Source organism: Onthophagus taurus, chromosome 7 (assembly GCF_036711975.1).
Source record: "Onthophagus taurus isolate NC chromosome 7, IU_Otau_3.0, whole genome shotgun sequence".
NCBI classification, from domain to species: Eukaryota; Metazoa; Arthropoda; class Insecta; order Coleoptera; family Scarabaeidae; genus Onthophagus; species Onthophagus taurus.
In genome coordinates, this window is record NC_091972.1 from 9,829,937 (window position 1) to 9,971,549 (window position 141,613).

A 141,613-nucleotide genomic window follows, 5' to 3' on the forward strand; every position below is an offset into this window, starting at 1 on the left:
CATGAATAATTAAGCCACGGCAGTCTGTCCAGTGTATTCCCTTTTTAGTAGAGTACCTATCGTGCATTCGGAAAATGAGAGAGCAAAAATGTTTCTATAAATTCATTTCCTTTGAAGTACCTTATAATAATTGTGCTACATCAGCACTCTCATCAACTTAAATAGAAAAATATTTACTGTTATTGATTTAACTTTATGATCCAACTTTACAGAAATGAACAGCAACTTGTGTTGGAAATTAAGTGATACTAACAACTTTTTTTACATTATTATATTGGTTTTAAACAATTGTATGTTAAATTTGGATTGGATCATAATACTGAGAAACTAATATTGATTCCGAGATGGGAGAATTTCGCATCAACGCCCTATTCGGGGGAGCCTAAGGGAATAGCGGGTGTCGTGTGTCCCCGGGGGCGGGAACGGATAATCGGTGCAGTTGTTTGGAGAGAAAGGCGCTGGCCGTGTAATTGCCTCTCTATTTACCTTGCCCTCGTGCGAATCCGCCCCGATGTACATCAGTTGCACTTTCACACGGGAGGCTGAGTATCTCTTCGAATGGTTTAGATCACGGTGTCATCCCCATCGGCGACAAATACATTTAATTTGATACTAAGAAGGGACAAGATGTAGACAAAAAAAATCGAATAATAAAAAAATACAATGGGTGTATAAGGAATTGAATGTGTGAATGGGTTATTATGCAATTAGGGAGTTTTTAAAATGGTTCCTATGGATATAATCGTAAAGTGAAATTATAGCGTTAACGACAACGTCGGGGGCTGAAATTCTACAAGTTTTCGCCACTCGACCATCTGCGCTTTCGCTGGCACCGCGGCAGCAGGCGTCGAGAGCATTCTTCTGAATACTGAAATAGCCACTTGGAATTCACTTTGATCCTTGTCCTGCAGATTCAGGGCCGAGCCATACTCGAGCTTGGCATTTCGCCTTCGCCCAACCACTTACATTTAATTTTCAATTCTTCACCATGCAAAAATTTAGAAAATTGAAAACGTTTACACACACATGTAAAATTAATTTAATAACAATATAATCATGAAATATAATTAAATATAAGTCAAAAAACATTCGACGTAACGTTTGATGAGTGATATCATTTTTATTTCATCTGTTATTTATTAGTGGAGAATTGAAAATCTCTGTTCACTTCTCTCGAGATTGTGTACTAATGCGATCGGAGTACATGTTTGCAGAAAAGATTCTGCGAATCCCACCGGAGGCCTTAATGTACTGTAGTGTGTACGAGGTTTTAAGAGGGTGCTCTCGCCTTTGAACGGAGCGCCCCATTCGGGGGCGTGAAAGCTTGAAGAGGATGTCGCGTCGGCCACCGCCACGTGAGCCTCGCCGCTCCCGTTATTTACCGAACGCGATAAGCTACTTACTTTCGCGTAATTATATTTGCCGTACGCCCCCTACGGAACCGACGGTCCACGAATTAAACTGCGATTAAACCGCGCTTGAGTTTAAATTACTTCTGGCTAACATAGACCTCTGTATTCGCAAAAGCCACCCTCTAGTGATAAGAATGAACTTCGAGTCAAAGCATCATTAATTTTGGTTTATTAACCACATTTATAAAATATTACATATGTACATAGTCTATACATATTGAAAAGTTAAATCAGTTGATAAGAGATAAAGTAGAAGACTTTACTAAGTTTGAAGTACAGTCTTTGTGGAAAAAATTGGGGTCTTACCCCTGAAAGACTGTACTGGCTCTATGTGACTGTGATTAGACCTATGATCATATACGGAGCAGCAGCCTGGTATAGGAAAGTCCGACAGACTTCAGTTATCAGTAAACTTTCACGAATTCAACGAGTAGCTGGATTGGCAATCTCTGGTGCGATAGGCACAACGCCAACTTTAGCAATGGAGGTTCTGCTTGGCCTATCTCCTCTGCATTTGCATATAGAGAAAGAAACAACCATTTACGGATTTAAGCAATATGCTCAAAACTGTTCCGACATGTCCTACCAATGGGCTGCGGAAGACATTATAAGCACTGATACTGTGCTATCAATGCCGTCAGATTTGGCGGTATCACTATCAGTGATTAATGCTCGATACCAGATTGTACTGCCTGAGCGGCAGTCCTGGATTGAAAATGAAAATTCTCTGGTTCGGGCAGACATTTGCTTGTACACAGATGGATCAAAAACGCCTGAAGGGGTAGGAGCAGGAGTATACTGCCAGACACCTCGAATTAAGCAAGCCTACAGCCTGGGTACGTACTGTACTGTATTCCAGGCGGAAGTATTTGCTATTGACATGGGTGCTAAAATCCTTCTTGAAAGAGGGGTGAAGAACATGACAGTACGAATTTTCTCAGACAGTCAAGTCGCTCTCCAGGCGCTGCAAGCCGTGAAAACGGTGTCGGCTCTGGTTAATGATTGTAAGAGAACATTAAACACACTGAGTTGTGATAACAGCGTCTCTCTGATCTGGGTCCCGGGTCACTCTGGGGTTGCTGGCAATGAAGCGGCAGATAAGCTAGCACGAGATGGCAGCGCTGAAGCGTTTGTGGGGCCGGAACCAGCAGTTGGTGTATCATTTGCGATGGCCAAATATAGGATTGGACTGTGGGCTGAAGAGAGACTTCGCCTACTGTGGACCAGTTCTCCTGAAATGAGACATGCTAAGGTGTTTATTAACATCGCCACTGTCAAACCCGGGAATATTTTAGGACTTGCCCGTAGTAGCATAAAAGTTCTAATGGGTGTTTTTACTGGGCACTGCCGATTAAAAGCACACCTCAACTTATTGGGTTTAGCCGACGATGTTGAATGCCGACTATGTGCGGAGGAAGCAGAGACGGTTGAGCATGTTTTATGCCACTGCCCTGCCGTTAACCGTATCAGATTCTCGATTTTTGGGTCGCAGTTTATCTCCTCAAAAGATCTGAATGACCTTTCGCCGAGCAAGGTATTAATGTTCGTTAAGAGCATTGGACTCCACGGTGAAGTTTGATAACGATATCTATCGGGGTACAATAGATCCTTAGGGTCGCGGTGCAAGGTTGGTTGGTCCGCCTACCCGATATGTATTCTATGTAATGTAATGTAATGTAATGTAAAATTTGAAGTATAATGATGATGTAGATGATAGTATTCAATCTAATACCTCAATGAATCAGTTACCAGGACCGACAAAGGATAACTCGAATACGAAGTATTGTGTTATAGATTAGGATCTACAGAATATTAAATAAAAATGTATAGAATATGAAAGGGAGATCACACTAGGAGATAATCATCAATCAGTAGTGGCAGATCATTGCTATGCAGAGCAGCTATTACTACCATTGTGAACATTAATTACGTATTCTGTCTCAACACACGATTTTACTTTCGGTTTACTAAGACTTATCAGTTTATATAATGAATATATGTACAAAGAGAGTAAGTGTTAGCTCTGACATTTAGGCACCTAAACGTTAACCTCACCTGCACGTGTACCGTTTTGCTGGAAAACCAACGCTGAACTGGCGATCCAACATCACGTTATTACTTCAAGGAATAGAATAGGAAAGATGCAGAAATAATAGAGAAAATGGAGTAATATACAATAAATATACATCTCGATTACTGAACAACTATCGATTGGGATGTGATATTTTTGATCAGGAAACCAAGGAAATTCAAGAAGTATTCCTCGGATTCGTCAAGCTTGATGCTTTGGATGCGAAATGTATTGCAAAAGCAATAGATGAGTTTTTGGCAAAAGAAGATCTTGATCCGGACAAATGTGCTGGTTTAGGATTTGAGGTTGTTCGACGATGTCCGGGAAAGAAGGTGGTGTGCAAGCAATGCTACGCAGAAAATATAAAAAAGCTTTATGTTCTTTCACTGCCCGTCACACAAATTAAATCTAGTCAGTAATGATCTAAATAGCCTGTCTAAAAACCGGATCACCGAAGGTACCATCAAAGATATTATTACATTTTTTCAAGAATCAGTTTTGAGACGCAAATTGATACCAAATTTTTCCAGGCTTTGCGAAACAAAGTGGAGAAACACAAAAGTATTAGAGTTTTTAAAGAGAATTTTCCTATTATAATGGAGGCCTTAGAAACCTTGTCATGGGAAGAAAATAAGAATAAATAATGCGACTAGAAAGAATGCTTATCAGCTCCATGCAGGAGTTTCTAGAGTTTCGTTTACTCTCAGCTTTATTTTGATAGCCAAATACTCGGTTATGGTGGAACCTGTGGTAAACCTGCTCCAATCCGTAGCTTTGGATGTAGTTAAGGCATCCCAGCACATTAGCCGCATTTTGCAATTAATAGAAAAAAAGTCCATAAAACGTCTCAAATAAAATTATTAGGGACGATACTATCGTTGCAGAAAAACTTGAACTGGAAGAAGACATGAAGTCAGTGCCCCGTATTTTTGGGATACAACAACATCGGAACAACCACCCAGGAGCAAACCTCTCAGAATTCTGGCGGAGATCTTTAATAATACCATACTTAGACAAGATTATTAATTCTTTTGAAGTTCGCTTTTCTGAAGAAAACACCCCGTCATTTTGCTTATCTTAATTACACCCGGCTCAAATGTTAGACATGTCCCTTGAAGACCTCGTAGAAGCTAGTGAAGTCTTTTCCCAATTTTACAATTCATCAAATATCAATAACAAAATCGAACTATGGCAAAATATACCTGACTCAAAAGAACTAATTGTAAGTATTGTGGATGTCATAAAAGATGCCGACATTTTTTTCTCTAAAACGAGAAAAGCCTTTATAATTTTGGTCATTTTACCCTGCACGACATATACTATTGAACGATCTTTTAGCAACATGAGGAGAATAAAATCCTGGTTTAGAAGCACTACACGGTAAAAAATGGATGTAAAAATACATTATACTACATTAAACTACAAGATTGACTTATGAAATAATACATGAATTAACAACGTAATTTTCGAAATCCAGTTAATACCAAGTAAAATTACAGGAAATTAGTAAATTTACAAAATATTACATTTTTTTAATATGAATTACACAAAGCAATGTAAACTATAGGAAAAACCTGCAAATAATAATAAATAAAATAATAAATAAATTTATTGCCATAATAAGAAACAAAAAATACAAATTAAAGAAAATGTAAAGGGTCGATTTATCGCGTAAGCGATATCTTCCAAACAACCCAATCAATCAGCAGTATACTAAGTTATATAAGAAAACAATAAACGGCAAGCTGCTATGCTAAACTTATGGTCACTAAAAACGGTGCATAATGATAGTTGCTGGAATAAAAGAAGAAGAGAAGATAAGAAAAGTAGAAGAAGAGAAGAAAAGGGAGAAAGAAAGTTCTCAGGAAGATACTTGGAGAGCCAATAAATGACGTTTTAGGTGGTTTTTAAATGTTACAAGGTGAGGAATATTTCGGATCTCAGCAGGCAGACTGTTCCAAAGGGCTACTGCCTGCACAGCAAACGATTTATGGTAAATCTCGGTACTATGGGTCGGGAACATAAGCACAGAATCTAACTGAGATCTAGTGGGTAAACCATGCGACGTCAAGCGTTGAAATATGCAATACAGATACCTTGGGGTTTGATTGTGAAGAACAGTATATAACATAGTTAATATACGAAACGATCTACGGTTCTGACAGCTTAATATCTGCAAATAATTACGGTATGGGGTTATGTGTTGAGATCTCTCGAGATCAAAGATATACCGTATGCAGTTGTTTTGAAGTCTTTGCAGTTTGTTTCGTAGTGTTACCGAAAGATCAGGATATGCCGTGTCAGCATAATCAATATGGGGGAAAATCAGGGAAAAACAAAGATTACGACGGATTATGGGAGGAAGGAAGCAACGGAGACTTTTCAGTGAGTGGAAACAATGATAGACCTTTCTGCAGACGGATTGAATTTGAGGTTTCCAGGACATTGTAGAATCCATAACCACCCCAAGGTTTCTAACCGTGTTTGACAGCTGAATAATGTCTCCGTCAAGCATTAAGTGAATGGATGAAAAATCATTCAGCTTTGCCAGTAAAGGTCGACTGCCAAACGCAATTGCTTGAGTTTTAGCAGTATTTAATTTAAGGCCATAACGTTTGGATCAATCCAAAGTATTAGAAAGGTCATGATTAAGACGTGCAATTGCTTCCGGAAAATCATCAATAGTTGTCGTAGTGTAAATTTGGAGGTCATCAGCATACACATGATAATTACAAGAAATACAGTGGGTGACGGCATTAATAAAAATCGAAAAGAGCAACGGACCCAACACACTACCCTGGAGTACACCACATTTAATATCACAAGCAGACGAGAAATAAAATAAATGGAAAATCAAGGAAAACAATGTAAATGTATTTAATAAATTGGTAAATCATGTAATATTGTTAAAAATTACTATTACGAATATGTAAAATACGGGATGGCCCCACCACCACTTTCTGCGTTCAGTCGGCCGAATAGCGTTGCAACTATGCACAACGCGTTGGCATCATTGTGCCGAATACAGTCTAATAACGTATGAATCTCTTATAATAATAATAATAATAATAAACCACTTTAATCTGTCCATTTAGTGTTTGGTTGTTTGGTGCCCTTTAATACGTATACAGATTGTACACAAAGTTTTTGTGTTCCAAGTTTGCCGTCTGTTAAAATTGTAAAAGTTTACACTTTTTCCACTATTCTTTTAATGTTTTTGTACTGTAAAACATTATAACAATGGTGGAAAACCTATTGGCTTTCATAATTTGGACATAAAACGAATTTGGATATGTAGAACTTCCATAATGACATTCGTATTTTAACATTTATTGCTATAAGCTTAAGAAATTAAGCTTAAAATTATGTAAATATACAGGGCTGAATAATGAATTATTATATACCAGACGAACTACAATATTCATAGCACAAGTAATTTTACATATAAATATAGTCATTTTTACGTGTTAACACGTGTACATTACCTGGGTTAAGAAGTAAAATTGCATCAATCACAAACGAAAAGTACAAACATAGAAATGGAAAATGCGCTTGTTTAGATATGTATTTATTTTGCTATTACATACGTGTAACTTTTTACATGAATATCCATGGCAATAAATTACCAGTACTGGACCATGTAATTATTTTTTACTGTGTATAGCAGAATATCGTCTCAATGGTCTTCCCATGATGATTGTGTATAGGAAGCATATTTTTTAGAACTTTGAGGGTTTTATTAATAATCTGGTTGACAAATTCGCTAAGAAGCCACGAAAATTATGTTTTAAATAATTTGATCGGGCTTTTTTTCATTTTTTTTGTCCTGATTGATCATGTTTTATGCCACTGCCGTACTGTTAATCGTATTAGATTCTTGATCTTTGGGTCGTAGTTTATCTCCCCAAACAATATGAATGATTTTTCACGGATCAGGGCATTAATGTTAACGTTCGTGAAATTTGATAATGTTATTTATCGGGGTAAAATAGATCTTTAGGGTCGCGGTGCAAGATTGGTTAGCCCACCTACCCGATATGTAATCTAATAATGTAATGCTTATTTGTTTCAATGAAAACAAATTTGCTTTTAATTATTGACATTCTATAACAATAAATTTAATCGAATTAAAGTTATTAAGATTACAAACTTGAAACAATCCAATCCTGAGCAGCAGCAAGTTTTAAATAAACTTCAATAATCCTTATCGAAGTGATTTATTGATCTAGCTTCTTATCGGATCAAGATAGAAATCTTTACAACCCTTCAACGTCGTGCTCTCATACAGTTTTATAAAGACGAATTATCCTGCCGTTTATAAATGTTTATGTAACATTTAATAGCCCCATTCAAAGATTGCGCTATATTTATTTGTGTACTGCGTTTATTGATTTAGATTCTATATTGTGGATTTTCAAGGGATTATGAAAGATAAGTATGTTTTTCATCAATTAATTTCATAAAAAACTACGTCGAAAAGATTAACTAACACTTTTATATGGATCTCAAAAATATTATTGTAGAGAAATGATGACAATTATAGATAATGTTAAAGTTTGATTAACTTATTTATAAAACCAAATATTTAAACATTTTGTGTGTTAATTCCCAATATAAAAGGGGGAGAGACAAAGAGATGATATCGATTTCGAGTCGTTTAAGCGAAAGAGAAGAACATGATGGAGCTTTAGAAAGTGTCCACACAATATTAAGCCGCATACTTGAACGCTGACTCGACACGGTTGAAGATTAATCCGAGCGCCCCCGTTCGTTGTCACGTGTTAAACAGCATATTAACCGGGGATCAAGTGTATGTGTTAGGTATATGACGTCGTCGGAGTTGTCATCGTCGGTGGTGGTGGTTTCGGCGCACGCCACTGAATATTGCCGAGGTAATAAAATTATAATTATCCCCTTCCCCAAAAACAAAAATCGATTTTCTAGAAATTCTCTCTTTGTCTCTACAGCGGTTACAAAATTGGATAACGCAACCGATAAACCACCTAAAATATTTATTGAACGATTATTTTGATAATTTACCGTTCGGCTGTGACTGATTTACGCTCGTGTTCTATCAAACCGTAAATAAATAATGCGAGTAGCTCAATAAAACTGTCTTAATTATCCGTGTTATTTATGCGGATCTCGGTCAAATTGTCATGATACGATCGTTAGGTACTTTGTAAATATCTGTATATAAATAATTACATATATTTTGAGGGACTTCACCGTTGTATTCAATTGTAAATTAATAAATTTTGTATTGGGATTTTGTTGATTAGATTATATCCGATTTTTTTAGGCTATAAAGATTTTTACCAAAAAATTTTTTTTTATTTTGATCCATAAACAGATCAATTTTAAGATGAACTATAATAGGTAGCTAATATTATAAATTCTAACTAACAGTTATGTACATAAATAGGCCAATAACTTATTAAAGATAAATATTATACTTTTACAGTTTGTACTTTGTACTTATAATCTTGATAAATGTAATTTATGTGGTATATTTTCCAGAAGATCTTCTCATCTCATAAAAAAATCAAATTTTCATTTCATCTCGTTTTTTCAATCTATTCAATCCGTTTAAAACTAAGTCTGAAGACGCACGGCTAAACCCAAAACTGTCTAGTTCGAGGTCTAGTGTTAGTTTTAGTTCAATGAAATATGTATATACAATAGTCTAATGTAGAATAACAATTAAAACTAGAACTGACACTAGCAGTAGAACTAATACTAGACCTAGAACTAGAAACATTCGTGTTTAGCCGTACGTTTCTTAAGACGGCTAAATCCGAATGTTTCTACACGAGATAATTCAGCTGTAGCATAAAGAGATTGTAGTCAAAAGAAATATAAAATAATCAAAATTATTTGCGAAGGTGAACAATAGTGGGTTGGGTTGGTATCGACTAGTGGTGGAACGGATATCCGGCAACAGATTGAGATATTAAAAGCCTATTACTTACACTGAGAGAAATGGATTGTACTATGCACTAAAAATATACTATAAGGTATAATACTTTACTACGAAAAGTGACAGCGAGACGAGATTGTATTCAGTACACTAAGTATAATGAATATAATACAATGAATTGCTACATGTATACAAGAAATACTGCATATATAATATTTTTTCTATAATACGATTCGTACAATCTATTTCTTTCAGTGTAGTACTCCACCATTCACAGGAATTAGTATCTCTTTTAGGTGTTGGACACTTCAGATAATAATCAAGTTCAATCCCAATAGGACTTTTTTCATTGAATACAACTTTATTTATATCAGGTTTGTCTTTAGCAACCTCATTGTAACAAACCCAATACGATACATAAAATCTTGTTGCAGTTTCGGCTAGTTTCCTTCTCTTCGCTTCACTAACAGAACTGTCGCTGTTATCACTTTCGATTATTAATTAAAATATCCTCTTCTTAATGCAAAAATCCGTTTTGAAAAATCACTTTCAGTTCTTGAGACATAAATTTTTGAAATAGTCAACAATTTTTTCGAACTTTGCAATTTTCACCGATTAAGTTTTAAAAATTCGTATAAAATCCACTTCTTGGAATATGAGTATGAAAATTTTCCAAAATGTTAATAAGAGTGTCCTCTTTCCATTAATCCAACCCGTTTTGAAAAATCACTTTTAGTTTTTGAGAAAACAATGTTTGAAGTTTTGATAAAGTTTTCCATGTTGCAATTTTCATCGATAATTTTCAAAATTCGCTATAAAATTATTTTCTTTAAGGATCCTTGTGGAAATATCACGAATTATTAATTAAAGTATCCTCTTTTTAATGCAACAAGCCGTTTTGATTAATCGCTTTTAGTTTTTGAGAAATAAATTTTTGAAATGATCGACAATTTTTTCGAATTTTGCAATTTACGCCGATTAAGGTTTAAAAATTTATATAAAATCCATTTCTTTGAATATGAGTATGAAAATTTCCCAAAGTGTTAATGAAAGTGTCCTCTTTCCATCCCGTTTTGAAAAATAACTTTTAGTTTTTGAGAAAACAATATTTGTTGTAATATATTTCGAAGTTGCAATTTTCAAAATTCGCTATAATATTAATTTCTTGAAGGATCCTTGAGGAAATATCACCAATTATTAAATTTATTAATTTAAAGTATCCTCTTTTTAGAGTTGCTTCGTTGGTTAAATCAGCATCAAAAAAGTTTATTTTGTATCTTGGATCCAAATAAGTTGACATATCTTATCAGCTTTCTTATTAATTTCATTTTTAGTCAAATATCGCAATAATGTGGCAATGATAGACTTTTCGCAAAATCACTATCCGTTCCATCACTAGTATCGACCTACTAGTTAGTGATATGTGAAGTTGCAATGGGAATGGCGTAGAAAAGAAGAAGAATTAAACAACCTTTAAAACTCATTAATTTCAAATTAACCCACTTAAATGATTTTTAATGACAAGTTAATGACCTCTCCTTAAGTACAAATATCAGAAATTTTTAAAGAAAATTCAGTCTTAGTTCTACCGTAAGTAACACTTGTTCTTATTTGTGTACTAATCAAAATGTTTTTCCAGATTTTCCCGAAGACGATTTACGCCAACCCAGTGCCGTTCTTTTTGGAGCTACCCCCGGAGTTAATTATGATTGTTTTAGATTTCTTGGACCCAAAATCTCTTCTGACTGCTGCCAGGACTTATCTCACGGTGATGGAAATATGCCAAGGACACACGTCACTGCGAAAACGATTGAGAGCTGCTGCAAAAGCTGAAAAGAAAGCAAGAATCAATTTTTTCTTAAATCCAAGTCGGGGATGTGTAATTACAAGAAATGGACCGCTTGGAAATTGCACAACGAAAATTGAAGTTGCTAAAACAAATTTTGTGGGTTTAGATTTAGTTTGTAAGGTTAATAAAAATATTAAAAGTAAATATAGGACTATGAATCATGTTTGTAACTCTCGAAATTTTAGATTATAAGTTTATTTTATGAATTTGATAATTTTATTTCACAATAAAAATAATTTTTTTACTTATTTATTTTATTATTATTAACATAGCTCAACTAAAACTAGCACTTCTTTAAGTCTCTTCAGACTTATTGAAGAAAACTCGAATACCCCTCCGTGATAGAGATCTTTAATGGGACTGCTCAATATAACCGGCAGTGTTAAGGCAGAATTTTGTACTAAAAAAGGCATACTTTTTTGCGTGTACATTTACTCATTATAAATATCTATCTGAACGGACGAATTTTCGTTTTCGATACAACGCGGGGTGTATAAATACTAATTTATTGAGATTCTAATACGTTGACAGCGCTCTCCGCATCCGGGTCTTCGTGGAAGTGTTCCAAATGCCGATCTTAGGATCATAGAGCGATGGCAATACTACGCCACGAGTTTAATCACCTTAACCATCTACAAATCGAACAAAATGAGTTTGGTAAAGGTCTCGTACGCTCCAAACGATACGCGTTGTTTAATTAGTTTGACGTAGTCTTAATTGGTTAGTGTGGTGCTTCTCTTCAGAGTGAAGGCGAGCTATGAATCTTGAATTTCTTGTACTTTTAAAAGAACGTTTAAATCATGTTTAAAAATATAAGAAAAATTTAAAGTTTTATTTAGACATTTTATGAACTTAAAACAATCTATGAAACAGCAATTTAAAAGTCAGTTCTAAATTTTAAGCTAGTCCTAAATATACTAGAATTATACTATACATGTACTCGAGCCGTGTATCGCTAAAGACGGCTGAACTCGAATGTTTCTACCTCTAGGTCGAGTAGTTTTAGTCGAGGTTTTACCATAATTTTATTTTATATACAATATTAATTCAAATAAAGAGATATTGGATAAAGTTTTTCCCAAAACAAATAACGCTCATTAAACATTTTAGAAAAAGTACTTAAATTTAAGTTTATATCTAAATATTGTTGATTCTTTAAATCAAATTCGGGCCATTTATAGAAGTCGGTATTTGGATTGCCAGTTTTTACGAAATTACCCCAAATCGTCGTAAGATAATCAACAATTTTACTTTCAGGTTCTTCTGTGAACATGGGTGTTCTACGTGAAACGTAAAATAGATACAATAAATCATCGTGATGAGATGCACCTAGAAATTTAAACTATATTAGTTGGGTTCAAAATTGTGTCTAAATTTTTACCATAAAGACCTGTATTGTTGGTATTGGGCACATAGAAGAACGAATATTTTCCTTTATAACTAAATCTGTAATAATACACTTTGCTGGAAAGGTATTGAGTTAAAAGTTTCGCTCCTCGGTTGCTACTAAAACCAGCTAAGCAATCGGCGTATATGTCAGCGATGTTTTGTCGATTAGACACAAGAATTTTTTTATTTGGAATGTAGAATTCGCGTAAACTCTCGCTAACGTTTGAAGAAAATTCGGTGTCTCTTTCGTAACTGAATACAATCGGCCAAATTGTTTTGTAATCTTCATCGAATTCTCGTAAAGCAGTTTTATTATTAACGATAACTAAAATCATTCGTTGTTTTATTTAGATTTAAACTAATACTAAAAAATAATATTTACAATAAGATCTCCCACCAAATTCATCTTTCGTAACTCCAATTAAAACAGGAACATCAGCAACTCTTTTATTAACAATTGATTTTATTGGGTGTTCCACCAAAAATCTTTCCTGCCCAAAATCTGGTTCAATAACCGCCCACCATAAACGAATAGGCTCATTAAGAAACTCTTTATACCCCAATATATTATTAGATAACTCCTCCGAAGTTTTTGTTTTTAAACATTCCACAAGATCATTAATTACATCTTCAGGACAATTCACTAGTTGAGCTTGTTTTCTCGCCAATCTCAATAGATCCGAGGCAAGTGGTTGCGCCCCAAAACCAGAAGAACTCATTGCGATTGCTTTATGAAATAATCCTTTAGACATCGGAGAAACCATGTGAAAGGTTACGCTGGCTCCTCCAGCACTATAACCACTTATGGTTACATCTTTGGGATTTCCTGAAAAAGAAGCTATGTTTTGCTGGACCCAACGAAGAACTTGAACTTGATCTTTAAATCCGTTATTCCCTGGGGCTTCTTTAGTACCAGTGGCTAAAAAGCCGAGGGTTTGAAGGCGATAATTTGAAACGACTAAAACTATGTCTTGATCGAGGAGATAATGAGGACCATAAAATTCACTTGTCGCGCTTCCTTCGTAAAACCCACCGGAATGAAAGAAAACCATAACAGACTTGTTTTTATTATGACTTTGAGTTGGTATCTAAAAAAAATTTCTTTTTATAATATATCGAAATTTAATTAATTCAACTTACATGACGAGTGTAAACATTAAGAAATAAACAATCCTCTTGGGTCACATTTACGAAAGATTGCGGACAACGAGGTGGATTTTTAGTGGCATCGTAAACATTTTTCCACGGTTTCGCAGGAACCGGAGGCTGATTAATAATAATTAATTTAAATAAATTTTTTGGAAATTTTATTACCTGGAATCGTAAATTTCCAATTGGTGCTTCAGCATATCGAATTCCAAGAAATGAAAAAATCTTTGCGCCTTTTCTACTGATTAGGGTCGTTCCTTGAAGTTGTCCCAAAGGAGTAGATACAATTAAATTTGTCTCTGATTTGAGATTACCATATACTGTTATAAATAAATAGAAAAGAAATAGAACAGTTATAAATCGCGACATGGCGAGAATCAACTGAATAAATTTTTGTTATTGTTGGTGTTTATATCTTAGTGGCCTGGAAATTCCTATGACGTAAGTCCAATGAAATCAACCGTTTTTTATATAGTAAATGTAACAAGCACAGGAATTGCTTCTTTAAATATTTCCTTATAAGTTGAGTTGTTTATTGGTGTCGTATTTATTGGAATTTAGGTTTGTGTTACTTTAATTAAACAAAGAATGACAAGCGTGATTGCCGTAATAACACTGCTTAACGTGGCGTATAAGATATTTTCAAGCTTCATCTATAATAAGAATGAGCAAGTATGCGGAGGAAATCTTGGGGGATTACGAATATGACTTTGATGCGAACTGCTTGTTCATTTCAAACAGAGTTTCGACTCGGTGGACAGGCAACAGCTCTTTTAGAACCTAATGCTGCTGAGTATCCCACAGAAATTGGTTAGTCTTGAACAATTAACATTGAAAGAAACCAAGGTGGTGGTAGCAGGAAATATGACAGATATGTTTGAAATCAGATGCGGAGTCAGACAGGGAGATGCCTAGAGGAAGACTTCGTAAAAGATGGCTGGACGACATGAAGGATGATTTGGAGTAGACTGCAATGGCATAAAAATTGTTGCGGAGGCCAAAACCCACCAATGGTTGAAGAGCTAAAGGATGAAGAGTTAAACAACTCCTAAAAACTCATTAATTTTAAATTAACCTATTTAAACGATTTTTAATGACAAGTTAATGACGTCTCTTCAACTACAAATACCAGAAATTTTTAAAGAAAATTCAGTTTGCTTAGTTCTGCCGTAAGTAACACTTGTTCTTATTTGTGTACTAATCAAAATGTTTTTCCAGATTTTCCCAAAGACGATTTACGCCAACCAAGTGCCGTTCTTTTTGGAGCTCCCCCCAGAGTTAATTATGATTGTTTTATCTTTCTTGGATCCTAAATCCCTTTTGACTGCTGCCGGGACTTATCCCAAGGTGATGGAAATATGCCAAGGACACACGACACTGCGAAAACGATTGAGAGCTGCTACAAAAGCTGAAAAGGAAGCAAGAATCAATTTTTTCTTAAATCCAAGTCGTGGATGTGTAATTAGAAGAAATGGACCGCTTGGAAATTGCACTACGAAAATTGAAGTTGCTAAAACTAATTTTGTGGGTTTGGATTTAGTTTGTAAGGTTAATGAAAATGTTAAAAGTAAATATAGGACTATGAATCATGTTTGTACATCTCGAAATTTTAGATTATAAGTTTATTTTACGTTTATGAATTTGATTAACAATAAAAGTAATTTCTTAACTTATTTATTCTATTATTATTAACATAGCTCAACTAAAACTAGAACTAACACTAAGTCTCTTCAGACTCATTGAGGAAAACTCGAATACCCCACCGTCATGGAGATCTTTAATAGGACTACAATATCGCAGGCAGTGTCAAGGCTGAAGTTACTATTGTATTGGTGGTTATAAAAATCTGTATCACATGAGAATAATAATAATGGAAATCGTTATTGGTTATTCGCGTTTCAAGCCTCAATAAAGTTTTTAGTAACTCATTAAACTTGAGATCTTTGGTAATGTTTTAAACCATAAGTTTTCTTTCTGCTGAGTTTTCTTCTATCGTTCAATGGCTCCGTGCATGAAATTAACTTCCACGTACAAGTGGTCCTTTCTCAAAAATTTATGTTCAATTACGTCTAAGTCAGTTTAGTCATAATAGTCAGGTTTCTATTCTGATGTGATTTATTTCATTCCTTCAAACTATTTGCATAAGCAATAATTTTTCTACTACCTCGTTTTCCTTTTAATTAATTCCAGGCTTTGGAGTAACAATATGCGTGGTTACAGAGTTTCATAAATCGTTAAATTAAACTTTTCTGAGAAACACGTCAGAAGAGCGTATTGGCAAAACTGACTGGAAGTCGAATGTTACATAAAAGATCCATTTCCTTAGAATTTTCTGCAAAAAAAAAGAAAGCTTATTGTTTGTACCAAAAACTTAGGCTTGAGTCTAAGTAAAGTCCATTAATCGACTTTTCAATGTAATGGCTTTTCATTGTAAATGTGATCCCTAACGATTGGAAAATCAATCAACTAACTCCAGGTTTTGGCGTGACGATACGCTTTGTATGGTTACAGAGTTTCATAAATTGTTTACTTTTCTGGAAAACACATCAGAAGATTGGCAAAATCTTTTCTGTAACATTCGACTTAACATTCTGACTGAAAAAGATCGATTTCCTAAAAATTTTCTTGTTGTTAACCTAACTCAACTTTTCTTTGTAAAAAAAATGTTAACAATACAAACGACTAAACATCACAACGTGTGGTATCTCTCCCATTTGTAATGACATAGATAATAAACGTAGCGTAAAAAAGGGATACTTCCCATGGATCTCTATATTTCTTCTACCTTTGGACTGGTGGTAGTTTCCTGGGGCGATTTCGAGAAGAGAGATCGGGAGTTAATTTACCAGATAGCGATCAAAGGGAGCTACGGTCCGTGTTGGCGGTCGTAAGTGGTCCACGGGGGGCGCGCTCCGGAGGCTTTGTCGTTGGTGGAGGGAGCCCCCCGCGTTCATGCTACCGGTCTCGACTGAGATTATTAGTTCCTAAACGTCGACAACACACTATGTTCGCTCCATCTACCGTGTGCACACCTCTTTATAACACGTTTTTACCGCTGTGTCGGATCAAATACCGTGTAGAAAAAATAGAGCTTTACGTCAAGTATCTAAGCCCTCCATCAATAAAAACTGGATCCATGTATTTTTAATTGTTGTGTCGAAATCATGTAGACAGTCACTTTATTGTCGTTTTAAATTATTTCTACATCGGTGATAAATCCGTTGGTTATTGCAAAGGTTAGAATTGATAGTTAAAATTTAACAAAAGAAATTTTTTAGTTGGTTAATTGATTATTTATTTTATGAGATTAATGTGTCTAAGACATATCAAACTAAATTCTGTACTAAATAAATTTCATAGTTCCAAGGTAAAAAAAAATACCAAAGATGCCGGAAAACTCTATGCCCCAAACAACTTCTTATTTTCACACTGAACACGGGCATCTGTCGTGTACTTAGTACGATATAACGTGGAAACGAGACATTGCAAAGAGACGAAGATGTCGTTGTGAGGATGTTAAAGCACAGTGGGGATACTGGGGATTTCGAAGGGAGGTTTTGTTGTAGGTGGATTGTCAGGGGGATGCCGCTCGATACCGAACGCCGCGTATAAATCTTATTACTGCGAAGAACGAGGCGGAGTCAACATCGGTTTGTCAGTATCCGACGCGTCCTCCGCTAAATTAAATATTGCGGCGCGCCGACGGAGCTTGCGTCGGCGTCGCGACGCGCTCTCTCCGTATTGATCTATCCATTTCCGCACTCTGCACCCCCATTTTTATTTGTATTTTTTATTTTCAGCGCTTTGGTGTTCTCTTCGTTTTGTTTGAACTCGTTTTACCCGATGTATATTCAAAAGTATTCGTAATAATAGGTTTAAAATAATAAGCTCGGGATGAACTTTCATAACAGTGAAAACATGTTATCATTTTTATTGTTTTCATTATATACTTGAATATATCCTAAAAAAAGTTCTAAAAATTCTCATCCAGAAATGAGAATTGTTCATCCACTCATCAAAATCATGCTCTATGAAAGACATCTTTCGGTTTGATAACATCTTCTCCAGTTCTGCAATTTAGCTTCTAAGTCCCACTCAGCTTCTACTTCATTGTTATTTAATGATGACCACAACTTCATCTTTGATGATTATGCTCTCGAATACATTATGCCAAGATTGCTTCTTTTAAGTTTATGTCTTTTAACGTTTTAGTAACATCATCTTCTCAAAAAACTTTATTCACAAAGATTTTTTCTGTAAGTATTCTTTATCATTTAGATCACATTTTAATCCATAGGTTGAAGCGGCAGTGGACTCTTAAAGCTAAATTGTGGTTTAGACCATAAAATAGGAAGAGCTTTCGAAACCCTTCTACGAATACGTCTTTGGTTATCAATGCTTTGTATGGGATTTTTTAGTATTAGTACAAGGCATAATACCAACTCTATCTTTGGGCGCGTTTCTGCTTCCTTTCGTAGTTCTCTGGAAATATATAATTTGTTTCATGAATCACGCAGTTTTTTCTTGAATTGTTAATTACATAAGCATGCCGAATTAGAGAGCTTGTACTTACCTCCATAAAGCAACACAAATCATCTGCTCTTTTGCAATGCAAATCATCAATGTAAAAAAAAACAAGCTTTATAATATTCCACATATTTGTAAAGGTTTGACATATAAAAGAAGAGTCTATTAATTTTGCTGAGGTTTTTCTAAGAATATAGCCAAAAAATTCTGCCAACACACATTGAATTTTTCCAAACAATAATTGACAAAGAAGGAACGAAAAAGGGGCAATATAAATAAACAAATAAAAAGTGCCTATTTCATTTTTTCTTCTCGTAAAAGCTCTTGATATAATTTCTTCTCCATTTTCGGATTCTAATTGTATTGGTAATGACCAAGACTTTTTTACTGCTCATTGCCATCACCCAAATTCGCTACCTTGGAAATATGGAAGTTTTTGAAAGTAAATTCATCGTAATTATCATAAGTTAAAGGTTTCTAAAAGGAAAAATTAAATTCTGTCTAAACAGTTTCTATAAACACAACGTTTGGCTTTTTAATGGCCTTGTTTAAATATTGCCATTTATGGTTTTAACAGTCTTTCGCAATATGGGAAGGATTAAATGCGTGCTCTAACTCAAAACATGTCGCTCTCTCACATTTGATGAAACAACCCCACCACTAGTCTGCTCTCTCCAATACAGTGTTCTTAGAAAATCTGTTAGTATAAAATTGAAATGGTTTCAGTACATACTTTTTGCAGAGTGATTTGCATTGGGTTTTTCTTGACCTATTTTTCAAAATTCTATTTTCACCAGTGTAACTTGAACTCTTTGATTTTGTTCCTGTCTTCTACGTGCTTTACTTCTTATGGCTCAACATTTCGCAAAATACTAAAACATGTTCTACATTCTAGGTGCAAAAAGAATTGTGCTGATAAAATACCGCTGAAACAAATTTTGTAGTTAGGGTTTAATGGATTTACAATTTTCAGAAGTCTTTATCAACACTATCAAGTAAAGCTGATCGAGGAAGTTAAGATATTATTTCTACCCTAACATGGGCAAAAGCGACACAAAATAAAAATATCTCGATCATCTGCTGTTGGACGATGACAAAATGGCCGCAAATTAAAGAAATAAAATACAAATTTGTATATTTTTTAGCATTAAAAATAAAAAGGTTACGCCCCTCTATATATATATATATACGGAAAATTAGATAAAAAGGCAAAAATGTTACCTGTCCTGCTTTCACTTTTCCTTTTTTTCTGTGTTATTTGACGCCTAGCATTGCTGACAACCATAAATGTTGCTGCTGGTAAGATGAGTTCTTCACCAATCGTTTTTGGTTTACTTTTTTAAGCTATGAGTTGAGACTCCGTTCTTTAAGCTGCCTTATTGCGACTGATTTGTTTGATGTTAATGTAGCAATGTGGGAAACACTTCTTTGAATAATTTAAAATTATTTGTTCTCCCTTCCTAAAAAAATCCAGGTGTTTTTGCAGAAACTGGCTAAGTCATTTCACAAAGGTTGCTTAATTTAGTTGGTTTCATAGAATCATTTTCCACTACTTAGCTACAAATAACACACTGCGGTGAAATTTCGTCAGACTCCAAAGACAAAAACTCTGTAACTCTTAACAGAAGTAGCTGAATAATTTCATTTACGAAAAGAATAATTAGCCTTGCTGCTATTATTGTTACATTTTGATGTTGAAGGTGTCGAAACATTTTCAACAGTGTCTTCACTTTCATGATGACTTTTTGCATCACTTAAAGAGATATTCCTACTTGCATCTTAATTCTCCATTTTTAGTAATTGCAGAATTAACCAAAGATTCCTGGCTCTATAGTACTAAATAGTTTTAATTAGCCGAACTACCCAACAGTTCAGTTTCTTGGGTTGTCAACTGACAATATTACTTAGCGAGGTTGGTTTTTGAGAATATCAGCTACAAAGTTTCATTTTAATCGTTAGGAATAATATGTAATAAATCAAATATTGCTATATAAAAATCAATATTGAATTTGGCCACTTCATTATTCTTTAAATAATTATAAAAACAAAGCAGTCGCTATCAAATAAAAAATAAATAAAAAAAGCGTCAAAGATCACCCAACCCAACCCAACCCAACCCCATTAACTAAAAACGTTATATACTTCTTTCTGTTAAGTAATGTTAAGCATACATAGTTTAACATTTCTCCCTGGCAACCAATTTAATTTCTCCTAAAGAATGTCTTTTCGCATAACGCTGTATTAAAAAATCTGAAACAACGTTATAGGCTTTATTTGCAACATGGAGACATCTTACCGTATTCCTGCTTTGTAACCAGATCTCTACTACTATTTGATACTTTGAATTAGCAAATGCTTAATTTATTCCATTCGTGTTTTGTAATGTTGTTAGTTTAAGACATGATCAAGTTTAACGTTGAATAACAATTAAAACTAAAACTAAAATTAGCATTAGTATTAATACAAGACCTAGAAGTACAAAAATTCGGGTTTAGCCGTCTTAAGAGACCTATGGCTAAACCCGAATGTTTGTGGTTCTAATGTTAGTTCTAGTTTTAGTTCAATAAAAATGTGCAACAATCTAGCGCTAAATAACAATTAAAACTAGAACTAACACTAGACCTAGAACTAGAAACTTTCGGGTTTAGCCGTGCGTCTGAAGATGCAGCTTTAGTTTAGTTTTAGTTCAATGTAAAATATACAACAACCAAACAGTGAATAACAACTAAAAGTAAAGCTAACACTAGCACTAGAACTAACACTATTCGATAGAAGCAAACCAACAACAAAACTAGCTAATAATATACAAAATAGTCACATTTAATAGAAAGTGTTAGAAAAAAGATTAAAAATTGTTGATAAAATAATCTTTAAAAAGAAATTCAGAGTTATCATAAATAATTCGCCCAACAAAATAAATAATTTCATTCCAATGTCTTTATGGATAAATCGCAGAAATAAAATAACAATAATAATAATACAGCCGCTTTGAAGCGGGATTGCTTCCCCGTAGGGGGAGGTTTTGAAATGCGAAACAGAGGGGTGAAATTTCATCCCTGGCGCCGCCGCCATTCGTGCACTTGTCGTCCTGGTAACGCTCATCACTGGGGCGGAGCATTCGATCGAATTACTAAAAGGGGGAACGGGACGGCATCCCCCGACGGTCTCCTCTTGTGTTCCTCCCCATCCCCGTTGCGCGTTGGTAAATAAAGACTTCGCTCTCCACCAAATCTAATAAATCCACCGTTTTGGATCGAACCCGGACGACACGAGATACGAAATTTCTACACATTATTTGTTAGGGGGAACCTCCAACTCAAATTTCCTCCTTTGTCTCTTCACTTTAAAACTTAAAACTTTTTAAAACTGAGATATGTTATAAAAGTTTCAAATTTGTTCTACGCAGACATTCGTAATATTTTTAATTTTAGACTCGTTTTTTCATTAAGTTTTACTTAGGATTATTTTTTAATCTCTTCTTTTTTAAGGGGGTGTTTAAAATATATGAATTTCATTAGCGTTTATGTGCCATATGTGTTGGTTGGGGGTGAGTAAAATAGCAGCAATCTTTGACCACCCGGAGATAACTAAGCGTCCCTGAAATGCGGTTAATCCGGAAAACGAATTCGTTTCAACACCAGCCTTCGTTATTTGCGTGCCGGATTATACCCCGATTTTAGGGGCTTACCTCTCAGCTATAGAAACCCAAAGCTCGATTCGAATGTTTACCCGGTTTAATGTAGCAAAATTTTATTTACTATTTTTCACCCCCGAACTCAATAGGTATTAATATCATTCAAAGGGGACACTTTGTCAAAACATCTGGACTAGATTAGTTAACTCCTAAAACATACCATTTTTATTAATTTTTTTTTGTAAATAAAAAAGCGATATCAATCTGTTTTTTAATTAATGTATTAAGTTTAGTTAGGAAAATGATTATAAAGTTAATATTTTGGAATGTATTTGATGAAATAGATTGACTTGTCATTGGATCATACGCCAACGAGCTCCGTAATGCAAATAACGCATCACAAAGGCCTTATATTGCCACCGCAGGCTTCGGTCCTTTGTCGGGATTATATTGCGCCCTTTGTCTCAGGCTCGTGCTCTCGAACAAATATAGTTGAACGGCGGCTATAGACGACGGATTCATTTTCATTTTTAGTTTGGTACGAAGCTGAAACGCCAGAATCGAACTCTCTGTGAGTAAATACTATCTCTGAAATGTCCACATTCTTTGTCTTTATTTGATGTAAGCTATGTACCATTCAAGCACTTTATTATTTTTAACTATATATGAAATTAATTCTCTTTTATTTCATGTTAGGATGAAAATAAAAATGAAGCAAAATTAATTAACACGTTTATGAACACGTCTAGGATAGAGATCGCTCCATTTTAGGGTCAAAATACAAAATGGTAATGACTCTCTCCTTATCATTTTCAACATAATGCATCTATGATAATAAACATACCAACGATTTAACCATTTACTAACTTTTTTGTGCGGAAGCCATAGAGGCTTATTCTAGCTGCATTTTATATATACTTAATGAGGGCGACCAAGCTATCTTTCCATCTTTTTTAAGATCGTCCTGGATGCTAATCTGCAATCTTTGATAATGCTTAGCAGGCTATTCCTTTCCGTTCATGAATCGTGCTAATTGCAAAGTCTCCTGAATGCACACATCCACATCTTCCACCTCGCATTACTCCAGAATTTCCTTCTTCTCTGATCCCATAATGTGTTTCCAGTGATTACTGCCAAAATCACCATCTCGTTCGCACCATCCTTTTGGTTTCCGCTAAGTCTGCCCGTACCTCCGTAGTATATGTTATTATTGGCCTTACGCAGGCTTTGCATATCCTCCTAAACTTTGTTTGTTATTTCTCCAAATGGTCTTTTTAGTGCTAACTTGTTAACCAGTTTTCTTACGTTGTTCTTAAGTTCTCCATGAAACAATATCCTTACGCCCAAGTAAGTATAATCTGATTACAATTTAATTGGTAACATTTATCTACATGTTGACTTTTTCTGCCGGTATTCTAAAAGCCTGCAGCAACCAATACAACCCATCCTTTCAATATTACTTTGTCCGCTTGTCATATAACCTCGTCCAGTAAGATGTTGAAGATTTATTTTTTCCAACCCACCGGAAGTAGACCACAATATCTTTATACAAAAATAAGTTGACTTTATAAGGTTTATTGATACCCAGAGGCAGACATTTTTCCATTTGCAGATGATACTAAGGATAGTGTTCCATCTCAAGGGAAGTTATGCGGCAGTGGGAACCAGAACTGATATGGCGCTTCGAATACTGTAGGTACTGGTACTGCAAATGATGGAGAATTGGACTAAATATACAGAAGAGGGATGTAATACTAGGCTTCAACAGCAAACGCACGAACAAAAGCTTCCAGAATATTTCGAAGATGTTAGTGGTAAAGAAAGTCACAACCTAGCAGTAAAGAAAACAAGCTATCAAGCGGCTGAGCATTGTGAAAAGAACGACGAATAAAATGTTGTTCGTCATAAGAGGACAGCCGACATCAGGGTTGATCCAATTTCTCCTTAGTTCTGCTCAGACTCTTTATTGTATTACTACTGCACAGACTCTTTCTGCTATTTCCAGTCTCTTTCTTCCATTACAGGCTTTTTTCCAGTCTCCTTCCTCTCTGCCCAGTTCCTTTTTTGTGTTTTCTGTCTCGGTTCAGTCTATTCTAGTATCAGTCTCTATCAAGAATTCATGCTCTCGTTTTGCCCGTTTCTACTCCTTCTTGTTTTTCCAGCCTCGGTCCAGACTTATTTTTTCTCTGTCTCTGTTGTCTCTTTTTGTGTTTCGTATAGGTCATGGTCCATTTCTTTGGAGGATTACCGTTGATGGTCCTTGTACCCAGGACTTCCACTACGACTTGATTAATGTCGTTTTTAAGACTTTCCAAGCATTATTTACTGTGTTTTGAAAAGTTGATTGAAAAAGACTGTTACATTCATATGGATAATGCTTCCTTTAAAAATCTTCATCCATTCATTATAAACCTTGAAGATTTTGATTCGGAAGGACATGAATTCACTGACAAAGACAATTCATAATAATCTTTTGGACTCTTTATTTGCCATTTATTTAGCTAGAAAAGTTCCAATTTTCAACACAACTTGGTGAAACATAGGTGAACGGATATATTTTAACCAGAATTTCGAGCGGACTATTTTCAAAAACGATTTCAATACGTTCAAGCATTTTTCATTAACGCAAACAATCTAGTTTAACTGTGTCAACATTTTTTTATACTCTGTGTTTGGTAAATTGCAGAGTTCTTTTAGAGTATCACTATCAACACCATAAATGTAAAAAATAATAGTAAATTTTAACAATATTGAGCTTCACGATGTGTCTATAATTTTGTGTAAACATTGTTAACACATTTTCTGTTTTTCTATTCCATATCTTTAACCATTGACAAGCCAAATGCAGCACCTAATAACATTTTCTTTTAATCACGGCGGTTTTAGCAATAGAATATGAAAATCTTTTTCCAAATTCTCCTTCTTTAGTACAGCCTCACATTAATTGATTACATCAGAAATAACAAGAATATCTTCATGTAAACGTTATTGTAATAGTGTAATTAATAATTGTTAAAAAAATGTTAAGAAAATCAAATGTTAATAGGTTAACAATAATCAGGAATGATGTGTCTCGCCATCTATGATTGAATAGCTGCACTTCAAAGACGGAAACTATCTTAAACGTATGACGAAGTATTGTTTTAACCAAATTGAAATCTGAATATAAATTGGGAATGAACCTAAACTAAACATAGAATATTGTCTTTATCAAAAATATATTATTCAAGTTGTTGTATATTTTCAGGTATTTTATCCTTAATCATTAGATTTTTTGATGTTGTCTCAGTGATACATTTCATATATCCGAACCAATAAATAACTAATCCAGGTCCAAATCTAAAAATAAATTATTTAAAATAATACTCAATTAATAATTTCAGAATTAGATTAACCTATTCCAATAACTAGAATACTGGTTTTTTATATACTCAGTATGAGATTCAACATCTCCAAAAACCGCTTTACTTTCAATCCAATGAATCACCAAACCATCAATCATTATTGGAATGTCCAATTTAAAGTCGGGTGTTTTATCATAGCCCAGTTTTCTCAACCACTCTTCGTCACGAAAAGCTAAACCAAGCTCCCTTAATTTTCTGTTAATTACTATTTCGTATTGTTGACCTACAGAACTAAGTTTTATGTTATTATTAATAAAAAATCTATTTTAATTTAATTAAAAACGTACGTTCTCATTACTTCGACTATATGACTGTACTGATCATCATATAAGGTACACTAAAAGAATGGGGGTTACATTTATTTTAATTTTTTCTTTCTTTAAGCTAAGTTACTCACAAGAAATATTTCATATGCAAGGACTTTATCATCAATTAAAGATGTATCCCTAAGATACTGACTAACATTAGTTTGTAAAACAGATTCATCATTAAGTACATCTTCATATTTTTTTAATAAAATTAATTTAGCCGCTAAACAAGGTGCAATTTTATTTTCAAGGGATAATCTTATAATAACACCAGAATCTTCTCCATTTGTTATTGCTTTTTCATACAAATCATACATTTTGTTAATTGATGAGGGTGATTTCTCAAAACGGTGCTTCATATGTCGTTGATATTCCAAGGATAAAATGCTGTATAAAGTTTCTTTTTGGATTCTAAGGATAAATTAATTTTTTCATTAGCAGATAAACATTTTTGTATAAACTTACTTTGGAAATTTTTCTGTGAGAACCATAAGGCAATTTCTTGTTAAACCATGAAAACCTTTTATGGTTTTCATTATTTCACCATATTCCTCAGTTTCCATAACGATTTTATTTAAAAATTAATTAATTATAATATAAATTAATAAGTTATGTGGAGATCATAACAATGTGACAGTTGACACTTGACAGTTATAAGTTTCAGTGTATTTAATTTACAATGAAACTTATTACTTTTTTTAAATAAAACACAAAATTAAACAATTAATTCGTTTTGCTTTTTATGTATTTGTTGTGTTTAACGTTAAAAGGAATAATAACAAGAATTTATAAACAATAACTGATTAAAATTATTTTTATATATCAACATTATAATTTGACTCCATTTATTTTGAGTTCACTGTATTTGATTTGACGTTTAAATACCACGAGAATTGTTTAGGTTATGTGTTAACTTTAAATCTAATACAACAATTTTATTGAAAATAAAAGGTTTATTGAGACAAAATAGGCAATAATGAGTTCTTCAGACGAAAGTGATTATGGAGAAAGTATGTTGGAGATGATGGAAAGTGAAGATTTGGAGTTTTTAAAAAATGCCGTTCAAAATAAATCTTACAGTGTTTTAAATAAAGTAAAATGCCTTAGGTATGGTTTAAAAAAGATTAATATAATAAAATTATTGTTTAATTAATTGCTTTAGGAAAAAAACTAAGAAAAACAAGAAAGAATCTTTAGATTTAGAAGATAAATATGAGATAGAAAATGATAATGATGAACCTAAAACTAAAATTTTATTACCAATAAAAAGTAAGAAAGGGATAATATTAAGAACTGTTGAGTGTTCAGATGAAGAAGAGAGAGATGATACTGATAATCAAGAAAATGGGGATAAAGAGAATAAAAGTGACGATTTTAATGAGGATATGGATAATTATGAGTTTGAAACTGATGAAATTTCAAAAGAAATCAACAATCCCATTGATGTTTTAGCAAAATATAATGAATCATTAAGAAATAAAAAGGTTCATATTGGTTATATGTGTTCTGGTTTATTAGAAAATCCTGAAGATAAAATAGGAAACTTTAGAGTTTTATTTAAAATGTTAGAGGAAGAAAGTAATGATGCTAAATTGGCAATTAAAAAGTTAATATTTGTGTCTTTATTGGAGGTGTTCAAGGATATTTTGCCTTCATATCAAATTCAACAGCAAGAAATCACGAAAGATGTCAAATGTAATGTTAAATATTTAAAGATGTAATTTAATAATAATTGTTTTAATAATTTTTTAGTAAAGAAGGATACTTTAAAGTTACACAAAATGGAAACGACACTTTTGCAATATTACAAGAAATATTTGCAATTATTAGAGAAATATTCTAAGATTTTAATAGTTAAAGGAAAGAATCAGAAAAATGAGGTAATCTTTGCTTAAAAATGGTTTATAAATTAATTTTTTGTTTAATTATAGGAAGATATTAAAATAGGCGAAGTTTGTATCAATGCTTTGTGTGAATTATTAATTACACATCCTTATTTTAATTATTCCTCAAATATTGCTCAAACAACAATTCCGTTTTTAAATTGTAACAATATTAACGCCAGAGAAGCAGTTGGAAACGCTTATAGAACCACTTTTAAACAAGATAAAAAAGATGAATTAACTCTAAAGATTGTAAGGGGAATAAATGCTTTCATAAAAAATAAAGCTCATAATATCAGACCGGATATGTTAGAAGTTCTTTTACATTTAAGAATAAAAAATGCGAATTTGGATCAAGAGAAAGAAATTGATATGAAAGAAAAGAAATTGTCTTCTTATAAACAAAATGTGCTAAGATTATCGAAAAAGGAACGAAAAGTATGTTTTTTACTTTTGTAGTTAATAAATTAATTTAAAAAAAAATGTTTTAGAGAAAGAAACGTCTGCAAGAACTTGAAAAAGAAATGTTGGAGGTAAAAGCACAAGAAAATAAACAAAATAAAACCAAAAATATTACAGAAATTGTCAAAGTTGTTTTTGGAATTTATTTTAGAATTTTAAAAAGTTCTGAAAATAATAAAATTCTTGGAATGTGTTTGGAAGGATTAGCTAAGTAATAATACATATACAGTAAAACCTTAATATAATGGCCTTAATATTTCTAAATAAAAAAGGACGGAAGTTCTAGTTTTAATTGTTATTCAGCCCTAGATTATTGTACATTTTTATTGAACTAAAAGTAGAGCTCAAACAAACAACATTACAAAACACTAATAAAATAAATTAAGCATTTGCTAATTTAAATTGAGAAATAATAATTACCCATGCGTGACGTCACGAATGGGCCTTCAAGCTTCTTGGGACTTATCAGTCCTGTTACATTCTAACGTCCTTGGTATAAATATAAAGACACGTAGACTATACGCAATTATGTGGATAGCTGTTTGAATTTGTGTACATTAAAATTATTCATATAATGGATTTTTGTTATAACATATACTCCCTTCTCCGTATTAATCCGTTATATCGAGATTTTACTGTATTTATTTTAAAAAAATGTGCTCATATCTTAATATTGTTATTGTTTTAGATTTTCTCATTGCATAAATTTAGAATATTACATGGATTTATTAAACATCTTAGATTCTCTTCTAAAAGAAGATTGGTTGACTTATAGAGATCGATTAAATTGCGTTCAAACCGTTTTCACGATCCTTTCAAACCAAGATGATATCATCAACATCGATCCAAGTCGGTTTTACATTTCCCTTTATAAAAGCATTTTGAACGTACACGCATCTAAAACGCACAATGATACTGAAATACTTTTGAAAACTACAGCGGAGGCGATCATAAAACGAAGAAAACGCATTACAAACAAACAATTGATTGGGTTTTTAAAAAGGCTTTGTACTCTTAGTTTACAGTTGTTGCATAATGGTACGTTGGGGTCGTTAGGAATTGTTAAACAAGCGCTTCAGTTAAATAGATTTACTGATGTTTTATTGGATGTTGACCAAACTGTTGGGGATGGCGATTATCAACCATTTTTAGAAGATCCTGAGTATTGTAATGCTTCTAGTACAGCTCTTTATGAAATGACTTTGTTAAGGAATCATTATCATCCTATTGTTGGGAAATTTGCAAAACATATTTCAAGTGGTAGTCCAGCTACAGGTGAAGGAAGTTTACCACCAGAATATGGAAAAATGTTAGTTAAAAATATTAAATAAATTAGAATTATAATAAGTCTTATTTTTATTTCTAGGAATCAAGAACATTTATTTGAGAATTTTGACATGAATGAAATGGCGTTTAATCCAAGTATTCCTATTCCAAAGAAGGGCACATCAAAATTAAAAAGGAAAAGAGAAATGTTTGTTGATGAAGATTTTGAAGATTATTGTAAAAAAGTTGCTAAAATGGCACGTGGGTGTATATTTTTAAAATGAAAATAAACAAATTCTTTAAACATAAATGAGTTTATTTACAATGATATAATATTTACAAATTTTAATTAATTTAGCTAAAAGTATCTTAAGTTAATTAACAATAAGAATTATATAAAAAAAACTTACCTGAGGATGATCAAAAAAATTAACCATTTCTGTAACAATCTTTAAATATCTGTTTACAAATTGAAATGGGAAATATTTAAAATAACCGGTTTAAATAAATAAATTTAAAATATTGATAAAAACAATTTTAAGAAATTTATTTTACTTTAATCAAAGTGATTTTTGAAATAAATACTCACTCAATTGATCAAATTCCCATTTAAAAAACACAAAATACCATAAAGAATACCATAGCCATAACACACCACAAATGCCATATTATTATTATTTTTTTTTGACCAATCACCTTTATTTTTAATATTTTTCTCGCTGAAACAGACATTTTTTCATTTATAGCATAACATTTTTTTAACTCTTCGTTTATTCTGAATTAAAGCGATTCATTTTTATTATGAAATATTACAAGTTTTCGAAGTTTTTTTGAAGCTGTTGCAATAGGAAATTTTATTAATATTATTTCTTGTATAACTTTCCTATCACAACATTATTATTCTTTTTGTTTTAAGAAATGAAGATAAAGTCAGACGAGAACAATTTGAGTGTATTTTTTGTTGGTGTTCAAACGTACAGTTTGTATCATACCCATTGCGTACCGGAAATGTGGCCACGCTCGGCATCTCATCTACCCAAATGAACCGCAGTCAACCGTGTCTCTGGTTGATTGGTCGGGATTGATCAACGAACGGACGGGAAGTCCAACTGTGACACACACACAAGAGGCTAAGTTAGACTGCTCAATAATATTTTATATACAAAATCGACAACTCAAATTCATAAAAGAATAATAAGGATAGATATAACAAATCGAAATAGAGATATTCACAATACCTATTATTTTTTGGAATTTATCAGAGATAATAAACAATACGTAATTAATAATTTAAGAATTAATTCATCACTATTTGTTTTAATAATTAATATAAGATTAATTACTTCGAACTTACCTTACCTTACCGTCTCCGCTTTAACTATTTACTTGGCGGTAGGGGTTCGGTAACGTTTCTCTTATCTGTAATAATCCATATTGATGAGTGTTAGCAATAAAGTCTAAAAACGTAACCTCATTCCTAAATAAATCATTTCAAAATGGTCCTCGCTTTAGATGATAATAATAAATTTCATGAGGGGCATAGAAGATGAAATATAAAATTGTGTAAATGAAAAGCAACAAGTGATGTACAAACAGTTGAGAATTAAAAATCATCGAATATAGCGTATCAAAAACACATCAACTATTTTCTATATTTAAAAAAAGAAAAAAAGTAATAATAAAGAACAGGCTTACAACGTAATAAATCTTTTTTTAAAGTGGGAGGGTGGCAATGATCAGTGCTCTACGGTATCTGAAAAAATAAGAACAAGATAGCAACAAATATTCTAAAATAAATGTTATGCACAACAACGTCTAAGATGTCTAGGAAAACTTGTAGAAATATTTTAAGAATAATTTATATATTATATAAAACTTTCCTGATCCAAGATTTCCTGAAATATGGGACATACAGTGACAAGAATATGTTAATAATAATGATTACTTACTAAAATAGTATTGGTATAAAATGGTAATCTTTCATTTCGTATCATAAAATTTAAATACTATACACATTATAGTGATGAAAATTGCCTAAAAATAACTAGGAAAAGCAGAATAAATTCATAATCAAGACACATTAAAAATAGTTTTGGTGTAAACAACAACAATAGGTGATTAAATAAACTAGGATAGTCATAAAAAAAATTATAATTGCATTTTATAAACATCATAATATAGAAAATTCATTTGGCCTAAAAAAACAACTAAACAAGCACAAAACCCTATTTAAAGTCTATTTTTTTCGTTTAATCACTACGCCATTAAATTAAGGTTATTATAAAATAAATTTGTTAATAATAAAAGGAGTTTAAAAGTAATACTTTGCTGGAATTGTCCTTTAAAATAACAAAATTATGAAATATATTTTTTAATACAGTTCTTTATCTATTAAGTATGGCCATACCTAAAAATGTTAATCCATTTCTGTTAAGCTTTCTTATGGTTGCGATTAGATAACATAAAAAAAAAACAACAAAAAAAACTGTTTACTCTCCAATAAAAAATGAAAAAAAAATATAAAACGTGATTAATTCAGTTTCAACGATGATAAATCAGCCTTAGAAGTTGTTTTGGATTTTTTTCATCAACAAGAAAAGTAATAGAACACTGAAAACAATACTTACAAAGCTTCATTCATGAGAAGGCCAAAAAACGGCAAAGAGAGTAAATAGAAATAGATGATGAGCAAGAAATAATAAATAATAATAAGAGAGGAACTAAGAGATGCGATAAAATGGCTGAAAATTGTGGAAAGCACCAGAAGAAGACAAAATAACAACTGAAACGGTCAAAAACAGGAGAGAAGTGACTCTGCTATTTCTAAAATTTGTATTAATGTATGGAAAGACAAGTAACAGTAATAAAGATTTTTGAAAAAGTAATGGAAAAAGTCACGTCCTAAAAATATTACTCAGAACCTCATCATCAGTTTGAATTCCGTATGGGACTTGATACAAAGAAAGCACTGTTTGGCCTTCAGATACTGCTAGAAAAGTGCCGAGAACGCAAAGACGTGTTTCTTTGCTTTATCGATTACAAAAACGCGTTTGATACGAAAAACTCTAACACAACATGGCATAGATTATAAAAATATGATCCTTATTAAGAACCTGTAGGGGGAACCAATGACATCGATCAAAATAAACGATCATCTGACAACAGACATGTCGATAAAAAGAGGAGTGCGCCAAGGCTGAGTACTTTCTCGACTATTATTTTAATATACACAAGGTTGAAGTGCGAGTTCGTATAGAATATGCCAGATCTGCTTTTCAAAGAGACACAGAAACTAGTAAAACCAATATTTTTCGAGTGCAGCAATTCCAATATTCAGGGATTAATATAAAACAAAATGAGAGACAGGATATAGAATTGAATAATAAAATAAAAAAGTGCAAGTTCATATATATGGTGAAACATGGGTGTTATCGATAAAAGCTCTATTAGAGCAGCAGAAATAAAATTATCATGAAGAGCAAAGGAAGTGACAACAACGGAGAGAATGAGAAATGAACAAATCAGAATCAATTGAAGAATATATAAAATACAAATAATAGAATAAAGACATCTTTAAGTACTAAATAATACATGGAAAAGGAAAAAATGAAATGGAGCCAAAACAGTCAGTTGTAATACAATATTGGGTCTCTCTCAAAAGTAGAATTGTTACTGTAAAAAATTTTACTACTTCATGGAATTCTAACGTTGCAGATGATATGTTACGTTGACAAAACTAAAATGGTTCATTTTTGAACTACGAAAAACACAATTAATACATTTTACCACCAAATACAATAAATGAGACTTTTTGCGTAACGAAATTGAAGGATAATCTCAAGTTCTTGGTCTTCATCCCGATGTAATTATTTGTTGGGATGAATGTACTAGAGTTCAATTAAGCAGCATGGAGGTTCACTCATAGTAAATTTTTATGATGGAGAGTATTATCAGATCATTGTGCGATTCTGACCCTTCCCTGTATTATATAGGTTTCTACACTATTCTGCTAACATTTTTCCCATAATCATTTTATAATCATGTAATTATTGTTAAGTGTATTGTATATTCCAATACATATACTTCTATAATTAATATTCTAATAAAATGTGATAAGAATAATACTGTGTATAATGTTAGTTGATTCAATATGTTTGCCTAAAAGTAATTAATCAGGTGATATTTTACTCATCTTGGATGACAACAGCAATGACTTATGGATGACAACTTTTATGCATTAATACTAAACTCTCAGTGTAAGACCCAGTGTATTTTGATTCTTAGAATTTCTTTCAGCACTCAAAAACTGCTACCAAGTATATTTATTAATAAGAGAAGGCGAATTGAAATATTCAGGTCGCCTGTTTGTTGTTGTTTTAGAGTTAGCCTATATTTTTCACAACAAACGCATTACAAACAAAAAAAACTATACTTCTACCGACCATCTATTTTAGATACCTTTTTTCTATTTTTGCCTCTTCTCATGAGCCTTTTTCTGTGCCACGGCACTGTTCATGCACATATGGCGACAGAGATTCAGATATTTTACTCCAATAAATTAGTGCAATATCTATGAAGACTGTAAGATTCACAACAACTCGAATATATGTTACAAGCGTCTGAGCTGTGCTCCCAATCTTCTTGACGTCTGACTCAGTGATTTTATTAAAGGTATACTACTGCGTTGAATCTATATCTGTATCTCTTCTTTAAGTCTTTTTATATCAATTATTCCAGATCATGAATCTCCTTCAAGCTCTGTCGATTTCTTCGTTTTTAATGTGTTGTAATTTCGATTAGGAGCTGCAATAGTAAATGAGTATCAGGAAAGAAGAGGTGGAATAGAATCTATTCTGTAATTTGTATCTTTCAATCAAGTAAACTAATTCAAACTGAACACTAAGAGTGCGCTTTGAAAAAGATTTGGAACAGATCTTACCAATCATTTAGCAGATCTTGAGCATCATATCAGTCGTTCATACTTTCACATAATCCTTTTTTCTCATTGCGTTTAATTTAATGTGTATCTTAACATGTAATATTCTGTTGTCAATACCGAAAAAATTTGACACACCTTCATCTCAAACTTCTCATTCAGGTATTTTTACCTCTCCTTTTAATCTGAAAGTTGAGAACTGTCGACTATAATTCCTGTAAGATTAGTGAGTTTCGAAGGCTCTCCAGATACTAGGATTTGTTATATGTTCAATTATAATAATATAATATATAATATATATAATAATATAATATATGTTCGATTTGCCATTGTATAAGATTGTAATATGCACAGTAATAGCAAAGATTTTTTTATCAAAGAAAATATGGTTGATAAAAAAAATACATTTATGTAATATTATTTTATAACAAACTCATTTTGAGGTGAAATTAAAAAATAAAAATATTTCTTACCCACACTCCTTAACGACGTATTTTATCTTTCAATTCATCGAAGTTGTTTCGTTGGAAACTAATAATACAGAAGATAATAATTATATTATTAAGAAGCGAATTGATTTGCGTGACCACAATTGATTTAATACATGGTGATGAAACGACAAAAATAGACTTTACAGTATTTTCTAAGTCATAAAGACTTAGGAAATTCTGTGATACAAAATACAAATCAAAACCAATTATAAAAAATAATCCATTTAAATAACTTTTTAAAATTAATAGTGATGAAGTAATAGTAGTAATAAATAGGTAATGTGATAATAAAAATAAGGATATTGGAGAATTTTAATAACTTGAAGATCTGTGGGATACCTGCGAATAAATTTACATAAAAACAGACAGAACAATCATTAACGTAATTTAATCGTATTGCGAATACATGTAGTAGCAAATGAAATTACAAATTAACTGTTATACAAATTACACTGCACAGTAAACTAACGGAAAAAAAATTATTGTAGTACTTTAAACGCTAAATCGTTAAATTTAATAGGTAGTAGTGGATCATATACATTATTTAAGAGATTTTTATTATTTTTTTTTAATAAAAAAAGCACATTATCTCTGTCAATTTTTACCTGGTCGTTACACTTACATACTCGTACATGAGAGATGCGACAATAAGAAAAAATGTACAACACTGTATAAATTAATATAATAGTAGTAAACAGTTTTTTTTCTATTTTTTTTTTTTGGTTTGTGTACCAAAAAAAAAACAAAATGTAATAAAAGACCTTACCAAGTTAGAAGTGTGTTCCGTTGATCTGTCATTCCATTAAACGCCAGAGCTAAGACGAAATTCCTATTGCTAATAATTATTTAATAATAATAAAACGAGTGACGAGTATAAATGACAATTGATAATAGGGTGTGTAACAAGGGTTTTTAATGGGATATATTATATTGACGTTTATTCAACTCGACTCGCCTCTATTTAAAAATATACAACGTAGCAAAAAAAATACTGGAGACGCCGCCCGGTTCCAAAATAAAAATTAATAAAAAAAAATAATAAGAAAAGACATCGTTAAAACAAAACCTTACTCTCTAATAAAAACTTTAACCTATCCATATTATCTACGGTGTATTTTTGCCGGAGAAGAATCAATGAATAAATATAGCACACGGGTGGATCGCCTCTGGCCACGGGAACAAACGCAGCCTGCCACATATGTTTATGCATAATCTGTAAACGATACAAAGCTGAATCTTGCTGGGTCGCAGCGCCTGAAAGGAACTCATTTATCATTGAGTGATAGCTACCATTCGCTATCACTTAACGACCAAAAAAGAAAAAACAACCGACAAAATTTCATTTCAGAAATGTTTTTTGTATTTTTCCTTTCATAAAATAATATACCTTAACCACTTAACCAAAATTGAATTTAATAATCACTTACCGTTGATGATATAATCATTAGTGGTGATGATGAAGATTCGAGCCTGTCTTTTTTTTTTAGTTGTCTTGATTACCCGATTGAGAACCTCCACTGTATCCATAGCCCGAAAATCCTCCATATTGATTTTGAGCTAAAAAAAAAAGTTTAATATTTAAAAATCAATCTCAAAGTACTAAAGGATGATATGCAAATGTGACAAAATTTGGTCGTTATTATCAAATGTAATTTTAAGTTTTTTTATGAACAAAATTTTTTTTACCTGGTGCTTGATAACCTCCTTGATAAGGCTGGTAACCACTGTTCCCGCCATTTCCTTGCCCAGGCATTGCTGCAGCTACCGGTGCTGCTTGGCCACCAGGTTGACCTTGCTAAACATCATTATTAAATCAAATAAATTAACTTTCATTTCTATAATCACTTATTATTTCACCTTTGCTTTCATTTGAGCTTCAATAGCTTCAGCCTCTTTCAATTTTCCCATACTTCGATAATACTCCGCCCATTGAGCGCTGTAATCAGGTTGAGCTCCATTTGCAGGGGTTTGTGATTGCTGTTGCTGCTGCTGTTGTTGTTGAATTGGATTAGGCGCGTTTTGAGGAGCTACAGTGGGTGCTATTGACATGTTTTGACCACCCATTGTTTTATTTTTTGCCTACAAAAATTAATCAATAAAATATGATGATATAAAATTTTTTTTGCTTTAATATAAAATAATTACTTGTTGTTCAATCATTTCTGCTTCTCTAACCATCCCCAAAGATCGATAATACTCTGCCCATTGTAATGAATAATCAGGTTGGGAACCAGAATTTTGGCCACCCATACCGGGTACATTTGTATTGCCATTTTGATTATTACCCCCTTCTGGACCTTGTGGAGCTGGATTATTACCCCACTGTTGTTGATAACCCTGAGAACCCCATCCTTGTGGATTGTAACCTTGTGGAGCCATCCCTGGATATGCCTTAAAAATTTGAGTTATAAAAAGTTTAATTCAAAAACTGTTTACTTACTGTTGGAAGATTATTTGAACCACCCATACCAAGTGTAATATAATTAATTTGCATTTGTACTTTATCGTTAATGATGCGCTTGGCAGTTTCGATTTGTTCAGGATCGCCGCGTATGGTAAATGTCTTTTCCGATGAGTTTTGGTTGTTTTGAGATCGCCTATCTAGTTCGCAATGAGCTCCAGATTGTTGATTTATGTGCTTAATTGTTTCTCCCCCTCTACCAATTATAACGCCACATTTCGAACTGGGAACTGTAAACGTGACTTCTTGTGCTGGCTGTTGTTGTCTTCTATCATCCCAACCATTACCACCACCATAATCTTGATTATTATTTCGATTATTTTGTCTATTATCATAACGTTCGCGACCTCCTCTACCTGACCCTGATCCTCTTCCACCTCCACCGCCATTACCATCAGTATCTCTCCTATGAACACTATCGATTAATTCTTCTATTCTTTGTCTAGCTTGATCTACTTGTTGTGGTTTTCCAGATAAATAACACCTTCTTTCGCCTGGTCCTTCTTCTCGTGCTTGTTGAAATTGTACCTTGGCTCCAGTTTCTTGTTGAATTTTTTTAATCATATCACCTCCTTTTCCAATAACAACACCCACAGCTGCTCTAGGTACCAAAACCTGTTTTTTTTTTTACATTTTTATGAATAAAATTGGTTAAATTTAAAAGATATTTTTACCTCTGCTTCACTATTTCCTCCATATTGATCATATTGTCTATCTTCCATACCACCCCCTCTATTCATTCCACCATTACCCCCGCCACCACCACCACCACCCCGTCTATTGTAAGCTTGCATCTCTTTTTCTGCTATTAAATCATAAACTAATTGTTTCGCATATTCAACTTTTGCGGGATCGCCACTGATTCTTAAAGGTTTTTCTTGTTCTTGATTTGGACCATCTTGTATAACAACCATTTTCGCCCCGCTTTTCTCTTGGAGTTGTTTGATAGTTTCACCACCTTTTCCAATGATTAATCCTACTTTAGGTCCAGGTACCATTATTTCCACAAAGTTTCTTCCACCGCCTCCACCTCCTCCACCACCCATTTGTTGATTATTCATATTACCTACAATAAAAAAAGAAACGTAAAAGTAATTATTATGCAGGGTTCTATAATTATTAATAAAAATTCAGGTAGTCATGTTTTATTCTTATTCTGAACAGCAATTTTTTAATAAAGAAACTTTAATGTTTTAGTTGGGTAGCAAATGCATGCTCTGTTTAAAAAGTTGGTTTAAATATCTAATTTATGATGAGCTAAATTCTCGAGCTCAACATAATTTCACCATCTCATCTTTTGATTATAAAATCTATTCGTAAAGTATATGGTTGCCTTCATTTGTAACCATAACATGGTGTCGCCTAGGCTGTTGGAAAATACCTAAAACTACTGGTTTTAATAACAAAACATGTTTGCATAATGAGTAAAAAATAATATCATTAATCAAAACAAAGCTGTGAAAATATTATTAATAAAGTCTAAGTAAGGTTTTATGAAAGATTAAGTCAGTGGCCAAGAACAACGTCAGTCTCATCTGAAGATTGAGAAGGTTAAAAGGTTAATGGTAAGGTTAGTGAAAGTATGCCTCAGGATTATAGGATTACTTTAAAGTAGAGAACTAACACGAGAATTGTGAAACACGAATTTAGGAGGAATATATTCATACTTCAAAAACCCAGCAAGCTACGACAACGAAATCTAAGACTCTAAGAAGTTTTTGGTCATATTCCTTAACCGGAAGTGGTAGTTTATTTGATCACCATCCGTCATTTTTTAAATAAACTGACGTTTTAAATAAGATAAATGCGTGAAAATTTGTATAAGCCTTTATAATTATGAAGTGGTCAATTTTCTTCATTTAGGAAACTCATATTCAAACCTGCTGTGATTGAAGAAGACTGGTTTGTGCAAGAAAATCATTCTAATCATAGGCCTCCCAAATATTACAAAGTGGTGTATTGTGAAAGGTACAGGTCTTTTCCATGCAAGGATGCTTTTAACAAGAAAGTTTAACATCTCTTTTCAATGGTCATGCAGTGACGCCTCACCAGCATCACACCACCAAAAGACTAAGGGGCAACCCTATACTTTACACATTGTTTATCAAATTACCATAAATATCACCTCATCCAGCTATTGAATCTCATTAAGTTATCAAATTATTTTGTTCATTTATATACTCTTGAGAAGGATCTAATTTAAATAAGAAATATAATTAATTTTGTGTTCAAAATGATGAATAGAACATGATTACTTAAAATATTAATTGTAATAATAAGACATGTAAGCCTGTATGTTTTAATAACATTAAAATAAATTAAATGAAAATTTATACAATGTTCAGGATTTTAAGGGGGCACAAGGAAGATTTGGGAAGTAATAAACGCGATTATTTTCAAAGAAAAATATACCTTGGAAGTTATTATGACCAAGACCTGAACCCAAATCAAGACCGCCCAAACCTTCAGAGCGACCGCGTTGTTGAACAATGTTCATAATGAGCTCTTTAGCTCGGACGATGGCGTCCCAGGTGCCTGATAAAGAACAAATCCTTTCAGGCATCCCCTGGGAATCAGGAGCCATCTGGATTTTACATCCAGACTCTGCCTGTAACCTTGTAATTTGTTCCCCTCCACGACCAATAACTGTAAATATTTTAATGTTTATTTTAATCTTAAAAATCCCCAAAAAAGTCTCTATTTTTTAACTACCTCAAATTTTTTTTTTATAAGAGAATACGAAACAAAAATGGAAATAAGTAGAAAATAACTTACTTAATCCCACCATTTTATCAGGTACTTTAATGTCTTCATTTTTTGGGGGACCTCCACCTCCCATAGGTGGTGGACCTCCCATACCACCACTTGATCCTCCCGAAGCATTCATTGGACCTCCTTGATTTGGACGACCACCAGGACCATTATTACCACCTTGAACACCTAACCCTGGACCTGCCACCTTTTTAGGATCAGGTTCTGTAAAAATGAATAATTATTAACTCACGAACTCCAACAACAAAGCTAAAATAATTCACATCACGTCTTTGTGTATCTATTTTATGAATTATTAAAGAAGTAAACATACCTGCAATATCTTCTAATGGTCTTTTCTGCCGGCCATCACCCCCCGCGGACGGGTTGATTTTAGCGGCTATCTAAAATAAAACGATAAAGGGGGGTCGGTCTTCGTAAACGGGTTTCTTTTGGGAGGGAAGATGCAAAAAAGTTTTTTGTGGGAAATTCAATTTCTGTTTCTTACCTGCTTTGCACGTTGCAGGGCGGCGGCGAATGCGGTCGATTGATTGAAATTCTGTTGCGGCGGTGGTGCTACAGCCGAATAATCGCTCATCATTCAACGGAAAACCTCAAAATCGCGACACATAAAAATCTGTTATGGCTACACACATACACAGGAGCGTTGTCACTAGATTCTAGTGACATTTTTTTTCTATCATGGCTACCATTTTGAGTACTTTCAATCGTACCAACGTAAATTTTTTTTGTATTTGATTATTTTTGTGTTAAATAAAACATTAATATTTATTTGTAGATATACTTTATTTAAACACCCTTCACTCATAATTAGTTAGCGGTCAGCATTTTAAATCATTTTTGTTTGTACAATGCAATAAAAATTAATTCTAGATTAGTAAAATACTTACTGTTATTAGCTGCAAAAGAAATCTGTTTAAAAATCTTAACTGTACTAATAAATAAGTAAAAGATTTCAATATAATGGTTATATTAGAACTTATTTCACGTTGTAATGTTGGGATATACAACAAATAAATCTTATACAAAAAGAACGGAAAATAAACATGTAATGCTGAGACATGTATATAATTTTTAGTATGTTGCTGTAAGCGAAGAAATCACCTTAACAAAAACTTAAATAAATATGATACAAAAAAAGTGATTATTAATTATTAAATTTGGGTTAGGCAGTAACGCATTTTACCTTATACGAATAACATTAGGTGAACGAATTAAAAAATAAAGGGGACAAATTGCTAATATTATTATTACCATTACTATAGAGTGTATATATGCACATAAATTTACACCAACCTTAAACCAACTAAGTAGTGCTTTTCATGTATCATTCAATTTGAATATATTAAAGATTCTTACCTATAATCTAAAAAATCTTAAAAATAAAATGAATACATCTTCCTATATTTAAAGCAAAAAAGATAAAAACAAGCTGATATTAAAAAGAAAGCTTCAACTCCAAAAATCCCTTGTTTAATGAGTACCAGGTTGTTGTTGAATCTCTATTTTTTCAACCGTCATATCTGGATTCATCGCAGTCGCTTCTTGAATTGCTTCTGCCAAAGCCCTATCATGATCAATCGGATCACCATCTGATTGAATCGTTATCTTTTGTTCTACTCTCGTTTCAACAACACCATCTCTTTCAGTTTTGTACTAAAATGAAATTATTAAAAAAAAAATTGGATTAAAAAATTAAAATAAATCATACTGTAATCGTTTCAACTGTTCTTGTTTTTGAACTGATGGTCTGCGAGCTGATTATTTCTCCTGTTGCTGAATAATTTCCATCATCAGAAGTGAGATGAACCTTTCGAGCTTCCGTTGCTACAACTGGTACAGAGGATGTTGTTGATCTGACTATTGTTGGATCTCCACCATATACAACACTTTCAGTTGGAACGATTCCACCGGGAATTTCAGCCTAAAAATATTTTAGTACAATATTTAAAAAAACACTTCAAGTTAACTCAATAAAGTTAGAAAGAAATGAGAGTTAATGGACAATATATAAAATAGCTGAAAGATATTGAAGAAGTTCATCCAAAAGTTTAAATGCTTTTTGTACTTACTTTTGATGAAGACTCCATATTTTCATCATAGTCTGGTGGATCAATTGGAGTACCAGAATCATCTGAACTGATAGAGCTAGTGCTGTCGCGTCGGCCCAACTACAAGCCATGCAATGAGTTATAGGGTTAAAAACATGTAGCTGGGTCACATTAAAAGCAACACATAACAATGAAGATTAAAAAAATCTTTTTTGCAATTTCATAAACAAAAAAATGTAATTTTTATGAATGGGGTCATCACATTACGAATAAATGATTAAGATAATAATGCTATTTAAATTCAAACGATTAGATTCATCAACATAATCAGATTAGATTAAACAGTGAAATTAAATAAAAATTGGAGTAAAAAATTAACCTGTTCTCCGCTAACTACAGTGCTGGTGGTTTTAACTTCTTGGGTAACAGTTCGTTGTTCTTGTCTGGTCGCGCTCGATGTCATCGAATGGGCAATGGTTTTCTCTTCGAGTTGTTGGGTGCGAGCATTTGTTCCTAAATCTTCATGAGTGGTAGCTGTGCGGGTTGTTACAGCATGTGCTCTAACAAACGGTGACTTACCATCGTCCGTTGGCTCAGCCTTAATTTTGTAAACAAAAAATATAAAAAAAAGGGTAACGTTAACTATTTAGGAATAATTATTGCAAATTAAATTGTATAAAATATTTATTCGAATTTTTAAAACTTGTGATTTAAGTGTTTTTAAAGCGCTATTAATCGAGTATGATTTTGGTGTGTTGTTACTACTTCAAAAATATATAAATTCAAAAGTCATTTTTTTAATAAATTGTTATGAAAAGCGTTCATTGTTGTTTTTCATGGGAAATAAAGTGGGAAGTGTTTTAAACTAACGGTTTTAACCCAACCCAATTTCACGAACCTGAAAGATAAAATAAGGAAGAAAATAAAGAGATTAGCAGACTTTTTTAAAAGCTTTCTCTAAGCCTATTAACTGCGCAACGAATTAGCTTTACTTAAGCATCGAGAAGTATAGATAACTTGCGGAGCGGCTGTATCTTGATAATGGTAAGACATAGAAGTATGGGAAAAAAATTGGTGGGAAGTGGGCAAGAAAATATCTGGAAAATATTTTGAAGTTGGTAATTAGACGCAACTGTCATAAAGAAACAAAATTCTCGCTATCTCGGAAAGTAAGATGATGAGCTATAACTTTGACAACATCATTTGGTAACTTGGATAATATCGCATCGCTTTTGCTTTGTGACATTTCGCACATATGTCCATAATAAGGGAGGGCAATGCATTTTGAAATATTTACATCTTAATATCTTCTGGACCATTCAACCAAATTGAATATTTTTGGTCTTGTTCAAAAGAGCATTTTATGTTATGTATAGAAAGCAATCTGCATTAGAAAGCAACAAACATTGTTCGTCATGAATTGATGAATTGTTATGGTAAGTTATATGAAGCGATTTTGAAGAACAGAAAGAAGAATCATTAAAAGAGAAAGAAGGACGGTCGAAGGATTAGTGGTTTGGCAAAGGAAGCAATAGATCCACTGTAAATGCAATAAGGAAGTTATAGGGGAAGCAAATAAACTAGAAAAATTTAGACAAAGGAAGAAAATCAAAAGTATGTTGGAAAAAATTATGCTGGTACTGCAAAAGAAAGGTATATCTACGAACTTGGTTAACATCATCAACGACTACCTAAGTAGAAGATCTTTATAACGATAAAATATACTAGGTAAGTATAGGATTCCCACAAGGTGCTATTTTAGGCCCGCTTTTATGGAATGTGTTTTTCGATCAAATATTTGAAGTACAAGAAAACAATAAGTATGTTAAATTGGTCGTATACGCAGACGACTTAGCGGTTGTGATTAATGAATAAAAAATCGAGAAATGCTGCAGTTGCATCGCAAGAATATGTAACGCAATTTCCCCAAAGAAGACATTTTTCTCGAGAAGTGTTTTCAAAATTGGCTAAACGATTACAGTAAATTGGCAACGTGCAGCCCATTCAGACACTTCTAAGAATTCGTGGTACACATTAGTGCGCAATGCGTTGAGCACCAGAAAAATTTCCGACGACCTGGCAATTCCGAAAACAATTGTCTACAAGATATTTCAAGAGAATAATAAGCATTCCTACCAGACAGTTTTACATCGGACTTACAGATACCGATTATGATAACAAGTTGAACTAATGCTGAACAAATACTATAATAATTTGCATAATATGGATCATTGGTTTGAGCAAAACCCACATTGGATGCAGCAGGTAAAGCATCAAAATCGCTGGAGTTTAAAGGTATGGTGCAGAATCGTGGAAGGAAAACACATGGGTTCGTATTTTTTTGACGTAACCCTTAATGGAGAAAAACTTTATGGTAATCTGGCGCATTATGGCCGAAACGTACGCCAGCATTTGGATGAGCAATATCCAAATCACGTTATTGGAACAGGAAGTCTATTTCCTAGGCCGGCGCATTCGCCTGATTTAACTGGTTTAGATTTTTATCTATGGGGTGACTAAAAGGCCTAGGTTTTCAAGAGAAACCAACTACCAACGGCGATTTTTTCTACCGAAACTAGATTAAATAAATGTATCAAGATTGATGGAAGACATTTCGAACATTTGTGAGCAATTTTTGGCTAAAATTTGATTGATGCTAAATGTTTTGGTTTATTTTGTTTTATTGTCATTATTGATGTTTGCTTGGCTCGTTTGCCTCAACACACCTCAAAAACAGTTTTGAACCAGTCCAAAGCTTGGATAAAGTAAAGTGAAGTGTGACGAACTTCAATCTAATTTCTCTTGTCCACTCTGCTGATAAAGATTTTTTTTCCCAAACCTCTAAACCTTACCATTGTCGAGATACTTCGTTCCTTACCGCGACACCCAGTGCATTACTTTTTCAATACTTCCATTATTTCTTACTTTCAGTATTATTATACGAACTAGTACATAATCTCTAGATATATAATATAGTAGCTAGTTAGATAGCAGTACTAAATTCTGTTTGATATCAATTCAAAATGACTTTTGAAGTACTTATTTAACACAGAAAATTCCAAATAAAAAACACTTAAAAAAGTAATATTTTGATTTCTGCAATTCCATTTCTTTGACAACCAAAATAATTTTAATTTTAAATTTCTAAAAACAAAACTAATATGTACAAATGCATTTGAGCAAAAATTAAATACAAATGCTTATCATGAGAGATGCAACTACGTAATTAAAAAAATATTTATACTAAATATTATTCTCACCTTATTAGTTTGACTTGAAATTGTAACCTCACCAGTACGACCATCTTCAACTTTTTCTTCAATATTCTGCGTTACACCATCCCTATCTTTAGTAATAATTTGTTTTGTAGTTGTTTTTACAACAACTGGAGTGGTAGGCGATTTCATATGTGGTATTTTCAAACTTGGCAAATCCTTTAAAGTTTCCGCCGCGTATTCATTCAAATCTTCATCGCTGCTTTCGCCGCTTTCATCACCTTTCTTTACTTTATATTTAACGTTAGTATCTTTAAGATCTTTGAAATGGCTCGGATCGATTTGGGCGTAATTGAGAATTAATTCGTTAGTTACGGGATCTCTACGTGCTGTTTCAGGGTCGATATCTCCAGTTTGTGGATCTATATGTCCCCATTCAGTGTGGATTCTTCCGGTTTCCGGATCAATTTCGCCGGAAAGTGTTAATATTTGAGTTATTTTTGTGTTTGCATCTCTTACTAAAGGATTATTCGGATCAACTTGAACAACTTTTCCGGTTTTTGGGTCAACCATGCTGTACCAAAAGACGGTTTGAGTGGTGACGTTAATTATTCGTCCAGTTTTTGGATCAATTTGACAATCTTTCGGGTTGATTTCTTTAACTTTTCCATCGGAATTTTGAGGCGAAATAAGATAAACTCGGATTAAAATAAGCTTTCCAGTTTTTGGATCAACAACTGCGTATTTCGTGTAAACATCTCCGGATTTCGGTTCGATTTCGGATGTGGAATAAATCGGATTTCCGGATTTATCGACGTCGTTTGTTTTATAATAAATTTGTTTTGTGTCGGGATCAACTTTTACATTTCCTGGAGTAACTTTTTGCGATTTCGTTATTGTTCCAAGTTTCGGATCTAAAACCCCATAAATATTTGAAACATATCCTGTGTTTTGATCAACATGTCCGGTTGAATAAATATCTTGTTTTAGAATTTGATCGTAACGATCGAACAACCATAATTGTGATGTTTTCGGATCGATTTTAACATCTTTTTCGGCGAATTCTAAAAGATTACCTTTTCCATCTATTTTCGGGTCGATTGTTGACACGGAAATAACTTTTCCATAATTAGCGTCGATCTTTCCTGTTTTCGGATTAACGTAACCTTTAACAATAATTTGTCCTGTTGTTGTATCAACGATTCCTTGTTTAATATCTTGTTGTCCCATTGGATCGACGTAAACTAATTGCCCACTTAACAAATCAAGTTGACCATATTTGGTTAAAACTTTATTAGGTGCGTTTCGCAAACCAGTTGAGACATCCACGGAGCAATTTTTAACATCAATCGTATTCTTTTTCGCATCAATTTTTCCTGTACAAGTTATAATCGTTACTATAGGTTCAATTTCGTTACCTAAAGTAATTATTTGTCCTAAATTATCGTTTATATTATCAGTTTTGGGATCAATAACACCTTTATTAATTATAATATTTCCTTCTGGATTTCTCTCAATCGGTACTTCATCAAATCCACCAGTTTTTGGGTTCTTTATTTTTAAAATGTACTTATTTAAATCAAGAATACCATATTTCGTTGTGATTTCGCCGGTTGTTGAATTAATTTTAGCTTTTGTCGATTCCATTTGGCTTTTATCTTTATCAATTTCACCGTTAGGTTTTTTAACACCTATTAGAGATGATATTTCTATTGTTGGATCATTATGCCCGATAATACTAATTATTTGTCCTAACGTATTATCAACTTTTCCTGTTTTTGGATCTTTTATTCCTTCACGCAAAATAATTTGATCGCAATTTTCAGATAATTTTATTGGTTTCGCATCAACTTTACCAGTTTTTACGTTATTGTTAATAATTTTTTCGCTCTTTGGATCAATTAGACCATAAATAGATTCAATTAATCCCGTATCTGGGTTAAATGTGGCTAAAGATTGTTCGGTATGTCCTTTTTCTGGATCTAATTTTCCCGTTTTAGGATCAACCTTAGTAGTAATAACCGTTATTTTTATTAATCGTTTTTTGGGTACTAAGGTTTTTGATGATTCAATTGGCTCAATGGCAAAAACTTGTCCAGCAATCGGTTCTGATTTGTTTGTTAAAAGTTTATTTCCACCAACCAAAATTTGATTTGTGTTAGGTTCAACTTTTCCTTGAACTATTTCGTTTTTACCAGTTGCTGTATCATAAACAATAACATTTCCGGTTTTTGGTTCAATCAGGCCATATTTTGTTTCAACAAAACCATTATCATCAACCAATCCGGTCAGATTTTCAACCAAACCACTTTCAGGAATGACTTGTCCCGTTTTTGGATCTTTTTTAACCGTAATAACCATAACTTTAACAATATTTTGTTTAGGTACCAATCCAATTTTCTTCGGAGATGTTTTAACACTGTCTGGTTTAATTGGCGTCGGTTTCGAAACGTCAGCTTTAACCGGAGTTTTAACAATTTCCGTTTTCGTCACTGTTTCGACTTGTTTAACAGGAGAAGGAGCCACTTTAGGTGTTTGTTGTTTAACTGGACTTTCAGTAACAAGCACTTTTGGTGGAGCAACTTCCTTAATGACAGGAGTTGTTTTTGGTGCCAATAATTGTTTTTCAACTAAACCATCAATAACAGGTTCTTTAATTTCAACTTTAAAACTACGTCCAAAATGTGAATCAACTTTATCTGATTTTGGATTAACAAAACCGCCTTTAAAGACAACTTCACCTGTACTGGGTTGTACTTGACCTTGACGAGTATCAACAACTCCAGTTGTGTGCTCGAATAATGTTAAAGAACCATCAACTGGGTCTAGTAAACCAGATTTAGTGATGATCTTGGTTTTTGTTGCGTCATAAAGTGCTGAGTTAGTTTCTGGTACAGCTGATTTATCAATAAGATTTTTCTTCGAATCCAACTTTCCTGTGCAAGTTGTTACTGTTATTTCTGGATCAACTTCTGAACCAATTTGTATCATTCTACATAAACCTTTCTCAGGGTAATCATTCACAACGATCGTTCCATCTTCTTTCGTTTCAATTGGTAAATCAACTTTTTTACCTGATTTATCAATAAATGAGATTCTCATCAATTTTATGTTGATTATTCCGTGTTTTGTAACAACTTCACCAGTTTGTGGATTCACTATTCCATTATGCATCTCTGTACTTGTCGTTGATGGGATTAATTTATTCGTGGCAGGATCTATTTTACCAACGGTTGAGTTAACAACACAAACCGATTTGGGAATTTCTAAATTGACGACTGTAACTGTATTTGGATCGATTTTTCCCGTTTTAGGGTTAACATTGTTTGAATCAATGATGATTTTATTAGGATTTTCTGTGTTAACGGATGAAACGATTGGTTTTCCAGTTTTTTTATCTTTTTGGATAACTTTGCCGTTTTGCAAGTCAACTTTTCCATTTCTAAACTCAACGACATTTTCAACCGGATCGTAAGTTGCCGTTAATTTCTCAACCAAACCGTTCTCAGTATCAATTTGTCCCGTTTTTTGATTACGTTGTGTTGTAATCACTACGATGTTTATTAAGCGTTTTTTCGGGATTAATTTTGATGGTGTTTTTTCTGATGTATCTTCCGGTTCTTCAACAATAGTAATTAATTGTCCGCTGTTGTTATCTAGATTTCCCTGGGCATTTAAAACAGGTCCTGATAATAAAATTTGACCGGTTGTAGGTAAAATTTTTCCATTTACAGTTGTTTTTTGTCCAGTTTTCGGATCAGTAATAACGATCGATCCATCTTTTTTAATCACTCCATATTTCGAATCAATATCGCCATTAGAAGACTCAATGCCGACAGATTGATCAACTGTACCTTTATCAACATGTAAATGACCAGATTTTGCATCTTTAGGAGCGGTTATAACCATGATTTTAATAAGTTTTGTTGTTTTAGCAACTGGTTGTTGCTTTGTTGGGGTTGGCACCGGTGTTACATCAATGGGTTGTTGTTCACTAACGTCTAATTTAACTGATCTTCCATATCCAGCGTCGACTTTTCCAGCTTTTGGGTTATAAATTCCTCTAAATACGATTCCTTTAGCATTAGGATCATAATTTCCGTGTTTTACTTCATATTTATTCGACTTTGGATCAATACAAGTTAAAGTTGATTGTACAGGATTGAAAATACCATGTTTTGTGTGTACTACATTATTGGTTTCATCAAAAAATCCTAAAGATTCATCAGAATGGGCCGTTTGGGTGTCAAAACCTTTTTTTGGGTCAGTTTTTGATGCAGCCGATTTGATTGGAATCTCTGATTTATCTTCTAAAGAAATCTGTAGGATTTGACTCATACTATCATCTTGTTTTCCCGTTAATGGATCAATTACTCCGGATAAAATAATAATATTTCCGTTTTCATCCAAATGTATTGGCGTTTCAACGGAATCTCTTTTAATTGTTTTTGAAGATAAATTAACAATTCCATATTTAGTGATAATATTCCCATTTTCCATAACACCTTTTGAAATTTCTTTGTGTGCCTTAGCTGGATCTAATTGACCAGTTGTTGGGTTTCTCCTTGCAGTAACAGATGTAACTGACACAGTTGGTTTTAAATCACTTTCTAAACGAACGATTTGTATTAAGTTTGAATCGATTTTTCCCGTTTTAGGATCGGAAACTCCGTCTTTAATGATAAATTCGCCGTTTAGGTTGGTTTCAATTGGTTTAACTTTGCTTCCTTTTTGATCAGAATACAATATTTGTTTCTTTTCTGGTGAAATTGTTCCCACTTTCGTATCAATTTCTCCAGTTGATGGATCGTAAACGGCGTAACACTCCTCAGTAAATCCTTTTTGTTCGTCGACAGCACCAGTTTTAGGATCTCTTTTAGAAGTAATTATTTTAATTTTCACGATACGCTTTTTCGGTTTTAAAACTTGACTTTGCAGAGTCTCTGTAAAACCAATTATTTGTCCGCTTGTTGGATCAGCTTTTCCGGTTCTCGGATCGATTACGTTTCCTTTAACAATAATTATTTGTTTCGTTAAAGGATCGACAATTCCCTGTAATACTTCTTGTTGATTATTTTCCGGGTTAATAATCGTCATCGTTCCTTTTTGTGGATTAATCACACCGTAATTAGTTTCGATTAAACCAGTCTTAGAACTTTGAGTTCCTTTAATACAATCCAATTGACTATGCTCCAAATCAAGTTTTCCTGTTTTAGGATCTTTTTTAAGCGTTGTTATATAAATATTAATTTTTTTGATAGTTTCAATCGGAAGAGGATCTTTTGTATAACGTTCGTTATCTAAGAAAGCTTCACTATCAGTTTTCGGGCTTTTTAATTTTGCTTTTAACTCTTCGTCTTGTCCAGGAACGTAACTAAACGCAAATCCTTTTTCACGTTTCATCGGTGGAGATTGTTGCGTTGTAACTTCACCAGGTAATTGATTTGGTTGATCGTAAGAAAATCTGGATGGTTTTTTAGGCGTTGATTGTTGTTGAGAAGGTTCGTAATCGTATTGTTTCGTATGTCCAGCCAATTCGGGTTGTTGTTTTTCTTTCTTTTGACGGTCGTCTGCTTTAACGGGAACCGTTTTTGGCGGAGAAGGCGTTTTTTCTGATTTTTTATCACGTTTCGAGCCGAGAAACAATAAACCAGGGCTCTAATGTAAACACATGCAAAAAGAAAAAAAATAACTATAGATATACACGTGCAAAATAAAAATTATTTACTTCTCTAAAAAAACGCCACTGTTCTTACTTCTATTTCTACCATTTTTTTTTAATTCAAACTTTTCATATAATATTAAAGCATATTTTTTATAAACACAAACGAACTTACCTTTGATCTCTTTTCTGGAGACGATTTTTTCTCTTTCTCAGAATCTTTGTGTTCACCATTTTGTTCCGGGAGATTCGCATCTTTATTTTCTTTATTTTTATCAGCTATCTCTTTTTTGGGACTGGTTAAAGAACGCTCTTCAGAGACAGGAGACTTCTGAAACATTTAACATATATTTTATTAAATCAAATTGCAAAATTTGATATTTTGAGGTTGGATATGTCAAATGTCATTTTGACGTTTAAATGTCATATTTAATAGAAATGTCATTTTGACGTGCTTCAATTTTTGATTTTACAACATTAAAATGCATTAAACACAAAATCTAGAGGTGAAAACGATTTCTTTGTAAGAAACTAAAATAAACTTAAATAAAAAACGTCATTTTGACAGTTACTGTCAAATTTTAATATACAAATTTAATTTTACCTGTTCCTTCTTTGAATCCTTTGATTTATCCTTTTTACTTGGTTTTTTCGAAGCGAAATGATTGTCAATATCCGGAATATGTTCTGGTGGATGAGACATTGTATGGCGTTTGTTGCCTTCGTAATTATCTTCATCCATTGCACCACCTCCTAAAGCTTTTACAACGATTTTAATACTTAAGTTACAAATTTTTGATCGACTTACGATCCATGCTTCTGGAAGTTAATCGACGTCCGGTAAGTGATCGTTCGAAATGTGGAGCAGGACGATCGATGGGTGTACGTTTCGTTTCGTAATGAGTTCTTCCCGAATACCTAAATTTGGACCCTAATTTCGGGAATAACGAAGATTTTTGTTTCGTTTCGGGCGACATTAACCGGAAAAATGTGTGGTGTTCAACGCAAGTTTTCCATAATTTTTCGGCAGCTCTATGATTAGCTAATTTGAACCCAATGGTTGATTCGAATTGTTCAAATTCTCCAGGACGAATTTTAATATAAAAATTGTGTCGTTTGTAGCTTATTTTTAAGATTTTCGGCCAAGCAAAACGATTAATTCGCAATTGATCCCGATAAACTAATAAACCAGATGCGCAAACACCTAACATTATGTCGACACCTTCGGAATCTTTAGCTGAATGTAAATCGACGCCGTACATGGCTAATTTTTTAGCATTTTCTAAATAGTGTAATTCAGCTTCTGCGGGACTTTGGCCTCTATGAGTCTTGTGAAGTTCCATAACTTTAGATTCGAGTTCACCGCTTTGATTCGGTGCAAATTTGAATGTAGAGAGATAATTTGTACCCATTGAATCGGCATCGTAATCTCCTAACTCAGATTGAACGAGATACGATCCTAATAGTGCGTGAGTAACAAAAGAACACGGAAGACGATTGTTGAGAATATCGTTGCGTATTTGAAGACATAAATGATATCGAGTGATGTCTTCTTGTAGTTGAGCCGGATCGGGCGGATAAAATTTAACGGCAAAATTAAATTGCCACGGTTCGGATTTCATAACTTTTCCAATTCTTTCTTCAAGATCTAACCAATTTCTTGGGTCATGTCTATCGCTGTAGAGTAATCCGAAATAATCTTTTTCTATTATATTTATAGATTCGCATACTTTTAACAAAAGTTCTTGGCCTTTTGCTCGTCGCTATTAAAAAAATCAAATTTGATATTTATATTTTATTTAGATTGAAATTACTTACATCGATATAAATATCGAGCACAGTTCCATCTAGCAATGTTATTTTTGCTAGGGCATTTCCAGATTTACTAGGCGAAGAAAGCTTGTTGGATGGTGATTGATTTTCGGTTCCGATTGCCATCTTCTTTTCTTCAGGCATTCTCCTCTAAAATTAAATAATTTAAGTTGAGACAAAGATAAAAATAAAACTTTAAACTTAAGCTGAATAATTGTGGTTTTGTTATAATCTTACTAATAAAACCACAAAGTATCTAATTCTAACGGAAAATTAGATGTTTGATTCGTCACCGATAACTTTCTCTATATTTTATGGGTTAAAATACACAAAAAAATGTTTAACAATAGTATAATTTATTGATAAGTTTATTATCAAATAAAACGAAAAGATGACAAGATTAAGTTTGATTAATAAGATAAAAAAATGTAATAAAATAATTCAAAACATTATGTACTGCTCATCATAAAATTCTTGAAATACGCAAGAGAAATGTATAAGCAAAGTTATTCATTCCTATAAATAACCAATTTAAAGAGACAGACAGTGATGCAATCCATACTACCATTTGAAACAAACATGTTTGAAATTAAACAAATAAATAATTCAAAACGCAAGTTGTTTGAATTAACCAAAATAACTGTTTCTAATGAAGTTATTATAACATAATCATTATATTAAAACATTATTTCCTGTCTTTCACTTCATGACATGAATATGACTCATTAATATGTAAGCATAGAACAAGAAAAATTAAGAACAGATAAGAAACAATTACGCATGCATCTAGTATTAGTCATAAATACAGTTAGAATGTAATTCAATGAAAAGAACAAAAAAGAAGTTGTTTTAAGCTGATACACTTTATGGAATTAAAAAAAAATTAGGAATGTTGAGAATTCCAAATAAACTTGTTCACAGCTATAAATAATCATATAAAAACTCGTCAATGACGTAACGTCTTCATATATGCAATAAAACGACTAAATTGTTTATTCTAGATTAAATAATTAAAGAATAAATGAGAAGGATAACGAGAAATGAAATATATGGAATTTAATAAACTTATAATTGAGTGAATATTTTTTAAAATGGAAATAATGGTGAGACATTTTTCCAAAGAATGGTTGCAGAAATTAGAGACAGAATTATGTCATTAATTCATATGCTATTACACAAAAAATGTTGTATATTGTTGTAAACGACTCCTTGGCCTTGTTTATACCAATAACTATTGTTCAGAGTTTCTGTATATTTTATTTTGTAATTACCAACTCTTTTTTTTTATCGTGTATACGCTGTTGATTTTAAACTGATTTTAAAATGAAAGCAACCAGAGAAATGAGTCGTTACTCCCTCGCTATATTTTCATGTCATGATGCCCGAAACTATTCGTTGAAAATAATGTTTATCCTTTTTTAGCTCTCGAAGAAGCGGCAGTGCTGGGACGAAATTAGCAACATAAGTCTTCACAAAGTTTTCATCAACCCAAGTTTAATGTGAAAACGATGATGTAGAGGAGAATGCATGATATTGAGTTCCTTCATTAAATCATTATAAGTACCAGCAAACGTACAAAACGAATTTTGCACATTGTAAAATTTCTGGGCACCGTGAAAAAGCAGTTAAGTCGCCTTTACCAAATTTTACAGAAGAGCCAAAACAATATCAATTAAGAAAATTGCAGAAAAAGTAATATACGGATCATTCATTTTTATAACTAAAGTGTATTCATTTGCTCACGGGTGGCAGATAAATAGAGAAAACGTATCATTTCCTTTCTTTTTCAAGTCGAAATTTTTGTTTCTTTGGCTGTTAAGTTCTACTCTTTTAGACGGAAACCAAGAAGTTCTGATTTTATTGCTTTGACAACCTCAAATCACGTAGTAATCACTTAGCCCGCCTTGAACAATCAAATGTGGCTCGACAGAACTGGGATATTGAGTAAATATGGAGTCAAGTCAGCACACTGTTCATCGGAACTGTCTGAATATCAGTTATTATCTCCACAACATTTGTTGATACCGGTAAGCTTGCATTGCAAAAAACAAGTTTTATGGCAGAAGGCAATTTAGGAAATTTCCTTTATAATAATTGTTCTTGTGATTTCCCGTCATATCAATGGAACTGAAAAGGTATACTTTCTCTTACCTTTCATTTACTGTGCCAATAACACAGCTAACACAGCATATATGGGGACTTCATCGCTCGTTTTGATCACCGATTAAAACACCAAAATAGGTTTTTTCACATTTTCAGAAAATGGGCAGTTTTGTGACATCACCAGAAGTCCTCCAGAAATATATTAAAACATTTCAAGAGAAATTTCGCAAACGAACAACGCGTTTCACTTGACAATTTCGTCATTGAAAAAACTTTCTTAACTACACAAAACCACACAATCCGAAACTCGAAAGAAGATTGAATAAAAGAATAATACGATTCATTTTTACGTTATTTTTGTATTGTAAAATGTAGTCCTTCTAAATTACCCCCCCATAAAATTTACTACCTGCCAATATGACACGAATTTTTTTTCTATTATTAGAAAGGCATTGTGAAACTAATGGGCTGAACTGTGTTACCAAAACAGTCACAGCTAATGTTATTGGATGATTCGTAGTTTAAAATGGGTATACTAAACAAATTATTGGAACCATAAACAATAAGGAACATCCAGAAACTTTGAGATACAAGTTCCAGGAACACGCAACATAAACACAATGTTCGTTTGTGTTCCTTTCGGTGTGGACGTAGTTTAATTATATTTATCGCTAAATACGGAAACAAGAACTTGTAGGAACATTTCTTTCTGCAACCATAAACATTAAGGAACATCCAGAAACTTTAAGATACAAGTTCCAGAAGCAAGCAACATAAACATAATGTTCTTTTGTGTTCTTTTCGGTGTGGACGTAGCTTAAGAAAAAAAGTGATTATTGGCGAAATTATCTTAATTCCAAAAAGATTTATTTTATACTCATTAAAAAATTTAAAATAATGTTTTCTAATACTTACTCGTTGCTATAAATAATCATTTAAAAATCAGCCAATGACGTAATGTCTTTGAAAAAACAAGATTGTTGGGACCAAATTAAATAATTGGAGATTAAATAAGGAGAAGAAAGCTCATGCGAATTATTAGGGACACAAGAAGGAAGCAATTATTAAAAAGCATTTTTATAAAAATCTTAAGTACTTGTAGGAAGGATAACTTAATTGCAAAAATACTTTATAATTTTATTCGTTTTATCGATAAAACTTGCAAAAAACAAAATATAGATGGCGTAAGTACACTTAGCATAGTTCTTTGATATTCGATTAATCAAAAAAATCAATTTATTTTTCTCGGTAATTTTAAGCGATTAGAAACCGTTTAAATGTTCAATAAGACTTCAATTAAAACGAGCTTTAACTTTGACCTCTTATTCTATCAAAAGTAATATAACCTAAATTATCTAGGTCACTTATTTTAAAATCCCTATTTCAAAGACAAACTCTTAAAACATACATTAAACTAAGTTCAATTTGATATTAAATTCAAAAATACTTCCTTTATTGTATACTTTTTACGCTGGGTACTGTTATATACGCAACGAGCTACCTGTTAACGCCCAACATTTTAATAGGTCGCGGCGCGTAATCTTTATTGTAAAACGTTAAATATTAACTCCAAGTAAACTACCAAGCCCCTTCTCTAAACTTTTATCAGTATGCTTTTATATTTACTTTTATTAAAATCTTACCTCGTCGATTACAGGTGTTATCCATTCAGTTTTTAATCAGTACTTGTATATTTTCTTTTTTTTTTTCTTTTGCCCGCGATTTGTATTGGTGACAGTTAAGAGGAACTCAACACATCGAAGTAAACTGGGATCGGCACATACATAGAAAGAGGTATAAACAACAAACAACACCGATATACACACACACGCACACTAACCGAAATCGCTACTGTTATTTATTGATAATCCGATTTAAATCCGAATCAGTTCGGTGTCGGTTTTTTATCATTGAATTCTCGAATCGAGCGGATTATTTATAATGATGATCTCTGTGAAAACGATGACCGTTTGCGATTCGTTTGTGGTTTGTGTGTTGTTAGATCGGTACTACTTTTCATGCGTACGTATAGATGGCTCTGAATGGATAACATGGACGGCGATGTAGGTATACAACGTCGTCGCAGACTGTACCTACAGTGACGGACAAAAGTCTACGTACAGCATTGAATTATGAAGTTTTTGAAAAACATAATAAGATCATAGAAAATTAGTATTACAGTGTGATTAAGGATACCTACTTATTTACAACAAAAAAAAACAAATAGCTCAATAGCTACATAACGAAAAATTAACAAACAAAAAAATGATGACCAGTTTTACACTGCAATAACTTTTGAACGTATTGCTCGATTTGACTTAGGTTTTTTTTTATTTGAAACCCTTTACCATTATTTCAGTATGTGGGTTCCCCATTTTGGCGCTCTTTAATTTCAGCAATGGTGAATAATGCTAATGCGTGTTTTCTCTCTACACTTTAAACCTTGCTGTAGGTGGACCAACAAAAGATCGTCTTTTCTGATCACTTCTGTTTTTTGTTCAAGTATCTATAAATTGTTGTTAACACCAAAGTTACGCTCTAAAGAATATCAGAAATTAAAGCAAGCTAATGAAATTGACTACTATAATGGATTTTACAGCAAGACACCCCGAAGAAAACCGCTGATTTCAGAATAGAATCGCTGTCTTCGACTAGAATTTGCTTAATATCATGTCGATAAGAGAATGGATTCAAGGTTTTGTTTAGTGTCGAGTCGAAGTACAACCTTTTTGGAAGTGATGGTAGGGCAAACATTTGAAAAAGTGACTTGAAAAATTTGATACGAAAACACTGAAATCTGCGTTAGTCGAATCTTGGGCAGAAGAGGGCCAACGAAATATTGAATTTTAAATACTGTAGTTACATGGATCTAATAATTAATTTCATCTCTAATCACACTATAATACAAATTTTCTGTTATTATTATTACGTTATACAAAAAGCTCATAATTCAATGGTATGTAAACTTTTCTCCGCCACTGTATAGAACTACACTACATTAAAATTTTGTACATAATGTTCGCATTACGTCATTCTTTATAGATAGAATGGATTCGTCATAAAGATCAATTAGTTGTATAAAAGTTTTTTTTTCGTTCATTTAAACGTTATTTGGTAACCTCTCCTGACCTACATAGAAAAATGTCGTGTAGAAAAAATATAACTTTGCTGGCAAGTTAAAAATTTTATTTCTTTTAAAATGAGAGAGATTTGTTTATATTCTAACTGTCGACTTGACTATTTTAAAAGTACGTGATTATATGAAAGAATGCATTGTGTATGTATCTGCATAATATGCGTCCGGAAATGTCTAATTTTCATGTAAATTGTTAGAATTCGTTGTGTGGCGGTTTTAAATTGAGAGTACTATTGTGTGTGTAATTACAGTACGGCATATTATTGCATTAATAATGATTTAATTGGATTAGAGGGTGAAACGTGCTTAATTAATAAAAATTTAAATTGATTTTATTACCTGCAATTAGCAGGTTATAATGAAACATTACGTAAAAAACAGCAAAGAAATTAAATTAATTAAAATAAAACGTTTTCTAAAGTGTTACAGGTTTTACAAGGATTTATGGAGATAGATGTTTTTCTATGGATTCTTATTTTTTTTTAATTCTTGCTGATTTTTTTTGGTTTCCCCAACATTTTTTTAAAATAATATAGATTTTTTTAAGATTTTTATTGAATCAAAACAATTTGTAGTTTAAGATTTTAAAAATTTCTTCCACATTATTTATTATTCCAAATGGTAGACAACCAATTTCAAAAATACGTTAATTGGGTTGCATACTTCTTTTGGTAAAATTTTTAAATTGATTTTTTTAAATATTACACGTGTATTTCAACCAATTCTATTCAAATTTGATAATGTTTTTTTGGCATGAGAAAGACAATTATGGAGTCCGTTTTACCGGTTTTACTATAGCAGGTAGAGTGCGCTCTGTAATGTATTCTTTATGGATTAAAATAACCACAAGTTTTATGAGAGTATACTTTTTGACTTTTGGCATAGAAACTTTATAAAATAAAGTTTATTTTTTCTAACCAAGAGTCAACGATTCATTTTGTTTATGGATTTGTAAATGGAAAGTCAGCAGAAGCAGCCCGAGAGTATAGGAAAAAATATCCAAATAGAAGACATCAGCATTCTTAGACAATAGACAAATAGTTGAACAAGGGATAAATAATGATCGGGTAGACCGTAATAATGTTAGACTGCAAAGAAACTTTAGAAGATGAATTTTGCGTTCGACAAAGACCCGAGTAAGAGTGTTAGAAGAGTTTTAAAACATGATATAGACATGCTTATCATTTAGAACCCGTGCAAGGATTGCAAATTGCAACCAGGCGATGAAGAACGGCGTGTTACGTTTTGTCAGTGGGTTGTTATTGCAGCAGCCAACAATCGAGATTTCTTAAATAATGCAATGTGGACCGATGAATCATGATTTACAAGACGTGGAATTATTAACTTTCATAATTTACGTGTTTGGGCGCATGAAAATTCCCATGCGATTCGGCCACGAAACTTTTAACATGAATTTTTAAGACTAGAAGTTAAACTAGAACTAACACAAGACCTTGAACTAGAAAGTATCGGGTTTAGCCGTGCGTCTTCAGACCGAGATTCGTTATATCGAGGTTTTACTGTAATGTCAAATTATATTGATATGTTGCATTTTATGTGGGACAAAATAACTAGGTACGCCCTGGTTTCTATGGAAATATGTTTTTGTATTCTTGTATTCTTTCAATCTCATTTAGTTTTTGAATCATAACCTGTTATATTGTTAGAAACGCAAAATCAGAACATTTTTAATCTTCGCTTGGGGTGAGTCGCTAAATTACTCTATGGGTTATAATTGTATACTGAAACTGTTTTCTGGATCAACATGGAACGTTTTTGATTCAAAAGGTTTCCTGCTATCTCTTTTAATTTTTGAGTTATAACCTGTTATATTGTTAGAAATGTAAAACCACAGAATTTTTAACTTTGGGTTGGCTTGTGTTCGCTAAATTACTCGATGGGTTATAATTGTGTACTGAAACTGTTATCTGGGTCAATACGAAACGTTTTTGATTCAAAAAGTTTCTTTCTATCTTTTTTAGTTTTTGAGTCATAACCTGTTATATTGTTAGAAACATAAAATTGCAGAATTTTTTATTTTGGGTTAGGTTGGGTTCGCTTATTAGATTAAATTAGATTAATTAAGAATATTTTTAACATCTTATCCCCTTTAACGATCTATTAACCTCAATATTTTTATTATCCATCTTTCGTAAAATTCACTGTAATAATAATAATTAATATTTGATGCCAATACTTTAATTAATATTTTCTAAAATAACAAAAACATTTAGGCAACGCATATCAAGCCCGTGTGAGTTGTGTTGCATACGTTGACGATAGTTAACGTACATCATATATATACTATCTTCTATATCGCTGACTAAGGCAGCAAAAGAGTGTAAACACTAGAGTGCAGATATATATATATCTGTCTTTGTCGTACCCCGGTCGACTCAAGAGACATGTGTGAACACGTGATGAGTACGCTTTTATCTTATTGGACGGTGAATTAAAAATTAATAGCAGCTGATGACCTTGATGTTTATAAATCAACAAATAAATGTTTGACATAAACATAACCTAAAATCTAAATATTTAGTTATGTATATTATAGGTTTCATGTGTATAATAACATAATTATTAACATATTTTAGGACTTAGCAATTTAAAATGTAATTATTATTTGTTAAGAAAGTGAAGAAAATTTGTTAAAAGATATTTTTGGGGCCTAAAAATTGGTTGAGCAGGTAGAAGGAACGATCTCAGTGTAATAAAAAAGAATTTAAAGCCCTCCTTTTCTTGAAACATTTTTCTTAAAAATTTAATTAATAATTACATCGATATGATGAAAATTTTATGATAGAATATTATGTACATTAAATAGTAAATTCTTTAAAACTTAATTACATCCGATCTAAGTATTATAAACTCGTTTTATTTAAAAATCAATAGAGTAAAATAGTTTTCTTAAAATTCGTCTTTTATTTTGTTACCCTTTTGTAATCTAATCAAAAATAATTGGTGTAACCCACAAGTCTGGTAAGTACATGGCGCAAACATAAACAAACAAGCAGCTAATTATTAATAATGAAAATTTTAAGATAGAATGTTATGTACTTTAAATAGTAAGTATATATTTTATATCTTTCATTAATGTAACAACTTCTTTAAATAGCGTGAGCCCACAAATTATGTTAAAAATTATATATTTTTTTTAATGAACAATCTACATAAAGTTGATATTTAATGCAATATTTAACCTCAATTTCACACAAAAGTACATATACTCTAATTTATTTGATGCATCAGTGATAATTTATAGTTAAAGTAAACCATCTATAATAATAATTGCATTTTAAACACTTCACACTCTTTAAAATTTACGATTCGCGCTAGCGCTTTCACGACACCGGGGTACGACAAAGACAAAACATATATCATTCCGTCTTCTTTTGATGGAAACGCTCGCCACTCATTGCTTAGATAGGGAGTCAGCGATATAGAAGATAGTATATATATGACGTACATTAAAAATTCATGCAATCACAAATGTCTTTAGATTTATCAAATCTATTTAATTAATTTTGTTAATCTTTAACTTAATACTTTTTTAATATGAATTTGTAATTTAGTTGTAATTAATATTATCATTATATGTATTATAATCAGTCAATAAATATTCAAATTTTATTATTATTTGTTGTAAAACACTGCCATCTATTTTAGAATGAACGTAGTATTAACCCCCCACTATTTATATTCTAAAGTAGAGCAAGACCGTTAAAGATGTCTCCATAAATCAACCCCAAACAGCTTTTATTCAAACGATTCAAACTAATTAAAGATAACATTTCAATGTGACAATTTAATGACCTATTATTCCCTTTTAATGACAAGAAGATCGAAACATATTTAAAAGAGGATAATTAAATTTTAATTATCATAAAATCGCTGAATATTAAAACGTTATAGTAAAAACGTAATATTTTCGCAAAAACTTTTTATAGCAAGGCTTATTTTTAAAAATGACTCATTTTTTGTAGTTAAAAACCTAATTTGATGAAATTCAAAATTTTTTCCACACATTATACAGTCGACCCTGCAAATATTCGCCTTGATTGAGAATGTAACGCAACCGAATGTACACAAACGGTCGACTGTGTTACGCGTGTGATTTCCTATTGGATATTTTAGACGTAGTTCCTTCCTCGAAGTAAATATGTCGAGTAAAGGTGAAAATAACAAAGATCCGCCAGCGGAGGTACGTATCCTTAAATATTCCATCATTCGATTATCGCGAAATAAGGGCACAACGTTTTTATTTGTCGTCGGGGCCCCATCGGCTTCGTTTTGATTAAAAACATCGTCCAACGATGCGCGAGTCTCAATAGCGGTATGGCGTCTGTTTGTTTCAAAAGCGGGAAAACGGGTTTTCTTCATTTCCGAATCAATTTCAACGTTTTCCCTAATCATTTTCACCACGAGGTTGCCCCAAAACAATATCGCAATCACTTTTCGAGGCTATGTAAAAAAAAGATAAAATGGCGGGAAACTTAATATTATCTCATATTATCTTAACACATTAATTTAACTAAAATTAAAACTCACTTTATTATTATATTTTACGTCAATTAAATAATAAAAACTATAGCAACTACTACAATGTTTTTTTCTTAAAATTTCTTTTAGAATAATGACAAAGATGCCGAAAAAAGCGAGGTTAAAAATGATCAAACTGATGATGCTACAACTAAAGAAAACGACGAAAAGGTAAATGAACCCATGGAGACTGATGTTAAGAATGGTTCATCTGTTAAAGATGAACTGGGAGATGCTAATAAGAGCTCGGAGGATGATAAAGATGGATCGATTGATGAAGCAAAACCTAAAAGCGAATTAAGTGAAGAAGAAGAGGTGGATGAAGAGGAGGAAGAGGACGGGGAAGAAGAAGAAGATGATGACGCCTCAATTGAATCTGAGAAAAAAGATAAAAAGAACGCGAAAAAGCCCACAGAGTCAACTAAATCCGAAAGAAAAAGGGATGGAAAGAAAGACGAAGATACCTCTTCTAACGATACTAAAGAAACAAAAATAGAAACACCAGAAGGACCAGGAACTCCTTTAGGGGAAATCCCTCGCGTCGATGCCTCTATATCTCGATTTAAAAACGACGATTTAAAATTACTCCACCAACTAATTTACGATTTACCCGGAAAGGCAACAGTTTTGAAAAAAAATATAAAAAAATTTAATGGTTTCGCTTTGGCTAAAGGCAGCGACGAATACAACAAAAAAATCGCTAACGTTCAAACGTTCGAAGTGAAACAGCTAAAAAGCATTTGTGAAATGCTCGATATGGAGAAAAAGGGCTCGAAAGATGAAATAGCCCAAAGAATCGTCGAATTCTTAAATCATCCGAAAGATACCGGTAAAATCGATGGTGGTGGGCGACCAAAACGAACGGCTGCTGTTAGAGCTAACAATAGGGGCTATTCTTCACATGATGATTCATATTCAAGTGATGAAAAACCGTCGAGAGGTCGACGAGATAAAGGAAAACGTTCGAATTTAAAAGATGAAAGTTCAAATGAAAGTGACGAAGATTTTCAACCGAGCGATGCTAGTGAAGAAAAAGCTAAACCGAAACAACGGAGACAATCCGCCAGGCGGCGGCAGCAATCTGAGGAATTAAGCGATGCCGAAGAGGACAGTTTAGGAAGTTCAGAAGAATCGAATGTAAGATTAATTAATTTAATTAAAATTGAATTATTTCAATTCAAATTTGTTTTGTTTAGCCCGAAGAAAAGGTGAAAAAGAGAAAAGTAGCAAATAATAGGGGGAAAGGGAATGTCGGAAGAGGTCGAGGACGTAAACCAGCTCAAAATAACACAACACCCGGCCCTAAGAAGCGACCAGGAAGAGGGAGAGGGAAAAAAGTTAGTTCTGAATCAGATGATGGGGATTCTTCCGAAAATGAACCACTTATTAAAAAGGCTAAAAATCAAGATCCGCCTACGGTAAAGTTCTTTATGATTTTATTTAATCCCAAGGTATTCTTATAAAAGATCAATTTTTTAATATCAATCCTCAAATTTGACACACTGTTCATTTTCTGTTTAAACTATTTTGAAAATGGTTGATTGCAACATTGGTATAGTTAAATTATGAAAATTTAAAAAAAAAACGATGAATTATATTTTTTTTATTCAATTTTGATGCTAAATGTTTCAAAATTTAAGAGATTTCTTCTTCAGGCACAACGACTTAAAAGTACAAAACATATATTTTTAAGTGAGAATAAAACTTTCATAAAATGACTTAAAAAATTATAACAAAAAAGGTAAAAAGTTAATGTTTACTGTCAATTGGACGCGTTATGCATCACTTGACTAAGCGACAAATGAATAATGTTGAAAAAACGGGATTTTCGTTTTCATCTCTCTAAAAATATAAGACTTTTCAGAATAGACAGGCTCAAACTATTGAAAATGGTCACTCGTTACGTTTTACGATTATACAGGTTGTTTCTATAAGTCGTGACTTACAGAATCACTTAAGATCACTAAAACTATAACATCTCTCATCTTATCCATTTTACAAACAAGTTTCTTAATATTTCTTTTTGTTTTGTTCAAAAAAGATCACATATCAAATTCAAAATCAGATTATTAGCTTCTAATTTACAAAATTAAAGTGTAAAAAGTTGTAAAATGAAATTAAGGACGAAGTGTTACAAGTTTACAAATTAAAATTTAAGAACGCTCTTTTTTAACAAAAGAAATATTAAAAATCTTGGGAAATATTCAAGAATCATCATGAGGCTTAAAAATCGTCGATTTTTTTAAATCAATGTAAAATGACACCAAAAAAAAACGTTAAAAAGAAAATGCGGAAAAGTGACTAATACTAGATTAACTTCTATTATATGATAACTAACTTCAGGTTTAAAATGTCAACCTCAATTTTGATATATTTGTAATCTTCATTAAAAATCCTTTAAAATGAGTACAAACACGACATATTTATCTTCAATATTAATAAAGTTATGGCCAACTTCCGGTTAAGAATGTCAACGTAAATTTTGACATATTTGTAATCGTCGTGAAAAATCCTTTAAAATTAGTCCAAACATGACTTAATAAGCAACTTCCGGTTTGAAATGTCAATGTCATTTTGACATATTCTTAATTTTTATAAACTGTCTTAATATTTGTCACAAAAACAAAAATATAATAAAAAAATTAAGGTTGGTATTAATAGAGAGGTGGAAGTACTAGAGGGGAAGATGATATCCAGACCAAAATACATTAATTCAATTAAAGACAACGTGGTTAACCACCAATGCGATCAACCGTCAATAAAAGGCGCGAAACCGATCGTTGGTATTAATATTTAAAAATTAAATTGCTATCTTCATTGTTGCTAACTTAGGGTTTAATGTTTTTTATCCACAATCACCTTATAATTGAAGTGTTTTATCCACACTTATGAACCATATAAAGTACCACTTTATCCACTAGTGGAATAAAGTTACTTTATTCCACTAGTGGAATAATGAAATATACAATCTTAAATCAATCATATCCTTTTTATTATGTATATTAACATTAACATTTATATTAATAGACATTTCATTCTTTGATTTGTCATATTTTACTTAATTAATTTAATTTTGTCATATTTTACGTAATTGTCATCGTTTAGTCATTTAGAAGTCTTGGTTGAAAGTATAAATAGGGTCAAAACGTTCCCAATTATGAGTTAAACATATTCCCCAAATTTCATTTTCCAAGCGTTTATGGTTTTAGAAAAAAAAAAATTAAACCAACATTTTTCGCCATTTTTGAAGGGGTGTAGCTCCTTAGGGGAGCCGAAGTCGCCCATGGTTTATACAGGGGGTGATTCAAAAAACCGCTGACAGACTTCTAGAGTAGATAATACAAGAAAAATTAAGATGAATAGTCTTAATGTACATGGGGTCGGAAATGCCTCGTTGGCGAGATATGAAAAGCACTTTTTTAAAAATATTGTCTACGCCATTGCTCTCTACGCGTGTAAAGTGGTCCATTTTCTATCAATTAGTCTCTTACACAACTTTGGTCAAAGCAATAGTTTTTAAGAAAAACACGTTTGTAGAAAATTTGTTAATTCAATCAAAAACTGTTGCTTTAATCAAAGTTTTGTAAGAGAGCAATTGATAGATAATTGATCACTTTACACGAAAATACTGCCCGTTTGACAAAATTAGCAGTGGAATTGAAAATATTTTTAAAAAAGGGCTTTTTATTGCAGATAATGTTTAATTTTAAAGAAACTTTGACCCGCTATATCTCGTTAAGGAGGCATTTGCGACCCCATGTATATTAAGACTTTTCATCTTAATTTTTGATATATTACCTGCCCTAGAAGTCTGTCAGCAGTTTTTTGAATCACCCTGTATATTAAAGTACACTTAAAATTCAGTAAAGAAAGCACTTATTGCCGTTTTATAATCTTTTATAGCATTATGCAGGACTGTTGAATTGTGTGCAAAAATATCATAGTATACCTTCAGGGCTTGCCAATTGTTTCCCCTCTTTATCATTTCTTTAGAGCCTTTAAAGTCCAAATACACAATCAGGTGGCATTGTTGTACAAGTTAATTGTGATTTTCATAACAAAAACTATAACGTGTATGTCTGTCTGAACAAAGTACGTTGTTTTAAACAATAATAAAAAATTGCTACTCTTGCTTAATAATAGTCAAAAATTATTAGTTAAACATTGCGGCACATAGCGCTACATGACACGATACTTTATTTTTTTACGCAAAAACTATTAACTTTAAGGAAAAAATTAAAGAGACAAAAAAGTAGCACTAAAGAATGAGCTTTAAAACTCATGCTGAAATTGAAAAACGATGATACAATTCATCGTTTTTGTTTTAATTTTCATAATTTATCTATAAATCTAAAACTCGTTTTAACCATTTATTTTTAAGGATGAAGAAATCAAAACATACGTAAAAGGTATATTGGAAGGTGCTAATTTGGAAGAAATAACAATGAAAACTGTGTGCAAACAAGTATACGCACATTATCCTAATTTTGATTTAACACATAAGAAGGATTATATAAAAACCACTGTAAAATCAGTAAGTTTTTAAATACACAATAAAACCTTGATATAACGGAAATATGGGAAATACTAGATCTTAAACTAAAAAACATTTAGGTGTAGCCATCTTAAGAGACGTTTGGGGATTACCCTGAGGTTATTTATGAACATGGGAAATAATCATTTGAGTTGGATTCTATCTATGAGCGCTAACATTTATATTTACATATACTGATGTATTAAATAGATAATAATACTCTCACATAAAAATATGTTGTCCCATTATATCCAAAGTCCATTATATTGAGGTTTTATTTGAGGTATTTTAAAAATACAGATCATTATATTGTCTTTTTTTTATTTCAGTTGATATCAACGTGAATGAAAAAAAAAAACCGATCCATAACATTATCCCGTTTTTTCTTCTCAAAATGAATTAAAAAATCATGCAAGTACAAAGCAAAATTGTTAAAGGAATTTTTTGTCCTGTATCATTTCCATTATACTTTACCTATTATTAATTTTCAAATAATATGATGAATAAATGATATTTATGTTAAAAAGCAATTACAGTTATTGATAAAATAAAATTAAAAAAATAAAAAAAAAACAGGAGTATGTATGTATACAATATAAATGATTTTTAGAAATACACGCTGAATTTTTAGTAATGCGCAAAACCAGCTCTAGCTTAAAAGATACAAATAAAACTTGTTTTCTATTTTGTGGTCTTTATTATTAAGTTTTATTATTAATTTTTTTCTGAAAGGAGGGGAAATAAATAAGATGTTTTACAATTACATATTTCCTTATTTATTATGGTCATAAGTGCCAATCATAAACCAGTTGTAAAAAAAAAATTTATAAACTATTTCTTTACTTGTCCTCTTCAGAATTTTCACCGTTTTCTGCATTTTCACCTTCACTAAACACCTGGCCTTCTTCATCATCTTCATTATCATCATCACCAGCTACTTCAGCATTTTCTGCTTCAGCTCTTTCCATTTGCTTCATTAATTCTGCTTCATCAGTAGCAGTAACAACTTTAGGCTAAAAATACAATTATAAAAAAGTCGTTCAATTAATTATTATGATTACTTACAGGTGTTTGTACGTTAAATACACCACCATATTCGCCTATTTTTACTCTAATTACTTCAATAGCATCTGTTAATATTTTTAAACCATCCTGTTTTTCAGGTGTAGATGTTGTCATAACTGATAAAAAAAATTAATGAGATGAGATTTATCATTTAAACTGAGTTCTTTACCATATCGAGGTGGAGCAATCAAATTAATTTTGATTGGTAGCTCTTCAGTAGACAATCCTAAACCAGCTGTTAAAGCAGCTTTAACAGCATCAATACCTTCATAACCATAACATGCACATTCAATATCAGCACGGATTTTAACAGCTTGAGATGTTAACTTCCTCTTAACTTGACTCAGCAAAACATCTTTTGTTGTTTCATCTAAACCACATTCAGCCAAAATACTAGGATCACTAAAAATAAAATTATTAACTACATCCAACATAACCTTAATCGTCCTAATCATGAACATACACTACTGCTTGTTTAAATGCATCATAAGCACTAGCTTTTTTCTTATATTTTTCTTCGAAATACCACGCAGTTTTTTGATATAACTCTTCAAGTTGTTCGTCAGTTTCATATTTAAGCAGTTCAGCAACGTGTCTAAGTATCGAGTTAACAGCTTTAGCTTTAGCAAATCTTTCGGTACATTTTTCAACATCTTCCCCACTAACACGACGTTTTGATAAATCAATATACCCTTTTTGTTTATCTACACGAATAACAACAACAGGCTCCGTTTTTCCGACCCTAATCAATTTATTAATCGAACGAATACGTCTTCTTGATAACTCGGAAAGTAAAATCATGCCTTCTATGTCATTGTATTCTAGAAGATGCACATATGCACCCATTTCCGCTATGGAACGGACGTTTACCATTACTACATCTTCCACTTCCGGATACTTTTCTTTATAAAATCTACAGGATAACGGCATTGCCACCTGGTTTAAGGGAACAGATTTGAGGTTAACAAGACGTAAAACTTATTTCTTCGCGTATTTAAAAGAACTTACGTAGTATTTTGTATGTGGTGGTTAATTTTTAATGATATTCTTAACTCCAAGTAAAAAGTTTCCTATAAAAACGGAGTTTTAATGACTATTTTTATAAAAATGGGTCTGAACCTGACAGTACCGCATTGACAGAGGTTTGTTTCGGAGGTTAGTTCTTATGTCAACCACCAAATAAATTTAAAATCTTAAAATTAATTCAAGAATTCTTATATTATTAATTATATTTCATGATATGGACTTATTATATACATATCTATGTACATGGAAGAAGTTGTAACTTTAAAGTTTTAGTTTATCTAGGAATATTTTACTTAATCTAGTTACTTAATTATTTGACAGTTTATAACGTCGGACCTGTGAAAGCGTCCATTTTGACCAAAGCCGCAAACGAAGCTTCTGGTTCAGCGCTGACCAATTTCAAATAAACGTATTAAATTGGTTAACTCGACCGGAAAACCAATAAAATCATGGTATGTTTAACCTTTTTGCTCATTTTAACAATAAACTCAAACACTTTATAGTAAACATAACCAAAAAATACACCACGTGTTTTTACGCTTTTTATTAAAAAATTTCTATTAAAAATTAATTTTTTCAGGCTACAATGAAAGATAACCCCGAAAAACCAACGCAAGATGCGTCCCCCATCCATCGTATCAGAATTACATTAACATCCCGCAATGTACGCTCATTAGAAAAGGTGTGTTATGACCTTATCAATGGGGCGAAGAAGCAAAAGTTGCGCGTTAAGGGACCAATTCGTATGCCAACCAAAACGTTACGTATCACCACTCGTAAAACACCTTGTGGTGAAGGTTCTAAGACTTGGGACAGATTCCAAATGAGGATTCACAAACGTGTTATCGATCTTCATTCCCCATCTGAAATTGTTAAGCAAATTACTTCTATTTCTATTGAACCTGGCGTAGAAGTTGAAGTAACCATTGCAGACCCTTAAACTATGTTGATTATTTTAAGGTTTATATGTTTTCTTAATTAAATATTAAGAAGAAAAGTAAAATTTGTGGTTTTTTTTTGAGTTTATAACCTATCAGATTAAATATTGCCCTATATAAATATAATAATAGTATGTTAAAAGCATTTTTGTATATTATTTATAATATAAACATTTTTGTAGGTTAACATGAAAATATTACAATGACATTTTATGTAGGTTGCTGATATATAGATTTCAACAAATGTTTAAATTTATTTTAAATTATTAAGGAACAATCTATTTTAATTCACCTCTTTAAAAGATTATTATTATTAAAAAGATTAAAAGTTGTTTTTTTAAAATCATTTTTGTAGATATCTACATTATCAACCATTGTAAACCAAATTGCCTAACCTCAAAATGTCAATTTTGTTTGGATTGTGATTGATTGTTGTGTGGGGGTACTTTCTTTAACAACTTTTCCTTATTTAAAGGAAAAAAAGTCGGACGGCAACGCTTCTATTAAAACCGTTGCCTCAAGGACACTTCTATAAATACTCTCTGTTAGTACTCCAAATTTTTTTATTAAAAGAAGATGTGTAGAATGTAGATTTTAATAATTTTAGGTAAGGAGAAAACTGAAAACGACTATGTGTGATGCTGGTTTAAGAGTATCATCTAATGATACAATTGAATCTCTTACAAGAGAAGCTGAAATGCTTAAAATCCGCCTTGAAGATGAACGACAAAAATTAAATGATGTTACTTGTAAAGTTTTTGTTATCTTAGTATTTTCTAAATAATTTTATTATTTTTTAGTATCTTCTGTCGCGGAACGATTAGAAATAATAAATTATATGAATATCAAACCTAGACGTACCTTAAAAGGTCATCAAGCTAAAGTTCTTTGTTCTGATTGGTCACCAGATAAAAGACACATGGTGTCTTCATCTCAGGTATCTATATCAACCACTTTTATGTTTATTTATTATGTTACTACAAAAATTTTTCACTTTTCATACGCCCTATTCATTCTTTTTTCATAAGCACCGCTTTAAAATTTGATTTATTTGTTTTGATTTATTAGTTGCTTGTGGTGAGCCCATTTAGGTAAACATATAATGTTCTATAGGATGGCAAGATGATAATATGGGACGCTTTCACTACTAACAAGGAGCATGCAGTCACTATGCTCACCACCTGGGTTATGGCGTGTGCTTATGCACCGTCTGGGAATTTGGTAGCATGCGGGTATATTTTGCACATCATCCAAATATCATTCATTTAAAAAAAAACTAATAGAGAATTATTTTTATTCTTATTAGGGGGTTAGATAATAAAGTTACTGTATACCCATTGACTTTTGATGAGGATGTCACACAAAAAAAGAAAACAGTTGGGACTCATACAAGTTATATGAGTTGTTGTATTTTTCCCAATTCAGATCAACAGGTAGTTTAAAAAATTATTGAAACTAAATTTACCAAATTTAAGTGTTATGTATGATCAAATAGATTTTAACTGGTAGTGGCGATGCTACCTGTGCACTTTGGGATGTTGAATCTGGTCAAATGTTACAAAGTTTCCACGGACATACCTCTGATGTCATGTCTATTGATTTAGCCCCATCAGAAACAGGAAATACTTTCGTTTCAGGCGTAAATAATATATTTTATCCGATAATTATGTTCTATATTAAAATTAATTGTAGAGTTGTGATAAGTTAGTGTTAATTTGGGATATGCGTTCAGGACAGTGCGTCCAATCTTTTGAAAGTCACGAATCCGATGTGAATAGCGTTAAATTCCATCCAAGTGGAGATGCTGTTGCGACCGGAAGTGATGACGCAACAGTAAATTTTTGATCCAAATTATTTTCGTTATAAAATTTGATTTTTTAGTGTCGCCTTTTTGATTTGAGAGCAGATAAAGAAGTGGCTACGTATAGTAAAGATAGTATAATGTTTGGGGTAAATTCAGTCGATTTTTCTGTTTCAGGTAAAAAATAAAAAAAAATGATTTTATTTTATATTGTTAATTATATGTTTTATTAAATATTAAATAGGTCGATTATTATTCGCTGGTTATAATGATTACACTGTAAACGTTTGGGATACTTTAAAATGTGCCAGAGTTTGTTTATTGTATGGACATGAGAATAGAGTATCTTGTTTGCAAGTGTCGCCTGATGGGACTGCTTTGTCAACAGGATCTTGGGATACCACATTGAGAGTATGATAAAAGAATATTTTTAGTTTTTAGATTGGTAAATTACAATTTGTTTTAGATTTGGGCATAAATTATTAAACATAATTGAGTATTAATTAGATAATTTAAGAAAATTTTACTTAAATAGACTTAGCGCAAAATGTATTCGAAAAATAGAACTGAAAACAATGAAATCTATTTATTGTTTGAAAATTAAATAATAAGTAATTAAGAAAAAAGTAAAATGTAGCTGTGGAAAAAATCATCATGTCTAACTAAAGAATGAGAAAATATTATAGATAATAATGTAGAGTATTATAATAATATATATTGAAGTTAATGTATTATTTATTAAATGTTAAGATGTAAAGGCGTTAAGAAATAAATGTATGTACATTAATGAAATATAAAATGAAACTTTCGCATTTGAAATTGTTCTTGAAATCTGGCGTTCTCTCTGGCTCTCCATTCCTCACTTATTCCTCAAAGCCGACATAGACACACGCTTAATGGCAAATATTTGTGTTTGCACCGGTTCAGACCAACTACAGCAAATACATATTTATAATAACTGTCCTAAGATATATGTTAGGTTGGTTGCCTAAGAGAATTCTTTAAGCTAGAATTATTTTATAATTAAATTTTTTGTAATTCTAAAATTGTAATACACATTATTTATTATTTTTGTTTAAAAATATGAGTCATATACTAAACAGCAATAATACAAATAGATTCAGTGTTTTTTCTTCCAAGACACAACTTTCCAGCTTGAGGAGAAAAAATTCTTCGCATAACTTCTTTAATTTCATTAACACTAAAAGGTGGTTGTCCATTATAAACCCTACTATAATCAGGATTTAATCCAGTAAATCGATGTTCACCATTAAACATACTTCCTGTATAATATAACCCACTTAAATCCCCCAAAGGATCACCGGTTCTTCGATTATCTAATCTAGCTAAAAATGCAAAATCTGCAATTTGCGCCACGGTTTCATAAGCATAATAAGCTAAGACATCAAATGAGTTTGTTGTAAAATTAACTTCTTTTTTGGGATCAATCCATTGACGAAGTTTTTCAAAGTTTCTAGTTTGGGACATTTCTTTGCTATTGAAAGAGGCACATCTCGCTTTTGCAAATTTTATATATTTTTGTTCATCCAAAGCCAATGAAATTCTATCGGCTCTTAATTGCCTTTGATGTTTCACCTCATCAAACTCATTAGTATCCATTAACTCCCCAAACTCATCCATTTTCTCAATAAATGTTAGTAAAGGAGGTTTTGGCTTATCAGTTAAATCAACAACATCAGAATCTAAATGCTTCTTCATGTCTTTGTGTTGAAGATATTTCACAAATCTTCGCATTTTTACTTTATTCTTTCGCATCAAAAACACCAAATGTTCACCTTTCAATGTATTATTTTCAGAATGTTTTAAACCTTCTTGAACTATTAATCTTAATTGACTTAACACTATACTTTCAACTAATCGTACTGTTTCTGGATTTGGTGTGTGACTATCACCAAAACCAAACATCATCAATGATATTTCATTATAATAGGATATCTTTTGCGAATCCATTTCTAAACTATATTATAGGGATGTTCGATCGATTAATCAGAAAATTGAGGAACATTTATAACAACTTCTTTTTATAATTTAAAAATTCCACTGTAAAAACGAAGCCCTTTTCATGAAGTTATGTTTATAACTGTCGTAAGATATATGTTAGGTTGGTTGCCTAAAAGAATTCTTTAAGGTAGAATTATTGAACGATTATAATTAAATTTTTAGCCATTTTAAAGTTGTAATACACATTATTTGTAATGATTAGCAATAAATAGCTTTAATAGTAGTCTAGAAATATTATTTGCGTTTAAAAAGTCTATTTCTTAAATAAAGTTGGTATTCGTTTCCAGTCTACCAACGTTGACATTAATTTCAAAAAGCTGTCAATAATATTAAAGTGAAATTTAACCTAACTTCTTTTTTAATTAAAAAGGCTAATTCATATCAATAATTAGATAAAGATATATATATATATATAAACTTGTTGAAAATAATTGTAGAATTCATATCTAAATGATGAAATATTTCAAAAAGAAATGGTAAAGATAAGAAGATAAGTACTATACTAATTTAATAGTTTATTAACACACATAAGTCAATATTTGTATAAATTCTTAAACAATTGTGCTAATTGCGACTTAATAATGCGCATGTCACGTTAACGTCACTTCGTACAGATGTAGAAGTTACGTAAATATAGAACGAGAACGGGAGAGAAACTTTTATATCGTGGTCCGCAATTTTATCGAACGCCATTTTGTGATCGAAGTTCAGTCACGAAACATCTTTTCTTATCATTCGTCGCGAACATAAATTTTTACCACTAAATTACATGTTTCGTGCTGAATAACACCGATTGATTATACCGTTGTTTAGGTGGTTCTTACAAGAATGGAACTCATTTCTGTATCGTTAATTTTCAGTTGTCTCCTAAACATCGCTTTTTCTGGTGAGTATATTTTTGAAAAGAATGTATTTTAATCATTCTTATTGTATGATGAGATTGATGAGGAAGGTGGATGAAAGAATGAGTCATCAGCGTGTTATTGATACAAAAGAAATCTTTGTTGTGGAAAGTTTTAAAATAAATAAAGAAAAAATCAATCATCTGACTAGTACTTTTAATTTAGTGTGAATTTGTTATAAATAATGTTATTTGTTTCAATAGTTTTGTTTATTTAAAGATAAGGAAGCAATTATTGCCTTTTTTATTACTTATTACTTTGAAACAAATTGAAATAACATTTTTAATCAAGAATTTTGTGTTTAAAAAGAAATTTTTTAATAATAAGTTTTTTTTTATGATGGACAAAGTAGGTTTATCTGGTTTAAAGTGGTTTGTAGTTATAAATAGATCTACAAGGAAACCTAAATCATTAATTTTTCTTGTAAAAAAAATATTTTCTTTATTCCCATTTTAATTTAGTTCTTATTACTTTTTTCCAGCTGATGTTAAAGTTGAAGTAATCGCTCCAGAGGAGATAGTAAAATACAACTTGACAAAAGATTTGGTTTTACAATGTAATGTGAAAAACGGAAATGCCACTGCTCTCCAATTTGTTTGGTAATTAATTTTTATAAGTCTTAATGTTTTAAAGTATATGTTTTATTTAAATGTTTAAATTTTTTATTAGTAACTAGAAAATTTTAAACTCTTAAGATGAAAGTGTGAATAACTAGGTGATAAGGTGTGATAAGAAGATGAATTGTACTGTAATCCTATTTAATGCAATTAAATGTATGAGTGGTTACTGTACTACAAATCATGATGATGCTGCTATCTTTAAAAAACACTCAAGATATTATGGTCTATTGTGATGTAAGAATGTTTATTAAGTGACATGTGGAGTCTTGAAACGAACAAAAAATATAGTTTTTGATTAATTTATATGTTTATTATGGTTTAATTTAAAACTAAAAAGTAAATTGTTATGGAAATTATTAAGATTATGGAAGATTTTCGCTCAAATAACATTTTATTTTGATGTTAATTAAAATCGAATATTTCTAAAATTAAATTGTGATAAACTCAGATATTGGTCTTTAGGTTAAAGATGATTTACTTACAATTTCCCATGCATTTGTACAATCTTTCCAGATAAATGTCGCAATTGTAATATGTTTTGGCATTGCAAAGTGCCCATATTTCCAGTACCAGTATTTGATGCTTCATAAGATTCTTGACAATTTGCAGCAAACATATCAGATACTTCCCATATAAGTGCTAATATATCTGTTTTTTTTCTATCTTTCTGGGTTTCCATATTGTTAAATCTAATGAACCTCACAATATCTTTTATATAGGGGGAGCATATGAAAATCATTCAACATTACCTGTCTAACTTCTAAATCATCAACTGCATGCTACTACCATGCTTTTTTAGATCCGCTATCAACAGCTTGTTGTTAGCATAAGTGCTTTGCTAAGTGAGGTTAAAGGAAAAAATTAATGTTTTTTAAACTGTTCTATTTGGAAACATGAAACTTTTTGAAGTTATAAAGGGCCGTTTGAGGTTAGGTTATACCAAATTTGTAGTTTCAAAAGTGAACGATTCATTTTATATACATTTTATAAAGTTACCGATATAAATTGATGTTTGCTGAAAGTTAGGTTAAAGAAAAAAATTGGTTTTTCCAGTTTTTGAGGTTATAAAGGGACGTTTGAGGTTATGTTGTACCAAATGTGTAGTTTCCAAAGTGAAACGTAACCTAACCATAATTGCAACCCCAATCACAAACCAAACCGTTATTTTATAAAGTTGCCGAATATAAATTGATGTTTGCTGAAAGTGAGGTTAAAAAAAATTGGTTTCTCCAGTTTTTGAGGTTATGAAGGGACGTTTGAGGTTAGGTTGTACCAAATTTGTAGTTTCCAAAGTGAAGGATTCATGTTATATACATTTTATAAAGTTGCCAATATAAATTGATGTTTGCTGAAAATGAGGTTAAAGAAAAAAATGGTTTTCTCCAGTTTTTAAGGTTATAAAGGAACGTTTGAGGTTAGGTTGTAACAAATTTGTAGTTTTAAAAGAGAACCGTAATCCAACCCAAATCGCAACCCATTTTAAATTGCAACCCAACCTAAATTATAACCCAAACCATAACTCAACCAAAATCGCAACCCAACCCAAACCGCAACTCAACCTAAACCGCAACCCAACCCAGATCGCAATCCAAACCGCTTTTTTATAAAGTTGCCGATATAAATTGATGTTTGCTTAAAGTGAGGTTAAAGAAATTTTTTTCTCCTGTTTTTAAGGTTAGGTTATACCAAATTTTAAACATTTATTACCGCTCCTTATTTATTTCCCCATTTTTCGTATTTAGTAATAATTAGCCATATTACCTTCCAAAATATTCAGTAACCTTACCCTTTCTTTTAGGAAAAAAGATGATAAAGACGTCGTAGATACATTAAAAGATCGTGCAACATATTCATCAAACGATAATAACGTAACATTAACAATTTCTAAAGCAACTGATGACGACGCAGGAAACTATACTTGTATTAGCAAAGATGGCGATTCTGCAACAATTCGTGCAGCTAGTAAATATAAAAATCAATCCCATTCGACGTAAGCATTCTATTTTTTTTTGTTTTTAGCCACAATTCAAGTCAATACCCCTGAAAATGTTAATGTAGTTGAAGGAGAAAAACTTCGAATTGTTTGTGCTGTTGTTGGAAAACCTGTGCCAGAAATTTCTTGGAGTGTTGGTAATGTTTGCAATTAAAATGTATTAAAACCATGTTTTAATCTTAATAATTTAATTACAGGTGAAATTAATTATTCCTCATCCTCCGGTCACGTTACATTATTACCTGATCCAGAAAAAAATATCACCAATGCTGTCTTGTTAATTGATAATGTCAATATTACTCATAAAGGCCCCTATAAATGTATTGGACGTTCGTTGATTACAAATGAAACTGTATTTGATGAGGCCATGGTTAGAGTTAAGGACAAATATGCCGCACTTTGGCCTTTCTTAGGAATTTGTTTAGAGGTCTTTGTTCTTTGCGCGATTATTCTTATCTATGAAAAGAAAAGGAATAAAACTGAATTAGAAGAAAGTGATACCGATCAAAGTCCCGATCAGTAAGTAAACAAAGCAAATTTTAAAAATATCTTTGTATATTTTTATTTATAGGAAAAACACACCAGATCATGGAAAGGATTCTAATTTAAGACATAGACAGTAAACAAAATCTAAAAATTTGGAAATAAAATAATATTAATACTAAATTTATGTTTAAAAAACCTTTCCATTAACGTAAATATACGTGTTTATTGTAGGGGCTGTTAATTAAATAACTATTATTGTTAACTGTTTTGCTTAGTGTGCTATGATACAAACCACAAGATTAAAAAATTCAAAAAAATTATTGTATATATGTGCAGAAATATTTTTGTTATGTAAATACATCTATTCTAAGTTTTTTAATTAAGGTAATTTATGATAATTTAATGGAAACAGTTCTAACTCTAAATGAACGTGAAATATTCATACTAAATTCATTTTAAGATAAATAGAATGTAAATTAAATTAACTAAATTAGCTGGTTAACCTATAAAATAAATGTTTATATAATATCTATTACGAGATTAAGTACTTAAGGGTACTAGTATTAAACAATCGTTTAGCGTTTCAATTAGGCACAAGTAATCGTTTATGTGTGATTTACAAATTTAATATACCATTATTCCTGTTCATTTTTTGGTTTTAAACATTTGGAAATTAATAAAAACATTCTTTTTTTTCTATAAAATGAAAGATATTTTCTTGTAATAAATTTTATCCTTAATAATAAACACTTGGCCAAGATTTCAAACAAAAAATACTGCGCGTGTCAGGATCCGCTAAGAGAATCTGAAAAAGATGTTGGGTGTGCCCTATAACTCTTGACATAAATAAGTCTTGAAAAAAAGCAAGAGCTTACCAGAATAGTATGTAAAAACAATGTTTACTATAACTGCGACTCACCGAAAGTTATCGAAATTTGTTCCAGTTATTAAGAAAAGTAGCTACTAGCTGAATCATTATTTGAATGATATAGTCGCATTGTCTCACCCAGTAGTTCAATGTGGAAGAGAATATTACGAAAACATAAATAAATTTCTTTCACATAAAGATATGAAGAACCTCCTTTACTAACTGTTATTGAGAAAATGGATGAGTTTGGGGAGCTAATGGCTATTAATGAGTTTGACGAGGTGAAGCATCAAAGGCAATTAAGAGCCGATAGAATTTCATAGGCTTTGGATGAACAAAAGTACTAATAAGCTGTTGACGTCTTAGCTTATATCTTAGATGATTATATTTATAGATATATGTATATCTATAAACAAGGCTTATATGTTTATGAATCTGTGGCGCAAACGCAGATTTTGTGTTTTTTAGCTAGATTAGATAATCGAAGATCCAGTGATCCTTTGCGAGATTTAAGTGGGTTATATTATGCGGGTAGTATGTTTAATGGTGAACATCGATTTACTGGATTAAATCCCGATTATAATAGGGTTTATAATGGACAACCACCTTTTAGTGTTAACGAAATTAAAGAAGTTATGCGAAAAAATTTTTCTCCTCAAGCGAAGAAAAAACATTGAATCTACGTGTATTATTGCTGTTTAGTATGTTATTTATATCTCTAGCTATTTTATAATAAAATAAATAACGTTATTACAGAAGAAAAATGACATTTTTAAATTAATTCGATTTTAAAGCATTATGTTGGCATTACTGTAAATTTGACAACTTAAATTAACACAAACGGTCGCGCGAAAAATATTTTCATTCAGATATATAAATAATAAAGAATTGCGTTTAAAAAAAAGAATCTCAATGAGTGTAACATCGATAGAAACCACAGCCCCTAGGGAGGTGTCTGAAGACGATGAGGGATTTGATATGTGTGGTCCCCTACTCCTTACTAGTTTAGAGGTTAGGTTCAAATATTAATAACAACGAAAAGTTAACGTTTTATATGTAGGGAAATGGAATTACAGCGGGGGATATCAAAAAATTAAAAGAAGCTGGCTATCATACTGTTGAATCAATTGCATATACCCCCAAAAAGAATTTGTTAACAATTAAAGGAATCTCAGACGGTAAAGCGGATAAAATAATTGCTGAAGCCGCTAAGTTGGTTCCTATGGGATTCACTACAGCTACTAGTATTCATCAAAAACGATCAGAACTTATTCAAATAACCACAGGATCAAAGGAATTAGACCGGTTATTAGGTGGTGGTATTGAAACTGGTTCTATTACAGAACTTTTCGGTGAATTTCGTACTGGAAAAACACAAATTTGCCATACATTGGCTGTTACTTGTCAGGTATATCTATATTCGTGCATACCATTGCAGTTTTATCAACATGATATTAAAAATATGTATCTTTATTGTTAAATAAATAGCTGCCTACAGAACATAATGGTGGTGATGCTAAATGTTTATATATTGATACAGAAGGAACATTTCGCCCTGAACGTTTGTTAACAATTGCTGAAAGATATAAAATGTCCAAAGAAGAAGTTTTAAATAATGTCGCATATGCTAGAGCTTTCAATACTGATCATCAAACTCAATTGTTAATACAAGCTTCTGCTATGATGACAGAATCAAGGTTAGGTTAAATCATTTTATTATTAAGTCAATTTGTTTTACATTGTATCATTGCAGATACTGCTTATTAGTCGTAGACAGTGCTACAGCTTTATATAGGACAGATTATTCTGGCAGAGGTGAATTATCAGCCCGACAAATGCATTTAGCAAGATTTTTAAGAATGTTATTACGTTTGGCAGATGAGGTAATATTTGCTTAAAAAAAAATATTTTATTGATTTATATTGTTTTCTTTTTAGTTTGGTGTAGCGGTTGTGCTTACCAATCAAGTTGTTGCTCAAGTTGATGGAGGAAATGCTATGTTTAATGCAGATCCAAAAAAACCTATTGGAGGTAATATTATGGCTCACGCTTCCACAACACGGTTATATTTAAGGAAAGGAAGAGGAGAAACGCGTGTTTGTAAAATATATGATTCCCCTTGTTTACCAGAAAGTGAAGCTATGTTTGCTATCACTGCTGATGGTATCAATGATGCGCAAGAGTAAATTGTTTGTTCTTTAATTATCCTATGATTTTTTTAATTTAAGTGAAAATGTATTTTTTTGTAAGTTTTGTATAAAAATGTTAAGAGTTTATGTTCTTATTATTACCTAATTAATTTTTTTTAAGTAGGAATGAAAAAAATTTTGATAAAATTCCTTTTCTATTAGCAGGTTGAATTATGGACAATTTATAAAAGACATTAATTTAATTTGTTTAAATGGTTTTTTACTTTGGGCTGTTGTCTCAAGGTCACCGAGTTTCTGAATCACTAAACTTTTAGTGTGGCGTGGATCCACCAATTCAGGCAACCTATCAAAATAAAATTTTTTCAATTTTTCTTTTTCTCGTTTCAAAAGTTTGGATCTTTGGAAATCTAAAAAAAAATAGTAATATAAATAATAATAATTAATAATATTAAACATTTGTTATTGGGCGCGTTCGCCAGAGAATTTCGTTTACGTTGGCAAACGCAAACGGGTTACGATCACCAACGCAGATTTGGTGAACGGCCAATTTTTCTATAGACATATGGTTTGATAACAACAGATGGCGCTTTAATGACATTTATTTTTAATTTATTTACAATTTTAATTAATTTATAGGTACATACCGCTCAATTTATCATGAATTTCTTCATTTTCAAAGATAGAAATAAAGATAATAAATAATTTCGGGCTTCTGCCATTCTTTTTTGTTGTTTTTAAATTTAAGATGACATGTGTCAAATGTTTGGAATATAGCCAATAACTTCGCCATTTGCGGTTTTAAAGAAAAATGTTTCAAATGCAAATTATTTTATTAATCGTAGCGCATTTTTTGGTGATATTTCTTTGTTTGTATTGTTTTTTTGTTTCGTTGCTATGGCAACCAACATTGTTATTTTAAATGGGATACATACAAGGACAGTAGAATCTAACAGGACTGCTACATGCATTGTATTTTTGTAGTCCACTACGGGTTGGTTGCCCGCACTCTACGTCACACTATTTGCCACGCCTGGTAACTGTCTGTGTTTTTAGAGGTTATATGATAGACATTAATACGTCTAAAAACATAAAACTTTAAAAATAATATGAATACGTCTAGGATATAACCTCTAAAAATACACAGCAAATGCATAGACCATAACAACAGCTGGGCGTGGAAAATGGTGTGACGTAGTTTGCGGGCAGGTTGTCACAACAATGGATGTAGCAGTCCTGTTAGATTCTACTGTCCTTGGGATACATATGCTTTTTTCTTCAAACGTCATTAAATGACAACTTTGTTGTCGTGTTTACTCGCGGTAGAAGTAAGTCATTGTTGCATAACGACGGTTGCTAAGATCAACATAGCAAAAAAGTACTTCAGCGTTATGGCGCTAAAGTAAATTTCACTTTAGCGCCATAGCGCTGAAGCACATGTCACTTTAGCGCCGTATTGGAAATGACGTTTGAAGAAAAAATACTATGTTTTATTCGGAAGAGAAGCAGTTTCGTTTGTGGCTGGTCCGTCATTGCCGGACTCACTTCGTTCGTCCGGCAAACTGTCGGACACGCCACAATTTTAACGGCTCATCTGTCATTAGCGACTCACTGCGTTCGTCGCTAAACGACAGACCACGCCATAAAAAACACTGCTTCTCTTCCATATAAAACAATATACTATTTTGGATATAGTTCGTTTTTTTCTATAATACTTGTCAATGTAAATTTTTTAGGGTTTCTACTGGTATTATCTAGGACCCTTATAAAATTTATGTTATTTTCCTGATTTTTAGTAACTAATAAATTTTTAGATACTTATATACGATTTTAACGAAGTACATATTTATTGTAAAAACGTGCAAAAAAGTAATTAAATAGAACAAAACACCTTTTCTACGTAAGTAAATGGCAAATAAATACCCCACAACATTTTTTATGCACCTTTTCTTTTGGAATAACCAAGGAATAACGAAAGCTCAAACGTCAGTGTGACATATCTACCTATTTCAAAACATGATAAAACAAAATTCGCTGTTAATTTTGCCAACTTTACAACAATTTGACAGGTATTATAGAAAAAAAAATGAACTACACTTTGATAGATAAATCCCTCTATGCGACGAACATATCAAATCATATGAGTATAAGAAAAAAGTGGAGAAAAAATGTGTTTTCTGAAAATATTAAATCAGTAAATTACAATTACAGTAGGCGCCGAAATAACACCGTTGACAGCTTTAAACGTCAAAAAAATGACAGTTTCAACAATTATGAAAAATTAATGATGCATTGGTATGGTGGTACTACATTTAATGTAGTTTCAACATTGGTGGCTGTCCTCGGCCGTCCACTTTTTGGTTTTTATCACTTCCGGTGTTAAAGAATTTTTTAATATTTTGGATACTATAATTGTGTAATTTGTGTATCTAGGAAATTATTGTTGAACAGTGTAAAAGCTTCACTTTGTAACTTCATCATTAAGATTTGGATTCTTCGTCGTTCACTTAATTGCGCCATATTTCGTTTAAACTGTCAATTTTTTGACATTTAAAGCTGCCAGCGGCGTTATTTCGACGCCTGCTTTGATTGTAATTTGTTGATTGATAATATTTTCAGAGAACGCATTTTTTTTCGATTTTTTTCTTATACATACCTTCTTGTATATTTTTGTACATACCTTCTTGTAAAACCATATGATTTGATATCTATCAAAATATGCAAAAAAAACATAATATGCATCCTATTTAAAATTACAATGTTGGTTGCCATAGCAACGAAACAAAAAAAATGTAAACAAACAAATATCGCCAAAAAATGCGCCACGGTTGATAAAGAATTTTTTATTTGAAACATTTTTTTTTGAAACCACAAACGGCGAAATTATTATATTCCAGACATTTGACACACCTGTATAACGAACTACATGTAAATACAGGGCATTAAATCTTGCACCAAAGATGATTAGAGCAAAATTAATAATAAAAATGTTTAGGAATAAGACATAGAACTTACCTAGTTCCATCGCGGACATAATTATAATAAAAAATAAATAATCATAATTTAATTCGGTGTATATCTCACCGTGCGGCGGTAGAGTTCGCCTTTCTATACATTTTTTATTTGAAAATTTTTTGGCTATATCAAATGGTAAACGCGTTCTTGTAGAATTAAATTTTCGGCCTTGAGATTACAGCCTTAAAAGTTAAAGTATGTTTTGAGTTACAAAACAATTATCAGCAATAAATTAAAAAAAACTTGTTGGATAACTTTTAAAGGTAAAATAAAAAAAGCAAATGTACAGATTAACAATATAAGTTTATTTCCAACAAAAAAATTGCATAAAAAACATAATCACCAAACAAATATAATGGACACAAAAAATGTATCATACAGCTTACATCTCCACTTATTTTTAATGATTTTTTATCAAATATAAAAGTAGAAAATATCTCAAATTCTTACAATTTAGCTTCAGTTTGAAGTAGAGGTCCCAATTTTTGGGCCAACATAACGTTTCCGGTTACCTTTAGTTTACCTTTCATGAATGCAGCTTGTGGGTTCAACTTTCCAGTAGCCATTTGTACGAAATCGGCATCAGAAACAGTTACAGTTGTTTGAACAGTTGTTCCAGCTTTAGCTGGACCTTCATAAACAATTGGTTTTTTCAAATCCATTGCTATAAAAAATATAAAATAATATAAAAAAAGGATATTAATCATTATTTAAACACTTACTCCATTGTTTAACAACTTTTCCATCTTTAGTGATGTTATACAAAAAGACACCATTAACACTTTTAGCTTTTTCGGGGGTTTCTTTAACTTTGTCAATGATGAATTGGAAGATTGCGTCACTTTCTAAACCAGCTCCAGACATTTTATTACCTCTAATTGATGGTTTTACTTCTTTAAGATCGACGTAAGCCCCTAAAATAAAAACATACATTTCAAAATTGAGGTTATGTTTCCAATAAGAGATTATTTAAAGATAAATATTCACATACAAGTTGAACCAAGAAATGTAAACGCAAAATGGTTAAGTAACAACGAATTAGTGGCTTTATAATGGAAAACCAACTGAATTAAAAATGGGAGTGTTGATTAAAAGATGATTAAAAGTGATGACTGTGCATAACTAGATGGCGTTTAGTTCAAAGTTGAACCCGCCATTTTTAAATAATTCAAACCAAGGTCATTTAACCTTATTAAAAATTTTAATTCTCACCTGCAATACAAACTTGTCCCGTTTCAACGACGGAAGTTTCGAAATGAATTCGGTTTCCATCTCTCCACATTTCTACTTTAAGCGTTTGTCCCGGAAGTACAGGTTTAACAAATCTGCATTTAATTGCTTTTACTAAACTGGTATCGTAATTCGCGAAAGCACCCATAATTAATCTGGTCGAAATACCAAAGCTGCACAATCCGTGTAAAATTGGTTTTTCATAACCTCCTAAAGCCGACAAATTGGGATCGATGTGAAGTGGGTTAAAATCACCGCTTAAACGGTAAAGAGCGGCTTGATCATCGCTGGTTTTGTATTGGAGAGATACATCAGGATTTCTCGTCGGTTTAGCCGCAGTTGGGACTAATTTTGTGCCGGTTCTTGGACCACCGAAATTTCCACTACCAACAGCGAAACTTGCAATTTGATTTTTGAAGAGGAGTTTTCCTTCTTCATCATAAGTATCAACTAGATCATATTAAAAAAAAGTAGTTATACAAATATTTGAAATCAAATACATTATTTACCTTGATAAACAATTAAAGCGCCTGATCCTTTATCTAAAACTTCGGAAATGCTTAATTTTGAATGAAGAGTTCCGCTTGATTTTAAATCTCCAACGATTTCTAAGTATTGTTCACCATGAAGGATACGTTCTAAAGAAATTTCTTTTCCAGGAACAGCAGAAGTTGTTAATCTTGACATGTAAAGGGCTGTTAAAGCTGGACATACGAAATAACCTGGGAGGGGGCTGAAGGATTCATGATTTTCATAAAGGAATTTCAATTCTTCTTCTGTTGTTACAGATGCTCCAACTAAAAAGTTAAAACAATTTAAATTACTTAATTATTCTCATTTATATGACTCTGTCTCCACCAGCTATAGTAATAAAGGTTGCTTGAGGCCAAGGATGTTATTTCAATTACCAAGGCCATAAGCTACCTGAATTCATAATAAAGAATTAAGAAAGTTTATTTCAATTTGATTAAGAAAAGATAATTATTAATAACAAAAATAAAAAATGTTAAATAAAAAAAAATATAATATAAACGTTTTCCATGACTTGCAACTTTTATATTTATAAATTATCTCAAAACCATCCAAGTAAACACCAAGTAGTGACCTTTTAAAACACAGTAACTGATAAACTCTTATAAAGGAGTCCCAAAGATAAGATTTGTAGCATTTGACAAGTCATTTATTTAATTTTTGTTGATCAATTCTCTACTTACCTCCTAAAGCGTACAAAATCAAATCTTTCTCTTCATAAGTGAACGTTTCAGTTTCATCAGATGAACTGTCTTGAGAAGTAGATTTTGATCCAATTCCTTCACGTAACTTCTCTAACGAATTCATTAATTCCAAAGTACATTCTTGGATGTTACTCAAATGTTTAGCGCCACCCATTTCGACCACTTTACTCCAATTATCCCTAACATTTTCAATGGTAACACCAGCGCTCATGCTTCCTCTAAGAAGAGCTCCACTAGACCTGAATGTTTGAACTTTTCCAGCCCATCCAGCTGCCGAATCAATTACAGAACCGTTTTCAGTACAACTTTCGTGACATAAATAAGCCTATTAACAAAAAAATAAAAAGTAAAAAAGAATTTCCAAGCAAAGTGATTAAATTGATTAATTACCACAACTGGAGCAATTAATTCTGGTTTTAATTCATTATAAATATCTGGAGGAAGAATATCTTCAGTCAAACGACTTGCAGCAGTTGGAGCAATACAATTGCAATGAATGTTATTTCTAGAACCTTCAATAGCCAAAGTATTAGTCAAACCGATTAAACCGGCTTTAGCAGCGGAGTAATTAGCTTGGCCAAAATTGCCGTAAATTCCTGAATTTGATGTGGTATTAATAATTCTGCCATAGTTTTGTTTTTTGAAGATGGGGAAAGCAGCTTGACTTGTCTTGAAAGCCCCCTTTAAGTGAACAGCTTGGATAAGATCTGAAGAATTAATTAAAAAGTGATTTTTAGAATTTTTTTTAAATAAATTAAGGATTTACCCCAATCTTGGTCTGAAATTCTTGCAAAAGATTTATCTCTTAAGATACCAGCGTTGTTGATTAAGACATCAACACGTCCAAAATTATCCAAAGCAGTTTGAATAACTTTTTCTCCTTCTACAACTGAGTTGTAGTCAGCAACAGCGGTTCCACCTTAAAAAAATCGATATTTTTGAGTTTTAAAAACACTGAAACAACAATTTCTATTTAAGATAAAGTGATTAGATTTAGATAATTTATATTTTTATTATAAAAATTCTGACATAAAAATTCCTCCAAAAAAGTCGATAAAACAGTTATCTTTTCGCATTTTTGACATTTAAATTTAACATTTAAATGAAAAGTTGTCCAAAAAATACTTATAATCACGTTATATTACATTATTTGTTAAGATTTAGAAAAAAAATCAAATTTAAATAGGCTACATTACTCGGTTAAACAGTTACCTGCTTTTTTAATTTCAGCCACAACATCATCGGCGGCTTTTGAAGATTTTCCATCGCCGTGTCTTCCACCCCCTAAGTCGTTAACGACGACTTTAGCACCTCTGGAAGCGAATAAAAGTGCGTAGGTTCTTCCGAGACCAGCTCCGGCTCCGGTAACAACCACGACACGTCCATCAAACCTCAGCTGATCACCACTCATCGTAAACTATGGTACTAACAGCAAACGAATGCAAAAAGTGCTCAATCACCGTTGGGAACCGTGCTTTTATAAACCTGACCTGACCTATGGACGTTGAAAATGTTATCTAAAGGCGATAAACGTTGAAAATACGACAAAGTGGGACTCGCAATTAAGATTGGGGTTTCAAGCGACCTCTATTGGTAGTATTTAAAATTAAATTTAAAAAGTATAATTTATTTTAATAAACTAATAAATTTAGTTACTGTTTTATTTATTATTTATGTAATAAAATGGCGATAGAACATTATAGTTAATTTGACTTTGATTTAGAACATGAATATTTAGCTTTTTTAATATTATTTAATGTTTCTTATATTTGATTTGTTTATAAATAAGAACATTTTAATTTAATATAAGATTGTTGTAATAAACCTGTAAAAGAATTCTTAAAGTACTTATAACTCTAATTAAAAACGTAGTTTTATATTCTTTTACATTCAAAAGCTATCATTAAATATTGACGCAAAACATCACGTTTATAATAAAAAATATTGTTATTAATAATGATTTTGCAAAATTTTCCTGATCAATACGATAAATATGGTGTTCTGTTCTATTTATACTTTTAGTAACATCTTTTAATTGATAATGGGATTATTTACGAAACTATACATAGATTTCTGTAATTGTGATAACAGATGGATGTTAAATAAAAAGCGCAATTAAGTTATACATAGTGTTTATTGTATAAAAACTGTAGAAGTGAAAACTTTACCAAGCTTTTAAACGTAAAATTGCAATAATATCATTATAATTGGAACAACTATGTATACTGTGCGTAACGATTAGTACAATTATTGTCCGCTAGATGGCATTATTTAGATGTGTTTCAAAGTTGAAGTTTACACTCATTTATGACATTTTGTTTGATTAAGTATTCTGCTTTTAAATTGTGTTTTAGGATGCAAAACGCATGATTTCATCTGGTTTAGAAAAGGTAGCTTGCGGGCAAGACGCTGCAAAGGCAGGTAATGTATGTATATTACCAAATGAATAACACAATAAATTGTGGGCAAGAAGGAAGTAAGAACAAATACAAAATAAAGAATTTATAAAACTATATGTACACCGACTCTCACATACGGAACTGAAACATCTCTATCATGAAACATCTGAAACAGCAGCTGAAATGAAATTTTTAAGAAAGATTGGAAAACAAGAATGAATCGAATTAGAAAGAAAACTATTAAAACGATTTAGAACAAAAACCGCTGGTAACTGAAATACAAAACAAACAGCTGTGCTGGTATGGACACCTAGTCAAAATGCCAGAAGGGAGAATTTCCAGAAGAGTAGTGGAAATAGGAATAGCTGGAAAACGAAGTAGAGCTATGCCAAAGATAAAATGGAAGGATGGAGTGGAGGAAATAGTGCGCAAGAGAGGAGGAAGTGTGTAGGAAGTGAAGAATATGGAACACAACTGACATAGTTTTAGAAGATGGAAAGAGGATCCCAACAACACCCCAACGTTGTGATGCCATCTAAGGGAAATTATAAAGAAGAATTTATGATTATTATTTCTTTCAATGTTTGAAATTATAGACAGAAAAAACTTTAAAAAAGGAATAAATCAATCATTATTTTCCTCTATCTTTAAATTGGTTTCTTTGACTGAATTTAAAGGAATTAATGGTTTATTTTACGTTCATTTTTACTTTATGATGTATTGGTGCCATCTTATAATTAATTATAATATTACATGAAAATGATAAAATAGATTTCTGTAATAATTACTTTATCATTTGGACGTAATCTTTGAATGTTGATGAAAGCGTTATCATGGAAACGTGAATTCGTGCATTCGCGATTAGAAATTTGTTTATCAACTTGTCAAGTTTTTGTTTTTTCAACGTGTCCAAAACTATATTCCTCATTCGTTTCCAGTTTGCGTTTAAAAGAAGTTCACAGTCCACGTAACGAATAAATAAAAGCGGAAAGAACTCGAATAACTTCGGTAAGTACCAAACGTACGTACTCGCACGACTCGCACTTTACAATTCAAACGCGTACGCGCTCGTTAGGCTTTTACGCTCTTCCGTAAATGCGCAGATAATCAAACCCCACTTAATATATTTTCGGATCGCACGTGTAAAATGCATTTTCAACCGATTGTTGGATCCGTAAGCATCGAAATCTAGTTAGAAAACGAAAAACGTTTCCTTTTCAAAATTTCGTCATCGTTAAACGTGGCTTTATCGGTGAGTTGATACTTTTACTTATTTTCTGGGTGCGGTTTATTTCCATTTTATTTTGAATCTTTTATAAATAACCACGTGTTTTAATTTTTTTGTTTGATAATTTTGTAACCACGTTTTCTTAATAATTAATTTTTTTATGCGAGATTGATTACACAAAAAGTTCTTTAATTTTAAAATGTTAATTTAGGTATTTAAATCTAACTGATGAGATGACATCATCGGTTTATTAGAATTTCTGACATCACAGGAATCGCTGTTTGAGTTCCACGCACGTTTCCTGAACATAATCATGTCGCCTTAGATTTTTTTCTCAAACAAAATCGAAACACATGTTTCTTATATTTGTTTTTCTCGCGTTTTAATAGATATGTTGAAAATGACTTAGAGAACGTTTAAAAAAATTTGTTGTTTATGAACCGTTATCGGTATATTGTTTTTTTAAAATACATTTTCCTTATCAACCGGCTTCGTTAAATGCAAATATTTAGTTGTATTTTCATCTGCTATTTTTGTTCGCCGTTTAATTTCGTTTTACAACGGCGTGGGTGGTCATTTTTTTGCGTTTCGTGTTCTAACCCAGTTTTTTTTCTTATTGAGTTGAGTCATCTTGAATTTACAATTATTTTTATTTTATGATACTTAATCCGTAAAGTAACGTGTTTATTTTTGTTGAACATTGGTTTTCGTTTTATTTAGACCGTTTTAACCTCAAATGTTAATTTTAAAATTATTTAAATGACAAGATGAAATTTTTTGTTTTTTTTTGTTATTTCAAGTGTGCCAACCTTTTAAAGATTTCTGTTACAGTAAAATCTCGATATGACGGTTTATACAACAAATATACATACATAATAGTTTTAATAACCCGAATGTTTTTAGTTCTAGATCTAGTGTTAGTTCGAATATTAGAGTTAGTTCTAGTTTTAGTTCTTATTCAGCGTTAGATTGTTGTATATTTTTCATTGAACTAAAACTAGAATTAACACGACCTAGAAATAGAAACATTTCTAGTTCTAGGTCTAGTGTTAGTTCTAGTTTTAATTGTTATTCACTGTTAGATTATTGTATATTTTTATTGAACTAAAAGTAGAACTTAAAGAATCTTTCAACAATGTTGCCCCAGATGACGATTCCCGATCTTTTCAAGTTGATATGTCTTCTAGAACAGAATCTACGGACTCTAACAGTTCTTTCATTACAACAATGGAGTCTTGTCGTTGAATCCATCGCGTAGGACACAGTTGTTTCAATTTGTCTCGTCTTGATGTGGAATTTATTAACTCATTGATTTTTAAGACATTTTCGGTTAAGATAGTTGGGTGTATTCAAGAAATTGTATGAATTTTCTATTTTATACCCATACAATTTCTAATAACGTGTACAGCACTGGCATCTCACATCTCGGGGAATACCCCGTGTTTATCTATAAACGTGGAATAGAGCAACTTGGGAAATACCACGAGATAAATTCTGTCTATGGGCGCTAATATATCGAGGTTTTACTGTTTATTTCTTCCAGGTTTCAATTTCATAAAAAATGCCAACAAAAATGTTTTGATTTATCTTTATTTTTGTTAAACTTAATCTAATCAAATATTGATTCATACAATGCATTCCAAAAGACGATATCCGTTGATTATAATGTTTACGTTTCTTAGTATTCATATCAACTAAACAGTTTTGATTACATGTTACGAAAATATAAACATTATTTTTCAATAAATTATCTTTTTTGGTTGTTGCCAATAGATTAAAGTAGAAAAATAATAAACTGTTTTTTTAATTTCTCTGAAAATTAAAAGTTTAGTCATTTAGTTTTATCATTTAATTAATCGAGATATCCTTTTATAGAGATGTCTCACGTAATTGGTTCTTTAGATTTTTTTATGTTCTACTATTTGTAGTTTTGAAATTTTGGTAGTGATGGTATGATGACTTTGATAAAAGTTATTGTTTTTGAAGTCCTCAAAAAATCAATCTGATTATCTTTGAAATCAATCTCGACAAGATTAATTTGTTTATAATCCATGTATAGAGTTTTTTGTTCATTCATTATCTTTCAGGTTTGTGTTCATCAGCTGTATAATGCTTCTAAGGAATTTTGAACCTTACGGTACATTCCCCGATTCGTATCTGGTGTCAAATGTGGTGTTTCTGGGAATCCCAACCTTGCTATTTCTCAGTCTACTCGGTACTTTATCCAATTCAATGTAAATTTTGAATACGCTGCGTTCGCACAATTTGTAACACTTCTCCACCATCGTTCTATAATCTTGGCCTGGGGGAAGATTAGTTAGGCTAATTGATAAGAGGCACGTAATTAGAATGTTGCTGCCAATTCAGATAACGGCGATGAAGATTTTCCTGAAAAATACAATCTTAAAAATGCAGCGAACGTGATGCATGGAGTAGGAAAACCTCCGCAGTATTTTTGATCTAATTTTTAGGGTGAGAATATCAACCACGTGGTTCAATGGACTAATGGATAGAGTTACTTGAAAGAGTATGGTAACTTTATGAAGTGGATCCATGTCACTTTCACGACGACAATGCTAGCTGTCATGTTGCGAGGTCCACCACCAATAGGTACGGCGGCAATGGTCTATACGAATATGTACCTGATTTGCTCAGAGCCCAGACTTGAACCCCATTGAGAATTTTGGGATAAATTTGATCTCCAACTTAAGAGGTGCCAACAACCGTCCAAAATCGTTGAAAGAACGCGTTTTCTTCTAACACGAGTAGAAGAAAATACCAGGACAATATCAGATCTGTGAACATGTGTTATTCTTATTGTTACAAGTTCAATTTGCATTTGTGTACATCTCAATATCTTGATGGTACGCAAAATTGCGCAGTCCTCAGCATCGAATGTGAACATGGAGTGAATTTCTATGCTCTTGTTTGAGCTGAGTATCAAAGATTATGAGCTATTATTGTCTTAATTTGTATTTGATGATTTGCAATAGTTCTACTTTTAGTAAAATCGGTAAAGAATATACTAATGTCTCTCTTGCATCCATGGTGATTGTACTAAAAGTAGAGTTCTACATGAGCAGAATATTAGCTGTCATCCATTAAAATTTCGGTCTTTATTTCACTCCTATAATTATTTTTAAGGCATTGTTCGTATTTTGGTACATGTTGGATTGTTTTGAGTTGCCCACCAAAGTGATGTTCTCATGTTCTTGTAATCTCCATAAAAGACAATTGTGCCATCAGGTGATGTTATGCATAGTTCTGACAAATGAAAGAAAAGCTTAATAATCTCTGAGAAAGCAAATCCAATCACATAGTAGTAGTTGGGTAGGCCATCTCCAGATTGCGCAAGCCATAGTAAACTAGAAACAAACTTCAGCTGCTCAGCCGTATGTCCAAACTTATTCAAAATGTACAATTCCTCTCCATAAGTCAAACTCTTGGTTTTCTTATGGCACAAATTCCTTACCATGAGCCAGACTCATATTAAATTATCTTAACATTAAATTTAAATTAAAAAAGTGATATTTGATGTTGAGTTAATTAATTTTACTTTTTGTTTTCAAATCTAGATTAAAACCTAAAAATGGTACAACAAGAGAACCAACCGGAAACTCCAACAACCCCACCGACTCCAATTCCAATTAAAAACCTTGCGAAAGGAGTCGAAGAAGGTCGTTATCGTTTAGTAGGATGGGCAATAGACACAACTGGTCGTCGTTTAATTGATGAAATCTGTCAAATAGCTGCTTTTACACCGGAATCGCAATTTTCTCAATACATTATGCCGTTTAGCGATATTCGTTTGATTTACCGTAGACGACATAGCATCCGAGTCATCAACATGGGTCGTTATAGAATGTTAAAAGATCTTCGTACAAACAAATTTGTTAAAACCAAGAGTGAAATTTCCGCGTTAACCGATTTTTTGGTTTGGTTGGAACAAATCAAAGGTGACGCAACTGAAGGGATCATCTTGCTGTTTCACGATATACATAAATACACGCCAGCGATGTTGTTGGAGTCTATGCGTAGACATCATTTGTCGGAACGTTTCGCTAAGGTGGTGAAAGGTTTTGCGAATTGTTTCAATATTTCTCAGGATAAATGCGTAAATACCACGAAGACGTTTAGTTTGAGGGTAATGTCGAAGATACTTTTAAATAAAGAAGAAGATATTAGCAGTGCTGTTACTCGAGCTCAATCTTGTTATGAAATTGTTGTTCATTTGGGACAGAGTGAGGTACAAGATTTAGATTCGAAGGGTAGCGGCGATTGCAAAGGAAGTGAAAGTCATCTTATTGATATGGTTAGACCATACACAAATCCCGTTCAAGCTGAAGAAGGCGAAATTGTTAAATTTAAGGTAATTGATTCAAATTTCTTTGATTTTTTGTAATAACATTTTAATTTAGGTTTTGCTTGATCGCCAAAACACATTTAAACCCGTTTTTGGAGCTTTATTAAGAGCTACAGCCACCGAACGTCAACACGCAAGTCATATGCGAAGAATTTTGGCTGAAAATAATATTGATTACGACCAATTAAGGACTGCTTTTGATAATAATGCTAAAGATGGTTTAGAAAAAGTTTTAAGGGAAAATATTGTTCAATCAGAAGTAAGTTATAATAATAATTTTAATCATTCCTTTTTTTATTTTATTGATTCCTTTTATTTTATTGTTTCCAGGAAACAAATGTTAAAGAGGAAGAAATTAAAGAACTGTTAGAAATTTTAGATTGCTTCTTTGATCCGGAAAAGAAAGCGGTTCAACCCAAACCACGTTTCTACGCGAATCATCACAACGGACCACGAAAACCGGGCAATAAACAACGTGGATTTGTAGATAAAGAGAATAAGGATAAAAATGCGAATATGATGTCGGCGGTTGATGAGAAGAAGCCTGAAATTAAAACTGAAATCAAAACTGAACTGCCAGATGCGTCGCAAATGGTTGAAGCTGAAGTAACAGTTTCATCTGCTGTCGCATGAAAATGATAGCTTTAATAAGCATTTTGTTAACGTTAACGCAACGGTGCCTTTGTTATTACATATACATTTAAAAATAGCAATATTTATACTATAACAATTTGTGAATTGTTATAGAATTGTTGATTTTGTTTCTTAATTTTTGAATGAATTTATCTTTTATTTTTTGTTGCAAGTTTTTTTGAGGAATTATTAATTTTTTAATTTCATTAGAGATGATTTTTTAGAGTTTAATTTAGAGAATGTTTTTAATTTATTTCGTTCTGATGGGTTTGAGTGAACAAAGGTAATGTTCCAATTTATTTTTGATTTCATTTCATTCGTTAGGCTTTGTTAGTTAACATTTTGATGCTGGCAAATGGTATCTCGTTTATTAACGTTATTTCTTTTTCAAATTTAGGAGAATTTATCAGTTTAGTTATAGTTTATTGATCGTGATAATATATTTTTAATTTTTTTCTTGTGATAATGGGTGATCGAAAGTAATTAGCTGTCCAATGCTGTTACTGTACCTGTTATTTATTTTGAATTAATATTTAATAAATGAATTTATATGGATTTTATTGTTGAATTTATTATGTTTAAAATTACATAGGTTTTCACTTACTAGGCGTAAATTATAATACTGGAAAATCTCGATATAAGTCTGAAGATGGAAAACTAGAACTAACTAGCTGAGGAACTAAAAACATTCGGGTTTAGCTGTGACTCATTTAGCCAGTAACTTTTTATGCAATAAAAAGGTACCACATGCTCATTGCAATAAAACTAACATGAGATCCAAGTACTACATTGCAGCAATATAAGATATAGCACGATTTAGACAAGAAAACATTCTAGATAATGCAACAAAAGACAAAAGCGTTCAACAACTGAAGAAACGCTGTATCTTATAAATAATGATTATGGGGTAGATTCTCTTTGTAGGTTTTTTTTACGTGTACTATGTCAAATTAGGATTAGTTGGTATTTTCGGTTTTATATAACTCAGTGTGTTTCATTTTGATGATTTTTAAGTTTCCACAACTAAATCGATGAAACTAATTCAAGATAATAAGAAATCAAAATCTTTAAGATTTATATTAAATCATTTTAAATCTAGTTTTGAAGCGCCATCTGTTATTAGATAGATCAAATAATTCGTCTTTTACAATTTTCTTTACACAAATATTGTAATTCACCAATAGATAACGCAACGACCATTTAAAAATTTAAAAAATTATGACCAATTCAATTCAAAGAAATTACACTCATCACTTGGATGACGACTGAAGTGAATAAGCACCTATTTGGAGTCAATACAGCATAAGATTTTTTTCTCTTTAGCTTTAAAATTTTTCTTGGAATTAGAACGTTATTCATTTTTGAAAAGGGGATTTTTTGAGGATAAATCTTTTTTTTTTTTTAACTTTTTTTGTTGTTGCTTTCCTTGAGGCTATTTTTTTGTGTGAACAAGTTAAAGTAAAATTTTCACTACAAGTTTTTTTTCTGTTCGTTAAGCAATCGTTTTTATTGTTAACTTACCTTCGACTACGTGGACGCACACCTGCTTCCGGTGACGGCGTCTTTGTGGCGCAAAACTTGGGTGCCACTTGCTCAAAAATGTTTTGTGCTCGTTTACGCCATTAACATCGTAGTTAAGAGATTTATCCGTCGTTTTTTGTTATCTTTCAATTTTTACACATTGAATTAATTAAGACAAAAAATAACCAACCCGAAAAGATATTAAAGCGTCTTTACTAAATCAAATCATTCACTATGATATGGTTGAAGTTATCTTATTCATTCGTAGGAATTGTAATACATATTTATCACATTGGCAGGTGTTGAGTTGGGTCGTTTTTCCTAATGGTGGGGTTTAAAAAAAGTAAATGATAGGATTTTTCAATAAATGCAGGTGTAAGACTTTGAGATTTTTTCATTAAAAAGAAATGAAAAGTATTTGATTTGAATTCTCTGAATCTCATATATCAAAATCAGATTCTTGGTAACGTCACCTGCGTTTATTAATCTGCATTCGCTTCGCGCTCGCTTTTGCTTTTTTACTCACTATTATTTTTACAGCGAAAAAACTGGAAATTCACTAGAAAAAAAAAACACATTGCTTCCGTGAAAAGTACAGTAAAACCTCGATATAACAGATTAATACGGGGAAGAGAGTGACCGTTATAGCCAAAAGTCCGTTATATAAAAAATTTAATGAACAATTTCACAATAATTCGAACAGGTATCCACACCGTTGGGTTCTTTAGTAGTTAGTTCTACTTTTAGTTATATAATAACTAAAGTTAGAGCTAATACTAATACTAGAACTAACACTAGACCTAGAACTAGCAACATTTAACACATCTTAAGAGACGCATGGCTAAACCTTGCCATGCCGTGCGTCTTCAGACGCACGACTAAACCCGAATGTTTCTAGTTCTAGGTCTAGTGTTAATTCTAGTTTTACATTAGCACTATTGCTATGTAGAACTAACACTATATCTACAACTAGAATCATTTGGGTTTAGCCACACGTCTCTAAAGACGGCTAAATCCGAATGATTCTAGTTCTAGGTATAGCGTTAGTTCTATTTTTACACTGTCACTAGAACTAACATTAGACCTAGAACTAGAAACATTTGGGTTTAGCCGCACGTCTCTTAAGACGGCTAAATCCGAATGATTCTAGTTCTTGGACTAGTACTGAATAACAACTAAAAGTAGACCTAACACTAGACCTATAACTAGAAAGTTTCGGGTTTTAAGGTATATTAAGGCAACTTAGGGAATAACCCAACTTGGATTCTATCTATGAACGCTAACATTTATATTATATCCATTATATCCGAAATTCGTTCTAACAGAGTCCGTTACATCGCTTTTTTATTATCTTATAATATGCTTAAAAACCCACTATAACATCACTTGAAATAGCCCAATTTAAATAATCGACTTTAGAACAGAGATAAAATCTTAAAAGAATCTAATGAGATATTTCCTCATCTTAAATTAATGGATTTTTCTGATGAAAACAGTTAAGTACTTTTCATGTCTTACCTTTATGATAAAAAGTTAAATGAAGATAACATTCTGTGCAGCGGCATAAGTTACAAATCGTTTTTCTTTTCAGTGGAATCATTTCTTTGTAACTTGAAAGATTTTATCTTTTCAGTCTCTTCTTAACTTCAAAACCTAAATACTGTTTAATTTAGCGTTTGTTTAAGAAGTATTTTTAGGTGTTACCAAAAAATATAAATATTACAAAGAAAACGTATTGTAATCGTTCTTCTTAACTTGAGGGGATTCATTTTGCAGGAAGGGAGGACGTCGACGGTGGCGTGGGCGAAGGGCTGCGGCGGCGGCAGCGGGAGGCGGACGTCCCCCGATGATTGATGGCCGGGAACGAGGGGGGAAACGGCGCCCCGGACTCATAAATTATACGGCCGTCACTCTATCACGGGAGGCCCCTGGCGTTTGCGTTTTATTCGCACCGGCCCGTCGTCGGTCGACAGCTGATCACCTCCACGGCCCCCGTCTACAACGGCGGGGGCCCTTCCTGCAAGCCGCCGCCGTTGCCGCCCTTTGTTACCACCAACGTGGTGTGTGGCATCGGTTGCAGGGGCTCCTACGATCCGCTGCGGGTGACTTTAGTGTCCGCCGGTGCACCGTGATACACCTGCATACCCTTTGCACCGGTATACTGTATGGTTCAACCGGTTGGTCGCTGATTTTATTATATTGAGGGGTGACTTAACAAACATTGAAATATATGGGGAACAACATTTTGTTCAAAATTTCTCTTATCTAATAAAATCTCAACTGGCGGCGATCAAAGCCTTTCATTACTTACGAGTATTAACTTAAAAAAAAGAACTTAAAAAATGAAAAACGACGAGACCTTATAGTATAAACCAGTTCGCGTGAAATTTATCGTGAAAAACAGTTACGGTCGCACGCAGAAAGCGACGGGCGAAACCGGGTCGGAAATTAGCGCGTAACGGCGAAACAATAAAAGAGCAAATCGGACATCACTTTTCCCTTTACAAAAATTCGGCCGCAAAAACGTGCCGCGAGCCGCCCCGGTATCAATATTAACGGCGCGGTGGCGGCTGCTGCTGCTTCGAACGCTCTGCCCCGGAAGCGGCCTCGTATTCTGCGACATCCCCTTTAACTCGACAGGGTCCCGCGTGGGGCGGCCGCCACTGCCCGGGGGGGCGGCGGGCCAGGGGAATCGGGGGAACCCGGGGGCGGCCCGCAGAAGGGTTGGGCCCTGCCAGAACGAGACGCACGCACTACGTCCAACCCCCCACGAATTCAAAGAGGAGAAAGAGAGACGCCGACAAACCCACGATTTTCGACGTGAGCGGCGTAAGGAGAGAAGGCGGTCGAGAGAAACGAAAGAAGCACAAATACATGTATGTGTATGAGTGTAGTATGTGTGTGGTAGTGTGAGTGAGTGACGGAAAGGGACCGAGACGACGGAGCGGAAACAGTACCGTACTTTAATTTTAAGATATTTATTAACATACAATATCTGGGTAAAGCTGATTGGTATGAATCAAAATGATTCTAGTCGACTAAAATCATCTGTAGGATACTTAATGATGGTGAAAAAATGCAAAAATATGATTTTGATAATTATTGAAAATGTTTCAAAGATTCCAAAAAATAAAAAAAGTGTATTGGTGTGTTTCAAAATGGTACTAATCAATTGAAAACATCTTCAGCTTATTTGACAAAGTCAAAACGAGTTAATAACATTAAATGGGGCGATTTGAAAAATTTTAGAGTATAAGTGTGAATCAAAATGATTCTAGTTGACTAAAATCGTCTGTAGGATATTTAATGACGGTGAAAAAAATAATATAATATATTATATGATTTTAAGGATTATTGATAGTGATTTAAAGATACTAGAAAATAGTAAAAGCCAATAAGTGTGTGTCGAAATGGTACTAGTCTAAATAGGTAATGATGTAATGTGGTAATGGAGGTAATATGAGTGGACTTATTCGGATTTATTTTTACTCGCCACTGTTCAATCCATTTTTCCAGCATCAATAAGTGATATTGTAGGTTTTGGGATGCCATTTCAGGAGATGTATGAGTAGCCATAACTACAGTGCCGTCCGCGTATGTATCAATCATAGTGTTGTTTGTCGTAGGCGTGTCGGCTGTGTATAAAAGATATAAGGTAGGCCCCAAAATACTACCTTGAGAAACTCCAGCATGTATCGGTACAAGTGGTGAATATGCATCATTTTGTTTAACGAAAAAGTATCTCTCCATCAGATATGATTCCAATAGTGTACATACATTTTGGATAACGTAGATAGGTTTTAAGTTTGGCTATAAGACCATCATGTCATACTCTGTCGAAAGCCTGTGATACATCTAAAGAAGCTGCTGTACAATATTTTTTGGCCTCTAAGACATCTCACTACTCTGTACAGTTATTCTATAGTACCATGCTGTTTTCTAAACCCAAATTAATAATTAGGAAGTAACTTTTTATTTAGTATAATGCTCTGAAGAGCTTCAATAAGAGCTTTTCAAACACTTTTTGACTTATTGTGATTTTATTTGATTTCAGTACCATAGTTATCTGGGACACCTTTTATTGTATTGGGAATGATCCTAGTCTTGCGATTGCGTTGAAGATAAGCAGTACTATTCGTAGCCCATGTTCAGGAATATGTTTAAGAACCAATCCGATTATAAGATCGTGGCGTTTTAAGCTCACATAATTAAAACTTTTAAATTTCATTACATGAGAAGCGCCTAGTGAAGTTTCATTTAGTTCTCTATGCTGGGGTAATTCTGTATGAGGTTGAAAAACGTTACGCAGGTAAGCTGCAAAGGTATTTGCTTTCTTTTCGTTATTTCTTGCCCAGTAACCATCACTTTTTCTAATGGGCGTATTAATACCTTGTTGTCATTTAAGTTTATTTGTTAGCTTCCATATTCAGTAATTCCTTTCCTTGTCATTAGAGAGATTACTAAGGAAATGGCTAACGTTTTCGTTTTTGAAACGTTTTAGAGCTTCTTTCAACAGACGAGTAGCCATATTCAGTTTTATTTTTTTACATCTTATTAATATCGCGCGGATAATGAATTATTTTATTACGATGAGCTTTTTGAATACATTTTGTGAAGTCATTTATCGAGTTTTCGATGTTCGTTTCATTATTGAGAGGAATAATTGAGAGGAATTTTTTTTCTAGTGCAGGGTCATGTTTCCAATCACATCGTCAATGTTGAAACTCATCTATTCTGTTGCTGCAATATCGTCGATTCGAACATAATTTTCAAGATTTTCTTGTGTTTGTTCATTTCATTATCTCACCTTTGCATTTGAACTATCGTAGATAAAAGGAGATAATCTTCTGGATCCCATTCGAATGATGTAAAATCACCATTATTTTTCTGAAAACCAACTTTTTTGAAGCAATTTTCTATCGTTGCTGACGAAACTTTATTCCAGGCTGTTTTAATATAATAAAGTGCTTCTAAAACATTTATGGACTTCTTACTTGATCCGTTTTTAATAAAATGTGCTTCAGTATTATTAACCTTCGATTATAGAATTTAAAATATTCTATGATCCCTCTGGTCTAGTGCTTCTTACGCTATTTTTCCAGTTAACCATTGAATGCCCGAAAGTTGGCAACATTCCTTTGGCCTTCACTAAACGTCCCGATAATGGAATGTTTTGGCTACAAGCAAGAAAAAACCAATTAAAACACATATTATCAATTTAAAGTCCCACAGTTTTCAAAAAAAATCTCTTTCCCAAAGAAAAAAAAAGCTCATAAAATTAAAACCTGTAAAATCATCAAAATTGATAGGTATTAATTCTTAAAGAAGACATAAAATGTGTGGTAATTGAAATGAAAAGTAAAATGAAACTATTAATGTATATAATACGGTCCTGCTTGTGAGATTCCCGTTGGAGAATCGAGTTTCAGTATTCCAACGACGAGGAGAAGAAGATGGAGGAGGAGGAGGAGGTGACGGTGAGATGTGGGGCGAAGCAATGAGGAACACGCGGTTTTCGGACGTTGTGTGTCCATCCGACGCGGAAACCGTGGTCGTGCGAGGAGTACAGAAGTCGGGGCAGGTTAAAAAATTAAAATAGGCTGCGACGAAAATAAAAAATCCGTTGAATATTCATGGCGTGGACTTGTGGGGAGTCTTGCGACGGTTACACAAAACCTATTTATGCATGTATTTTTAAGCAGATACCGACGGTTTCGATAACCACAGCAACGTTTTTATCGTAATAATTTAAGTTTGTTGTTGTTACTATTCGTTTTTTCTTAATGTTTAACAAAATCAATAAGAGAAAGTTAAAGGATATTATCGGTAAAGATTTAAATTGTCGATGGTGGTGTGCGAACAAAACTTTGTTCCGCAAACAGGCGAAGAATTTACATTGGCGCTATTTGCAATTCAAGTTTGTCGTTGTACAAGATTCGCTCCTCCGATCTTGTGCATACATTTGCTTATCAGTTTATCATCGTCCCATACACGTGCATCGCTTGACGGCGGCGGAAACGTCGTGTTTGGCGAGGTTACGAAGAAGAAACGTGTGCGTACTGAACGATATCTAACGGTGTATAATTGAATAAATAGAAGAGATAACAACAAAATAACGTACTTGGTAGTTTTATGAAAATGCAAAGAAATTCAACAAACTTATATTTTTATATAGAAAATGTAGGAAATTGTGAAGATGAGGATGTCTCTTTTTTTATATTCCGATGTCTATTATATTTTTGCATGTATAAGTTATAACCTCGAATATAAATAACTTCCGGACATCCAAAACTCCAAACATAGGTGTGTTGATGGTTACAAGTTCTCCTTTCCTAATATCTTCTTAATAATCCTACGTTGTAGTATCTCCAATGGTATTAAGTGAGTATATAGCCATAGCGCAGCCTCGACTCTACCAAACAATGATACAATGTTTTTAAGTGATAAGCATTGAGTGTGGATCTTAGATGTTTGAATTTATACAGTGAAGTTCTCAATGTTCTTGATATACTTTCAACGTGCCTATTCCACCTCAAGTGACTATCAATTACCACTTCGAGTCAACGAAAACTATGTGTGGATTTGATGCGTATGACAGTTCAAACGTCAGTTTGATTTAACGCAAATTTGATTTCAAAACATGATACAACAAAATTCCCTGTAAATGTTGCCAACTTCACAGTAATTTGACAGGTATTATATAAAAAAATAAACTACCATAACTAAATTATTCAAGAAATCAAGTGGAAATCATCAATAAAATGATAACAGATATCTATAAATATAATTTCACACAATGAAGTGTTAATATTGAAAAAAAAACTTTTAAAGAAACAATGCTTTTGACGTTTGAATAATGTGAACATTACCCTCTGAAAAGAGAAAAAAAAACTAATATAACGGATAATAAAAGGTGCGTGCGTGCGCGGAGATGAACGTCGCGGATAGAATAGGGAATTCAGTTTGAGGTGGACAGTTAATTCGTGTGGATCGAGACGGATGGTGGCCGGTAACGCCATCTGGCGTCGTATTTGGCGCACGCGCAGTCAGTGAGCTGTCAAAATGGCGACGGTAAAACCTCGTAAACGTCAGTGAGCGCGTTCAGCGCCCGTTCCCGGCTGAAATGGACCACAAAAAGAGTCCAATACGTCGAGCGAAACGACAGGCGAAGCTCGTCGAAGACAACTTTTGGGACTGCAGCGTGTGCACGTACAGGAACGGCGCGGAGGCGTTCAAATGTCTTATGTGCGACGTACGAAAGGGAACGTCAACCAGGAAGCCCCGCATCAATCCCCAATTGGTGGCCCAGCAGGTCGCTAGCCAATTCCTGCCAGCGCCCAGCAAGGAAAAGCGCGAACGAAAAGACGGTAAAAAATCGACTGCGAAAAGGCGACACCCGCCCCGACTCAAGAACGTCGATCGAAGTACCGCGCAAACCCGCGAGGTTACTGTTAATAGTGTTACCGTTGTGATCACAGAGTACAAACCGAAGATGAAGAGCGCGGAAACGATATCCAGCTCCAGTGGGTCGGATCACGGTTCTCAGTCCGAATCGAGTATGGACGCGCCCCGATAATATTCATTTCGTATTCAAAAACCCCAACTTCATTCACCCCCGCGCGTACTTCATATGACGTCTAACGTTTACGTTTTCGCTGTGGTTCGTTACGTTTCCGGCACGTTTACTTCCTTACCAGTAAGTAAAAAAATATAAAAATAAATGCAAAAAAAGTCATTTTTCTCATAAAAACTTGTCATAAACAAAAGGATTTATTTATATCGAAAACGATATTTACTGCTTTTAAAACCGCTTCATGTCACGATAAACACAATACAATGAGAAGGTTAATGGCCATTCTGCCATCCATCTGTGTCGCGGTTTGTAATGAATGATTAACTTTGATTGGGTGTTAGTCGAGCGGATTTTGTTGTTGTGTAGATTGTTGAATTAATGAAACGAATTGATGGAGTGTTAAAAATTATATTAATTGATTATATTTCTATATTAAAGTAATCAAATATTAAAGATTTTTTATTCAATTTATAAGTGTTAATATAAAAGCGTTTTAAAATTAATTAGAACATTAAAAACATAAAAAACTATGAAAGACCTTGTATTCTATGTTATATAGATTTATTTATAATAATACTAAAAGATAGAAACTTTCAGATTTGGAAATGACTATCTCAAAGCTTAACTATAATCAAAATTTATGTAAAACATAGAATTTAGTTTATTCAATATGAAAATCAAAATATAAAATTATAAGAATCTAAATTAATTTCTTAAAAATAAGGAAATAATTTTTTTGTCTTTTGCTGGCGATTATCACATTTGGGGTTATCAATTATCATTAACAATAATCACTTTTCAAAATGTTGATGATGTGATTTTTGAAGAATTTGGATAAATATTTTTATAATTAACACATCAGAACAGCACCGATTAAGCCAGCTGTCAAATTATTTTGGTAAATTGATTTCCAGAGATTATTACTTAATTACATATAAGTATGAGATTAATCAGTATTTATAATAATTTTGTGAGATCCACAATGATTTGATTCAATTTTTTATTTTTATGTTGGCATTCTGATATGGATATTTCAGTTATGAGTTGATAGCAATGACTTAATATGAGATCTACAGTGGCGGACAAAAGTCTACATACAGCATTAAATTATGAGGTTTTTGTACAACGTAATAAGATAACACAAAATTAGTATTACAGTGTGATTAGAGATACTTATTTACAAAAAAGAACAACACGCAAATCGCTACATACTAAAAATTCAACAAATAATACAAAAATTAATAGGACAAAAGTTTACTTTTTAACTAAAAATAAATCATTAAGTCCATGTAACGACAGTTTTTAAAACTCAATATTTCGTTGGCCCTCCATGAACTTCTGTAACTTTGCCAGTCTCACTGTAATTTTTGACGATGGTCTGGACTGTTGCTCTGCTTAGATTTACAAATTAGGCAATTTCGCAGTAAGATTTCTTTTCTTTTGGATATTTTATCACCAATTTTCTAATTTCAACAGAAATTTCTTTTCGCGATGAAATTTTGCAGCAAGATCCGTAATCGCTACTGAATTAAGAAAAAAGAAAATTGCAATGCTAGCTATTTTATGCAAGTCCCATTTGATTACTGTAACTCAAGTGCATTGTATGTAGACTTTTGTCGTGTTAGTTTTTGTAGATTTTGTAGCTATTGAGTGATTTGTCAATTCAATGCTGCATGTAGACTTTTGTCCATCACTGTATAACCTAAATAAGGAATAAAGTATATGTCAATCTGTCGCAGGAGATCATTGGTGCCCTTTTTTAGCTGCGTCAAAGGTTTTCAAATATTTTAATAAATGTCTGTGCCAATTAAATTTGAACTAAAACGTTATACGTTTATACTACTATATATTATGTTAGCGATATTTGAGTACTGTTGGCACATCTGAAAGTGGGCGTTGTGTATTCTGTGACCATATCTTGTCAGCTGTTTTGCAAACTCTTTAATCTATAAAGACTTCTGTCTTTATAGATTAAAATTCTTTTTAACCCAGTTTTATAATCATGTATGCAATATACAGCGTGTCCGTAAAGTATCCCCTACTTATAGGGGATTTAAAATTTTACTAGTATTAATATTAGCTAAATAAGGAAATTTTTGAAGAAAAAGTACTTTCAATTACTTCAAATTTGTTTAAATTTATAAAAAAAGCAATAGATTGATTTAGTGAAGTTTGTTGAAGTGTGGTTTCGCCCAATCTTGTTGGGATTGAGTTGAGTCAACATTATCAGAAAATCTGGCCGTTATGGAAGGAATGATACCGTTTTGCAAAAATTTGGTCGACCAGACTTCGAGAAATCTTGTAGATGCTCATGATTTTTAAATTTAGTCACAACTCGGCTTACCACACTTTGGCTAATGAGTTAGCGATTATGATAAGTTGCATTAAAGAGGTCAACTACTTACTAAATCAGTTTTTGACACTTAGGAAATTGTTTGTAATAATTGGTTACCATAGTTACTCATGGCTACTACTATTTTTAACAAAATTCGATTTCTTCAACGTAGGCTATTGCCTAATCTGTCTCGCCGTTAACATTTTATTAAAGATAACGATTAATTGTTGATATATGAAACAATTGGTTGCCATGGTTACGCATGGCTAGTGCTATTTTTCAAGTGAATGGAATATAATGAAGCTTTAAAGAAACTCTTTTTAATGGTTTTAGCGAATTTATCCGTTACTTTTGGAAACATTGTATATTAACCTTAACAGTTTTTTTTTTCTGTCATGTGTGCAATAATATATGGACAAATAACAAATGTGTTGTTTGAGAAAAGCCACACGAAAATATCCTAAATGAATAGAACTGGCGATTTTGATGGCCAATCCATTTGGCACCAAACTTTTCATTTAAAATGTTCTTGACGTTTGGTGCAGTTTGAGAGGTGCTCCTCAAATAGACAGAAATTCATGAATGTATTCTTCATTCAGCTACCAATGTAACTAATTCTGCATTGAAAATAGGTTGAGTTGTTTTTCTCGTCATTCTAAACTTGAGGTTTTATATTAAATAGCTTTTTCTTAGTATGAGTCATAAATATTTTTGATTTAGACTTTTTACAATGTCGCGTTGTATTCTTCAGGTCAGACATTTCAAAGATGGAAGCTCTTGTAACAACTTTGTTGTTTTTCCATTGACATAAATACCACTACTTTCTCTATGTATTCTTGTAGAACATACAAATTATTTTGTTTTTCTATTTTAGTTAAAACTTCTTCCACAAAGAGAGTTGAAAAAATTCGAATGGTGTTTTTTCCAAAATTGAAAAATGGAATTATACAACTAAGAATTTGAACATTTCTTTTAAATGGTTGAACAGCGAATTGTGAAAGAGTCATATTGCCTTCAAAATCATTTATAATTTTACAAAATACATAAAATAACATTTCATAGAAGATCATCTATGTTTTATGTTTTAATACTGCAAAAAAAGCATAAAAGAACTGTTAAATAAAAAAAAACTTTACCTATTAGTCACTATGAAAACGTTTCATTAGTTCCAATAATTTCTGTTCAAAAATATAAAAAAAACAATAAAACGACTAAAAGCAAACTAAATTAAACAAAAACAATCAAGGTAAAAATAATAAACAAATAAAAATGACGCAAAAATACACGAAATAACCTTTATAATAAATTCATTGAAATACTTATTTGAAATGTTTGTGTAAAAGTTATTGAGTAGTGCGTTTCCATGTTGGAAAAAAGAAATTGCACTTGTAAATTCAACATATAAATACGTATCGTGCTATTTAAAATGTAAGCTGATGGTGTAACTGAAGAGACAAAATAACCAACAGGAAGTGTTTCATAATCTTGGTGCGTACTGTGTTTGGTTAAAGTTTTAATTTAGTAGTTGACATTTAAACAATTAAGATAACTTTTAATTTTTTATTAGTATTTTAATAAGTAATATCAAAAATGACGTAATTTGATAAGAAAAAAATTTTGTAGGCGATTTTTGTAGATACGGAAAAAATCTAGAACATTCCACGTCTGTAAAAGTTTCGTCTTTAAAACTAGAAAGTTTTCTCAATAATTTTCCTCGTCTGCAATAGACAACTTTCCAGACTTTGATGTAAATGAGCATTAACTATTTCCTTCTGTGTTATCTTTTAGTTTATCGCTAAATTAAGGTTAATTTAATTCATGAAAATATTTAATAATAATAATAAAAATAGTCCCAAAATCTGTTTACAAACATATTGTGTTATTATCATGGTTTCATGCATTAATTATTATTGCTTTTAAATTTATTTTGTTTTCGACTAGTTTATTTAAAATCGAGCAACGAAACCAAACTGTACAAGAAATCTTAAACATTTCCTTTCAATGCGTATGTTGAACATCTGCGCTTTATCTACACATCTGTGGCAGGTGCGTTATAGATGAAACAGAACATTTAAGATAAACAACAAATATTTCTTACGTCATATCACATTCAAAATGGTCTCTATTATGTTTCATTAAGTACGTATTAAAAATTACAGCAAATATTTTCTTTGGGGAAAACGTAATGGGTTGGTTCATTACTGACTTAATTAAACAACTCCATTTAATGTGATGTTACATCGCCACATCGATTATTCATATTTAACTTTTGTTCTAATTTCCAAGTAACACTGTTGGTTTACTTAGGGTACATATGGCAAACAACTGGCAAAAGTTTTTACATTTTTTTTTGTTTAATTTCATAGCGTCTTCATATTTCTATTTTAAAGTTTCTGCCAAAGATGTTTTTCTAAAATCTTATTAATCTAAAATGTCTTCATTTTAAACTGAATTGACTTATTTTACTCCGAAGCCATTTTTTGAAATACAAATAAACTATTATGGTTTGCAGCGAGATATTTGTGAAATTTCTGAAAAAAGTTTTAAATGACGTGGAATAATGTTGACCATACATACATTCTTAAATGTGAGAGATGAATGTATATGATTACCAAAAGCTAAGATATCTGATTTTGCATTTGTTATAAAATTTTGTTAGATTTTAATCCATAAAGACCGTGGTGCTTTCAAATCACGTTTTTACTAACATGAACTTTCTTAGATCATACAACGGCAATTAAGGATTAAACAATAATCGTGTATGAAGATGTGCCAATATCAAAGAACAGTGTAGAGAAATCACACAAACAATTACAACAGTTAATTAAAATTCAATTTCGATTTGATCATTCGATCTGGATGATGATGATGAATTGTGGATTTCAATTACCTTTCTGTGTATGATACTTATTGAAAGGGTGACGTAATTTCCATTAGTGAAGTAAATAATAATTTTGGAAATAGGCGAAATATACATTATTACCATGTTTTATGGTGTGATTTCATTTTAGTAACTTGAGATGTTTCTGTTTCCAAAACATAATGTTTATGTTCTATTCTAGACAATATTTGTATGTCTCTCTTGGTTGTTTCTTGAGTAGGTTTGATTGAATCTGGCATCCTGGAATTCTGTTGTCTTTGTGTATGAAGCTGCTCTCTTTATTTGATTCAGATGTGTATCTTTGAGTATAGCTGAATAAACAAACATATTTCTAGCATCACCAGCACTAAGTAACAAAACATCTTATCTTATCCGTATGTGTATCAGCTTGTCGATTATGTTACGATGCGTATAAATTATTAATTATACATAGTTACCATGCTATATGTCAAAAACTGTTCTGGTGCACTAACAACGACATCCTAGATTGACAGAGTCGTGGTACATCTATTCCTTGATTTCCACAGTAGTTTCTTGAGGAAATCGGAAAATATAAAAAAACGCATAATTACTTTCAATAAAAAAAACAAACAAAGGTAATAAAATATATTTGTTTATTAATTAGATACAACGTATAAATCAACAAAAAATAAAATCTAAAAGATAAAAATTATCACCATCTCTTCTTTCAGATCATCGACGTCAAAGTCTTCTTTGTAACTAGTTCGAGGTTACTTTCATCAAATAAAAATGTGTGCTGATTCCATATTAGAAGAAAAAACATTTGCACTCCGAGGAGATTTTTTTAATGAAATCTGTTATTAACATTTGTTTCTAATTTATTATTTCTTAATAGACTTCATTATATTAAGCCAAGTAGTGATAATATCATGTTGGAATCGAAGACCCTGTTTAATATTTGCGTCATTTACCAATACCTTAATTTTTTTTCTAAATCAACCCAGTCTTATCAGCAGTAAAAACCAGATCATGAGTATATGAATCGTGTTGGAATTAAATGACATCCATTTCTGAGTTTGATACTCTATCCAAATCATTATCTTAATATATTAATGCCTTCTCCACGTTTTTTATTACAATATATCTGACATAAGAAGTTGTGCTCGAACTTTTAGCCATTGTTTTTTCGACAAAATTTTCATTTCTAGTATCTTCGTTTGCAATATAGTCGATTTGAGGAAACATAACAGGAACTGTTATGTGTGTTGAAAATGTAGTTGATATGGAACATATCATATTTCTACACTTTCAATTGCAGGTATCAGATCATGCTTTTTTTTTATTGTTCTATCAGTTTTGTTAAACATGTGTTTATATGGCATATTTGATAATCTCCTCATAGTCAGATAACAACCACCTATTTATACTTGTACATAATTAAGTCTGTACGTTGGCTTCTCCGTCCTATTTACGACAAATAGGACAAATTATTTATAGAAGAAAGACAGAAAAAAATTATAGTTGTAGAAGTTAAAATAGTCCATATCTCTGTAGCCTTTCCTATATAAGTGTTTTTTTGGACTTTGTCCAAAGCAACTGCGATATACTTTAATTTTTTTAAATAGTCTTGGACATTTGTTTTTAAATTGGTGTCGTTTACAAGCTTTATTATATCTTTATCAATACTTATTCTGTTGTTTGAGCAAACGTCGAATAATATCGACCAGTTTTTCAAGTAACTTTCCAGGCAGTCCGATAAAGTATTCCAACGAACATCCTGAGGCAATACAAGAGCAGAACCACCAGCTTCCCGAAATTTTGCGCTAGCAAAATGTACATTTCTGAAATATTTACAATTTTTTTTGGTATTACTCTTTATTCCTGGCACTTCTATATCATGGGCAAGTAAGTTTAATATATGGGCTGAACAACCATAAGTTATTTTGGTCACATTTGCAGCGTTATCTGTGACTATACTAGTTACCTTACAATTGTATTCTTCACATTTCTTAATTGAATTTTTAAGTAGCTGTAATAAATACTCAGATGTGTGACTATTCCTACTCGTATCAATGGACTCTATCAGATGCACCCGTTCACTTTCAATATCTGTGACACATACGCCTATTATAGGTTCATTATGAACGTTACTCCAACCGTCAAGCGCTAAACAAATCTTATTGTTGCATAAATTTTCTTTAATCGTTCTTTGTACTAAATTATGAATCTTATCAAGCAAGTTAGTAGAAACAGAATTCCTATTTGGTGACTTATATCCAGGACGTAATGCATTTATCATCTTTTTAAATTCGGGATGTTCAACTGCAAAGCTTGAAATGGTGCTTTTAGAAGTAGACGGTTTTGGGGTCATCACAACGTCACTGTCATTTGTACTTAAAGTGCTATCAGTAACAGAGATTGTTGATGTTGACGCTGACATAGACTCTGAAAAAAAAAGATTTGTTCAGTAATTTTTGTCAAATCAAATCTTAATTAAAGGGTTTAACCTAACCTAACCTTGAGGATTAATAACAACACCCTAATACCGAAAAAATAAAAATTTATAATTCAAAGTTACCTGTGTTATTATTTGGGTAAGCATCTCTTACATATTTTTAGGTTTTGGATAGCTCATCTAGCGTTAAATCCTCATCTGACTCGGAATCATAGACAGTTGACATTGGTAGCTGAGAATTTTAAGATGGAACACATTTTTGAATATGTTACTAGTCCAGCCATAATTACTTTACGTTTATTACATTTAACAGTCACTGATTTTTTGTTATTATCTTTAACAACATCTTCCTTCCCATAGACGACATTTTTCAAAAGAAGAACACCACAGCAAAAAATAACTTACAGTAGACGTTATTGCAATAGCCAACTTGCAATGCAAATTTATAAATAGTCTGTGGTTCCTCCAAGGCAATAGTTCCTCATTGCAATTGGTTTTCTTATTTCGGGGATTCACCGGCACAGTATCACGGCGGCGGCGCGACGTAGTTCCAACTAATTGGCAGAACCAAAGGCACACTAATAACAATAACAGCAAGTGTTTTTTTCTGATTATTCTGTGCTTGTACATATTCTTAGTCCCAATTGCGTTATGGCAGGTTTGACACATTCAAGTACTTTATACCAAATAAATAGCTTCGACGAAGTAATTTGCACAAATAATTATACTAAATAATTCGTTTACGTACAACGACCTACATGTACAAATTACCTCGTATAAACTATCTGCATAAAACACAGAACGTATAAACATTCCCTTACGCATTTCAAAACAATACGAATAATATGGCTGAAATGCGGCGCCACAAACTGAAGGTCATTGAAATGCTGTTATAAAACATCAAGAACTTTCTCGGTAAGTGATATATGGAGCTACTGTATAAAAGTCATTTTTGTTTATGTTATCATTGTTTTGGATCTTGCATTATTATTAAACATGACTAATTATTTATCTAAAATCTTCAAAAATATGAATATCTATCCTCCTTCGATAAAACATTTTTCAACACTTCAAAACACAATAAAATCCATCAAAAGTTTCGAATCATAAAAAATGAGATTTAATCAAAACGAGAATGTGCCATTTCTTTAAACTTGAAAGATTCTTTAAACTTGGTCATTGAAAATGTATAATTTTTTTGTTATTAAGTGGTGGAATTAAAATGCCGGTAACGTAAACGAATGGTTGTAGGATACAGAAGAAATCGAAGAATAAAAAAAAGTAACAATAACGTATCGTATACATAGGCACCACCAGCACCAACAACCAACAGCAGAACCAAAGTCGACAACAGCAGCGACGGTGGTATAACGTGCGGGGTGAACAAACCGCGCGTCCATAGGACATTGACTTTCGCGTCGCGTCGCGTCGCCGGCGTCGCGCTCGCGTTTTGCGAAAACGCCCGAATCGATGATTTCGTTTGTTCCACTGCCTCCGATCGCGTTTTTCCGGTAGCGCGCGCAACTCATCCTACTGCCAGAGCGACGTGTGTCCGGTCGGCGATCTTCTCCGCTCTCCGTAATAACAATTAAGGCTTTAATAAAATGCACACATACATATGATAAAAGACCGTGGGCGCGTTCCAAATAATAACAACAAAAATTCTCGAAAAAAAGACTGTAAAGGTGTGCCCACACATTGCGCGGCATGCCTCGCGATTTCCGACGTGATCGCGCGAGGCATATTTGCCTCGCGCAAACATTTTTTGATATGTCCAAAATTGCTGCTGCGAACTCCGCGTAATGTGTGGACACACCTTTAGATTATTATTATTATTTATATTTAATTTTATTATATCCATCGATATATACATGCGAGGTAGAGAAAAATCTTGTAAATGTGTAATTAAGTCATTATTTATATCGCATCAATTTTTTTTCGATATTAATTAATTTCGGCGTGTATAGAAACTATTATTATTATTATTATGTATCTGTAATTATTGAAATTTCCTTTTTTTCAAAAATAGGCTAAGTTTATCTAATGTTGTTATTTGTATTTATGGTATGTTCGAGATTACTATATATATATTATGTACTTTTTATTATTGTAATAACGATGAATGATTGATGATGAGCGAGTATTAAAAAAGGTATGTTTCTCAAAATGTATGTAATAAAATTTGTTTATTATAAAAACGTTATGTTTCAATTTTTTATACATCTTGTTCAATGATTTTTATATTTACCACAAAGTCCCGCCGCACCACGCCGTTAATTTCTTTAAGATCTCAATTAATTTGTGATTTACAGTTGCAACTAAAACTAATCATCCAATAATTAATGATTCTTAATTCTTCCGATTGGTACTAACCGATCATTTAATGGCTGATTAACTTTGATTAATCTTTTTATATACATTTTCTTAATAATAATATAATTAAAGAAGAATCATTTTTATCTGCAATCAATATTAAAATTCCTTATTTCAATGTAGAACAGCAAAGTATCATTTTGTTAAATAGTTAAGATTTTGGTGTTACAAATTAAAGTTATTAATAATTATTAACTTGTAAGACTCAAACAGGCGTCAAATGTATTTAGTTCTTTTAATTTGAAAGTATACAGTGAATTTCACTTAAGATGCAATATACTAAAATATATTTAGCATGTACAAATAAATAATTTAATATCATCAATACGATCAAATCGTCAGCATAATTCGTATAGTTATCAGCATGAAAATCTTCAGCATTATTTAATTCCACAACTAGCCCGTTTGTTAATAATGAGAACCTAAACTCTTCTTTAATAAGACGATGAGCAACTTACCACATTGCAAGAATTTTAATAGCTTCTGTGAACGCTTTGTTTCCGGGCCACATCATTTCTGGATAACATTCCCTCTTACCCCCTGCGCTCCCCCGATTGTGGTCGGGATATAACCGAGAAATAATTAAGTATTGAAAATTAATTTATATTAGACGATACAGTAAGACGGGAATTAAAGCTTCGCAAAATTTCTGGCGCGATAACTTTAGAAAGTGCAATAATCGATTTTCAATCAATTAATTTAGTTAGTAATATGTCGATTAACCATTGTGAGACAGAAATGTTCCAAAATTGTCAAAGAAATTCGGGATTTTCAATAAAGTACTTGTATTTATGACGTTATAAAACTTTGGAAATATCGGATTACGAGTTATTTCTTGTAGTAACTATGAGATTTTGGGTCAATGCAGCTATCATTATTGATTGTTGCTGAATATTTTTTTTGGTGTAAATTGGTTTAAAACATTCTCCATAAATCAGAATCATTTAAATTAAATTTTTTCTTGTACGTTTTGTATTCATTTTAGAATTAATTGTAAAAAATCCCAAATAATGAAGTATAAAAAATTGTTTATTGCCTCTGGAAAATGGGTCAACTTTGTATTTTTAAAGAACAAGAGTTGTAGTAAATTTTATTCTTAACAATATAGCTGTCTTTCATTTCTGCTCTCAGATGCGTCAATATCGAGAAAAATACGAAAATATGAACATTTGAGAAATTTGTTGCTTTTTCAATTTATTAATGGGTGCCACTCGGGAAACGGAGCATGTTAGAATAAAACTTTTAAAGCAAAAGTTGTAGTAAATTTTATTCTTAACAATATTGCTCTCTTCCATTTTTACTCTCACATGCGTCAATATCGAGAACAATACGAAAATATGAAAATTGGATAGATTTATTGCTTTTTCTAGTTGTTCATGGTAATACTCAGGAAACGGAGCATATTACAAAAATACTTTTGAAACAGTAGTTATTGCAAACTTTATTCTTAACAGTATTGTTCTCTTGCGTTGTTGGTCTTAGATCCGTCAGTATCAAGAAAAATACGAAAATACGTAAATGGATGAATTTGTTGCTTTTTCAAGTTGCTCATGGTAATACTCGGTGAACGGAGTATGTTATAAAAAAACATTTAGAACAAAAGTTGTAGCAACGGTGATTCTTAACAATATTGTTCTCTTGCACTTTTTCTCTCAGATGCGTCAATATCGAGAAAATGCGAAAATATGAATATTAGATGAATTTGTTGTTTTCTCAAGTTGTTAATGGTACGTACCATTCGGGAAACGGAGCATGCTATAATAAAACTTTTAGAATAAAAGTTGTAGCAAATTTTATTCTTAACAATATTGCTCTCTTCCATTTTTACTCTCACATGCGTCAATATCGAGAACAATACGAAAATATGAAAATTGGATAGATTTATTGCTTTTTCTAGTTGTTCATGGTAATACTCAGGAAATGGAGCATATTACAAAAATACTTTTGAAACAGTAGTTATTGCAAACTTTATTCTTAACAGTATTGTTCTCTTGCATTGTTGCTCTTAGATCCGTCAGTATCAAGAAAAATACGAAAATACGTAAATGGATGAATTTGTTGCTTTTTCAAGTTGCTCATGGTAATACTCGGTGAACGGAGTATGTTATAAAAAAACATTTAGAACAAAAGTTGTAGCAACGGTGATTCTTAACAATACTGTTCTCTTGCACTTTTTCTCTCAGATGCGTCAATATCGAGAAAATGCGAAAATATGAATATTAGATGAATTTGTTGTTTTCTCAAGTTGTTAATGGTACGTACCATTCGGGAAACGGAGCATGCTATAATAAAACTTTTAGAATAAAAGTTGTAGCAAATTTTATTCTTAACAATATTGCTCTCTTGCACTTTTGCTCTCAGATGCGTTAATATAGTGAAAAATACGAAAATATGAATATTGGAGATGAATTTGTTGCTTTTTCAAGCTGTTAATGGTAAGTAACACATGAGAAACGAAGCATGTTATAAAAAAACTTTTAAAACAAAAGTTATAGCAACTTTGATTCTTAACAATATTGCTCTTTTGCACTTTTGCTCTCAGATGCGTCAATATAGTGAAAAATACGAAAGTATTGTTGTTAATGGTGCCACTAGGGAAACGAAGCATGTTATAAAAAAACTTTTAGAACAATAATTGTAGCAAATTTTATGGTTAACAATATTGCTCTGTTTTACTTTTGCTCTTAGATGCATCAATATCAAGAAAAATACGAAAATATGAATATTGGATGAATTTGATGCTTTTTCAAGTTATTCATGGTAACACTCTGCGAACGAAGCATGTTATAAAAAAACTTTTAAAACAAAAGTTGTAGCAACTTTGATTCTTAACAGTATTGCTCTCTTTCATTTTTGCTCTCAGATGCGTCAATATCAAGAAAAATACGAAAATATGAAAATTGAATGAATGTGTTGTTAATGGTAACACTTTGGATGCAATAAAAAAACATTTGGAACAAAGTTGTCGCAAATTTTATTCGTAATAATAATGTTGCTTCTTTCACTTCATTTATATATTAACGTCATATATCGGTAGACTATCCTCTATATCTGTTGATCTACCGATAAATCAGTAGGGTTGGCAACGTGGTCGAGTAAAATACAGCCCTGGTTCGTATCTTGCCACTTTGTTTGATGCAATGATAAGTTACATTATTTTTAATCGCAAATGTACTCCAAAACCGGACGCATATTTCGAGATTTTAAGAAATTTCCGGTTAAAAACTCACCTTGTGTAATCTTATAATAAATCTTCAACTTTGAGTACCGTAATAAGAACACGTCCGAGATAACTCTATCTCATCTATCCGGTAAAATTCATTCAAATCATTATTAAAAATGATCTAACACTTTCGTTGAAGGTTAAAAAGTCTGTTTTAATGAAAATGTTTTTATTTAATTTTACGCCCCACTCTTAATTATAAGTGACCATCAGCACTAAATAAACTTTATTTGTGCCTTGATACAAAAATAACTTTCTAATTCCTTTTGAATATAAAAAATGAAATATTTCCGCCAAAAAAAATGATTACATGGTATTATATGATTAAAAATAATTAGTAATGCTTAAAAAAGTGTTGTAATATTTCGCCACATGAAACTTTATTACATTTTTTTAATAATCATCTTGACATTAATTTTAACCTTCGTACTTTATCGGTGTATAAATTGAAATCGTGGTCACTTATCGAAGCCAGTATAAACAGGATGAGTTCGTTTAAAAGATTTTAAGAGCCTACAAAATAAGTTGAACTGTCATCATGAAGTTCCTACTGTTAGTTTTAATAGTTTGCGGTGTTTTTAACGTATACAAAACCGCAAAAATTCTTGCGGTGTTACCAGCACCTTCTTACAGTCATTACGTAACCGGCTCAGTGTTAGCTACAGAATTAGCAAGAAGAGGTCACGAAGTGACTGTGGTTTCAACGTTTAAACCAACAACGGTTCCTTTCGGTAATTATAAGTTTGTTGAAGTAAAGGGGATAAAAGATTTTTTGAAGAGAGAAGAGAATATTCTTCACTATTTCGAATTTGATAACTATAACAAACCATTTATAAGTTACGTTGTTCATAAATTTGCTTATAATGTAATAGAATTTTTTTTTAATGACGAAAATGTTAAAGAATTTATAAAATCCGGTGGACATTACGATGTCGTTTTTGTTGACGAATTTTTTAATGAAGCTCTTTATGGATTTTGTAATTTATTTAAAGCTGCATGTGTGAACTTGTGTTCGGTGAGCCCAACAATATGGTGTAACAGACCGACTGGAAATATTGGTATGGCTTCTTATTCATCGGGAATGGGTACGAATTATTCACCGAAAATGTCATTTTTTCAACGACTACACAATTTATTTTTATTTATCGCCGAAGAATTCATTTATCATGGCTATCATATACCAAAAATGGAAAAACTTTTACACAAAAGCTTCCCGAATTCACCGCCTTTATACGATTTAATTTATAATATTTCAATGGTTTTTGTTAATTCTCATCCGGCGATGAACGCACCACTTCCTTTAACACCGAATATGATTGAATTAGCCGGAATGCATTTAGATCGCATGAAAAATGAGAAAATTCCGGACGATATCCAATCCTTTTTAGATAAACATAACGAAGGAGTTGTGTATTTTGCTTTGGGCTCGAACGCTAAAAGTAAAGATTTTCCGAAACGCGTTCTCAAAGAGCTTATGAATGGATTTAAAAAATGGGGAAAACCTATTTTATGGAAATTTGAAGATGAACTTCCTGAAAAGCTTGAAAACGTTAAAATCGCATCTTGGTTACCACAAACAAGCGTTTTAGGTATTTTTTTTAATTTATATTATTAAATATTTTTATTTAAGGTTTAATCAACCCGATACCTGGTTTTCCGCTTACCATGAAAATTCTACAGGAGGATGCTCTAAAATTCCTCTTACAAACTTCTAGGACTTGTAAAGTGTTACACCATTAACAACTTGAAAAAGCAACAAATTCATCCAATTTCCATATTTTTGTATTTTTTTCGATATTGATGAATCTGAGAGCAAAAATGAAAGAGAGCAATATTGTTATGAATCAAAATTGCTGCAGCTTTTGTTCTTAAAGTTTTTTATGATATGCTTCGTTTTCCGCGTGGTACATTAAATATTTGAAAAAACAAAATTTATCTAATTTGTATATGTTCGTATTTTTCTCGATTTTGACAGATCTGAGAGCAAAAGTGCAAGAGAGTAATATTGTTAGGAATTTAAGTGCCACAACTTTTGTTCTAAAAGTTTTTTTATAACATGCTCCGTTTCTCGAGTGGTACCATTAAGAACTTGAAAAAGCAACAAATTCATTTAATTTCATACTTTCGTATTTTTCTCGACATTAACGCATCTGAGAGCAAAAGTGCAAGAGAGCAATATTGTTAAGAATCAAAGTTGCTACAACTTTTGTTCTAAAAGTTTTGTTACAATATGCTTCGTTTCCCCGAGTGGTACCATTAACAACTTGAAAAAGCAATATATTCATCCAATATTCATATTTTCGTATTTTTCTTGATATTGACGCATCTAAGAGCAATAGTGCAAGAGAACAATATTATTAGGAATAAAATTTGCTATAACTATTGTTCCAAAAGTTTTTTTTTGTAATACGCTCCGTTTCCCAAGTGGTACCATTAACAACTTGAAAAACGACAAATTCATCCAATTTCCATATTTTTGTACTTTTCTCGATATTGACAAATCTGAGACCAAAAGTGCAAGAGAGCAATATTGTTAAGAATAAAATTTGCTGCAACTTTTGTTCTAAAAGTTTTTTTGTAACATGCTCCGTTTCCCGAGTGGTACCATTAAGAACTTAAAAAGCAACAAATTCATCCAATTTCCATACTTTCGTATTTTTCTCAATATTGACGCACCTGAGAGCAAAAGTGCAAGAGAGCAATATTGTTATGAATCAAAATTGCTACAGCTTTTGTTCTTAAAGTTTTTTTATGATATGCTTCGTTTTCCGCGTGGTACATTAAATATTTGAAAAAACAAAATTTATCTAATTTGTATATGTTCGTATTTTTCTCGATTTTGACAGATCTGAGAGCAAAAGTGCAAGAGAGTAATATTGTTAGGAATTTAAGTTGCCACAACTTTTGTTCTAAAAGTTTTTTTAAAGCATGCTCCGTTTCTCGAGTGGTACCATTAAGAACTTGAAAAAGCAACAAATTCATTTAATTTCATACTTTCGTATTTTTCTCGACATTGACGCATCTGAGAGCAAAAGTGCAAGAGAGCAATATTGTTAAGAATCAAAGAGGCTACAACTTTTGTTCTAAAAGTTTTGTTATAATATGCTTCGTTTTTCCAAGTGGCACCATTAACAACTTGAAAAAGCAACAAATTCATCCAATATTCATGTTTTCGTATTTTTCTTGATATTGACGCATCTAAGAGCAATAGTGCAAGAGAACAATATTATTAGGAATAAAATTTGCTATAACTATTGTTCCAAATTTTTTTTTGTAACACGCTCCGTTTCCCAAGTGGTACCATTAACAACTTGAAAAACGACAAATTCATCCAATTTCCATATTTTTGTACTTTTCTCGATATTGACAAATCTGAGACCAAAAGTGCAAGAGAGCAATATTGTTAAGAATCAAAATTGCTACAACTTTTGTTTCAAAAGTTTTTTTTGTAATACGCTCCGTTTCCCAAGTGGTACCATTAACAACTTGAAAAAGGAACAAATTCATTCAATATTCATATTTTCATATTTTTCACGATTTTGACACATCTGAGAGCAAAACTGAAAGAGAGCAACATTGTTAAGAATAAAATTTGCTACAACTTTTGTTCTAAAAGTTTTTGTTTCTTCTCGCTGTTCTTGTATTTATGTATGGAAGTAGCTAAGTGTACATTTTCTTCTATGTTCGTTTTAAGTAGTATTTTGATGTTTCAGTTTGCGTTGAAAATGTTTGATTGATGTCGATTTTGAACGTAATTGAAATTTAGTCTTTTACAATTTCCACGCGATATTATCCACGTGGATAAATTGTGTCATTGTTTTTATTTATATTTATTTTTAATTAAAATGTTGTAGCACATAAAAACGTTATTGCTTTTATAACGCACGGTGGACGTTTGAGTATCATAGAATCTTTATATTACGGGGTACCGATGATTGGAATCCCTATTTTTGCTGAACAACCCCACAATATAGCTGAAATGGTTTATTACAAGTACGGAATTGGATTAGATTTAAACACATTCACCGCTGAAGATTTGTACAACTCTCTTCATGAAATAACCACTAATTCAAAGTAAGTTAAAAAAAATCGATTAGAAAATTATAAACATTTTTTGGAATAATTTCAAAGGTTTTCCGAAGAAGCTGAAATGCGATCGAAAATTATGCAAAAGAAAAATGCTTTAGACGAGGCGGTTTATTGGATCGAACATCTTGTCGAATTTAAAGGTGGTTCTTATTTGAGAACTGCGGGCGTTGATTTACCTTGGTATCAATTTTGGATGGTCGACGTGATTGGATTTTGTGTCGTTTGCGGTTTTGTTTTAATAACGATCGTTATATTTTCAATTTTAAAATGTTTGAAATGTTTAAAACGTAAACCGCTTTTTTATATTAATAATGAAAGTATTAGTATTGATAAAAAGAAAAAATAATAATCCTTTATAATTATTATTATTATTTGGCGAATATTTGCAGCTTTTTTATTGGCGCCTCTCGCATCTCAACCGTCAGCAGTCCTTATCATTCCAATCATCTTCACCCAGTCCTCTCCTCTTCATCTCCTGGACAATTTTTTTTCCGTTTTAGTTCCAAACATTAAGTGGGATTCTCTTTTTACTCATTTGGCGTAGATGTCCATACCATTTTAGTTGTAGTATTAGTCCAGCATAGTTATGCCGCAGCATTTTCTCCAAAACATCATCTCTGCTGCTAGCAGTCTTCGAGTTGTGTCCTTGTTTTTCAACCATACTTCTGACCCATACGTCATTAATGGTTCTATAATGGCCCTAAAAATATTGTTGTCTCCTACCCATATTCCCATCTGGTTGCATTTCCTTTCCCAATGTTTTAGGATTGAGTGGATATAGATCTTGAATATTGTGGGAGAAAGGCAGCATCCCTGTTTGACACCTTTTGTAGAAGAGAAAGCATCAGTTGTGGGCTTTCCTATCTGCCGCGTTATCCCTGTATAACGCTTTCACAGCATGGATGTAAATTCTGTTGATGCCTGCATCTGTTAGGGCAATTCATAATTTCTGAATTTTTCACAGATCTATATATATAATATGTATTTCCCTTCCTTTTGACAGCTTCTTTTCAACTAGTGTCTAAGCGTGAATAAATTATCTCTTTCTGTTTCTAATCCTTTATAATTAAAATTTAAATTGTGAAATTGAGTGAAAAAGAAGTTCACTCTGTATATTTCGTTAAACTTCGTAATCTCGCTCCAATCGATTTCTCTAATAATAAAATTGTTTTCATAACTCAAATCTGTACTTGCAACCGTATTATCTACACTTTTCAATTGTTATTACATTATTATATTAATATTAAATTGAATTGATTCTGTTTCTATTCGTGAAACTATAACTTGCGGTTTAGTTGCGGTTCTCGTTAATAGATACATAACATGCACGTATCATAAATCCACGTTACAATCAGAGATTTTTGTCTTAGGACGTTTAAACCCGATAAGCCATTTCATAAATAAAAATGAAAATAGTCGTCGGCCTGACATTATATTATTACAGTTACGTTACATAGCGGGAGGTAAAAATATACCGCTCCTTACGTTGCTTTTGTTTCCATATTTCCACATAAAACATGTTTTAGAAAATAATATACCATGAGAATCATGAATTATTAATTAACATTTACCATATTCTAGAATAATAGGATCGCCTTTTTCTCGGTAATTTTCATGTGGTTTTAATGTTTTTCGGTAAAAACCTCATTACGGGATTTCGATAATTTAATTAATTTATTATGAGTATTTTCAATGTTAATTGAAATGAAATGATTTCATTTTATTACTTTTTATTAATACGTGTGTAATAAATTTATAAAGTTAATTTAGAATTAAAATTCATGTAATCATAATTTGTAGTAACTTTTATTAGTATTGTGTTGGTAATAAAGATAAATATAGATGTCAAATTAATTAACACTTTCTTTTATATATTTTTTATACAGTTTTTTTTTGTACTTTTATTTCATATCGCAACACCAAGCAGAGGTAGGAATTTTTTGACTAAAGTTGGCAGAAATGTTTACGTTTTAAAAAGTAGTAATTGATTAAAATTTTCATTCATATCATCGTTTTATCCTTGAAATACTAATATTTTAAAAGTATTAACCCCCCGTATTTAGCATTTCGTAGAAAGGATAACCACACTTTAAATAACATTCTTATAAATTTACATAGAATTTTGATTATGTGTATGTTTAGAAATTGTATAGCGTTAATAATACCAACACCTTTGAAAATTTTCCAAAGTGTTAATAAAAGTGTCCTCTTTCCAATGAACCAACCCGTTTTGAAAAATAACTTTTAGTTTTTGAGAATACAATATTTGAAGTTAATAAGATAATTAATTAAGATAATTTTCAAAATTCGCTATAAAATTAATTTCTTGAAGGATCCTTGTAGAAATATCACCAATAAAATTATTAATTATCGTATCCTCTTTTTAATGCAAAAAACCGTTTTGAAAAATCACTTTTAGTTCTTGAGAAATACATTTTTGAAATAATCGACATTTTTCGACTTTTGCAATTTTCGCCGATTAAATTTTAAAACTTCGTATAAAATCCATTTCTTGGAATATGCATATGAAAATTTCCCAAAATGTTAATAAAAGTGTCATCTTTCCAATGAACCAACCCGTTTTGAAAAATAATTTTTAGTTTTTGAGAAAACAATATTTGAAGTTTTGATAAAATTTACGATGTTGCAATTTTCATCGATAATTTTCAAAATTCGCTATAAAATTAATTTCTTGAAGGATCCTTGTGGAAATATCACCAATTATTAATTAAAGTATCCTCTTTTTAATGCAAAAAGCCATTTTGAAAAATCACATTTAGTTCTTGAGAAACACATTTTTGAAATAATCGACAATTTTTCGAATTTTGCAATTTTTGCCGATTAAGTTTTAACAATTCGTATAAAATCCATTTCTTGGAATATGAGTATGAAAATTTCCCAAAGTGTTAATAAAAGTGTTCTCTTTCCAATTAACCAGTCCGTTTTGAAAAATAACTTTTGGTTTTTGAGAAAACAATGTTTGAAGTTTTGAAATAATTTTCGATGTTGCAATTTTCATCGATAATTTTCGAAAATTCGCTATAAAGTAATTTCTTGAAGGATCCTTGTAGAAATATCACCAATTATTAATTAAATATCCTCTTTTTAATGCAAAAAGCCGTTTTGAAAAATCACATTTAGTTCTTGAGAAATAAATTGTTGAAATAATCGACAATTTTTCGAATATTACAATTTTCGCTGATTAAGTTTTAAAAATTCATATAAAATCCATTTCTTGGAATATGAGTATGAAAATTTCCCAAAATGTTAATAAAAGTGTCCTCTTTCCAATGAACCAACCCGTTTTGAAAAATAACTTTTAGTTTTTGAGAAAATCTTGTTTGAAGTTTTGATAAAATTTTCGATGTTGCAATTTTCATCGATAATTTTCAAAGTCGCTATAAAATTAATTTCTTGAAGGATCCTTGTGGAAATATCACCAATTATTAATTAAAGTATCCTCTTTTTAATGCAAAAAGCCGTTTTAAAAAATCACTTTTAGTTTTTGAGAAAACAACATTTTCTACTTTCTTATTAATTTCATGTTTATTCAAATATCGCAATAATGTTTCAATGTAGGGTATCACTTCAGAAATGCACCAGAAATTATAAACATAATGACCGGATAAATATTCCGGTATCCGGCTTTTCGCAAAATCACCATCCGTTCCATCACCACCTTTAAGTGATGTTTAACTACAGTGTGTTAATTAATTATCGTACCCAACGTCATCATTGCAAGTATGCAACCAATATCACAGTATTGGTATTGCAATAGGCGATTTGCGATATTGGTTGCATCCTTGCAATGATGATTTGTGACAATGATGTACTTAGTTTCTTGCAAAGAGATAGTCTTATCAAATCTTGTTTTTAGAAAAACTTAAGATTTAAGTCGTAAATGAAATGAAATACGTTATAAACTAAAGCTTTTTGGTAATTTTCTTAAAATTTCTAACTTATAATTCTTATTTTTTTCTAATTTAACTTTATAGAAAAAAAAGACAAGTTGTTGAAAGACAAGGAAAGGTCGATACTTCTCCTTGGGATCCCGGAGAGAAATAGGGAGAGACGACGTCGTAGAACGCCCGCCCGGATCGCAATAGTACGGCCCGGAGCCGGGGCCACCGCTCAGAAAGGGAAACAGAGGGAGAGAGAGAGAGCTGTGAGGGTGGCGTCCCGGCGCGGCACGGTGCGGCGCGCTGCCCCCGTGACAAGTGTATCCCCCTACCCGAGGCTCCACCCGACCCCCAACCCAACCCCATCCAACCCCCGCCTGACAACTTTTTATGCCGAACCTTAAAGCCGAACGGTTCAACCATCCTCAATGTTTAAAGGCGATAGAACACGTTAAATACTAGTTTTCCATCCTTGTTCGTTTCATTTTCAAAGGAATCTTCTATCGATTCTCTTTTCGACACCCTCTTTATGATAGCGCAAAGGGTAAAAGGTGTTTTTCTTCATTCAAGAAAAAAAAATGAAAAGGATTCAAAAAATAGACAGCTTCTTATTCTATTTTCAGTTTTTTTTAGTTGTTATTATTTTTCAAACGAAGTTCTTAACACTAAGTACACTTTTTTGGCACTTTTCAACAATTATACTTTCTTTAATTCTACTTTATTTTACTCTAAAACAACATTTTTTATACATTCTTTTTTGCTGTTCCATAAAAGTACATAAACTTTTTGTTTGATAAAGTTTTTTTAAGAACTACAACGTAATTTGTGGGTTTAATTCGAAATGTTCGCCGTTAATATAAAAAAATTGTGGTTTATGAGCTAATCATTGAATCATCTCACAGGTTATTGTGACCAAACCCCATAGTTCAAAGTGTTGTACGGGATGTTCTCCAAAATATTTTTGGAATATTTTAAATATATTATATTTTGAAACAAAACCTTCACCAATTATAAAGTAATAATTGTAATTAATTAAATAATTTTTATCTCAAAAACTAAGAAATATTTTCAAAAACGGTTTGGACCACTAAATAGGGAAAGCTTTCTTTTATCTACTCAATAAGTTTCAAATCAATTCATAAATAAATCGATTTTATATGAATTTTTAAAGTTTAAAGAGAAAAATTGTTGAATTAAAAATCGGGATTGAACTTTAAGAATATTTTTCTCAGGAACCAAAAGGGATTTTTAAAAACGGTTGCTTTCATTAAAAAGAGGATTAATTTTTGTGTTAAAAATTGGGAAAATTAAAAAAATTTAATAAAAAATTGGTTTTTTACGATTTTTTGAAACAAAACCTTCACCAATTATAACGTAATAATTGTAATAAATTAAATAATTTTTATCTCAAAAACTAAGAAATATTTTCAAAAACGGTTTGGGCCATTAAATAGGGAAAGCTTTCTTTTATCTACTCAAAAAGCTTCGAATCAATTCATAAATAAATCGATTTTATATGAATTTTTAAATTTGAAAGAGAAAATTTGAAAACGGTCGCTTTCATTAAAAAGGGGATTAATTTTTGTATTAAAAATTGAAAAAATTAAAAAAATTTAATAAAATATTGATTTTATATGAATTTTTAAATTTGAAAGAGAAAAATTGTTGAATTAAAAATCGGGATTGAACTTTAAGAATTTTTTTCTCAAGAACCAAAAGGAATTTTTAAAAACGGTCGCTTTCATTAAAAAGAGGATTAATTTTTGTGTTAAAAATTGAAAAAATTAAAAAAATTTATTAAAAAATTGATTTTATATGATTTTTTGAAACAAAACCTTCACCAATTATAAAGTAAATAATTGTAATAAATTGAATAATTTTTATCTAAAAAACTAAGAAATATTTTCAAAAACGGTTTGGACCACCAAATAGGGAAAGCTTTCTTTTATCTACTCAATAAGTTTCGAATCAATTCATAAATAAATCCATTTTATGTGAATTTTTAAAGTTGAAAGAGAAAAATTGTTGAATTAAAAATCGGGATTGAACTTTAAGAAATTTTTCTCAAGAACCAAAAGGAATTTTTTAAAACGGTCGCTTTCATTAAAAAGGGGATTAATTTTTGTATTAAAAATTGAAAAAATTAAAAAAATTTAATAAAATATTGATTTTATATGAATTTTTAAATTTGAAAGAGAAAAATTGTTGAATTAAAAATCGGGATTGAACTTTAAGAATATTTTTCTCAGGAACCAAAAGGAATTTTTAAAAACGGTTGGTTTCATTAAAAAGAGGATTAATTTTTGTGTTAAAAATTGGGAAAATTAAAAAAATTTAATAAAAAATTGATTTTTTACGATTTTTTGTAACAAAACCTCTACCAATTATAAAGTAATAATTGTAATAAATTAAATAATTTTTATCTCAAAAACAAAGAAATATTTTCAAAAACGGTTTGGACCACCAAATAGGGAAAGCTTTCTTTTATCTACTCAAAAAGTTTCGAATCAATTCATAAATAAATCGATTTTATATGAATTTTTAAAGTTGAAAGAGAAAAATGGTTGAGTTAAAAATCGGGATTGAACTTTAAGAATTTTTTTCTCAAGAACTAAAAGGAAATTTTAAAAACGGTCGCTTTCTTTAAAAAGAGGATTAATTTTTGTGTTAGAAATTGAAAAAATTAAAAAAATTTAATAAAAAATTGATTTTATATGATTTTTTGAAACAAAACCTTCACCAATTATAAAGTAAATAATTGTAATAAATTGAATAATTTTTATCTAAAAAACTAAGAAATATTTTCAAAAACGGTTTGGACCACCAAATAGGGAAAGCTTTCTTTTATTTACTCAATAAGTTTCGAATCAATTCATAAATAAATCGATTTTATATGAATTTTTAAAGTTGAAAGAGAAAAATGGTTGAATTAAAAATCGGGATTGAACTTTAAGAATTTTTTTCTCGAGAACCAAAAGGAATTTTTAAAAACGGTCGCTTTCATTAAAAAGAGGATTAATTTTTGTGTTAAAAATTGAAAAAATTAAATAAAAAATTGATTTTTTACGATTTTTTGAAACAAAACCTTCACCAATTATAACGTAATAATTGTAATAAATTAAATAATTTTTATCTCAAAAACTAAGAAATATTTTCAAAAACGGTTTGGACCACCAAATAGGGAAAGCTTTCTTTTATCTACTCAATAAGTTTCGAATCAATTCATAAATAAATCGATTTTATATGAATTTTTAAAGTTGAAAGAGAAAAATTGTTGAATTAAAAATCGGGATTGAACTTTAAGAATTTTTATCTCAAGAACCAAAAGAAATTTTTAAAAACGGTCGCTTTCATTAAAAAGAAGATTAATTTTTGTATTAAAAATTGAAAAAATTAAAAAAATTTAATAAAATATTGATTTTATATGATTTTTTGAAACAAAACCTTCACCAATTATAATTAATAATACCCAAACAATTTTGAATAATTAATTGATATTGTTATTCTGACTATACATATATCTTATATCTATTTTGTTATTTCATGAACATGAAGATAATTTACTCTATCGGGTATCGATAGAGAAATTTTTAAAAAAGAATATTAATTAAAATTTAAAAGTTTAAAAATATACAGTTTGCCCCCAACTTCTAAACATTCTAAATTCCTCTAAAAGTTTTTAAACAACCTAAATATCCTACACGTTTTATTTTAACACAAATATCTTATTATGCCACTAATTTACGGTTTTTCTTTAAAGCATTTTCAAAATTCCTTTTCAAATATATTATCCTTCGTAACTAAAATTGTATCTTTATGATCCCTACAGTTTAATAATCTATAATGTTTCTAGATCATGTTTTAAGAAAATTTGATATATTTAAAATTGGGATTTTTTTCTCAAAATCCGAGGGGTATTAACAAGAACGTCGAGACAAGTGTCGAACGTTTTCACTTCCCCTATCAAAAGAAATTTCATCAAAACCTGTAGGTCACAGGTCGTGGTCTCCCCTTGTAAGATAAATTATATTAAATGGTTATTATTTGTTTCAATTAAAATTATGTATTTTAAGGCATTAATTATACAAATTTTGTAACAAAAATTACCAAAGTAGTGAAAAGTGATCTTTTAGTTCAGTTTTTAGAAGTCATAAGCATTCTTTTTTGGCGAAACGAATACCGTAAAAACGTGTGGGAAACCTGGTGTTAGATCTTCGTTGTCGTTTCCTGGGACGTCTTTTAAACCCGATATACCTTCGACAAAAGGCCAGGCCTATAATTTTCGTCCACCCGTTGTTCAACTGGACCATCGTCGAAGGCCCTAGCGGCCCCTTTCATTATGTTCACGTCGTAACTATGCAGACCTAGAACCTCTCTCTACCTTCCAGGAATTTCTTCTATATAGCTTCCATTTCTCTCACTCTTGTCCCCTCTATTCCCTATTCATCTTCGTCGTTCTGTACCTGCAAGAGGAGGCGAACCCCGGTTTGTTGGTGTTTCCCGACGGGATTTATTGGGAAGGAATGCTGTAAAACGCGTCTCTCCCCCGAACCGGATTCTATTTCTTGTGTGCGTTTATTAGTTTTACCTGCGTTTTTATATATACTTTTTTCGTTCAGTTAAAGCAAAACAAAAAAGAAGTTGATTGAGCAATTTCTTTGTAAAAAGTAAAGTGGTGTTGTAAAATTTTCTTGTATTCAAGGTTGTAACATTATTAAAGAATAACTCTCTGTGAAAAGTTATTTTGTTCAATAAACCATATTAGGTTCTTATATAACTTAATCGTCGATTTATTGTGCGGCGGTTACGAGCCAATATTTTCCTGTAATTGCCACCGAATCAAAAGACAATAAAATCTCGTACATAAGGTTAAGGTTATTGTAGTTAATAAAATCGTTTCTTAATCGTCACAACAATTCAATATTATTTAATTTTTAATTTAACAACTTGAGTTAGCTTTATTTCGAGCGATATAAGCAACAGGATGCTAAGAAGTGCTGGTTCAAGTGCTATTGTGAACTCGGCTATTAAATAATTACGCTCTGCTTTAGAATTCAGGGATTTTTGTTTTAGTCTCGTCAGACAGTTTGCTTATCAAAAGTCCACTCTTTATCGGCCCGGCGACTCCACGGCGTCAATTCGATCTCCTTTTTTATATACATTCATTCGTAAATACGGCCACAAATATCATACACACAAAGACTCAAACTTGAACAGATAAAACGACAAAAAAGATAACCGTTTTAGATAAGAAAAGAGAAAGAATAGATTTAGATATAAATTTTAAATATAGAATTTCCTTGAAGATTTATATATTTTTTTTTTGTTTAAAAAATTAATTGAATGAATTCGTCTTTTACTACAATTTTCTTATTATAAATAAATACAGCAATAATATTGTATCTTATAAGGTTATTTTTTTACTGTTTTTTAAACAACAGGTTGTTCTTATGCATTTAGTTAAATATATGTTGCGGAGCAGAAAGTTTATAATTACACTGATAGACAAGGTTTCTCTCACTCATAGATTATGAGCCACTATGTTTTTACCGTATTTTCCGCTAATACTACTGTAATTGTAGTCGAATTGCATCAAATTTTCATTTAAAACAGTGTTAATATGTAAGTTTAGCATATATGTATAACCTAATCGTTGTTAGTTTCGCAACATGCGAAGTAAGTGTATCAAGTACATCATCATTCATCCTAACAGTTTTTGATACTCTCAAAAGTCAACGACGAAATTTCACTGAAATCATCAAGGTAAGGATTGGGAATCTGGTATATGTTATATGAGATGCGTAAAGAATCAAGCCAATCAGCAAAAAGACGTGATGATTTAGACAAAACTTGTAGACCACGTATTTGATTGCTACTTTTGCTGTTTTGCGTCAAAACATGCAACGAGCACTCTTTCCTAGTTCTGATTTACTTATACCTGGAGTGCCAAATCAGACAACTGACGCTGCACATGATGCCATGCGCATGATGCCACCTTCATGTAGTGCAATTCCAGAAAAAAGAGAAGGAACCTCATTTACTAACTCAAGCTGATCTTAATGATTTGGTTCGCGACTTAAATTTGTAAAAAAAGTAGTCTGAACTGTTGGAATCTAGATTGAAAGAATAGAATTTGCTTCATCGAGATATTAAGATGTGTCGCTTTCGTAAACCCATGATTTGGGCAGAACTTGTAGACCACCTATTTGATTACTACTTTTGCCTGGTATCAAAACATACTGTGAAATATACAAATGTACGTTCTGTAACAGGAGGACTCCCTCCTAGTGTTGATTTACTTATACCTCCAGTGCCAAATCAGACAACAAACGCTGCTCATGATAACATCGATTTACCATCGTATAGTGCAATTGCAGAAAAAAAGAGAAGGAACCTCATTTACTAACTCAAGCTGATCTTAATGATTTGGTTCGCGACTTAAATTTGTAAAAAAAGTAGTCTGAACTGTTGGAATCTAGATTGAAAGAATAGAATTTGCTTCATCTAGATATTAAGGTGTGTCGCTTTCCTAGCCATGACGAAGAACTAAAAAAATCTAATCACATAAAGAAAATTTAGTTTATTGCAATGATATTGCTTCGGTCATAAACGTGATAGATAATAAATTTGAACCATAAGATTGGAGTTTGTTTATAGACTCGACAAACCAGATTAAAAGCACGACATAACTCGAATATTTCAGGAAAATACAAACGAGGAGTGTCATAAAAAGTAAACGAAATTTCCATTCATAAAAAATTGATAAGCAAAATCTCCAATAAATATGCTGTAATCCCTTTAAGATAAAAATACCTCGACTTTTAAGTGTCTAAAATAGTAAGTGGTTGAATGTAATAAGTGTTTGTTTTTATGGTTTTCAATTATATTTTTTTCAAAATCACTGAAATATACCAAACTGTAAAGGATTTGTAATTAAATTAAACTGATAAATTGATAAGCGACGTGAAGGCAAATCATAAGTTGCAGTGCCATAAGAAAAGCGCTCTATAAAAACGGCCTACCTGTGAGAAAACCACGTAAAAAGATCTAAATATCAAAGGCAAATCAACAAAAACGTGTATGGAATTTGCAAAAAGTGCCAAAAATAGTAATCCAGATTTTTACAAAAACCTAAATTAATTTTTCGTTAATAAAGTACGCAAATTTGAAATGTCTCCATGCAGTCCTTTCTTATAGCTGATTTTAGATTCTGGTTTTAAGGCAACATCTTCTACGTCATCATCACCATATTAACAGAATGAACTCGGTTCAGGCATTGGTTTGATTATACTATCAACTAGATCATCGTTGATTATGTGTACAAATTATTGAGCCTCCTGAGATGCAGATATCCTGCTTTCATGTCAACTTTTAGGTGCTTTGCTTCTTCTTTTGCTCACTTCGCCCATCTATCGTCAACCATTTTAGCTGGTCACTAATTGCGTAGGTTTTTTTGCTAAATCTTTGTAGACTTCTGCATATTGATTTAAGCATTTACGAAAGTCTCGCTGAAATCGGAGAGCTCAATCAACAATTCTGTCATATTGTTTGAAACGGTTACCCAATTTTCTTCCCAATTCAAATCCTACGCTTATGATTCTTGCTGTGAACGCAACTGGTTCAGATTGCTGTTCATATTAATCATTGTCTTCATCATGTTTGTTTGTTTCATGAATCATGTTAATTAAATCATCTTCATTCAGTTCTTCATCAGCTATTATTTCTGCCTCAGCTAAATCTTCAAAACCTTCTCCTCCTATTATGGTATGGGTCAACTCATTGATCTGCAAATATTCATATCGGCAACATCCAGCAGCTTTCCAGGATGCGTTGATCATTGATTGTTTGATCTGAGTGTATTTATTTCTGCCATAAATATCCAATTGTAACGAATCTATTTATATGAATCGTATTAATAAAAATAAATAGTGATAAAATTGTTTTTTTGATCAACCATCTTCGCACAGTCTGTATTTATTAAATTTATATATTTTTTAATGTATTATTACAGCGCTGTAAGTACAAGGTCGCGAAATGAGGACGTGAAAAAAAGTGACTTAAAATGTAAGGGTTTCAATCTCGGTATTATTTTATAAATTTAAATTACAAGATACGTTCGTGTATAAATCCTGTTGGTAATTGACTGTATTCAAATGAATATTAATTACGTATTAACTTGGTGAGTATTAAGTATAAGGTACCAATTTCATATTATTTTATTTATTTACATGTCATTTCGTTTATTTATTTTTAGCTTGTTAAAAAGTAATCACTTACAATTTCACTAACAACTTATTAATCACTAATTAATTAACACTTTATAGAATAAGTTTCATTTGTGACGAATTTTGTAATTTCTTTAACAAGTATTTAATTAGTCACAACTTTTTCAAATTGGTACAACATTAATAAATATTGGTGATTAAGTAGAATTAATTAACACCTAATTTGTATCCATACAAATTAATTCTTCAATTTATTTTTAACTTAATATAAAAAAATAAAATTTTAAAAAATGTAGGAAAAAAAAGAACACACACACAAAAGCTGTTTTCTCTTGGGCGATTCTCAGTTTGAAAGTAGAAAGGAAAATTCCTTCCAAAAGATTTCCATGCTTTCTAAAAAGAGTGTATAAATCCAGTCTTTTTAAATCGAGTAAATCAAGTATTATTTTATTCAAAGTAATTCAAGGAGGAAATCTTTTCAATGTGCAAAAACATTTCTTAAACAACTTTATGAAATCTTATAACTTTTAGAAAATACAAGTGGCGATAATGAACAGCTTACTGTTTGGAACAAAAAAAAAATTTAAATTACCTTTTATTTTACATAAATCGATCTAACCGCTGACATTGATTAAAAATATAGAAAGTGCAACAGACAACAATCCAAGGTTTGTTCTTCTTCGACCGCGACAACCTTGAGAGGGATAAAAACAATTACCGTGAGGTTCAATTTCAATCGAAGGATTTCTTATTATCTCATTTTTTGCTTTCTTTTTTTGAGTTTGTCTTAAAATTAATAAAAATATCTTCAAAATTTAATAGATTATTAGATTTATTTTATAAAAATTCTTTTTTGTAATCCCAACTCTGCAATATAAAAGAATTAATTTCTTTTGATAAAAACTTCTGTTGTTATGAGTCCTAATTGAATTTAAAAAGTTTTTATTATTATTATACTTTTAATTGAAAAAAGCAAATGGAATTGAAATTCTTTAGGTAGTTGGGAAATTTTTAACGATATCATTTTCTTTTTACATTTTAATGCTTTATAATATCAAAGTAAACATTTACGAAAACTTGTTCTTGTTTTCGTTCTTGTTATCATCGATATGTTTCAACCATGTCTTGGATAAATCAAGATATGTGTGCTCAGAAACTAAAAACTTATACCTGATAATGATCTAGAATTTCATAGATACATGGTCAAATCGAAACTCATGGCTGCGTTTTTTAAAAAGCGATGCCACTCGCATTCCACAAAATCACCAATGAGGGCAACGAAATTCACCAAATATATCTACGGAAGCGTTATTTATGTTTGTGCTGGGAGATTTAATACAATATTGTGAAAAAAGTTCACAAACAGCATTTCCCGTGATACTCATTATTACAAAAGGCAAAACAGCAATGCTAACCGAATAATAAAACAATTCGTGTAATATGTGCTGAGGTGGAATTCAAAATGTTCTGGACTACATTTGTTCCCGTTTATGCCCCCTAATTTCATAAATTCGTAAATGGAGATGTGTTGGATCCCAGCAAAATTCTTTTAGGCAGACTCCAAAAGCTGGTTTCGGAAATATTAATAATGAAATTACTAGAGTTCACAGAATGTCGTAAAATTTCAAAAATATGCATACAAAACAGCTCATAGAATGCACAAAGATTTTTAGTGCTTGGTGCTAAAATTATTGCCAATCGAGTTGTATTTCCTTAGTTCGTCTACAATGAGCTTGTGTGTATATTTCGTATATATCGATTGGCAAACCGATAACAAGAAAATTCTTGCGTGTTACTATGTTCAATTTTTGCTTAATGTACAATATACCTCACCTATTGAATATGCCAAAGCTATCCGCACCCAGAAAGTAGCAGCGATTGTTCTAGTAATACCATCCACAGATAAGTGCAAGAAAAGCTCTGCAAATGAATCCTGGTCGAGCTATGAAATTAAACAAATTCGTAGTTAATGATTATTTCAAAAAAGTAAGAAACATATTGATGAAGAATGATGTTATGACAAAACTTGAAATAATCTATAATACTGATGAGAAAGGGTGCCTGGTCACAGTTCAACATCAGCAAACTATTTTAGCAAGGCAAGATGCAAAAGGAGTCCTAGTTGCATCTAAGCATGTAAAAAATATAGAGATTGTTACATACGGCAATGGTATTAGTACTGTATTCCACCTAATTATCTCCAAAGACCAGTGTTTGAAGCCAGAATGGGTGAAATATAAGCCGCCTGGAACAAAGAATGCCATGAGCGGCATGGGCCATATGACAACACCTATAATCAAGTGATTTGAACACTTTGCCCGATATAAGGCAGATTAAGTGCTAATATTTGATGGAGCGTCATCTCATCGAGATGCAAACATCGCAAATGCTGCTGATAAATATTACGTTATATTACCTTTCAAAGAATACAACCCAAACCCAACCCAACCCAACCTAACCCAAACTCAACCCAACCCAACTTAACCTAAACCCAACCCAACCCATGAGTTGCGATCCATGGAGTCCAGTTTGGACAACGGGAGATATTCTTGCGGATTGGTTATAAAATTGTTTTGTACCAGAGGTAGGACATTATCTGAAAAATATCAATATTGCATTTAATATTTTGTTGTTGATAGACAATGCGCTAGGCCATCTAGCTAACCGATTACAAAGCTTAAGTAAAAACTTGAAGATTGAATTTTTGGCTCCTAACACAACATTTAAACCAAGGCTAATTATACCTAACCTTACTATATAACTTTTAAGAAGTTGCTAGATAATTTGGACAGCGAATTGAAAAAATCTACATTGAATTGTTGCTGAAGTTGCTAATCAGTTATTGCTGATTAGAGTGGAACAACCTAGAGTGTTGTCTTAGGTATGAGAAAGGTTGAAGAATTAGCGAGAAATGTGTCAACTGATAATTTTGTTTAAAAACGTTGACCTAGTTAGAGAATCAAAAAAAGAACTTTTACACTGTTAAGTACAATTCGAAATCATAAATTGGAGCGTCCTCGAGAACTGGTCATCACGCAGAGGAAAATGTATTCAATAAAATTTATGGTCTAAAGGTTCGTTACCTATGTACAATAAAAATTCAATTTGTGAAGATGTAAAGAAGAAGCTACATATCATTGACTATGATTGAACATAAGACAGGTATAGACACTGTAGACCAGCTTCTCTGAACATATACTGCCAAAGGTAATAAAAGAAGATGCATTGAATATGTACGTTATATAGATTCTTCTATATGAAACTAAAAAATTAATAAAGTTACAAAAGACAACCATTTTTCAAGGAGCTAGGTAAAGAATTTATTAATTTATTTGCTTGATTGTCACAAAAGCGTTTTTAAAGAAACCAAAGCTCGAAACAAGGAATATATTGGAAATGCCCCAAGAATTCTGACAGAAAATATTCAATGATAGTATGTATGTATTTAAATCAAAACTAGAACTAACACTAGCACTATCACTAGAACTAACACTAGACCTAGAACAAGAAAATTATACTTCGAACTTGTTTCTGAAGAAGGTTTCAACATGACATCCGAACCGTTAAACATTTTTTCATAAAACGTTAATATAGAACAGAAGGTTAATTTCTTTATGTCTGAAATTTGGGGCCATGGTACGCCAAAAATGGATTCCCTTAAGTACGCAAGGTTGGGACACTCACAAACAATATAACTTACTTCTGGTCATCCATTTTACACCCTCTACAGAGAGGTGTGTTCGCCAGCTTCATATAGACCATATGCTTCAAGTCACTTTTTGATTTTCCCAAGGACTGAGTTAATATCTACTGCAGTCTCATCCTATCTATCGTAAAAAGCTCGATGGGAGATGGAGTTGATCAGGTTTGATGTTGTATTCAATGATATATAAAGGTTGCATTGAATGTAAACGCAAGGATTAATTGTTATATCATCATTTTATCACTATTTTTCAATAGCCATAAATTAAACATTCACAGTGAAACTTAAAACTTCTAACAAGTATTACCATGGCTCCTACATAAGAATATGGAGTCACTATTGAGACATTGGTGTCATAAGTCACTAAACTTTTGGTAATTTAAAAATTATGAAACAATTTAATGTAAAAAACTTTAAAATTTTAAGTTTGGTTAAAAAAATTTTGAAATATATTCTCAAAGATGATGTATATTAGATAAAATAGTAGAAGCGGCAAAATTGTTACGTCAGTCGAATATATTTTTAAGTTCCAAGGTTTCTCATGGGTTGGTTTTCTCTACCTACCTGAACCGGCCATTATTTACAAAACCAACAGACGCCAAGTCCCTGGGTTGGCGGCGGCCGGCGGTCTTTCTGTTTCTTCTGGTGGGAGTAAATGTGTGTGTGTGTGTCTGAAACCGGCGGCACAAGAACTCTCAGCAGAACCGAAGTTCTCCTCATCGCCGTCGCCGACAACCAGAGTCAGAGTCGGGTGAATGTTTGCGCTCCAATACCAGTTTGCCTTGAAAATTCGTCGACGTTACCTACGTGTTTCGTACAACTCACAATGTTGGGAACGGCAACAACTAAAAACGGATGAGGCATTGTGAATCTTCCTCAACCCAGAAAAACTCACAAAAAAATTTTAGTAAATAAATTAAATAAGGGAATAAAGAAAACATTCATTTTAATTTTTAGTGTTTCTCTTGTCTTTTTATTGTTCTGACACTTGCAAATTTATATAAAACATAACGGAATATTTAACAAATCGTCAATAACGTTTAAGATTATCTTCAAGTATTGTTAATATGTACAAAGAGTTGTCTTTAGTTTTAAATATTTACAAATTCGACGACATGCAGCCAATAACCGTTTAATTATTTCTTAATTTTTTTTGAGCAAAAATTAAAATTAACCCTTCCAATCGAAGAGTGGCTTCAAATAAAATCTCATTTAAACCAAGCTATAATTTGTATTTTTTTTTAATTAATTAGTTGTTAACATTGTTACAACCGATAAAAAGTTAAGAAAATATAAATATAGCCTAATCTAAATAAGAATTTATATGATAAAAATACAAAAACGATTTTTTTTTCAATTGGGTTTTATGACATTTTTATGACATTCATATCTTTCTTCGTATACGTATATTTACAAATTTTTTGACTGGAAAAAAAAACAAATCTAACAAAAATAACGGGTACCTATCGCAAAAACATTATTGAACACATCGCTCAACCTAAAAACTCAACCTAACAAACGTACTAAAACTACTTAAAAGTGACGCACAACGAATTCGATAATATAATACAGAAAAAAATATTAGTAGAAAACGGGTCGATATATAAAAAAAACGAATAAAAATAGCGGATGGCGCAACAAAAAAAGAACCGTTTATGAATAATACATCGCGTTAAAATACGAAATACATTTAACAGTTTTTCTCGTTTGTTAGCTTTCGATGTTTATTTTTTTTCTTTTTAGTTTTTAAACCATCCCCTCGTTTTTGTTTCTTCTTTTAAAAACTTTTCGTTTTCGCACCACGAAATTTTAATTTGCGGAAATTATTGTTGAATTACGCTTAAAAAGTTAGTTTTTATCGACGTTATTCGTTAAAATACCCTTATTTGTTATATTTGGTATATGTTTATGACGAACGTTTATGGGTAATCGACAAAAATGTGCATTAAAATTAACTTGAGGTTCGAATATCTCCCTTTATTATTCGCATTCAATAAATTCAGAATCCAAAAAAAATCTTTCAAAATTAATTTGAAATGGAATGTATATTTAAGGAGTGTTTATGTATTTTTTAAAATGTAAAAATTAAAATTTAATGAAATAATTATTCATTATTTTAAATTACAGTTTAATTGTAGGTGGTAATTAGAACAGTTTCAGTCTATAAATAACTTTCTATTACAAATTCAAAACTGTGCGTAACCACTTCCTCTTTATAACGGAAATGTCCATAGTATGAAACGTAGTTCGTTATGCAGGATGGAGATAATATTTAATTGTAAATGCATCAAAACTCAACATTTTTTAAGCTTATTATTACAATGTTAACTTATTATAAAGAATTTGTATTATATGTTTGGATTATATTTGTTTTATGTCACATACTTTAATATCCTCCATGAGAATTTTAGTGGATTTATGTTGGTTCGACAACTTACGCTTAAAAATGTAGAAGAATCGATAGCTTGGAGTTCATGGTCCAATGCAAAATGGACCAGATTTATTACCCTTAAATTTTTTGCGATTAAAAAAATAAATTTTACAAAACAAGAGTCTCAGTGAGTGAACGCTGATGCGTCTATTGCTTAAAAAATATTCGGTGATGTGTGGGATCGACGTTATAAAAAGAGACAAAAATGAGAGAGCTGAAATGGTAAAACGAGGATATTTATATGTGAGTAACGACAATAAATGAGGATGGTAATGAGCCTAGTCTCCTATATCTTTCTTTAAGGATAAGAAATGGTGTAGAATGCTAAGAATTCCATAGAACTAACTGTATTAACATACAACAACTAAAACACAAAAAAAAGATTGCTAATAGTGGTGGCTAAAAGCATTGCAAATTTTTTTAGATACATAATGCGAAGAAACGGCCTCGAAAGACTTACTTTGGAGGGTATAGAAGCTGGCAAAAGGTGGAAAATCCCCTACAAAGTACAGGGTGGTTCGAATTCGATGTCCGAATAGGCTAATTCGGAAACTATAAGAGTTAGAAAAAAAGTAGCTTACACGTCATGATCTCGTTTTTCGAGAAACTGCTAATGCCGAAAACCTCAAAGTCTTTTGTTTTTCCCTTAGACGCCAAAATTGAAAATATCGTAAAACCAACAAGTACAACAATAGGTGGAGTATTATATGGACACCTTTGTACAGAGAATTTCTTGACGAAGTCAAAAAAAAAATTCGGTTTTAGATTTTGAATTATCATTGATAATCATACTGATTATTCGCTTATTAAATTCGTTATTTTTTTCTGATTACAAAAATATAGGGTTTGACAGGCCTATTTCTTATTAATTAAATTTACAGTTTCCTGTAAATTATAACTAAAAATTAAATAAACATATTTCTGATATTTGAAACAAATACATTTGTTGAACTATTTAATTTATATTTGTTTTACACAAAAATTGAAATAGATTGCATTATTTCACATTTTTTATTAATATTTAATATTATTATTAAATGACTTAATAAATTATTGATAGATGGCGCTCATATATTTTGTTTTTAAATTCAAATAAACATAGCAACATTTGTTTGTATTCAAAAATTTTCTGAAGTGTCAAATTAACAATCCTGTTTTTTAAGATGGATAACGAAAATTACGAAAAGTTTAACATATTAGAAAGTTACATATTAGAAAATGAAGTAAATTTTATATAAATTTTTAGTAGAATAATTTTTAGTTATAGTACCTTAATTTACAGGAAACTGTAAATTTAATTTCTTTGACGACACTAAAAAAAGTTTATTTTTACCTTTATTCTAAAACAATAAGAAATAGACTTATCTAACCACATAGTTTTGTAATCAAAATCTAAAACCGAAAATTTTTTTTTGACTACGTCAAGAAATTCTCTGTAAAAAAGTGTCCATATAATGTCTTAATTATAATACTCCACCTATAGTAATAACCAAGATAAATTGCATTTGCTGGTTTTACGATATTTTCAATTTTGGCCTCTAGGGGAAAAACAAAAGATGATAGCGCTTTGAGGTTTTTGGCATTAGCAGTTTCTCGAAAAACTAGATCATGACATGTAAGCTACTTTTTTTCTAACTCTTATAGTTTCCGAGATACACGAACCTTATCACAAACATCACGGGACAATGTTGTAAAGATTTTGTTCCAACAGTTTTTGAATTTGTTAATACAAATAGTGATAATAGGAATGATACTTTGTCTAAAAATTTTTTTTGGAAACCTGTGTACGTACTAATCAAAATCAGACAAAGAATTAGTGAGAAGTTTTAGCAGCTAAATTTATTGCTTCTAGTGGCTTAAAATGCTGGAGTGACCAAATAAAAAAACTTCTTTAAAAGAATACTGGTATGGATTCTTTACAAGAGTCTTCGCTACCTCTTATTTTAGTTCAATTATATTTTTAACACTTGTGCGTATCATTAAT

The 141,613-nt window shown here is 31.8% G+C and overlaps 17 protein-coding genes and 1 long non-coding RNA gene across 24 annotated transcripts in view; 9 read left to right on the forward strand and 9 right to left on the reverse strand.

Annotated features, from left to right (window-relative positions):
- Positions 1-12,065: 12,065 nt before the first annotated feature.
- Positions 12,066-14,252, reverse strand: LOC111423896 (esterase FE4-like). The gene is made up of 5 exons (XM_023057277.2): positions 13,956-14,252; positions 13,782-13,907; positions 13,024-13,729; positions 12,634-12,966; positions 12,066-12,581 (listed from the first exon to the last, which is right to left on the reverse strand). The coding sequence occupies exons 1-5, from the start codon at positions 14,157-14,159 to the stop codon at positions 12,295-12,297; spliced, it is 1,656 nt and encodes a 551-aa protein (XP_022913045.2). The 5' UTR covers positions 14,160-14,252; the 3' UTR covers positions 12,066-12,294.
- Positions 14,253-25,152: 10,900 nt separating this feature from the next.
- On the reverse strand, positions 25,153-26,316 carry LOC111423832 (CDAN1-interacting nuclease 1). The gene is made up of 5 exons (XM_023057211.2): positions 26,129-26,316; positions 25,753-26,074; positions 25,643-25,692; positions 25,347-25,586; positions 25,153-25,290 (listed from the first exon to the last, which is right to left on the reverse strand). The coding sequence occupies exons 1-5, from the start codon at positions 26,224-26,226 to the stop codon at positions 25,173-25,175; spliced, it is 828 nt and encodes a 275-aa protein (XP_022912979.1). The 5' UTR covers positions 26,227-26,316; the 3' UTR covers positions 25,153-25,172.
- Positions 26,317-26,515: 199 nt separating this feature from the next.
- LOC111423831 (Nucleolar complex protein 3) lies at positions 26,516-29,584 on the forward strand. The gene is made up of 7 exons (XM_023057210.2): positions 26,516-26,770; positions 26,826-27,358; positions 27,416-27,543; positions 27,595-27,984; positions 28,038-28,219; positions 28,697-29,317; positions 29,375-29,584. The coding sequence occupies exons 1-7, from the start codon at positions 26,640-26,642 to the stop codon at positions 29,556-29,558; spliced, it is 2,169 nt and encodes a 722-aa protein (XP_022912978.2). The 5' UTR covers positions 26,516-26,639; the 3' UTR covers positions 29,559-29,584.
- LOC139430701 (uncharacterized) lies at positions 29,570-29,938 on the reverse strand. Its single transcript, XR_011641083.1, has 2 exons — positions 29,864-29,938; positions 29,570-29,723 (listed from the first exon to the last, which is right to left on the reverse strand). It is a non-coding gene; the product is annotated as an uncharacterized lncRNA (long non-coding RNA).
- Positions 29,939-30,301: 363 nt separating this feature from the next.
- Positions 30,302-40,583, reverse strand: LOC111423829 (P-element somatic inhibitor). 4 transcript variants are annotated; one of them, XM_023057207.2, is made up of 12 exons: positions 40,422-40,583; positions 40,248-40,317; positions 39,938-40,138; positions 39,575-39,808; positions 37,837-38,228; positions 37,142-37,777; positions 36,847-37,092; positions 36,559-36,780; positions 36,388-36,496; positions 36,129-36,258; positions 30,629-30,693; positions 30,302-30,383 (listed from the first exon to the last, which is right to left on the reverse strand). In XM_023057207.2, exons 1-10 carry the CDS (start codon positions 40,512-40,514, stop codon positions 36,185-36,187), a joined length of 2,277 nt encoding a protein of 758 aa, XP_022912975.2. In that variant the 5' UTR covers positions 40,515-40,583; the 3' UTR covers positions 30,302-30,383; positions 30,629-30,693; positions 36,129-36,184. The 4 variants fall into 4 exon arrangements, with proteins under 4 accessions (XP_022912975.2, XP_022912971.2, XP_022912976.2 ...); XM_023057203.2 differs by lacking the exons at positions 30,302-30,383; positions 30,629-30,693 and adding an exon at positions 35,616-35,914; XM_023057206.2 differs by lacking the exons at positions 30,302-30,383; positions 30,629-30,693 and adding an exon at positions 35,865-35,955.
- A 304-nt stretch (positions 40,584-40,887) lies between these two features.
- LOC111423828 (protein 4.1 homolog) lies at positions 40,888-56,801 on the reverse strand. 2 transcript variants are annotated; one of them, XM_023057201.2, is made up of 10 exons: positions 56,421-56,801; positions 52,681-52,824; positions 51,671-52,625; positions 51,467-51,621; positions 51,038-51,193; positions 45,246-50,858; positions 42,365-42,583; positions 42,007-42,105; positions 41,646-41,858; positions 40,888-41,590 (listed from the first exon to the last, which is right to left on the reverse strand). In XM_023057201.2, the coding sequence occupies exons 2-10, from the start codon at positions 52,816-52,818 to the stop codon at positions 41,408-41,410; spliced, it is 7,731 nt and encodes a 2,576-aa protein (XP_022912969.1). In that variant the 5' UTR covers positions 52,819-52,824; positions 56,421-56,801; the 3' UTR covers positions 40,888-41,407. The 2 variants fall into 2 exon arrangements, with proteins under 2 accessions (XP_022912969.1, XP_022912970.1); XM_023057202.2 differs by lacking the exon at positions 42,007-42,105.
- A 5,063-nt stretch (positions 56,802-61,864) lies between these two features.
- On the forward strand, positions 61,865-67,676 carry LOC111423943 (protein Dek). The gene is made up of 5 exons (XM_023057335.2): positions 61,865-62,117; positions 62,546-63,592; positions 63,652-63,873; positions 66,837-66,989; positions 67,319-67,676. The coding sequence occupies exons 1-5, from the start codon at positions 62,076-62,078 to the stop codon at positions 67,331-67,333; spliced, it is 1,479 nt and encodes a 492-aa protein (XP_022913103.2). The 5' UTR covers positions 61,865-62,075; the 3' UTR covers positions 67,334-67,676.
- A 65-nt stretch (positions 67,677-67,741) lies between these two features.
- LOC111423944 (eukaryotic translation initiation factor 2 subunit alpha) lies at positions 67,742-69,228 on the reverse strand. The gene is made up of 5 exons (XM_023057336.2): positions 69,063-69,228; positions 68,518-68,990; positions 68,224-68,456; positions 68,055-68,170; positions 67,742-68,002 (listed from the first exon to the last, which is right to left on the reverse strand). The coding sequence occupies exons 2-5, from the start codon at positions 68,982-68,984 to the stop codon at positions 67,829-67,831; spliced, it is 990 nt and encodes a 329-aa protein (XP_022913104.1). The 5' UTR covers positions 68,985-68,990; positions 69,063-69,228; the 3' UTR covers positions 67,742-67,828.
- A 207-nt stretch (positions 69,229-69,435) lies between these two features.
- On the forward strand, positions 69,436-70,083 carry LOC111423945 (ribosomal protein S20). The gene is made up of 2 exons (XM_023057338.2): positions 69,436-69,532; positions 69,661-70,083. The coding sequence occupies exons 1-2, from the start codon at positions 69,530-69,532 to the stop codon at positions 70,018-70,020; spliced, it is 363 nt and encodes a 120-aa protein (XP_022913106.1). The 5' UTR covers positions 69,436-69,529; the 3' UTR covers positions 70,021-70,083.
- A 347-nt stretch (positions 70,084-70,430) lies between these two features.
- Positions 70,431-72,434, forward strand: LOC111423852 (guanine nucleotide-binding protein subunit beta-5). The gene is made up of 10 exons (XM_023057234.2): positions 70,431-70,562; positions 70,626-70,767; positions 70,819-70,955; positions 71,132-71,250; positions 71,325-71,451; positions 71,514-71,657; positions 71,711-71,851; positions 71,900-71,996; positions 72,064-72,230; positions 72,286-72,434. The coding sequence occupies exons 2-10, from the start codon at positions 70,650-70,652 to the stop codon at positions 72,295-72,297; spliced, it is 1,062 nt and encodes a 353-aa protein (XP_022913002.1). The 5' UTR covers positions 70,431-70,562; positions 70,626-70,649; the 3' UTR covers positions 72,298-72,434.
- A 102-nt stretch (positions 72,435-72,536) lies between these two features.
- Positions 72,537-73,916, reverse strand: LOC111423879 (Transcription initiation protein Spt3). The gene has a single exon (XM_023057263.2). It carries the CDS (start codon positions 73,788-73,790, stop codon positions 72,915-72,917), a length of 876 nt encoding a protein of 291 aa, XP_022913031.1. The 5' UTR covers positions 73,791-73,916; the 3' UTR covers positions 72,537-72,914.
- Positions 73,917-74,453: 537 nt separating this feature from the next.
- Positions 74,454-78,022, forward strand: LOC111423824 (immunoglobulin domain-containing protein Bsg). Its single transcript, XM_023057198.2, has 6 exons — positions 74,454-74,727; positions 75,225-75,342; positions 77,162-77,325; positions 77,383-77,493; positions 77,554-77,875; positions 77,928-78,022. The coding sequence occupies exons 1-6, from the start codon at positions 74,670-74,672 to the stop codon at positions 77,977-77,979; spliced, it is 825 nt and encodes a 274-aa protein (XP_022912966.1). The 5' UTR covers positions 74,454-74,669; the 3' UTR covers positions 77,980-78,022.
- Positions 78,023-79,519: 1,497 nt separating this feature from the next.
- LOC111423858 (RAD51 recombinase homolog spn-A) lies at positions 79,520-80,984 on the forward strand. The gene is made up of 5 exons (XM_023057241.2): positions 79,520-79,721; positions 79,771-80,118; positions 80,199-80,407; positions 80,464-80,593; positions 80,648-80,984. Exons 1-5 carry the CDS (start codon positions 79,623-79,625, stop codon positions 80,894-80,896), a joined length of 1,035 nt encoding a protein of 344 aa, XP_022913009.1. The 5' UTR covers positions 79,520-79,622; the 3' UTR covers positions 80,897-80,984.
- Positions 80,985-84,156: 3,172 nt separating this feature from the next.
- Positions 84,157-87,834, reverse strand: LOC111423793 (peroxisomal multifunctional enzyme type 2-like). 2 transcript variants are annotated; one of them, XM_023057148.2, is made up of 8 exons: positions 87,550-87,834; positions 87,104-87,256; positions 86,728-87,044; positions 86,317-86,662; positions 85,612-85,899; positions 85,085-85,552; positions 84,595-84,786; positions 84,157-84,536 (listed from the first exon to the last, which is right to left on the reverse strand). In XM_023057148.2, exons 1-8 carry the CDS (start codon positions 87,746-87,748, stop codon positions 84,319-84,321), a joined length of 2,181 nt encoding a protein of 726 aa, XP_022912916.2. In that variant the 5' UTR covers positions 87,749-87,834; the 3' UTR covers positions 84,157-84,318. The 2 variants fall into 2 exon arrangements, with proteins under 2 accessions (XP_022912916.2, XP_022912917.1); XM_023057149.2 differs by lacking the exons at positions 85,085-85,552; positions 85,612-85,899; positions 86,317-86,662; ... (1 more) ...; positions 87,104-87,256; positions 87,550-87,834 and adding an exon at positions 84,864-84,996.
- Positions 87,835-89,601: 1,767 nt separating this feature from the next.
- Positions 89,602-95,165, forward strand: LOC111423911 (maternal protein exuperantia). 2 transcript variants are annotated; one of them, XM_023057296.2, is made up of 4 exons: positions 89,602-89,744; positions 93,540-94,333; positions 94,383-94,586; positions 94,658-95,165. In XM_023057296.2, the coding sequence occupies exons 2-4, from the start codon at positions 93,554-93,556 to the stop codon at positions 94,958-94,960; spliced, it is 1,287 nt and encodes a 428-aa protein (XP_022913064.1). In that variant the 5' UTR covers positions 89,602-89,744; positions 93,540-93,553; the 3' UTR covers positions 94,961-95,165. The 2 variants fall into 2 exon arrangements, with proteins under 2 accessions (XP_022913064.1, XP_022913063.1); XM_023057295.2 differs by lacking the exon at positions 89,602-89,744 and adding an exon at positions 89,828-89,988.
- An 8,142-nt stretch (positions 95,166-103,307) lies between these two features.
- RYB (ring and YY1 binding protein) lies at positions 103,308-113,884 on the forward strand. Its single transcript, XM_071198151.1, has one exon. The coding sequence runs from the start codon at positions 103,605-103,607 to the stop codon at positions 104,055-104,057; it is 453 nt and encodes a 150-aa protein (XP_071054252.1). The 5' UTR covers positions 103,308-103,604; the 3' UTR covers positions 104,058-113,884.
- Positions 113,885-117,491: 3,607 nt separating this feature from the next.
- LOC111423873 (UDP-glucosyltransferase 2-like) lies at positions 117,492-123,229 on the forward strand. The gene is made up of 3 exons (XM_071198150.1): positions 117,492-118,871; positions 121,137-121,356; positions 121,414-123,229. Exons 1-3 carry the CDS (start codon positions 117,821-117,823, stop codon positions 121,715-121,717), a joined length of 1,575 nt encoding a protein of 524 aa, XP_071054251.1. The 5' UTR covers positions 117,492-117,820; the 3' UTR covers positions 121,718-123,229.
- A 14,913-nt stretch (positions 123,230-138,142) lies between these two features.
- Positions 138,143-141,613, reverse strand: part of LOC111423861 (Partner of paired) — an 11,645-nt gene continuing 8,174 nt past the window's right edge. The window contains exon 1 of the mRNA XM_071198158.1: positions 138,143-141,613. This exon is cut by the window's right edge and continues 8,174 nt beyond it. The gene's annotated coding sequence lies outside the window, so the exon portion shown is untranslated.

What these genes read in the sequence shown, in the direction of transcription:
- LOC111423896 (XM_023057277.2), bottom strand. Translation starts at nt 14,159, where the DNA reads ATGTCGCGATTTATAACTGTTCTATTTCTTTTCTATTTATTTATAACA. An exon ending in TTAATGTTTACACTCGTCAT is followed by an intron (nt 13,730 to 13,781) that starts GTAAGTTGAATT and finishes AATTTTTTTTAG; the next exon opens with ATACCAACTCAAAGTCATAA. An exon ending in CAACAATACAGGTCTTTATG is followed by an intron (nt 12,582 to 12,633) that starts GTAAAAATTTAG and finishes TTAAATTTCTAG; the next exon opens with GTGCATCTCATCACGATGAT.
- LOC111423832 (XM_023057211.2), bottom strand. Translation starts at nt 26,226, where the DNA reads ATGGAAACTGAGGAATATGGTGAAATAATGAAAACCATAAAAGGTTTT. An exon ending in CTCACAGAAAAATTTCCAAA is followed by an intron (nt 26,075 to 26,128) that starts GTAAGTTTATAC and finishes ATTTATCCTTAG; the next exon opens with AATCCAAAAAGAAACTTTAT. An exon ending in TTGCATATGAAATATTTCTT is followed by an intron (nt 25,693 to 25,752) that starts GTGAGTAACTTA and finishes CCATTCTTTTAG; the next exon opens with TGTACCTTATATGATGATCA.
- LOC111423831 (XM_023057210.2), top strand. Translation starts at nt 26,640, where the DNA reads ATGAGTTCTTCAGACGAAAGTGATTATGGAGAAAGTATGTTGGAGATG. An exon ending in TGTTTGGAAGGATTAGCTAA is followed by an intron (nt 28,220 to 28,696) that starts GTAATAATACAT and finishes TTATTGTTTTAG; the next exon opens with ATTTTCTCATTGCATAAATT. An exon ending in CCACCAGAATATGGAAAAAT is followed by an intron (nt 29,318 to 29,374) that starts GTTAGTTAAAAA and finishes TTTTATTTCTAG; the next exon opens with GAATCAAGAACATTTATTTG.
- LOC111423829 (XM_023057207.2), bottom strand. Translation starts at nt 40,514, where the DNA reads ATGATGAGCGATTATTCGGCTGTAGCACCACCGCCGCAACAGAATTTC. An exon ending in ACCATTAGAAGATATTGCAG is followed by an intron (nt 40,139 to 40,247) that starts GTATGTTTACTT and finishes TCATTTTTACAG; the next exon opens with AACCTGATCCTAAAAAGGTG. An exon ending in GTTCAAATAATCTTCCAACA is followed by an intron (nt 37,093 to 37,141) that starts GTAAGTAAACAG and finishes CAAATTTTTAAG; the next exon opens with GCATATCCAGGGATGGCTCC.
- LOC111423828 (XM_023057201.2), bottom strand. Translation starts at nt 52,818, where the DNA reads ATGCCTGAAGAAAAGAAGATGGCAATCGGAACCGAAAATCAATCACCA. An exon ending in AGGATTCAAAGAAGGAACAG is followed by an intron (nt 51,194 to 51,466) that starts GTAAAATTAAAT and finishes TAAATGTTTCAG; the next exon opens with AAGTCTCCTGTCTCTGAAGA. An exon ending in GAACAGTTGAAACGATTACA is followed by an intron (nt 41,591 to 41,645) that starts GTATGATTTATT and finishes ATTTCATTTTAG; the next exon opens with TACAAAACTGAAAGAGATGG.
- LOC111423943 (XM_023057335.2), top strand. Translation starts at nt 62,076, where the DNA reads ATGTCGAGTAAAGGTGAAAATAACAAAGATCCGCCAGCGGAG. An exon ending in ACAAAGATCCGCCAGCGGAG is followed by an intron (nt 62,118 to 62,545) that starts GTACGTATCCTT and finishes AATTTCTTTTAG; the next exon opens with AATAATGACAAAGATGCCGA. An exon ending in AAAATCAAGATCCGCCTACG is followed by an intron (nt 63,874 to 66,836) that starts GTAAAGTTCTTT and finishes TTTATTTTTAAG; the next exon opens with GATGAAGAAATCAAAACATA.
- LOC111423944 (XM_023057336.2), bottom strand. Translation starts at nt 68,984, where the DNA reads ATGCCGTTATCCTGTAGATTTTATAAAGAAAAGTATCCGGAAGTGGAA. An exon ending in GCATTTAAACAAGCAGTAGT is followed by an intron (nt 68,457 to 68,517) that starts GTATGTTCATGA and finishes TTTTATTTTTAG; the next exon opens with TGATCCTAGTATTTTGGCTG. An exon ending in TATTTAACGTACAAACACCT is followed by an intron (nt 68,003 to 68,054) that starts GTAAGTAATCAT and finishes TTGTATTTTTAG; the next exon opens with CCTAAAGTTGTTACTGCTAC.
- LOC111423852 (XM_023057234.2), top strand. Translation starts at nt 70,650, where the DNA reads ATGTGTGATGCTGGTTTAAGAGTATCATCTAATGATACAATTGAATCT. An exon ending in AAAATTAAATGATGTTACTT is followed by an intron (nt 70,768 to 70,818) that starts GTAAAGTTTTTG and finishes ATTATTTTTTAG; the next exon opens with TATCTTCTGTCGCGGAACGA. An exon ending in ACATGGTGTCTTCATCTCAG is followed by an intron (nt 70,956 to 71,131) that starts GTATCTATATCA and finishes AATGTTCTATAG; the next exon opens with GATGGCAAGATGATAATATG.
- LOC111423879 (XM_023057263.2), bottom strand. Translation starts at nt 73,790, where the DNA reads ATGGATTCGCAAAAGATATCCTATTATAATGAAATATCATTGATGATG.
- LOC111423824 (XM_023057198.2), top strand. Translation starts at nt 74,670, where the DNA reads ATGGAACTCATTTCTGTATCGTTAATTTTCAGTTGTCTCCTAAACATC. An exon ending in CCTAAACATCGCTTTTTCTG is followed by an intron (nt 74,728 to 75,224) that starts GTGAGTATATTT and finishes ACTTTTTTCCAG; the next exon opens with CTGATGTTAAAGTTGAAGTA. An exon ending in ACCGATCAAAGTCCCGATCA is followed by an intron (nt 77,876 to 77,927) that starts GTAAGTAAACAA and finishes TTTTATTTATAG; the next exon opens with GAAAAACACACCAGATCATG.
- LOC111423858 (XM_023057241.2), top strand. Translation starts at nt 79,623, where the DNA reads ATGAGTGTAACATCGATAGAAACCACAGCCCCTAGGGAGGTGTCTGAA. An exon ending in CATTGGCTGTTACTTGTCAG is followed by an intron (nt 80,119 to 80,198) that starts GTATATCTATAT and finishes TTAAATAAATAG; the next exon opens with CTGCCTACAGAACATAATGG. An exon ending in TATTACGTTTGGCAGATGAG is followed by an intron (nt 80,594 to 80,647) that starts GTAATATTTGCT and finishes TTTTCTTTTTAG; the next exon opens with TTTGGTGTAGCGGTTGTGCT.
- LOC111423793 (XM_023057148.2), bottom strand. Translation starts at nt 87,748, where the DNA reads ATGAGTGGTGATCAGCTGAGGTTTGATGGACGTGTCGTGGTTGTTACC. An exon ending in GATTTTGTACGCTTTAGGAG is followed by an intron (nt 85,900 to 86,316) that starts GTAAGTAGAGAA and finishes TTAACTTTTTAG; the next exon opens with TTGGAGCATCTGTAACAACA. An exon ending in AAAAGTTGTTAAACAATGGA is followed by an intron (nt 84,537 to 84,594) that starts GTAAGTGTTTAA and finishes TATTTTTTATAG; the next exon opens with CAATGGATTTGAAAAAACCA.
- LOC111423911 (XM_023057296.2), top strand. Translation starts at nt 93,554, where the DNA reads ATGGTACAACAAGAGAACCAACCGGAAACTCCAACAACCCCACCGACT. An exon ending in GCGAAATTGTTAAATTTAAG is followed by an intron (nt 94,334 to 94,382) that starts GTAATTGATTCA and finishes ATTTTAATTTAG; the next exon opens with GTTTTGCTTGATCGCCAAAA. An exon ending in AAAATATTGTTCAATCAGAA is followed by an intron (nt 94,587 to 94,657) that starts GTAAGTTATAAT and finishes TATTGTTTCCAG; the next exon opens with GAAACAAATGTTAAAGAGGA.
- RYB (XM_071198151.1), top strand. Translation starts at nt 103,605, where the DNA reads ATGGACCACAAAAAGAGTCCAATACGTCGAGCGAAACGACAGGCGAAG.
- LOC111423873 (XM_071198150.1), top strand. Translation starts at nt 117,821, where the DNA reads ATGAAGTTCCTACTGTTAGTTTTAATAGTTTGCGGTGTTTTTAACGTA. An exon ending in ACCACAAACAAGCGTTTTAG is followed by an intron (nt 118,872 to 121,136) that starts GTATTTTTTTTA and finishes AAAATGTTGTAG; the next exon opens with CACATAAAAACGTTATTGCT. An exon ending in GAAATAACCACTAATTCAAA is followed by an intron (nt 121,357 to 121,413) that starts GTAAGTTAAAAA and finishes ATAATTTCAAAG; the next exon opens with GTTTTCCGAAGAAGCTGAAA.